General features: G+C 46.4%; 1 protein-coding gene across 1 annotated transcript; it reads left to right on the top strand.

Moving 5' to 3' along the window:
• The first annotated feature begins 140,881 nt into the window (after positions 1 to 140,881).
• LOC123432969 (microtubule-associated protein RP/EB family member 1C) lies at positions 140,882 to 143,550 on the top strand. The gene is made up of 6 exons (XM_045115427.1): positions 140,882 to 141,114; positions 141,289 to 141,444; positions 142,147 to 142,253; positions 142,407 to 142,623; positions 142,716 to 142,829; positions 142,990 to 143,550. The coding sequence occupies exons 1-6, from the start codon at positions 141,004 to 141,006 to the stop codon at positions 143,311 to 143,313; spliced, it is 1,029 nt and encodes a 342-aa protein (XP_044971362.1). The 5' UTR covers positions 140,882 to 141,003; the 3' UTR covers positions 143,314 to 143,550.
• The last annotated feature ends 629 nt before the right edge of the window (positions 143,551 to 144,179 follow it).

Here is a 144,179-nt window from a genome sequence, read left to right as displayed (position 1 = left end):
TCCAACTTCTCTGGAGTAGGGTGTCTCTGTTTATTAGTCCAGGTTGACCTACCACCCCCATGTGATTTTCCTGAAGGTTTATGCAGTTGATGACCATATTAAATTTATCAATGAACTGTGAACTACCCGGTTTTTTATTTTTCTCATCCACTCCACGGATGATATTAAAGTCACCACCAATGATATATCGTATTTTTAGGGTGATACAAGTATCAAGCATATCAGCAAGGAACTCATCTTTGCGATCATCCTGGGTCGCCCGTACACCACTACGAGCGCCCAAACATATTTATTCTTAATATCATACACTGTGGCCTGCACAATAAAACTACCGATAGACCAGGAAATAATTTCAAGTGTTTCCTTTCTAATACCACAGAGGATACCACCCGATCTACCCACAAAACGGATATGATTCCATGCGAATCTGTCCAAAGGGTCCACTTTACACAAAAACTTAGGACGAAAATCCTTTTTCTTAGGTTCATATCAGAGAAGCAGGTAGCCATTCCTCTCTTACCTGCCCCCCCCTACAATTCGAGAAAATGCCATTCATTTGATAACAAAGGGTTTGTTTCCTTTCTTGGTAACCCTACCAGGATGCATAGTAGGTGTACCCTCATCTTTCTTCAAGGAGGTATAGTTTTTTTGACTTCTTGTAACCAGCCTAGCTACCACCACAATTTTTCTTTCCTTTTTCTACTTTCTAGATTTAACCACCGTGAACTCCCCACCATCCTCCAAATTGTTTTCCTCCCCCAATTTAGATCCAAAGGTGTCTGATCTCCATTAGCATTAACAAGAACCATGTTATCATTATCTCTTTCATGTTTAGTAGTTTCAATGGTTCCATTATTAGCTTCATTATTTCTAAATTTCTCCAGTTCTCTAAGCACATCTATATTAGCAAAATCCGCATCAGGAATATTAACCCCCATCTTAACCGCAGCTAATATCAAATCAGGATTAGACAAAGTATCAAACAAATTGGCGATACGATTAGTACCTTCGATATCTCTTTTCTTGGCAGCTGCTATGGCTTTTTCTTCAATTTTATCCATCTTGTTCTACACATTGCGAAGGCTAAAGCGCAAGTTTTCTTCAGTAGCCAAGGGAGGAGTAGGAATCACCTCAACGTCCACAGAGGAATCAGGTGACTCGACCGTGTAATTAGTAGCCCCGATCATAGCAACATCTTAAGATGCACCAGATCTTACCACGTGAGGAAGTTTTTTCACCATTCAGCAAAGGATTTTTTTATCGTCATCGAGAATCATGTTATTAACAATAATGACTTCCTGTGTTTTTTTGCCTTACATTTTTATCAGGATGCACGTAGTCAAGAGCCATCGTATCAATCACAGAGTAGTATGTAGTGACTCGTCGGACTCCATACTCCCCTAGGTTCCTGCACGTGATCTTGTCCCCCCCCATCTGAGGGGTTGAAGGAATCCCCCCAAGGCCACTGGAGGGTCCACCCTGATCAGGTTTTTTGCTTATGTCATTATCATAACCCCCAGGAGCTTTCTTATCAGTTTTCATAGTAATGTCAACAGTCTTTTTTCTCTACGAGGATCTCTCACTAGAACTTGATCCACCTCAAAGTAAAAAATCATAGAAGTAGCCCCCGACAACAGATTCAGCAACCACAGGAATCTCATCAATGTTTCTACACCCTACTTTCGCCCTAACCGAGGTCGGGCGATGCAAAGTGGTTGAATCAATCTTGAGAGGTACCCCAACCAAGGAATCAACAAAAGCAAGGTTTCTTTCTCTTCTTTTATCAAGAGGAACATTGTTAATCTTGACCCAAGCCACCTCCATGACCCCCTTGGAGCCAACGACCGAGGACCATTTGTAAGCATGAATCATAGCTCCACTGTTTTTCAACACAATTCTCCCCACATAACAAATCATATCCCCACATACCCCAAGACTAATAGCATGTGCCAAGCAATACCACCAAGTGGCCAAGTAATCATTTAGGTCTAATTCCATTTGTCTAGTTGATGTTCCCCCCTCAACTATGGTGAGTACGATATCTTTAGATCTATATTTCATCTGATTAGTAGTGCATGAATCATGAATAAAGTAAAAAAACATGCCCCTTGGATTGGAACGCACACATAGACACAATGCATTCCCAAGGAAGAAACTCTCTACACACAGATGCTAGATGGCCAAGTTTGCTACATCTTTCACACAAGGCTTGCGGGCAACAAGTAGGAGTATGTTCATGAGACTTGCAAATAGGTCAGGCATCGAGTTTCTCCTTCCCGAGAGGTCGACGAGGTGGAGGCGAGATCTGGCGTCCGACCCCATCACCAACAGATTCAGAGGAACCCTGGATCTTTAGGATCCACACCCCACCCTCCGAAACTTGTTTTCCCGTTGCCACTGCATCCCAACGAGAAGTGTCATCAGATTCAGAGGCGACGTTGGATGCGGATGAGGTGCTGTGTTCGTTTTCCCTCTTCCATGAGTATTTGCTCTGGTCCCCTCCACGACCGCCGCCGCGACGTGGCAAGTGACCGGGACCGCGAGCACCACAACCAGGTTCCTCTGGCCGGTCCCCTGGTTCCTCTCGCCGGTCCCCTCGGAAGCTGCGCCCCCGTCTCCCGACATGGTAGGGGAGGTTGCGACCGCCACGAACGATATCTGGTCACCGCCCAGCTTCCCCTTCCGCCAGTCAAACGAATCGGTAGTTTTCGATCTAGGTTTTTTTTTCTGCCTCCTAGAAGTGGGATAAGTACTCGTCTAGGTCAAGCATCGGGGGAGGGGGTATTTTATACTAGAACCTCCGCGAGAATGAAGGATCGGATGTGCCCCCACGTGTCGCACATTCGCCATTGTTTCTCGATTCGTAGTGGTGGGCCCCGTCTTGGCCCACTGCGGACCGCCCATTCGCACCCTGATACGTCTCCATCGTATCTACTTTTCCAAACTCTTTTGCCCTTGTTTTGGACTCTAATTTGCATGATTTGAATGGAACTAACCCGGACTAACACTGTTTTCAGCAGAATTGCCATGGTGTTGTTTTTGTGCAGAAATAAAAGTTCTCGGAAAGACCTGGAAATTTACGAGGATTTTTTGTGGAATATAAAAAAAATACTGGCGCAAGAATTACGTGGAGGGACGGAGCGAGGAGCCCACAAGCCCGGGAGGCGCGGGCCACCCTAGCCGCGCCTAGCAGGCTTGTGGGGCCCTCGTGGCTCCGCCGCCTCCAACTCCAGCACTATTTAGTCTCTCTCGCCCAGAAAAAAATCATAGAGAAGAGTTCATCGTGTTTTACGATACGGAGCCGCCACCACCACCTGTTCTTCCTTTGGAGGGCAGATCTAGAGTCCGTTCTGGACTCCCGAGAGGGGAAATCGTCGCCTTCGTCATCACCAACCATCCTTCATCGCCAATTCCATGATGCTCTTTGATACGACTATTTTGTATCATGCTTTCATGTTGATATTTATCGCTTTATGGGTTGTTATTACACTTCACAGTACAATACTTATGCCTTTTCTCTCTTATTTTGCAAGGTTTACATGAAGAGGGAGAATGCCGACAGCTGGAATTCTGGCCTGAAAAAGGAGCAAGTTTGAGATACCTATTCTGCGCAACTCCAAAAGCCATGAAAATCAACGAGGATTTATTTTGGAATTTGTAAAAAATATTGGACCGAAGAAGTACCAGAGGGGAGCTAGTAGGAGGCCACAAGCCTGCTAGGCGCGGCCTACCCCCTGGCCGTGCCTAGGGGGCTTGTGGGCTCCCTGCTGGCCCTCTGGCCCCCCTCTTTTGATATAAGGAGGGTTTCGTTCTAGAAAAAATCAGGAGGAGGGTTTCGGGAGGAATCGCCGCCGCCACGAGGCGGAACTTGAGCAGAACCAATCTAGAGCTCCGGCAGGGTCGTCCTCCCGGGGAAACTTCCCTCCCGGAGGGGGAAATCGTCGCCATCGTCATCACCAACACTCCTCTCATCGGAGGGGATTCATCACCATCAATATCTTCATCAGCACCATCTCATCTCCAAACCCTAGTTCATCTCTTGTAACCAATCTCCATCTCGCGACTCCGACTAGTACTTGTAAGGTTGCTAGTAGGGTTAATTACTCTTTGTAGTTGATGCTAGTTGGATTACTTGGTGGAAGATTATATGTTCAGATCCTTGATGCTACTCATTACCTCTCTGGTCATGAATTTGATTATGCTTTGTGAGTACTTACTTTTGTTCCCGAGGACATGGGATAAGTCATGCTATAAGTAGTCATGTGAATTTGGTATTCGTTCGATATTTTGATGTGTTGTATGTTGTATCTCCTCTAGTGGTGTTATGTGAACATCGACTACATAACACTTCACCATTATTTGGGCCTAGAGGAAGGCATTGGGAAGTAGTAAGTAGATGATGGGTTGCTAGAGTGACAGAAGTTAAACCCTAGTTTATGCGTTGCTTCGTAAGGGGCTGATTTGGATCCACTAGTTAAATGCTATGGTTAGACTTTGTCTTAATTCTTCTTTCGTAGTTGCGGATGCTTGCGAGAGGGGTTAACCATAAGTGGGATGCTTGTCCAAGTAAGGGCAGTACCCAAGCACCGGTCCACCCACATATCAAACTATCAAAGTAGCGAACACGAATCATATGAACATGATGAAAACTAGCTTGACAGAAATTCGCATGTGTCCTCGGGAGTGCTTTACCTCCTATAAGACTTTGTCCAGGCTTTTTCCTTGCTACAAATGGGATTGGGCCACTTTGCTGCTTCGTTGTTACTTTTGTTACTTGCTACTTGCTGTGAATCATCTTGTCACACAACTACTTGTTACCGATAATTTCAGTGCTTGCAGAGATTACCTTGCTGAAAACCACTTGTCAGATCCTTCTGCTCCTCGTTGGGTTCGACACTCTTACTTATCGAAAGGACTACGATAGATCCCCTATACTTGTGGGTCATCAAGACTCTTTTCTGGCGCCGTTGCCGGGGAGTGAAGCGCCTTTGGTAAGTGGAAATTGGTAAGGAAACATTTATATATTGTGCTGAAATTTATTGTTACTTCTCACTATGGAAACTAATCCTTTGAGGAGCTTGTTCGGGGTATCTTCACCTCGAACAGAAGCACAAGGAGTTTCTCCTCAACTTGCTGCACCTACTTAAAATATTTGCTATGAATTTCCTTCGAGTATGCTTGAGAAACTGCTGGCTAAACATTTTACAAGAGATGGAACATCACATCCAGACTTGCATCTAATCTATGTAGATGAAGTTTGTGGTTTATTTAAGCTTGCAGGTTTGCCCTAGGATGAGGTCAAGAAGAAGGCCTTTCCCTTATCTTTGAGGGATAAAGCATTGACATGGTATAGGCTATGTGATGATACTCGATCATGGAACTACAACCGGTTGAAACTGGAATTTCATCAAAAGTTTTATCCTATGCATCTAGTACATTGTGATCGGAATTATATTTATAATTTTTGGCCTTGTGACAGAGAAAGCATCGCTCAAGCTTGGGGGAGGCTTAAATCGATGTTATATTCATGCCCCAACCATGAGCTCTCGAGAGAAATTATCATTCAGAAGTTCTATGCTCGACTTTCTCATGATGATCGCAACATGCTTGACACTTCTTGTACCGGTTCTTTTATGAAGAGAGATATTGACTTCAAATGGAATTTATTGGAAAGAATTAAACGCAACTCTGAAGATTGGGAGCTTGATGAAGGTAAGGAGTCAGGTATGAATTTCAAGTTTGATTGCGTTAAATCCTTTGTCGAAACAAATACTTTTTGTGATTTTAGCACTAAATATGGACTTGACTCCGAGAGAGTAGCTTCATTGTGTGAATCTTTTGCTGCTCATATTGATCTCCCCAAAGATAAGTGGTTTAAATATCATCCTCCCTTCAAAGTCAATGTAGTTAAACCCAATCCAGTTGAAGAGAAAGTCATTGCATGTAATGATCCTATTGTTCCTAGTGCTTACATTGAGAAACCACCTTTCCCTATTAGGATAAAGGATCATTCTAAATCTTCAACTATGATACGTAGGGGCTACATTAGAACACCTACACCCCCTGAGAAAATTAGAGTTGAACCTAGCATTGGTATTATCAAAGATCTCATGTCTGACAATGTTGATGGCCATGATATTGACTTCTGTGAAGATGCTGCTAGAATTGCTAAACCACATGCTAGAGACAAACATAGGCCTGTTGTTGGCACGCCCGTTGTTTATGTTAAGATAGGAGATCATTATTATCATGGTTTATGTGATGTGAGTGCTAGTGTTAGTGCAATACCTTGAACCTTATATGATGAAATCAAAGACGAGATTGCACCTGTCGAGATAGAACCCATTGATGTCACTATTCAGCTTGCCAATAGAGATACTATCTGCCCTTTGGGAATTGTTAGAGATGTTGAAGTCTTGTGTGGTAAAACGAAGTATACTGCTGATTTTCTCGTTCTTGCTACCACCCAATGTCGGTGAATACTCACAACATATGCCATAGGTAGGCTAAAGTCGATGAGAACCGAAGGGACAAAGGACGGCGCTGGGGACGAGGTTGGTACACGCATGGAACGCACGATGTACCCAGGTTCAGGGCTCTCTATAGAGATAAGACCCCTAGTCCTGTCATAGAGTATGATGTATATGGATGGATTACAAGGTTGCTCCTGGAGCTGTGTTGAGGAGGAGGAAGAGGGGAGCAACCGGCTCGTCTCTGCCTCTCTCTATGTGGTTGGTGGGAGTGAAGTGTTGTTCGACCGACATTTGGCGCCCACCATGGGGCCGATCGCGGCATTGGCTCGCTTTACGCACTGGGCGGGGCCCCGCACATACACCACCGGATGCATCGCGTCCGGATCGATCTGCATGCCCGTGGAGCCCGCTTTCGATGAGGCAACACCGATGATGATCGACGTCCCCGTCCTCCATGCGGATTCGGACGAAGATTTCGATGACGAGGTGCTTTCTAGCATCGTCGTCGCTGCTATGGAGAACCTCAACGTTCTCTTTAGCGACCCGCGTCTCAACGACGGTCCTTGCTACTTCAGCGAGGACTTCGACGTGGAGGCACTATGCGCCAGCTTCAACAGGCTCTCTATTGCTCAGATGCCTTCACATGACGTGTACCCCAGCAACGTACTCGTCTTCGACGGCCCTCCGCCGTCGGTGGGGTTCTTCACCCCGTACCATGTCGCCGCCGTGTCCAACGTCGTGGACGTGATGGTTATTGGCGCTGGCACCAGCGTGGTTCATGGCAAGGCATCAACAGACGCTGGTGAGCCTGTTGCTGCCACCACTGATACTCTTCAGGACGCTATTGTCGGCCTGAAGACACCTATCGCTACTTCCGGAAACCCTAGCGACACCTGAGCCTCACTGGAGGAGGCTTGCAAGCATATCTTGGAGGAGGGCATTGCTGTTGCCTCGGCAAAGCGTCGGATGGAGGCCACGCAGCGCGAGTATAACTCCGCATACGGCCTCACTCCGATTTCTGAGGCCCCTAGCCGACTTGGATCGGTCCGTGGCCGCGCCCGGTTCATCGCTGAGATCCTAGGCGGCAACCAGCCCACCTACGAGACCCCTGCGACCAACTTGCGAGCGGCGCAGATGGCCATGGAAGAGATGACGAGCTTGGAGGGCGAGGAGCGCGCCTTCCAGGAGAAGCGGGTCAAGGATCTCCTTGATGCCGCCAACGAGTAGCAGACTCGGCTTGACCCCGGTCAGGCCCAGTCAGAGTCTCCGGGACCCAACCCCGAAGCACGCCGCAACCCTAGCGGTCAACACCACGTGAAGGGATCTTCCTCGCATCGCACTTCTGGCCGGAGGGGCGAGGCAAGTCAAGACCGGCGCTCCCAGCGCCAGAGTGAGCACACTTCGAGTAGGCATCGCGGAGGCGACAAGAGCGATTCGGTGTGTGAAGTTCCTCGCCCGGGGAGGACTCATGTCTCCGGTTCGCGAGGTGCCTCTCCTCTCACTACTCGGATCGGCGCTCGCATTCCCCAGGGTGACCAGGACGCCCGCAAGCGCCTCATCACCCTGGCCCAGTCAGCAGTCCGGGAGGAGGATGGTCCCATTGGTCCGGCCTGCTTCGGCCCCCGGATCCGAGGGGAGCCATTCCCCCGAGGCTTCACCTTGCCTCGGGACACGCCTAAGTACAATGGCACTGCCAAGCCAGAGGACTGGCTGATCGACTACACCACAGCCGTGGGAATTGCCAGGGGCAACAAGCGAGTAGCAGTCCGCTACGTGCCACTCATGTTAGCCGGCTCGGCCTGGACTTGGCTTAACAGCCTTCCGGCCGGCAGCGTCTGTTGGGGAACGTCGCATGGGAAACAAAAATTTTCCTACGTGCACGAAGAGGGGATTTCCGATCTACGTACCCTTGTACATCGCACAACAGAAGCGTTAAGAAACGTGGTTGATGTAGTGGAACGTCCTCACGTCCCTCGATCCGCCCCGCGAACCGTCCCACGAACCGTCCCGCGATCCGTCCCACGATCCGCTCCGATCTAGTGCCGAACGGACGGCACCTCCGCGTTCAGCACACGTACAGCTCGACGATGATCTCGGCCTTCTTGATCCAGCAAGACAGACGGAGAGGTAGATGAGTTCTCCGGCAGCATGACTGCACTCCGGAGGTTGGTGGTGATCTAATCTCAGCAGGGCTCCGCCCGAGCTTCGCAGAAACGCGATCTAGAGGTAAAACCGTGGAGGTATGTGGTCGGGCTGCCGTGGCAAAAGCTGTCTCAAATCAGCCCTAAAAACCCACTATATATAGGAGGGAGGGAGGGGAGGAGGCAGCCTCAAAACCTAAAGGTTTGGCCGAAATTGGAGGTGGAGGAGTCCTACTCCAATCCTACTTGGAGTAGGATTCCACCTTCCCACTTGGAAACTCTTTCCACCTTGTGTTTTTTCCTTCTCAAACCTTATGTGCCTTAGTGGGAACTTATTCCAGCCCACTAGGGGCTGGTTTATCTCTTCCCATAGCCCATGAGACCCCTTGGGGCGTGACACCCCTCCTGATGGTCCCCGGCACCCCTCCCGGCACTCCCAGTACTCTACCGATGAGCCCGAAACTTTTCCGGCAATGCACGAAAACCTTCCGGTAACCAAATGAGGTCATCCTATATATCAATCTTTGTGTCCAGACCATTCCGGAAACCCTCGTGACGTCCGTGATCTCATCCGGGACTCCGAACAACATTCGGTAACCAACCATATAACTCAAATACGCATAAAACAACGTCGAACCTTAAGTGTGCAGACCCTGCGGGTTCGAGAACTATGTAGACATGACCCGAGAGACTCCTCGGTCAATATCCAATAGCGGGACCTGGATGCCTATATTGGATCCTACGTATTCTACGAAGATCTTATCGTTTGAACCTCAGTGCCAAGGATTCATATAATCCCGTATATCATTCCCTTTGTCCTTCGGTATGTTACTTGCCTGAGATTCGATCGTCAGTATCCGCATACCTATTTCAATCTCGTTTACCGGCAAGTCTCTTTACTCGTTCCGTAATACAAGATCCCGCAACTTACACTAAGTCACATTGCTTGCAAGGCTTGTGTGTGATGTTGTATTACCGAGTGGGCCCCGAGATACCTCTCCGTCATACGGAGTGACAAATCCCAGTCTTGATCCATACTAACTCAACGAACACCTTTGGAGATACATGTAGAGCATATTTATAGTCACCCAGTTACGTTGCGACGTTTGATACACACAAAGCATTCCTCCGGTGTCAGTGAGTTATATGATCTCATGGTCATAGGAACAAATACTTGACATGCAGAAAACAGTAGCAACAAAATGACACGATCAACATGCTACGTCTATTAGTTTGGGTCTAGTCCATCACATGATTCTCTTAATGATGTGATCCCGTTATCAAGTGACAACACTTGCCTATGGTCAGGAAACCTTGACCATCTTTGATCAACGAGCTAGTAAACTAGAGGCTTACTAGGGACAGTGTTTTGTCTATGTATCCACACATGCACTGTGTTTCCAATCAATACAATTATAGCATGGATAATAACCGATTATCATGAACAAAGAAATATAATAATAACTAATTTATTATTGCCTCTAGGGCATATTTCCAACAGCGTCAACTCATGGGTGGACTTCGAGGAGGCGTTCGTCCGCAACTTCACTGGCACCTACAAGCGCCCTGGCCGGCCTCGCGAGCTGGCCATGTGCGTCCAGAGGCCTGACAAACCCCTTCGCGACTACATCACCCGGTGGACGGAGCTTCGCAACTCCTGTGAGGGGGTACATGAGGTACAGGACATCCAGTACTTCATCGACGGTTGCCGAGACGGCACCCTCCTCAAGCACAAGCTCATGTGCTCTGAGCCCACCTCTCTGGCGGTGCTCATGGCCAAGGCGGACAAGTACGCCACGGCCGACTCGGTGATGCGCGTCAAGGTGAGCGCCTCGGACAAGGCTGTCCCCACGCCGGCTACCCCCAAGTCGGCTGGAGACGGTCGAGGCGGCCAGAACAACAACAAGCGCAAGGCAGATCAGATGGATTCGCGCTCCAACAACAAGTTGGTAGCTAGCGTGGAGGGCGAGACGTCGGCTCCTCAAGCAGGCCCTCAACGGAAGCGTCCCAACAGGAGCAATGCCAACTGGCTGCCCAAGCAGTCCTTCGAGCAACTGCTTGACACCCCCTGCAAGATAGATTCTAGGACGCACCCGTCTAACCACACCCTTCGACAGTGCAGCTTCGCACGCCGGCTGTCGCAAGGGGATGGCCTACCGGCTCCCCTAGGTGCGCAGACGGCACCTCATGCACCGGCTCCTGGTCCCGCTCCGGCTCCACCGCCGCCGCCTCGCGACGACGGCCGCCTCCACGACGACTACCCCATCAAGACAGAGCATTCGTCCTCTTCACCAGTGAAGGCGACGACAAGCATAGCCTGCGCCAGAGACATCGCGAGGTGAATGCTATGGTTCCCCCGGTTCCCAATACATGCATTGGTCTAACAAACCAATCACATGGAGCCGGGTAGACCACCCTGCAGTGATGCCCAACCCGGGCTCATATGCGCTCATCCTCGACCCCACCTTTGCCTCCAAGAGGCTCACCTGCCAGTTCTCCCGGGTGCTGGTCGATGGCGGCAGCAACATTAACATCCTCTACCTCGACACTCTCCTCAAGCTCGGGCTCAAGGAGACGGACGTCCTATCGACCAGCACTGTCTTCCATGGCATCGTGCCTGGGCAGTCCTGCTCGCCTATCGGCAAGATCCAGCTGGACGTCCTCTTCGGCGACAAGGCTCACTTCCGCTGAGAGTCCATATGGTTCGAGGTAGTGGACTTCAGCAGCCTGTATCACACGTTGCTGGGCAGACCGGCTCTGGCCAAGTTCATGGCTATACCGCACTACACCTACCTAAAGATGAAGATGTTGGGTCCAAAGGGCATCATCACCATTGCTGGCGACTACAAGAAGTCGCTCGAGTGCGCCCAAGATAGCAGCCGCCTCGCTGACGCCCTGGTGATCGCTGAGGAGAAGCGGCAGATCGACCGGCTCGTGGCCCAGGCTACCGAGCAGCCGGCGATTCCTTCTCCTACGTCCCAGTCGGCCAGCAAGGGCTCCTTCAAGCCGGCCAAAGAGACCAAGCAGGTCCCACTCGACCCTGCCAACCCCAAGCAATGCGTCATCATCGGGGTTGGCCTCAGCCCCAAATAGGAAGGCGAGCTCATCGACTTCCTTCGTGAGAATCGGGACATCTTCGCATGGTCCCCCAAGGACATGCCGGGTGTTCCGAGGAAGTACGCCGAGCACAAACTTCACGTGCGACCAAATGCAAAGCCGGTGAAACAACCTTTGCGCCGCTTCGCCGAGGGGAAGCGGCGCACAATTGGAGAAGAGATTACCGGCTCCTTGCAGCTGGCTTCATCATGGAGGTTTTCCACCAGGACTGGTTAGCCAATCCAGTCCCGGTGCTGAAAACGAATAACACCTGGCGAATGTGTATCGACAACACTAGCCTGAATAAGGCCTGTCCGACAGACTCTTTCGCGTTGCCTAGGATAGATCAAGTGATCGGCTCCATTGCAGGCTGCGAGCTGCTGTCATTTCTGGATGCTTATTCGGGCTACCATCAAATCAAGCTGGATCCAGCTGATCGCCTGAAGACCTCCTTCATCACGCCCTTCGGGGCCTACTGCTACACCACCATGACGTTCGGTCTGAAGAACGCTGGTGCGACGTTCCAACGCTGCATGCAGCAGTGCCTACTGCCACAGATCGGCATAAACATCCACGTCTATGTGGATGACAACATCGTCAAGACGAAGCAGCACTTCAGCCTCCTCGACGATCTGCAGGAGACGTTCACCAACGTGCGCGAGTACAAGATCCGGCTCAACCCGGAGAAGTGCGTCTTTGGGGTTCCAGGCGGAAAGCTCTTGGGGTTCTTCGTGTCCGCTCGTGGCATCGAGGCGAACCCCGAGAAGATCGGCACCATCGAGTGGATGGTGCGGCCGGCTCGAATCCTAGACGTTTAGAAGTTTGCCGGCTGCCTGGCGTCCCTTAGCCGGTTCGTCAGCCGGCTCAGCGAGAAGGCCCTTCCACTCTACCGGCTCATGAAGAAGACGACAAAATTTGAGTGGAACGACCAGGCGTACGAAGCCTTCCGCGACCTCAAGCGGGTCATCTCGACCCTGCCAATCTTGGCAGCGCTGGCTGAAAGGGAACCCATACTCATATACATTGCCGCGACCACTCACGTGGTTAGTGTAGTCTTGGTAGTTCAACGCAAGGAGGAGGGCAAGGTACTGTTGGTACAACGCCCTGTCTACTACCACAACAAGGTCTTGTCCGCCTCCAAGCAGAACTATCCCCACTACCAAAAATGTGTTATGGTGTTTACCTTGCTGCAAAGAAGTTGAAGCAATACTTCCAAGAGCATGCTATCACTGTGGCGAGCACTGCTCCACTTTCAGAAATCATGGGCAACCATGATGCAACAGGCAGGATCGCCAAGTGGTCCATCGCCATGGCGAATCATGATATCCGCTACGAGCCTCGCACCGCCATCAAATCTCAGGTGGTGGCCGACTTCTTAGTCGACTGGGCCGAAACCCAGTTTGAGCCGCCGCCTCCAGACTCTACGCATTGGCGGATGCACTTCGACGACTCAAAGATGCAGACTGGTCTGGGAGCCGGCATCGTCTTGAAGTCTCCAAAAGGAGACCAGCTCAAGTATGCTCTCCAGATCCACTTCGCCGCGTCCAACAACGTCGCTGAGTACGAAGCACTGGCTCACGGCCTCCGGCTCGCCAAGGAGATTGGCATCCGACGGCTCATATGCTTCGGCGACTCAGACTTGGTGGTGCAGCAAGTTTCTGGCGAATGGGACGCCAGGGACGCCAACATGGCAAGCTACCTTTTCCTCATCCAGTAGCTCAGCGGCCCCTTCGAGGGCTGCGAGTTCCACCATGTTCCTAGAGCAGACAACGAGGCAGCTGATACACTGGCCAAAATTGGCTCCATGAGACAGGCTATCCCAGCCGGCGTCTCCCTCGAGCAACTCCACAAGCCGTCTATCAGGCCGTCTCCAGAGTCGGCACCAATCTTCGTGCCGGCTGATTCTACGGTGCAAGCGTCGTCGGCTCCACTAGCTACGCCGGCTACGTTGGCTACGCCGACTCCAATAGCGTCACCGGCTGAATCTTCGGTGAAAGCGTTGTTGGCTCCACCAGCTACAGCTCCTGTGCCGGCTACGCTGGCCATGCCGACTCCAATAGCAGCACCGGCTACAAGAACAACTCCGGCTCCGCCCTGCCTCGAGTCCTGTCGTCTCAACACCTAGTGGGTGCACGTCATAGAGGTAGACGGCGAGCCAGCTGCTGCAACAGCCCCAGAGACACCTCGTCTCGAGCCCACGACCGATGCTTCATTAAGCGCAGGGGCTGCAGAAGCCCCTAACAGTCAGGTCGAGGCAGAACCAACCCTTGTGTCGGCTCCGTCATGGGCTCAAGCTATCCTGGCCTTCCTCCTTCGCGATGAGCTTCCTCAAGACGAGGCGGAGGCGAGGCAGATCCAACGCAGATCTGCAGCCTACACCATCATCAACCGCGAGCTGGTACGGTGTAGTGTGACTGGCGTGTTCCAGCGCTGCTCGAATCAGAAAAGGGACAGAAGATCCTCAGAGACATTCACCAGGGGGAGTGCGGGCATCACGCCGCCTCTAGAACCCTGGTGGCCAAGGCGTTCCGCCACTGATTGTACTGGCCCACGCCCCTCGAGGAGGCCGTGGACCTAGTCGATAAATGCGAATGCTGCCAATTCTTCAGCGCAAAGAGCCACATGCCGCCTTCGGCCCTCAAAACCACCCCCCTATCATGGCCATTCGCCGTCTAGGGGCTGGACATGGTGGGGCCCTTCAAGACGGCTCGTGGCGGCATGACCCACCTCTTGGTAGCCGTCGACAAATTCACCAAGTGGATCGAGGCCAGACCTATCAAGAAGCTTGATGGCCCCACGACTGTCAAGTTCATGACGGACATCTCTGTTCGATATGAAGTCCCCCACAACATCATCACCGACAACGACACCAACTTCGCCAAGGGCGCTCTGGCGCTCTACTGCTCCAAGGTAGGCATCCGGCTCGATTTGGCATTAGTGGCACATCCCCGGTAGAATGGCCAAGCGGAGAGGGCCAACGACCTGATCCTGGCCGGCATCAAGCCAAGAGTGGTGGCACCACTTGTCAGGTCGACCGGCTGCTGGATCGAAGAACAGCCGGCTGTACTATGGAGCCTCTGCACCACGCCCAACCAGTCGACCGGCTTCACTCCGTTCTTCCTTGTATACGGGTCCGAGGCTATTATTCCTACAGATATCGAGTTTGACTCGCCTCGGGTCACCCTATACACGGAAAGGGAGGCGAAGGAGGCAAGAGAAGATGGTGTGGATCTCCTCGAAGAAGCAAGGGACTTGGCCTTGAGCCGGACGACCATCTATCAACAGAAGCTGAGATACTACCACAACAAGAAGATCAAGCCCCTCTCTTTCAGAGAGGGAGACTTGGTCCTCAGAATAATCCAGCGCACTACCGGCCAGCACAAGCTCTCCTCCCCATGGGAGGGACCCATCATCATCAGTAGGGCGTTGCACAACAACGCATACTACTTGATCGACGCCCAAAAGCCAAGGAAGCGCAAGAGGGACGACTCCGGCCAGGAGACGGAATGTCCATGGAACGCGGTGTTGCTTTGCCCGTTCTACTGCTAGAAGGCAAGTATCAAACACGGAAATAGCATGCACATATGTATCTTTCTCCCTCTTCAGGGATCCCCAATGAATGCAATGAAAAGAGCATGCCTCATGCTTCTTTTTCAAATTCATATCTAGAGTGCTCACTCTGCGATGCCCCTTGCTGGCTCTAATAAGCTCAGGGGCTCGCTAGCCGCCCGGACGCCTTCCTTATGTCGTAGAAGAACACATAGTGTATGCCGGACCGATCCCTGGTCACCTCGTAACAGCTTGTAGACCGGCTCCGGCCGTCCGGCTGGCGAGGCGACGCGAGGTAAGGCCGGATGCATGCAAAGGTCGACTACAAAAAGGTTGCCGACTCGGGTTGGCTCGATCTATTTTGCGATCTCATTCAAGCCGGCCTCTGCTGGTTTATGTTTGAATCTTTAAGTCTTGATGGCTTCGAAAAATCTAAGTCTTGTGTTCTAAGGCTAGAAACCTCGACCCAGTCACAGACCGACTCCCGGCTGTCGGGCTGGCGAGGTGGAAACTTGGGGATACAGGGATTGGAGAAAAAAGAAGTCAACCTGGAATCAAAAGATAAAGATATAAAACAACACACATGGCAATACGAATATAATGCTGAATACATACATACAAAATGCATTGACCCACGGCCGAGGTTCATTACACCCCCAGTGGGTGGAACTGTTGGACTGACAACGAAAATTGCAGACAACAAAAACAGTACACCGACTACGGGGCTGCGGCCTCATCGGTCGCCCCGGCTGCTACTCCTGAAGTGGTGGCTTCACCATCGCCGGCCGCTCCCGAGGCGGTTGCGCTGTCTCCTCCGCGAGGGCTCCCGGCTCCGTCCGCACCGCAGTCGGTGTACGCAGAGTAAATTTGAATTGAGACACCTATTCCATGACGGATTTAAACTTACCTTCTATTTTCGTGCCTTTAGTAGGCTTAGTATTTCCGGCACCGCTGGAGGCGGCAACAGTATCCACTTTGTGGGCCGTCTCGTCGGAGCTGCCATTAGCGTCATAGGGCTGAAGGCCGTGTAGATCTTCAGGGATCACATTGCCGCCTTCACCCCGCTCCAAGTTGAGCTCATCCCAAGCGGCGTACTTGGCGATGTTGCTGGCCCTCACGCGCAGCGCCTCCTCCCCAGCCTGCAGCTCCGCCTCCAAGTTGTCGCGCTGAGCGACGAGCTTGCCCAAGTCCAGGTTTCGATACCAGGACTTGGCTAAGCGCAGGGCTATGTAGGCTCCAGCACGCGCTGCCGAGGCGCGCCAGGCGTCAAGGGAATCCTCGCAAGCCGCAAGCCGACGGACGAGCCGGCTCATCGACGCTGGCTCCACGCCATCCGGCCACAGGACCGCCACCATCGACGAGCCTGCGACCTAGAGCCGAGCCACAGACTCGCCCAGGGCGCGCACGCGGGCCCTGAGGCCCACTCTGATCTCCTCCAAACTCCAGCCGGAGGTAGCATCTACCTCCTGCCCAGCTGCGCGGCGCTCCTCACGGCTCACCTCGACGGCCGTGTCGGCTGCCCCATGTGTCTCAGGAAGAGGCCTGAGACGGCAAAAGGGGTGCAAGAACGAATAAGAAAAGGAGACGACCAAGAAAGTTCAAGACAAAATAAAAAAGAAGACTCATGATGGAAGGCGCCATCGGTCTCATGAACGCTCTCCAGGACCATGAGCTCCCGCACCTTGCTCGTTTGAGTAAGGTAGGCAACTTCCTCGTGGAGGGTCGCCGCAGATTCTAGGGCCTTGGCCAGCTACGTCTGCTTCTGGACAAGGGCCTCCTCCTTCTCCCTAAAGGCAGCGTCCTTGAGCTTCATCTCCTCGAGATGAGCCGACGCGAGGCGTTCCACGTCGGCAGAATGGGAGGCGTCCTTCTCCTGCAGCATGACATGCAGCTGCTCCAGCTTGACCCGGCTGACCGTCTCGAGCTCCTTCTTCTCCGTATGGAGAAGAGCCAGTTGCTCCTGGAGCCGGTCGCCTGCATTGCGTAGGGCGTCCCGCTCCACGACGATTTCACCCAGCCGGGCTTGGAGCCCGGCAACCTGGCCATCGGCTGCCTGGTGCTGAGCCCGCAGCTCGTTGTAAGCCTGCACCTGGGCATCATAAATATCCCGCAAAAGCAAAGATGAAGCAGAAGTAAGATTCAGCCTGCTTAAGTCATAACCAGCCCAATTCTTGGGGGATACACCCAGTGGGTGCGCTAGCGCGCCCCCACTAAAGAAGCAAAACAAGAAGAGAGGCTCAAAGAGATTTGACCCGGGCGATGCTCGGCCGACCCGATTCTCGGGGGCTACACTAGGTGGGTGCACTGTCGCGCCCCCACTGATGCAAGAAGAAGAAAAGGAAAAAAAATTCAAGACCAAGATGAGGCAGTTACCCTGGTGCGCTCCCCCAGGCGCTCCAAATTGCTGGCCACCACGCGGGCCGACTGGTCCACCTTGGACCGGCTGCTGGAAAACAGCGACACCAGCTCCACGACACGGGTGAGCGCGGTGCCGGCGGGCAGTCGCGCGCGCGCCGAATTGGGCGCCCGCCACGACTTCATGGGCCGGCTCCCGACCCGGCCACCAGCTCCCGACGCAGCTGGACCGTGGTGGGTGATGAGATGGTGCCGGCTCCAGGTCCCGGCGCGGAAGCCGGTTCCGCCGATGTCCCGGCCGGCGCTGCCTCCTCGACGGGAGGTGGATGGGCCGCGTTCGGTGCATCCATGGTCACCCGTGGCGCATCAGGGGCCGCGTCTGGCGCGTCGAGGATCAGTTCCTGCGGGTCAGGCGCTGCCTCGGCCGTGGGGGAGTCAGGGATCGTCTCCAGGTCCACCGGTGCAGAAGCGTCCGACTCGGATGGCTGGGCCCCCTCAGCCCTCGGGGTGTGCCTCGGAGCCGCCTCGCTAGCTGGCTCATCCATGCGAGCATGCGCGGATGGGTCATGTCTAGCCTTCATACGCTTCTCCACCAGATTCTCGGCCCGGCTAGGGCGAGACTGGCCCTCGGCCGTCTTCCCCGCGGCCGCGTCCCATCGGCGCTTGGATTGCTCCTGAAGCTCCCGCTGGGCAACATCGGCTGCTATCCAGCCGGCCCGCTCGGCTGCAGAGGTGATGTCTTCCTCCAAATCCTCCGCCTCCCTGTCGAGCGACATTCTTAAGGAACAAGGCTTCCTACAAGACAAATGAACAAAAGGGGGAGGAACCCTTACCCCGCGATCATAGGCACCTGCCTCCTGCCGGGACCATGACGCTTCTTGGCACCGCCTGCCCATGCCCCGGCTGGAGGACCCGACGCCGGGTGCTTAGGAGCCGGCCTGGATGCTGTGGCACCGTTGCCCTTCTTCCCGGCCGCCTCGTCAGCGACGGTCGCCCCGGTCCTTTGACGCCGACCGCGCGTCAGCGGCGGGCTGGTGACCTCCACTCCGTCGGATTCTTCCTCGAAGGCTGCATCAGAGGGGAATGAGGAAATCTCGTTGTCATCCGTCCAATTTGCGACGGAGGGCCGCGGATACTCACCCGACGGTTCCGTCCCTTCCGACTCCAGCGCGTTCTCCAAGCCTGCGGAGGAGTCCGAGCAGGATTCGACCATGCCCTCGTCCTCGATCTCCGAGGCGTCGAACGCTGCCACGCTGGGAGCACGCGGGCGGAGGGCTGCGTGCAGCTTCTCGAACATCTGCGCAAAAGATTCGACAGCCGGCTCAGCGAGACGGCCTGTCGCGAGACAAATATCATAGAACCAAAAAGAACACTTACCACCGGAGGCGCCCGGGACCTGTTGTAGGGGATCATCCCCCATGTCCAGCTCCCGCTGTCGTCCATGCGGGCGGTGGAGATCAGGTTCACCCCTCGCGCCACCGCGGTGGGGGTGAATCTCTTGGTGGATGTCCTGTAGGGGTCATGCCGGCCGCTCATCTGGCAGACCAGATGTGGCCGCCTCTGTAGCGACAGGATCCTGCGAGTCACCATGGCGGTGAGCATTTCGTGGCCAAGAAGGCCGCCTTTCTCTAAAATCTCGAGGTGGGCACCGACCTACGCCACCTCGGGAATCAGCTTGGGGGACTTGCCGCCCACTTCAACTTCGTTGGAGGATTGATGTTGAACGGGGGCATGTTGAGGCTTTCTTCGGCGGGGTCGGCGTTCTTCACATAGAAGAAGCCCCTCTACCACTGCTTGATGGAGTCTTGCAGCGGCACGTGGGGAAAGCCAGACTTCGAACGATGATGCACCAGTGCAGCTCCGCACGGTGTCATCAGGCGCGGTCCAGCGAGCTTCTCCACCTCGGCCTTCTCCATAGCGATGGACTGCTGCTTGAAGAAGAACAAGCTTCGCCAGAGATCGAGGCGGGGCTCGATCCCCCAGAAACCCTCGCAAAAGACCACGAAGGCCGACAACTACAATATGGCGTTCGGCGCCAGATGATGCAGCTGCAGGCCGAAGAAGTGGAGCCAGTCGAAGAAGAAGGAGCTCGCCGGGAGCCCAAAGCCCCGATAGAAATGCTCATTAAAGACGACGACCTCCCCCGCGGCAGGTGTTGGGGAGGTCTCGGCGCCAGGGATTCGCACTAGCACCTGGGAAATCGGGGGCAGCAGCCAGTGATGGCAGAGCGCATCGATATGGCCCTGGCAGATCTCGCTGCCCAGCCAGGCTCCGTGCGACGAAGACTTCTTCGAGGAGGAGCCGCCGACCATTGCTGCGGGCGGCTGGAGCTCGAAAGGGCTGGTGGCTCGACGGCGATTAAGGCGACGAAGATGAAGAGAACGGGCTCTTTCTCTCTAGGCTCAGGGAGGAAGAGGGCGTCAATGCGGGGCGAGAAGGGGGGCGAATGGCCTCCTCGAAACCCCCCATCCTATTTAAACCCCACCAAGCATCGTGAGGAGGGGATCCGGTGCGTGCGGAACCCCACTAACCATGTGTATTACGGACGGTAGCGCTCCCCTAGGCCCAACCGTCGCGGAGTAAATCCGCAGATGATCTCTCGCGCCAAGGCCGAGGGAGCGTCGTGGCGGGACCCAGGGCCCAGGCTCGGTCCCGTCACCAGTAATCACCATCATTACGTCAGGCGGGACCTGGCACGTGGTGCGTTCTGAGCGATCTGCGATGAAGCCGAGGCGTCGCTGCAAAGCCAACCGGCTTCGGAGCCGGCGTCCCCTGTCGCGAATGGCAGCAGGAATACCAAGACAAAATATTAAGCCGGTGAGGCCGCCAGTCCGCAGATGGCATGCCTCTCCAGCTTCGGGGACTACTGTCGGGGGGATAACCCCGGGGTAGGCTCATCGAGCCTGCTCCTTCATTTCCTGCCCAAAGGGAATGGCCAAGTATAGTTTCCCAAGGCCCAAGTCTTTTGGACGGCTAGGCTGCGCCTGCCGGCTCGGGGACGAGGCGGCCAACTCTCTGGCCGGCTAGGCAACCCCTACCAGCTAGAGGCGAGATGGCTACCTCTTCCTGGCCATCTTGTCCAAGCCAGCCGGCTAGGAACGAGGCGGTCGTGCCCAAGCCGGCTAGCCAAGCAAGCTAGCCGGCCGGGGATCTCAAGTCACATCAGATCGTAGGTCATGACGAGTCCTTACGATTAAAGGTAGCTACGCGTCAGCAAAGGTACTGGATCGGAGTGCCCGGCAAGTACGAGCATCGGCGGCCACGCCGCTGACCTACCCGGCTCTGATCCATCACCTAGCATAGTGTCGGACCGTCAAACTCCCACTCCATTACTGCACTCGGCGTGGGGAATAGTGGAGGCGGTCGTACTACCTACCCATGACGAATCTCACTGGACGACGCTCGACGTACAACGCGTGCTCGGTGTCAACCTTACGCGAGAGCTTCATTGGCAAGCCGGCGGGTCCTACTACCAGACGAGACCATGCAACCGGCGGGCCCCTCAAGCGACAAGACAAGACCCTCGTGCCCCCCTGGCCAGCCGGCGAGGCTGCCAGCCGGGTCCCACTCTTGTACCCATTATCCATATTATAGGCCAGTGGGTTCGTCTATAAAACCCCCCGGTCACCCTCCATGCAGAGGGTCGGTCGAACAACACTTCACACCCACCAACTACATAGAGAGAGGCAGAGACGAGCCGGCTGCTCCCCTCTTCCTCCTCCTCAACACAGCTCGAGGAGCAACCTCTAATCCATCCATATACATCATATACTCCGGCAGGACTAGGGGTCTTATCTCTACGGAGAGCCCTGAACCTGGGTACATCGTGCGTTCCATGCTTGTACCAACCTCGTGCCCAGCGCCCTCCTTTGTCCCTTCAGTTCTCACCGACTTTAGCCTACCTATGGCATATGTTGTGAGTATTCACCAACACCCAAGATAGCATTTGTCCCATCATATTTGGCAGACCTTTCCTCAATACTGTCAATGCTCATATTGACTCTGAGAAGCAAACTGTCACTATTGGCTTTGAAGGTGTGTCACATGAGTTCAGTTTCTCCAACTTTGGTAGACAACCTCATGAAAAAGAGTTGCCTAATAAGGATGAAATTATTGCCCTAGATTCCATTGTTGTGCCTCCTACTGATCCTTTAGAGCAATACTTGCTTGAGCATGAAAATGATATGCATATGGATGAAAGGGATGAGATAGATGGAGTTATCTTCGAACAATATCCTATCCTTCAGAATAATTTGTCTGTTGAACTGCTTGGAGATCCACCCCCACCAAAGGGTGATCCTGTGTTCAAGCTTAAACAGTTGCCTGGTACTCTTAAGTATGCTTATCTTGATGAAAAAGAGATATGTCATGTTATTATTAGTGCTAGCCTCCCAGAGCATGAAGAAAATAAGTTACTAAAAACTCCGAGGAAGCATCGTGCCGCTATTGGGTATACTCTTGATGATCTTAAGGGCACTAGTCCCACTCTATGCCAGCACAAGATTAAAACCGATCATGATTCCAAACCAGTTGCTGATCATCAACGGAGATGAAATCCTAAGATGAAAGAGGTAGTAAGAAAAGAAATAGTAAAGCTCCTGGAAGCATGTATTATCTATCCTGTTGCTCATAGTGATTGGGTGAGTCCGGTGCATTGCGTCCCTAAGAAGGGAGGTATTACCGTTGTCCCTAATGATAAGGATGAATTGATCCCACATAGGATTATTAGTGGCTATAGGATGGTGATCAGTTTTAGGAAATTGAATACGGCCACTAGGAAAGATCATTACCCTTTGCCTTTTATCGACCAAAGGCTAGAAAGACTGTCTAAACACACACACTTCTGCTTTCTAGATGGTTATTCTGGTTTCTCCCAAATACCTGTTGCGCAATCTGATCAGGAGAAAACCACTTTCACCTGCCCTTTCGATACCTTTGCTTACAGACGTATGCCTTTTGGCTTATGTAATGCACCTGCCACCTTTCAAAGATATATGATGGCTATATTCTCTGACTTTTGTGAAAAGATCGTTGAGGTTTTCATGGATGACTTCTCCGTTTACGGGTCTTCTTTTGATGATTGCCTCAGCAACCTTGATCGAATCTTGCTGAGATGTAAAGATACCAACCTTGTCTTGAATTGGGAGAAGTGCCACTTTATGGTTAATGAGGGCAACGTCTTAGGACATAAAATTTCTGAAAGAGGTATTGAAGTCGATAAGGCTAAAGTTGATGCGATCGAGAAAATGCCATGCCCCACAGATATCAAAGGTATAAGAAGTTCCCTTGGTCATGCTGGTTTCTATAGAAGGTTCATTAAAGACTTCTCTAAGATTTCTAGGCCTCTTACCAATCTCTTGCAAAAGGATATTCCTTTTGTTTTTGACAATGATTGTGAGGAAGCCTTCGAAATACTTAAGAAGGCCTTGATAACTGCGCCTATTGTTCAACCACCTGATTGGAACTTACCTTTTGAAATCATGTGTGATGCTAGTGATTATGCTGTTGGTGCTGTTCTAGGACAAAGAGTTGATAAGAAGTTGAATGTTATTCACTATGCTAGTAAAACTCTAGACAGTGCCCAAAGAAACTATGCTACTACTGAAAAGGAATTTTTAGCAATCATGTTTGCATGTGAAAAGTTAAAATCTTACATAGTTGATTCCAAAGTCACTATTCACACTGATCACACTGCTATTAAGTACCTCATGGAAAAGAAAGACGCTAAACCTAGACTTATCAGATGGGTTCTCTTGCTACAAGAATTTGATTTGCATGTTGTCGAGAGGAAGGGTGCTGAGAACCCCGTAGCAGATAACTTGTCTAGGTTGGAGAATGTTCTTGATGACGCACAACCTATTGATGATTGCTTTCCTGATGAGCAATTGAATGTCATCAATACTTCACGTAGTACACCGTGGTATGCTGATTAAGCAAATTATATCATTGCCAAATATATACCACCTAGTTTCACATACCAGCAAAAGAAGAAATTCTTCTTTGATTTGAGACATTACTTTTGGAATGATCCTCACCTTTAAAAGGAAGGAGTAGATGGATTTATTAGATGTTGTGTACATGAACATGAACAGGGACAGATCCTACAGAAGTGTCACTCCGAGGCTTACGGAGGACACCATGCGGGAGATAGAACTGCACACAAGGTATTGCAATCAGGTTTCTATTGGCCCACTCTCTTCAAGGATGCCCGTAAGTTTGTCTTGTCTTGTGACGAATGTCAAAGAATAGGTAATATCAGTAAAAGTCGGGAAATGCCTATGAATTATTCACTTGTCATTGAACCATTTGATGTTTGGGGCTTTGATTATATGGGACCCTTTCCAAAATCCAACGGGTACACTCATATCCTAGTTGGTGTTGATTACATTACTAAGTGGGTAGAAGCTATCTCAACTAGTAGTGCTGATCACAACACCTCTATCAGGATGCTCAAAGAAGTTATTTTCCCTCGATTTGGAGTCCCTAGATATCTAATGACTGATGGTGGTTCACATTTCATTCATGGTGCTTTCCGTAAAACACTTGCTAAGTATGATGTCAACCATAGAGTTGCATCTGCCTATCTCCCTCAGTCCAGTGGTCAAGTAGAGCTAGGAAATAGAGAGATTAAACTAATTCTGCAAAAGACAGTTAAGAGGTCTAGAAAGAATTGGTCTAAGAAGCTCGATGATGCAATGTGGGCTTATAGAACTGCGTATAAGAATCCCATGGGCATGTCTCCGTACAAAATGGTTTACGACAAAGCATGTCATTTACTTCTTGAGCTAGAGCATAAGGCTTATTGGGCAATCAAAGAGCTCAACTTTGATTTCAAACTTGCTAGTGAGAAGAGGTTATTTGATATTGGCTCACTTGATGAATGGAGAACTCAGGCATATGAGAATGCCAAGTTGTTCAAAGAAAAGGTTAAGAGGTGGCATGATAAAAGGATACAGAAACGTGAGTTCAATGTAGGTGATTATGTCTTGCTATATAATTCTCGTTTAAGATTTTTTGCAGGCAAGCTTCTCTCTAAATGGGAAGGTCCTTACATTGTTGAGGAAGTATATCGTTCCAGTGCTATCAAGATCAACAACACGAAAGGTAATTTTCCGAGAGTGGTAAATCGGCAGAGAATCAAGCATTATATCTCACGGACTCCCATAAATGTTGAAAGCAATATTATCAATACCATAACTCCGGAGGAGTACATAAGGGATATTTATCAACCTGTTTCAGACTCCGAAAATGAAGAGGTATGTGATTCAGTAAGTAAACCGACTCCAAAACTTTTCCAGTAGGAATTTTTCTCCGTTTTGGAATTTTTAGAAGAATAGAAAAAATTAAAGCAGTCCGGAAGGCGCACGAGGAGGCGACAAGCCTGCCAGGCGCGGGCCACCCCCTGGTTTCGCTTGGGGGGCTTGTGACCACCTCGTGTGCCTCCCGGACTCCGTTTTCTTGCGGAGTACTCCTTCTGGTCGGAAAAAAATCATTATATATTCTCCCAAAAGTTCTGACCCTCGTATCACACAAATTTCATCTGTTTTTGTTTCGAGCCTGTTTCTGCTGCAGATCTAGATTGCCATGGCATCCCCAAAAGCTCCGAAGGACAAGATCTTTGAGAAGGTCATCAATCCCTACCTCGCGGGAGTGTTGCAACACCCTCAATCTATGGAGATGCATGAGGGGATGCTGCACATCCGTGATGTTGAGGGGCCCAAGAAGACCGGAAGTATGGAGGCAAGGCTCGAAGCAATGGAGCAACAAGTCTTGAAGTGCCAAGGGATGGTGGAGCGTGGACTCAAAGCCAACCACATGATGATCACAGAGTTCGCCAACAAGCACAAGATCGATGCCAATGACATCGGGAAGCACCTCTCCAGGCTCTATGACAGAATTGATCACCTCCAAGCCCAGATCTATGACCTGCAGAACCAAAACTGTGAGTATGAGTATAGATTTAAATCAATACGGTTGGTTGCAGATCTGAGGATTCTGGAGACTCGGTCATCTTTCCATGATGGAGCACCTATGCCTTGGAAGACGGAGGATCAAACCCATGTTGCAACAACTCCACCACCATCACCTCCAAAGGAAGACAACTAAGCATGGGTATGGGCAATCCCCTTGGCTTGTGCCAAGCTTGGGGGAGTTGCCCCGGTATCGTATCACCATCACATCTTTTGCCTTTACCTTTTCTTAGTTCGTTCCTTTTTGGTTCTATCTTTCTCTAGTAGAATAAAGTTCTTAGTGTTTTACGCTTGAGTTTTGCTTTGTGTCACCCCCGATGTATTCGAGCTCGTGAGCTATATAATAAATAGTGTCTTAGTTAAGGGCCTTGCCTCATGCCATGATCAAAAGAATGATAAAAGAACAAAAGCATGAAAGATCATGTAATGATCTTATGGGAAGTGATGACTTCACATATAAAAAGAATGATGATTGAAACTTGTTGAGGGTGGGCAAACATAGACCTTGGTCATTGTTGCAATTAATAGGAAGTGATAAAGAAGGAGAGGTTCACATATAAATATATCATCTTTGACACCATCTATGATTGTTAACACTCACTAAACTATTACATGCTTAGAAGTAGATGTTGGACAAGGAAGACACCATAGTGAATTATGCTTGCTTGGTTCCGAACAATGATTATATGACTAGAGATCCCTTAGCATGTGATGATTGCTTCCACCCCATATCAGCCAAAACTCCCGCACCAAGTAGAGATACTACTTGTGCATCCATAAACCTTCAACCCAGTTTTTCCATGAGAGTCCACCATACCTACCTATGGATTGAATAAGATCCCTCAAGTAAGTTTTCATCGGTGCAGGCAATAAAAATTGCTCCCTAAATATGTATGATCTATTAGTGTGTGTAAAATAAGCTTTGTATGAACTTGTGACGAGGAAGACATAAAAGCGATGGACTGCATAATAAAGTTATTTATCACAGGAGGCAATATAAAGTGACGTTCCTTCACACTAAGAGGTCGCACATCCAAACCTCAAAAGCGCGTGACAACCTATGCTTCCCTCTACGAAGGGCCTATCTTGTACCTTTACTTTTTGACCTTAAAAGAGTCATGGTGATCTACACCAATTCTTTATTTCGCCTTTTTCTTGGCTAACGTCATATGCTTGGGAAAGATCTATATTCATATGTCAACTTGGAGGTAAGTATTCATGAATTATTAGTGTTGATATTACCCTTGAGGTAAATGGTTGGGAGGCGAAACTATAAGCCCCTATCTTTCTCTATGTCCGACTGAAACTTTGATCTCATGAGTACCACGTGAGTTGTAGCAATTGTAGAAGACAAAAGGATGATTGAGTATGTGGATTTGCTTTACAAGCTCTTACTTGACTCTTTCTGATATTATGATAAATTTCAATTGCTTCAAGACTAAAGGCTATTGGTTGTTAATTCTCAGTAAGGTTCGGGATCCTTACTTTACTTTATGAAGGAATTATCACTTTAGCATGAGAAATTATATGATGATATTGCTGTTCTGAATATGATCATGATGCCTGCATGTCCGTATCTTGTTTTGTCGACACCTCTCTCTCTAAACATGTGGACATATTTATTGATCTCGGCTTTCGCTTGAGGACAAGCGAGGTCTAAGCTTGGGGGAGTTGATACATCCATTTTACATCATGCTTTCATGTTTATATTTATCGCTTTATGGGTTGTTATTACACTTCACGGTACAATACTTATGCCTTTTCTATCTTATTTTGCAAGGTTTACATGAAGAGGGAGAATGCCGGCAGCTGGAATTCTGGCCTAAAAAAGGAGCAAGTTTGAGATACCTATTCTGCGCAACTCCAAAAGCCGTGAAAATCAACAAGGATTTATTTTGGAATTTATAAAAGAATACTGGGCCGAAGAAGTACCAGATGGGAGCTAGTAGGAGGCCACAAGCCTGCTAGGCGCGACCTACCCCCCTGGCACCACCTAGGGGGCTTGTGGGCTCCCTGTTGGCCGTCTGGCCCCCCTCCTTTGCTATAAGGAGGGTTTCGTTCCAAAAAAAAATCAGGAGGAGGCTTTCGGGAGGAATCGCCGCCGCCACGAGGCAGAACTTGAGTAGAACCAATCTAGAGCTCCGGCAGGGTCGTCCTGCCGGGGAAACTTCCCTCCCGGAGGGGGAAATCGTCGCCATCGTCATCACCAACACTCCTATCATCGGAGGGGACTCATCACCATCAACATCTTCACCAGCACCATCTCATCTCCAAACCCTAGTTCATCTCTTGTAACCAATCTCTGTCTCGCGACTCCGATTGGTACTTGTAAGGTTGCTAGTAGTGTTAATTACTCTTTGTAGTTGATGCTAGTTGGAGTACTTGGTGGAAGATTATATGTTCAGATCCTTGATGCTACTCATTACCTCTCTGGTCATGAATATGATTATGCTTTGTGAGTAGTTACTTTTGTTCCTGAGGACATGGGATAAGTCATGCTATAAGTAGTCTCTCCTCTAGTGGTGTTATGTGAACGTCGACTACAGAACACTTCACCATTATTTGGGCCTAGAGGAAGGCATTGGGAAGTAGTAAGTAGATGATGGGTTGCTAGAGTGACAGAAGCTTAAACCCTAGTTTATGTGTTGCTTCGTAAGGGGCTGATTTGGATCCACTAGTTTAATGCTATGGTTAGACTTTGTCTTAATTCTTTTTTCGTAGTTGCGGATACTTGCGAGAGGGGTTAATCATAAGTGGGATGCTTTTCCAAGTAAGGGCAGTACCCAAGCGCCGGTCCACCCACATATCAAACTATCAAAGTAGCGAACGCGAATCATATGAACATGATGAAAACTAGCTTGACAGAAATTCCCATGTGTCCTCGGGAGCGCTTTACCTCCAATAAGACTTTGTCCAGGCTTGTTCCTTGCTACAAAAGGGATTGAGCCACTTTGCTGCATCGTTGTTACTTTTGTTACTTGCTACTTGCTGCGAATCATCTTGTCACACAACTACTTGTTACCGATAATTTCAGTGCTTGCAGAGATTACCTTGCTGAAAACCACTTGTCAGATCCTTCTGCTCGTCGTTGGGTTCAACATTCTTACTTATCAAAAGGACTACGATAGATCCCCTATACTTGTGGGTCATCACTCTTCACCGTTCGTGAGTAATCTCATCGTAGGCTTGCTGGAGAGTGATGGGTTGGATGGGATCTATCATGTAATCGAGTTAGTTTTGATTGGGTTTGATCCCTAGTATCCACTATGTTCTGAGATTGATGTTGCTACTACTTTGCTATGCTTAATGCTTGTCACTAGGACCCAAGTGCCATGATTTCAGATCTGAACCTATTATGTTCTCATCAATATATGTGTGTTCTTGATCCTACCTTGCAAGTTGTAGTCACCTACTATGTGTTATGACCCGGCAACCCCGAAGTGACAATAGCTGGAACCACTCCCGGAGATGACCATAGTATGAGGAGTTCATGTATTCACTAAGTGCTAATGCTTTGTTCCGGTCCTATATTAAAAGGAGAACCTTATTATCCCTTAGTTTCCATTAGGACCCCGCTGCCACGGGAGGGATGGATAATAGATGTCATGCAAGTTCTTTTCCCTAAGCACGTATGACTATATACGGAATGCATGCCTACATTACATCGATGAACTGGAGCTAGTTACAAGTCACCCCATGTTATAACTGTCACATGATGAATGGCATCCGGCATAATTATCTATCACCGATCCAATGCCTACGAGCTTTTCCTACTGATCCTTGCTACGTTACTTTGCCGCTACTACTGTCACTGCTGCTACTGTTACCGCTACTGCTGTCACTACTGCTGCTGTTACCGTTGCTACTGTTACTATCACACTACTTTGCTACTGAAACTTTGCTGTAGATACTAAGTCTTTCAGGTGTGGTTGAATTGACAACTCAACTGCTAATACTTGAGAATATTCTTTGTCTTCCCTTTGTGTCGAATCAACAAATTTGGGTTGAATACTCTACCCTCGAAAACTGTTGCAATCCCCTATACTTGTGGGTTATCACACCCCTGTGTGCCCCCTGTGCGTCGCTGCCCCGCATCCCCTATCAGTCGATCCACTCGCCGGCACAAAGATCGCCGTCAGCAACCGATCAAGTACCTTTGCGAAATAATAAGGAAACCCAACCACGTCTCCTATGTCAAAAGCTTCAGCGGCGCGGAGGAAGCGGGCGTCAATCGTGACCCCCAACGCATCCAGCAGGACAAGCCGGAGTGCATCACGACGGAGTAGCACTTCGCTGTCGTTGAACAACAGCGATCGTGCGCCGAGAACGGCGGCGAAGGAGACCCTCCATCTCACGTCACCAGAGCTGCTCGTGTCGCTGCTCATCTCGCTCTGGGATCAGGAAGGCTCGATCAGGCGCCTCAGGCGTCGTATATGAGGTCTTGGACAAATGCTCTATGCTTCCTTGCACCTAAAAGTGTAGATAATGCATGAGGTTAGCTTCATAGAGCGAGGGGAGCTATGGCTCTGTTTATTTGAATTCTTGCTTCTACTTTGCGGCTTTTTTACTTTGGCAAAAAAGCTCCTAAATAGGGTCTTTTTGCTTCGGCTTTTAGCTTATGATTCAATATTGTTATGCGATGTCATAAGGCAAAAAACCGAAGCAAAACACACCTATTTAGGAGTTTTTTTGCCAAAGTGGAAAAGGTGTAAATGCAGAACCAAAAGCTCAAACAACATGGCCCAAGTCTCCTCCATACCGACACACAATAGGTCTCGTCTACAGCTCACACTACTGGACCAGCCCAATAATGTTGCTGCACATTGATTTTTTTGCATCAGTTTTCTTTGATTTTCCTTCTTTCCTTTTTTTATTTGGTTCCCTCTTTTTGGGTTTCAGTGGTTTTCTTTGTTTTCCTTTGTTTTCCCTTTTTTCCCTTTCTATCAAGACATGTCTAATCTTATATACACATTACACATTTTCCCGGTACATTATCAACATTTGTAATAACTGTATAACAATTTTCAAATACATGATTAATAGTTTTTGAATATATCTAGATGTTATTTATTTTTGTACATATTTATGCATTTTACTGTATGCAACTGAAACAATTTTTATATATGTTCAACATTGTCATATGCATGATTAACATTTTATAAAATACATATTTAAACAATGTTTTGAATATGTTTTTTTAATACACGATTCAATGATAAAAAAGAGGGTTTTCAAAACTATGCAAACATGTTTTGACAGAGGCAGAGGTGTCGTGTCTTTTGATGAGATGGTGATTATCATTTTGGTTGGAGTAGACTTTGACGATCCTTAGAAATCACTAAACAAACTCTGAGAGGTTATTTATCATGCCGGAGCACGATCAATGTGACCATGAGTGTCTATTTCCTGCGTGTGGACGAAGAACAAATAATAAACTAAAATTGCAATTTGGATATTGCGAATAAAGAGGAAAGTTTAATTAATGAAGTGGGGTTTCGTGACATCTTGGCCTGGTCGTAGAACACAAACAAAGTACACAAAGTTGCAACTATGATGAACTTTTAATCTAAATAAAACTCAAGTCTAAACGGTGCCTTAAGTGATGTATTTATAGGGGAAAAGTATGGGGATTTCGTCCACCATTGACAAGGTAGGACCAAACACCTCCTGAGTCGTTTCCCCTATAATACAGACTCTATAATCAGCCTAGGAAGTTGTATTTCAAAATTACATGGGCCTGATCCGAAGAAAGATGGCGAAACACCTATACTAAGCTATGGACGAAACTTATGAAAGGGAATCTTGTATATTTCGTCCATGTCCTTGTATGTCATCAAGGAGGCTTGTGAGTGCTGCAACTTGCACTAGAAATGTTGTTTTGATTTCCTTCGCACGCGCCTTCATATTCATGCTTTATCCTACTCCAGTGTTCATCCCTCTTGTCCATGCTAGGCCCTTCATTAGTAATAAACACAAAAGTATCCAATTTAGGAAGCATCATATTCTCATGCACATTAGAATTGTTACCAAGAAATGAAAGTACCTCGTTATTTAGTTGGCGTGCGCGAGATCTAGTAATTGGTCGAGTATGTATGTATAGCAGCAGGGGTTGTGGGTGTAAAAATGGTATTGATATCCTCATCTTCCTTCCCTTTTAAAACAAACTCGTCCCCTATGGAATCTCATCTTCTTCATCCAAATAAGGCTTGAAATCTGCAATGTTAAAAGTGGAACTAACCTCAAAATCTGCAGGCAACTCAAGTTTATATGCATTATCATTTATTTTCTCTAACACCTTAAAAGGACCATCAATACGTGGTATTAGCTTTGATTTGTGCAAATCAGAAAACCTATATTTTCGCAAATGCAACCAAACAAGATCTCCAGGTGCAAAAACAAGATGTTTTCTACCCTTATCTCCACCAAGCTTATATTTAGCATTGATACGCTCAAGGTTTTCCTTAGTTAACTCATGCATTTTTAAGATCAATTCAACATGTTGTTTAGCATCAAAATTAACCTTTTCCAAAGAAGGAAGAGGCAACAAAGCAATAGGTGCACGAGGTAGGAAAATATACATAACTTCAAAAGGGAACATCTTAGTAGTAGAATGCAGCTAACGGTTATAAGCAAATTCGATATGAGGCAAGCATTCTTCTGACATTTTCCGGTTATTCTTCAAAACAACCCTAATCATAGTAGACAATCTTCAACTAACTACTTAAGTTTGACCACTAGTTTGGGGGTGACATGCAGTATTAAAAGGCAGTTTAGTCCCTAACTTAGCCCATGAACATCTTCAAAAGTGTCTAAGAAATTTAGTATCATGATCTTAAACAATAGTATTTGGCTCATCATGCAAGTGAATAATTTCATGAAAGAAGAAATCAATAACATTACCAGTAGCATCACTTTTATGACGTGGTATAAAGTGTTCCATTCTCGAAAATCTATCCATGACAACAAATAGGCTACCCCCCTTCTTTGTTCAAGGTAAATCTAAAACAAAGTCCATAGATATAGCTGCCCATGGAACACTAGGTACATGCAAAGGCATATATAAACCATGGTGACTGAGTCGTGACTTAGCTTTTTGACATGTAGTGCAGCGAGCAACAAAACTCTCAACACACGGTCTCATCTTTGGCCAAAATAAATATGTAGAAAGTGCATTCTCCGTCTTGTTTTGTGGGGACCCCAACTCATAAGTCCAAGTCACCGAATGCACGTGTATAGTGATCCCAAAATCAGTGCTCACCAAACACATATAAATGAATAAACAAGAGTCTTACATCCATTGCATATCTTCTTACACAAATTACAACCATTATGGTCAAGTATTACATAGATATGGCCGTGAAGGCCAAACATCAAACATACACTTGCGGTAGAAATCTTCAATGATAGCATGGACCCATGCCATCTTCATTAACCCTACAAGCATTCTGATCGGGAAGCATCCTAATTCGCATGATCGTCACCGATGTTTTCTTGATCATAAATCTGCTCTTCCATGCATGGACAATTAAACGGCCAAGGACAAACCAGTGAGTACTTTTGAATGTACTCGCAAGGAACCCATGTTTGGAATAATATAAACAATGCATGGTTTAGCACTAAGTAGGTACTTTTGCAGAAATATAGTTTTGGGTGCAATGCCATGTACTAACACTTGTAAAATCATGCATCATGAGGTTACATATATCAATATAAATAGAGTTTGAACATCTCATATTCAATCATCTCATCAAGTCATCTGACTTAGCTCAAGTATCTCCCCCCACACAAACCAAGTTTGTAAACGGTGGACACAGTTTAAGTAGCACCACTGATACGTCTCCAACGTATCTATAATTTTTGATGGTTTCATGCTATTATCTTGTCAAACTTTGGATGTTTTGTATGCCTTTTATATCTTTTTTGGGACTAACCTATTAACTCAGTGCCAAGTGCCAGTTCCTGTTTTTTCCGTGTTTTTGACCCTTTTCAGAGGACGATTTTAAACGGACTCCAAAGGGTATAAAACTTCCGAAAAGATTTTTTCCGAAACAGAAGAAGATCGGGAAGCTTGAGAACCAAGGCAGGGGGCCACCAGGGACCCGACAAGCCCCCTAGCCACGGCCAGGGAGGCCCGCGCCTCCCAGGCTTGTGGGATCCCTGGGCCACCTCTGCCCTAGGTCTTTTGCCTATAAATTCCCATAAATTCCAGAAAAAAATCAGGAGATCATCGAAAGTACTTTTCCGCCGCCGCAAGCTTCTGTCTCCGCAAGATCCCATCTAGGGCACGTTCTGGTGCCCTGCCGGAGGGGGGATTCGGATACGGAGGGCTTCTTCATCAACACCATGACCTCTTCAATGATGCGTGAGTAGTTCACCATAGACCGACGTGTCCATAGCTAGTATCTAGATGGCTTCTTCTCTCTCTTGGATCTTCAATACAAAGTTCTCCATGATCTTCATGGAGATCTATCCGATGTAATCTTCTTTTGCGGTGTGTTTGTCGAGATCCGATGAATTGTGGATTTATGATCGTATTATCTATGAATCTTATTTGAGTTTCTTCTGATCTCTCTTATGCATGATTTCATATCCTTGTACTTCTCTTCGAGTTGTGGGTTTTGTTTAGCCAGCTTGATCTATGATTCTTGCAATGGGAGAAGTGCTTGGTTTTGGGTTCATACCATGCGGTGACCTCACCTAGTGACAGAAGGGGTAGCGAGGCACACATCGTGTTGTTGCCATCAAGGGTAAAAAGATGGGATCTTCATCATTGGTTTGAGTTTATCCCTCTACATCATGTCATCTTGCTTAAGGCGTTACTCTGTTCATCATGAACTCAATACACTAGATGCATGCTGGATAGCGGTCGATGTGTGGATTAATAGTAGTAGATGCAGAAAGAATCGCTCTGCTTGTCTCAGACATGATGCCTATATGTATGATCATTGCCTTAGATATCATCATGACTTTGCGCAGGTCTATCAATTGCTCGATAGTAATTTGTTCACCCACCATAATATTTTCTATTTTGAGAGAAGCCTCTAGTTAACACCATGGCCCCCGGGTCTACTCCACACCATATTTTCAGCCTTACTCTTTTTCTTCGTTGCACTTTCCGCCTTCAGATCTCACTTTGCAATCAATCTTGAAGGGATTGGCAACCCCTTTATAGCGTTGGGTGCAAGCTCTTTTGTGTTTGTGTAGGTACCCTGGACTTGACGAGATTCTCCTACTTGATTGATACCTTGGTTCTCAAACTGAGGGAAATACTTACTGCTCCTGTGCTGCATCACCCTTTCCTCTTCAAGGAAAAGCCAACAAGCAAGTCTCCGTCAACGTGTCAATTTCTGGCGCTGTTGTTTGAGAAGTAGCAGAAGGATTTCTGGCGCCGTTGCCGGGGAGGATCAAGTCAAGAATTCATCCAAGTAAGTGTCGCAAACTCATCTCTTGCATTACTTTTTTGCCTCTCGTTTTCCTCTCCCCCACTTCTGAAAAACAAAAATTTACAAAAAAATATATTTGCCTTTTTCGTTCGCCCCTTTCTCTCGCTTGTTTTGCGTTCGTTTGTGTGGGATAGTCTACTTGTCCTCATGGCTAGATCCACCACTTCGATACTCCCGAGAACGAAGTTCTCAATTTCAAACAAATTGAGGAAGAAAACTTAAAGGACGCTTGGTATAGGATTTGCAATGCTCAGAGTAGATCTACTCATAAGCAATCCACTATCGTCCTGCTTCGCAGTTTTTATGTGGGTATTTCTCCTTGGAATAGGTATATTCTTGACACCATCGTAGGCGGAAATTTCTTGGGTAGCCATACCGTTGATTCTTACGAAGCTGTAATAAATTTGGTAGGCTCACCCCCACTCATGGTTAATGGAACTACCTTAACGCTAGAATATGTGATGCGTAGGCTGGACGTCATTGAAAATAAAGTTGCTACTATCGAACTTATTGAGAATTTTGATAAAAAGATCCACAATCAAATCACTCAGTACGGATCGAAGGTGGGAATGGTTTTGAAAATTTTAAAGGAGAAGGAACCCACAGTTAACGAAAAACTAGGTCATGATTCCGCTAGGATTGGCAAACTAGAGGACGTTATAACCAACTTGGGTTCCACTTTTGCCACTCTGCAGAATACTCCAAATTTTGCCCACAATAAAATCACCAAGTCTGTTTTTGTTCCTAAAAGTAGTGGTGAATCATCTAGCAAGAAAGATGAAAACCTTAAGATGATAAGTGATCACGCTACTTATGGTTTGAGCACTAAAGACGACGATACGTGATTCTATCGCTTTATGCCTAGCTAAGGGCGTTAAACAATAGCGCTTGTTGGGAGGCAACCCAATGAATTTATCTTTTTATTTTCTGTTTTGTTGCGTCCACACTATCATAATTCTGTCGTAATTGTGTCTTTTGTGTTTCTTTGTGTGTTTGAGCCAAGCAAAACCTTTATGACTAGTCTTGGTGATGGTTGTTTGATCCTGCTGGAAAAAGACATAAACGTTTTGCTCACGAGATTATTTTTCATTTTTATTCAGAAAGATATTTTGAGTTGATTCTTTTTGCTGCTGGTTGATATGCCTTTTTCCCAGGAAGTCTTAATGTTTCATAATTGTTTAGGTAACAGAAGTATACGAAGTATACAGATTGCTACAGACTGGTCTGTTTTTGACAGATTCTGTTTTTGTTGAGTTGGTTGCTTGTTTTGATGAAACTATGGATAGTATCGGGGGTACTAGCCATGGAAAAGTGAGAATACATTAATCTAACACCAATATAAATAGAAATCAAGATTGCTACAGTACCTAAAGAGGTGGTAGTTTGTTTTCTTGTGCTAATGTTATCACGAGTTTCTGTTTAAGTTTTGTGTTGTGAAGTTTTCAAGTTTTGAGTGATGTTCTCATGGACAAAGAGATAAGGAGTGGAAAGAGCTCAAGCTTGGGGATGCCCAAGGCATACCAAGCCAAATTCAAGGACACCAAAAAGCCTAAGCTTGGGGATGCCCCGGGAAGGCATCCCCTCTTTTGTCTCCAATCCATCGGTAACATTACTTGGAGCTATATTTTTATTCACCACATGATATGTGTTTTGTTTGGAGCGTCTTGTATCGTAGGAGTCTTTTCTTTTTGTTGTGTCACAATCATCCTTGCTGCACACCTTTGGAGAGAGACATGCACTCATCGTGATTTTGCTAGAATTCTCATCGTGCTTCATTTATATCTTTTGAGCTTGATAATTTTGCTCTATGTGCTTCACTTAGATCTTTTAGAGCACGGCGGTGCGTAATTTGGTCGTTGGCTTGTGCTATGAAAGTAACCCCAAAGGTGATAGGTACCCAAAGAGGATACAAAAACCTCCATCTTCATGTGCATTGAGTAGAAAGAGAAGTTTTGTTTCCTCTCAATTAGTTTTGAGACGTGGATTTGGTAATATTAAGAGTTAGGTTAGTAGGGTGTTGTGAATCTAGAAATACTTGTGTTGAAGTTAGTGATTCTCGTAGCATGCACGTATGGTGAACCGCTATGTTAGGAAGTCGGAGCATAATTGATCTATTGATTTTCATCCTTTGTGTTGCGATCGGGATCGCGCGATGGTTAACACCTACCAACCCTTCCCCTAGGAGTATGCGTTTAGCACTTTGTTTCGATTACTAATAAAAACTTTCGCAACAAGTATGTGAGTTCTTCATGACTAATGTGAGTCCATGGTATAGATGCACTTTCACCTTCCACCATTGCTAGCCTCTCTAGTGCCGCGCAATTCTCGCCGGTGCACAAACCCACCATATGCCTTCCATAAAACAGCCACCATACCTACCTATTATGGCATTTTCATAGCCATTCCGAGATATATTGCCATGCAACTCTCACCGTTTCGTCTCATGACTTGTGTCGTCACTCTCATATTGCCATTGCATGATTGTAAGATAGCTAGCGAGATGTTTCAACGTCATACGCCAAGCTAGATCATTGCACATCCCGGTACACTATCGGAGGCATTTCCTATAGAGTCATCATCGTTTTGAGCTTTGAGCTATGAGTAAATAAAAGTGTGATGATCATCATTATTAGAGCATTGTCCCATGTGAGTAAAAAGAAAAGAGAAGAGGCCAAAGAGCCCAAAAATAAAAAAGAGGCCCAAGAGCCCAAATAAAAAAAGGGAAAAAGAGAGAAGGGACAATGCTACTATCTATTTCCACACTTGTGCTTCATAAAAGCACCATGTTCTTCATGATTGAGAGCCTCTCGTTTTGTCACCACCATATTCTAGTGGGAATCTATTATATAACTTGGCTTGTATATTCCAATGATGGGCTTCCTCAAATTGCCCTAGGTCTTCATGATCAAGGAAGTTGGATGCACACCCATTAGTTCTCCTTTTGAGCTTTCACATACTTATAGCTCTAGTGCATCCTTTGTATGGCAATCCCTACTCATTCACATTGATATATATTAATGGGCATCTCCATAGCCTTTTGATATGCCGAGTCAATGTGACCATCTCCTCCTTTTTGGTCTCACAACCACCACCACACTCTATTCCATCTATAGTGCTATATCCATGGCTCACGCTCATGTATTGCGTGATACTTGTAAAAGGTTTGAGAAAGTAAGAGTGCGAAAACAATTACTTGGCCAATACCGGGGTTGTGCATGATTTAAATAAGTTAGGTGGGGATGATGGAGCATAGCCAGACTATATGATTTTGTAGGGATAACTTTCTTTGGCCTTGTTATTTTGAAAGTTCATGATTACCTTGCTAGTTTTCTTGAAGTATTATTGTTTTCATGTCAATAGCAAACTATTGTTTTGAATCTTACGGATCTGAACATTCATGTCACACGAAAGAAGTTGCAAAGGACAACTATGCTAGGTATCATTCCACATCAAAAATTCAGTCTTTATCACTTCCCTACTCGAGGACGAGCAGGAGTTAAGCTTGGGGATGCTTGATACGTCTCCAACGTATCTATAATTTTTGATGGTTTCATGCTATTATCTTGTCAAACTTTGGATGTTTTGTATGCCTTTTATATCTTTTTTGGGACTAACCTATTAACTCAGTGCCAAGTGCCAGTTCCTGTTTTTTCCGTGTTTTTGACCCTTTTCAGAGGAGGATTTTAAACGGAGTCCAAACGGAATAAAACTTCCGAAAAGATTTTTTCCAAAACAAAAGAAGATCGAGAAGCTTGAGAACCAAGGCAGGGGGCCACCAGGGACCCCACAAGCCCCATAGCCGCGGCCAGGGGGGCCACGCCTCCCAGGCTTGTGGGCTCCCCGGGCCACCTCTGCCCTAGGTCTTTCGCCTATAAATTCCCATAAATTCCAGAAAAAATCACGAGATCATCGAAAGTACTTTTCTGCCGCTGCAAGCTTCTGTCTCCGCAACATCCCATCTGGGGCACATTCTGGTGCCCTGTCGGAGGGGGATTCGAATACGGAGGGCTTCTTCATCAACACCATGATCTCTTTGATGATGCATGAGTAGTTCACCATAGACCAACGGGTCCATAGCTAGTAGCTAGATGGCTTCTTCTCTCTCTTGGATCTTCAATACAAAGTTCTCCATGATCTTCATGGAGATCTATCTGATGTAATCTTCTTTTGCGGTGTGTTTGTCGAGATCCGATGAATTGTGGATTTATGATCAGATTATCTATGAATCTTATTTGAGTTTCTTCTAATCTCTCTTATGCATGATTTCATATCCTTGTAATTCTCTTCGAGTTGTGGGTTTTGTTTGGCCAGCTTGATCTATGATTCTTGCAAAGGGAGAAGTGCTTGATTTTGGGTTCATACCATGCGGTGACCTCATCTAGTGACAGAAGGGGTAGCGAGGCATGCATCGTGTTGTTGCCATCAAGGGTAAAAAGACGGGGTTTTCATCATTGGTTTGAGTTTATCCCTCTACATCATGTCATCTTGCTTAAGGCGTTACTCTGTTCGTCATGAACTCAATACACTAGAAGCATGCTGGATAGCGGTCGATGTGTGGAGTAATAGTAGTAGATGCAGAAAGTATCGGTCTACTTGTCTCGGACGTGATGCCTATATGTATGATCATTGCCTTAGATATCGTCATGACTTTGCGCGGTTCTATCAATTGCTCGACAGTAATTTGTTCACCCACCGTAATATTTGTTATTTTGAGAGAAGCCTCTAGTGAACACTATGGCCCCCGGGTCTACTCCACACCATATTTTCAGCCTTACTCTTTTTCTTCGTTGCACTTTCCGCCTTCAGATCTAACTTTGCAATCAATCTGGAAGGGATTGACATCCCCTTTATAGCGTTGGGTGCAAGTTCTTTTGTGTTTGTGCAGGTACTCTAGACTTGACGAGATTCTCCTAGTGGATTGATACCTTGGTTCTCAAACTTAGGGAAATACTTACTACTCCTATGCTGCATCACCCTCTCCTCTTCAAGGGAAAAGCCAACGCAAGCAAGTCTCCATCAACGTGTCAATTTCTGGCGCTATTGTTTGAGAAGTAGCAACCACCCAATTGTCCTTGACCATGGACACGGCTATTCGAATAGTTTGACACTCTGTAGAGGTTGTACACTTTACCCACAAGACTCGATGAACTTCCATGTAAAGCCACGACACGTGGTATATTACATACCCTAGGTATGCACCCGAACAATGTATTTCCCTTGACAACACTAAAAAAAGAGTCCACCCATTGGTACATAGACCTCATGATGTACATCACACATACCATCCATGAGGGGACACAAAGGTGGTCAGTGTGTGTGAAAACTGTTGGAAATATGCCCTAGAGGCAATAATAAAATAGTTATTATTATATTTCCTTGTTCAAGATAATAATTTATTATCCATGCTAGAATTGTATTGAATGGAAACTCAGATACATGTGTGGATATATAGAAAACACACCGTCTCTCATAAGCCTCTAGTTGACTAGCTCGTTGATCAAAGATGGTTAAGATTTCCTAGCCATAGAAAAGTGTTGTCACTTGATAACGGGATCACATCATTAGGAGAATGATGTGACGGACAAGACCCAAACTATGAACATAGCATGTGATCATCTCATTTTATTGCTACTATTTTTTTGCATGTCAAGTATATATTCCTATGACCATGAGATCATGTAACTCACTCACACCGGAAGACTACCTTGTGTGTATCAAACGTCACAACGTAAGTTGGTGACTATAAAGGTTGTCTACAGGTATCTCCGAAGGTGTCCGTTGAGTTAGCATGGATCAAGACTAGGATTTGTCACTCTGTATGACGGAGAGGTATCTCGGGGCCCACTCAGTAATATGACATCACAACAAGCCTTCCAATCAATGTGATTAAAGAGTTAGTCACGGGATGTTGTATTACGGAACGATTAAACAGACTTGCCGGTAACGAGATTCAAATAGGTATAGAGATACCGATGATCGAATCTCGGACAAGTAACATGTCGAGGGACAAAGGGAATGTTATACAGGATTAACTGAATCTTGACATAGAGGTTCAACCGATAAAGATCTTCGTAGAATATGTAGGAACCAATATGGACATTCAGGTCCCTCTATTGGTTATTAACCGGAGAGTGTCTCGATCATGTCCTCATAGTTCTCGAACCCGCAGGGTCTGCACACTTAAGGTTCGGTGATGTTTTGGTATATTTGAATTATGTATGTTGGTAACCGAATGTTGTTTGGAGTCCTGGATGAGATCCTCGAATCGCGAGGAGTTCCGGAATGGTCTGGAGACGAAGATTGATATATAGGATGACCTCATCTGGTTACCGGAAAGTTTCCGGGCATTACCGGGAATGTACCGGGAGTGACGAATGAGTTCTCCATGTTCATCGGGAGGGGCCAGCCCACCCGGGGAAGCCCATAGGCCTTAGGGTGCCTCACCAGCCCTTGGTGGGCTGGTGGGACAGCCCAAAAGGGCCCTATGCGCAGGAGATAGAAAATCGAAGAGAAAAGAAAAAAAGGTGGGAAGGAAGGGAAGGACTCCACCTTCCAATCCTAGTTGGACTAGGATTGGAGGTGGACTCCTCCACCTCCTTGGCCGGCGGACCCTTGGGGTCTTGGACCCTAAGGCAAGCCTCCCCTCCCCTCCTCCTATATATAGTGGAGTTCTAGGGCTGATTTGAGACAACTTTTGCCACGGCAGCCCGACCACAAACACCACGGTTTTTCCTCTAGATCATATTTCTGCGGAGCTCAGGTGGAGCCCTGCAGGAGTAGATCCTTCACCACCATTAGAGCACCGTCACGCTGCCGGAGAACGCATCTACTTCTCCATCTTGCTTGCTGGATCAAGAAGGCCGAGATCATCGTCGAGCTATACGTGTGCTGAATGCGGAGGTGCCGTCCGCTCGGCACTAGATTGGAGCAGATCATGGGACGGATCGCGGGACGGTTCGTGGGACGGTTCGCGGGGAGGATCGAGGGACGCGAGGACGTTCCACTACATCAACCGCATTTTTTAAATGCTTCCTGCTGTGCGATCTACAAGGGTACGTAGATCCAAATCTCCTCTCATAGATGGACATCACCATGATAGGTCTTCGTGCGCGTAGGAAATTTTTTGTTTCCCATGCGACGTTCCACAACAGCTTTATCGCTAGTTGTGTAGCTTTAGTAGCAACAACATGGTTAGCGTGACAACCTCGATGGCAGCACAATGATGGAGATCATGGTGTGGCGTGGGTGATGATGGAGATAATGACGGTGCTTTGTAGATGGAGATCAAAAGCACAAGTTCATGGCCATATCATGTCACTTATGATTTGCATGTGATGTTAATCCTTTTATGCACCTTATTTTGCTTAAGACAATGGTAGCATTATAAGGTGATCCCTCACTAAAGTTTCAAGATAAAATTGTGTTCTCTCCAGTGTGCACCATTGCGAAAGTTCGTCGTTTCGAGACACCACGTGATGATCGGGTGTGATAGAATCTATGTTCACATACAATGGGTGCAAAATAGTTGCACACGCGGAACACTCGGGTTAAACTTGAAGAGCCTAGCATGTACAAACATGGCCTCGGAACACAAGAGACAAAAAGGTCGAACATGAGTCATATAGTAGATATGATCAACAGAGAGATGTTCACCATTGAAGCTAACTCAACTCACGTGATGATCGGACCTGAGTTAGTGAATTTGGATCATGTGACACTAGAAAGACTTGAGGGATGTCAATTTGAGTGGGAGTTTATTAGTAATATGATTAACTAAACTCATTTATCTTGAACATAGTCTAAGTAATCTTTGCAAATTTTATGTTGCAGATCAATGGCTCGCGCAGTAGCACCCTTGAATTTTAACGTGTTCCTAGAGAAAGCTAAGCTGAAAGATGATGGAAGTAACTTTGTTGACTGGGCCCATAATCTAAGGCTTATCCTCACGGTTTCCCAAAAGCAATATGTCCTTGATGCACCGTTAGGTGACATTCCACCCCCAACCGGTGACCCAAGACGTTATGAATGCCTGGCACATGCGTCTGGATGACTACTCAGTAGTTCAATATGCAATTTTGTATGGCTTAGAACCGGGACTTCAAATGCATTTTGAACGTCATGGAGCATATGAGATATTCTAGGGGTTGAAGTTTATCTTTGAGAAGAATGCCCGGATTGAGAGGTATGAAACCTCTGATAAGTTTTATGCTTGCAAAATGGAGGAGAACGGGTTTGTCAGTGAGCATGTGCTCAGAATGTCTGGTACTCTTACCATATGGCTGAGTTGGGAATTGCTCTCCTGCCAGAGGAAATCACTGACAGAGTTCTTCAATCACCACCACCTAGCTATAAAAGCTTTCTCTTGAACTACAACATGCAAGGGATGAATAAATCACTTGCCGAGCTGTTTAGATGCTGGAAGTCGCTGAGTCAGAAATCCAGAAAGAACATCAAGTCACTACACCACGACACTGCATTCCCTACCGACGTTTGTTGGGAAAAGTCTAGGTATACCAACATGCAGTCGGTCGGGGTAGTTTTTATTAGACTGTGGGTCGGTAATATTGATAGGGGCAGCTAACTGTTAGTCGGCGATAATTAAAGATTTAATATCCAACCATCGGTCGGCATTAGGCGTATATGCATCCAACCATCGGTCGGGAAAACATTACCGATCGACTGTTCCTTGGATGGGCGAGCGCGAAAATGTTCGCGCGTTGGCCAGCAAAAAGTTAGCGCGCGCGGCCGAAAAAGTCTTAGCGCCAACCCGCCTAAAAGATCCCTCTCCATTTTTCTTCGCTTTTCCCTCCAGCCACTAGTCCTATTCCTCCCACCTTCGTGTTCTTCCCAACGACGGCGGCGCCGGCGCCCTCTTGCCCTGCGCACATCCCTCTACTCTGCGGCGCGCCATCTCATCCTCACCTGTCGCACCTTATTCCCTCCGCCCATCCCTCCTCTCCGCCTCTCATTGCTCCCGTCCTCCTCTCCGCGCCCACACCTGGATCTGGACACCTAGGGTTCGTTGGCGCCTCAGATGGAAACCATGGAGCTCGCCACCGCTGGATTCGACGGCCAAGTCCTAGACCAGATGCCGCAGTCAAGGCAGAGGCAGGGTCAAGAAGAGACGGCGCCATTCTAGGCTGGTGCGAGAGGGGCTCTGGTCAACCTCTCGGTCGGTGGCTACCTGGCTCCCAGGCTCTTTCTGGGGCAGCGCTGAGCGACAATGCCGGGTAGATGAGAAGCATGTTGTTCGACCATTCACGGGTTTTTTCTATGCACAGATTTATCAGATTCTTGGATGTCTGCACATTCTTCTCCTAAGTTGCTGCCTGTAGGTACGGAAACATAGATTCAATGGCAGCAACTAATTACTGGGATGATTCGAGCTGTCTCCTTGACACCATGGCCGAAGGTGTAAGCGCGTGGCGATGATGCTAAAGCTCAAAGCCACAAATCGATCATACCCCCAGGTTCGATATTCTTTCTCTGTCCCAAGTGTTTCTGTTGGAAATTACATGGTGGTTAATGGACTGTTGGTTCCATCATGTGCTTAGCTAGACTCATAATTTGTTACTACCGGTTGAACGAGTGTTTGGTTGCTCAGACCATCCACACACAAGCGTGTATATCTACATAGTCCTTATTCCTTAAGACGGTTGATTTTTCCAAGTAATTGCCTTAATAGCAGAAAATAATGTATCAATGAAGAGAATAATATGAATATTGTCCTATCTGACATTTCATCTCTCCATGCCTTGGCAAGTGCTGCTTCATTCCATAAATTGACTGATGTAACCAGATTAATATTATACACACACAAGCAAAAAAGTGATCCCTTATATGCACATATACTGTAATTCTTTTTGATCTGGTAGTATATGGTATTTGAGCAAATGTTGGTATAGATATAAAGAGGCTGAACTCGGTAGTAAATAATTACTAGCAAACGAGTGGCTAGTTATCAGTTCAGTAATATGTATTCCTCATTTGTTAGTTAAGCATACTAACAAGTAGTATCATGATTTCTTTTGTTCTTTATACCTTTTTCGTTCGTGAAAGTAAAGGCTTCGTGCAGGGTAATCAACTAATTTTGTTGGTAATTCACATATATTGGTTCTTCATAAGTGTCAAATGAACTTACTTGTATCCCCATCATTGAAAATATCCAAACTTTAAGATACAATGTTTAAGTGAACATAGACTACTTATGCAGGTGCATACTGAACTACTTATTGCGGCTTCTGATTTTATGGGTTGTGTGCAAAGTTGTCATTGTTTCTGCAGGTACATTACTACCTTTCCACATCCTCTATTGCAGTCTTACTGTTATATAATTTCCATTCAATATTTACTGCCTAGGTTTATAACTCTATATGCTTGGCTACATATTTACTTGGCAAATTATATATAGACATGATGATATTGTTTCTCGTTGTGGTACTTGTACATGAATTGGTTCATCAAATTACTTTGTTATTAGGTGAGGTCTCCATTCTTCTTTGTACAGTTTGAAATGAAATGGTCAGTGTTCTTAAATTGTTTAAAGTGGTTATATATGTAAGCAAATGAGATAGCATAGAGGGCCATGTTCATCGACCCCCTCTACAGAATTATTGTTGTTTAGTGGCTTGTGCATTTGCCCGTGTAATTGTTTATGTGCCAAGACCCTCCGTGAAATAATAAAAGATGTTTTGGATCACTATTTTAGTGATCTAAAACGTCCTATATTACTTTACAGAGGTAGCACTTCACTAAAAAGCATATCTTGACTTTTAGAATCATGTTTCCTTTAAAAACATGCAACTGATACATACATCCAAAAAACTTGAGTCACTAAAAGTACAACTTAACTGACCTGACGTTATACCTAAAGTTCAGTAATAGAAATTTGTAGTGAAAGAAAGGATGGCAGAGATCTGCAAGCATATAAAGCAAAACATCTCAAAAGTTATAGTCTACTTGTTCATCTCTCTCGTTTTTTCTGAGGTGGTACAAAGGACCACTGCTCGTAGCATTGAGCCGACGAATTGAAGTTGTAGAATATTTGCTGCAACCTCTCAGGTGAGTTTGTCTACCCCGGTCAAGTCCAGAGGCCCTCCATATGCGTGGATGTCATGAATATATAGAAATGTTCCTTATATTTGACACTGATTTTTATATTGTCTACTTTTTGTCAAATTGAAGCGATCGAGTGGCTTGTGTGGGTATGAATACGATTGGCGCCATACCGTACGCCCGTACATGTCACCACACTAGGTCCAAGCCTTTGCAAAATTATTGTGGCACCATAACTATTGTGTATGATCCTCTAGAAAACAAGTTACTTGACCACATGGCTCTTTCTTGTGTTCAAGAAATAAAAATTACTGTTTCAATTATGTGTCTTAAACCACCCTCCATGTTAATCTTGTCTGAGTTATTATCTTACAGAAAGTCAAACATCAACAAATGACTGATGCATGTGAAACCTGTAGTGAACTGGACTTCCCTTTGCCTTTTATGTCTCATATTCTTTCTCTCTTGGAGATCTCTAAAGGAGGTGGAAAGGAAGTGTTTGTTTATGTCATTGTCGGTAAGAAAATGTGAGAACATATCTTTTCTTCATCATCATTGTCAAAAGGCTGCTAGTGCTTAGCTTCTTGTAGTTAGAAATCACGTGAAGATAGTCATGAAATGTTTCAATCATTCAATTATTTCTCAAAACTTGGGGTCGCGTCTCCTGGCCGACTTTTGTTATTCTTAGTTTCACATTTTCGTAAGGATGCCAAGTTTATAGGCCTGCAAATCAAACTTGTTCACCTCAAAGTTAGATGACTGTATATTAATTCAGTTTCTATGTTTCATGCCTGATCCTCTTTACTCTCAAGTTGAACAGGTAGTATATTAGTAGTCATTGAGAATGAGATTTCACTAGCTTGCATGTATATTAATTGTATGTTTTTGTCTTTCCAGGTTGCTGTCAGGTTGTGTAGGGAAAACAAGAGAACCAACAAGGAACCATGACGCTGTCAATTTGCCTCAACTGAATATCTTCTATAACGGAGCAAAAACAATGCATCTCGTAGCTACCATTTTGTAAAGGATATCTTGTGTAACGGAACAAGAATTGAATTGTCGGACATGCATCTATCATTTTATAAACCTATCGGTTGTTTCGGTCACTAAGACAAATGTTTCCACTTATTTAGTTACCTCTATTATGAGAACTATTAGTGTTATTTTGTTGGCTTTAGGTTTAATACTTCTGAGTACGTGAAAGTTATTGTAACTTGTTAGATAATGATGAGATATGTAACCTGATTGATATTGTTTTGATAAGATAATATGATAAATACAAATGGAGTGCAGACGAACTGTCAGCTGGCAAAAGGAAGCACCGTCCTACTGTTGGTAGGGAAAGGTTCATGCTAGGACCAACGAAAAGTTGGTCGGCAAACATATTACCATCAAACTGTTGGTCGGGAAAGCTTCAACACCAATGTCAACTGAAAATCGGTTGGCAAAGGTGTTGTCGTCGAACAGTCAGTCGGGAAAGATTCGATGGAAATGCCCATTGCAAGTCAGTCGGGAAAGATCCCTGCCAGTGCCATCAGAAATTCGGTCGGCAATGCTCTTTATAGGCTTCAAACAATTGATCGGGAAAGATATGTCGGTCGGGAAAAGGCTTTCCGTCTGGACTTACCCCAATAGACGCTTTAGGTCGGCAATACTCTTTCCGGACCGATTGTATGTCGGCAAAGGCGGTTTTTCCGACCAACTTGTTTGTTGGAAATGCAGTGTCGTGGTGTAGTGAGTGTTGATGGTCAATAAGAACACCAACTTCAAGAAAAACGGCAAAGCCAATAAGGGTATCTCCAAAAAGAGTGGCAAAGCAGTTGCCCCTCCCACGAAGAAACCCAAGGTTGGACCCAAGCCGGAAACTTAGTGCTATCATTGGAAGGGGACTGGTCACTACAAGCGGAATTGGCCCAAGCATGTGGCCGATAAGAAGGCGGTCAACGCCAAACAAGGTATATTTGATATACATGTTATTGATGTGTACCTCACCAACTCTTGTTGTAGTGCCTGAGTATTTGATACCGGTTCTGTTGCTCACATTTGTAACTCAAAGGAGGAACTACGGAATAGATGAAGGTTGGCGAAGGACGAAGTGATGATGCGCGTGGGAAATGGCTCCAAGGGTTATGTGATCGTCGTCGGAACGCTCTCATTTCAGTTACCGTCGGGATTAGTGATGAACCTAAATAATTGTTATTTAGTGTCTGCATTAAGCATGAACATTATATTTGAATCCTGTTTATTGCGAGACGGTTACTCATTTAAGTCACAGAACAATGGTTGTTCTATTTATATGAGTAATATCTTTTATGGTCATGCACCCAATGTGAGGGGTTTGTTCATGTCGAATCTCGATAGTGATGACACACATATACATAACATTGAAGCCAAAATATGTAGAGTTGATCATGATAGCGCCACTTTCTTGTGGCACTGCGCTTAGGTCATATTGGTATAAAACGCATGAAGAAACTCCATGCCGATGGACTTTTGGAGTCACTTGATTTTGAATTACTTGACACATGTGAACCATGCCTCATGGGCAAGATGACTAAGACTCCGTTCTCCGAAACAATGGAGCGTGCAAGTGACTTGTTGGAGATCATACAAACTCATGCATGCAGACCAATGAGCATAGAGGCATGTGGTGGTTACCGTTATTTTCTCACCTTCACAGATGATTTGAGTAGATATGGTTGTATTTACTTTATGAAACACAAGTCTGAAACGTTTGAAAAGTTCAAGCAATTTCAGAGTGAAGTTGAAAATCATCATAACAAGAAGATCAAATTCCTACAATCTGATCGAGGAGGAGAATATCTGATTTATGAGTTTGGCACTCACTTAAGACAATGTGGAATTGTTTCACAGTTGACACCACCTGGAACACCACAACAAAATGGTGTGTCTGAACATCGTAATCGTACTTTATTAGATTTAGTGCGTTCTATGATGTATCTTACCGATTTGCCGTTATCGTTTTGGGGTTATGCATTAGAGACAGTTGCATTCACTCTAAATAGGGCACCATCAAAATTCGTTGAGACGACACTATATGAACTGTGGTTTGGCAAGAAACCAAAGTTGTGGTTTCTTAAAGTTTGGGGATGTGATGCTTATGTCAAAAAGCTTCAGCCTGAAAAGCTGGAACCCAAAGTGGTGTGTCTTCATAGGATACCCAAAAGAGACAGTTGGGTACACCTTTTTTCTCAGATCCGAAGGCAAAGTGTTTGTTGCTAAAAACGGAGCATTTCTTGAGAAAGAGTTTCTCTCGAAAGAATTGAGTGGGAGGAAGATACAACTTGATGAGGTTATAGAACCTTTACTTCAACGAGAGGGTGGCGCAACGTAGAAAGATGTTTCTGTAGAAGCTACATCAGTTGAAGAGGAATCTAATGATTATGATCATGAAACTTTAAATCAAGTTGCTATCGAACCTCGTAGGTCGACAAGGGCACGTACTACTCCTGAGTGGTAGGGCAACCCTATCTTATCAATCATGTTCTTAGACAATGATGAACCTACGAGCTATGGAGAGGCAATGGTGGGCCAAGATACCAACAAATGGTTAGAGGCCATGAATTCCGAGTTAGGATCTATGTACGAAAAGAAAGTATGGACTTTGGAAGTTTTACCTGAAGGGCAAAAGGCTATTTAGAACAAATGGATCTTTAATAAGAAGACGGACGCGGACGGTAATGACACCGTCTATAAAGCTCGACTTGTGGCAAAGGGTTTTTCACAAGTTCAAGGAGTTGACTATGATGAGACTTTCTCACCCGTAGCGATACTTAAGTCTGTTAGAATCATGTTAGCAATAACTACATTTTTCGATTATGAAATTTGGCAGATGGATGTTAAAACAACGTTCCTTAGCAGTTTCCTTAAGGAAGAGTTGTATATGATGCAACCGGAGGGTTTTGCCGGTCCAGAGAATGCTAACAAAGTATGGAAACTCCAGCAATCCATTTATGGACTGGTGCAAGCATCTCGGAGTTGGAATCAGCGCTTTGATGATGTGATCAAGGCGTTTGGGTTTATACAAGTTTATGGAGAAGCTTGTATTTACAAGAAAGTGAGTGGGAGCTCTATAGCATTTCTAATATTATATGTGGATGACATATTGCTGATTGGAAACGATATAGACCATTTGGGAAGCATAGAGGATTATTTGAATAAAAGTTTTTCAATGAAGGACCTCGGAGAAGCTGCTTACATATTGGGCATCAAGATCTATAGCGATAGATCAAGACACTTGATAGGACTTTCACACAGCACATACCTTGATAAAGTTTTGAAGAAGTTAAAAATGGAACAGTCCAAGAAAGGGTTCTCGCCTATGTTACAAGGTATAAAGTTGAGTAAGACTCAATGCCTGGTGAGTGCAGAAGATAGAGATAAGATGAGTGTCGTCCCCTATGCTTCAGCCATAGGCTCTATCATGTATGCAATGTTGTGCACAAGACCTGATGTCAGCCTTGCCACAAGTATGGCGGGAAGGTTTCAAAGTAATCCAGGAATGGAGCACTGAACAGCGATCAAGAATATTCTGAAGTACCTGAAAAGGACTAATGAAATGTTTCTCATTTATGGAGGTGACAAAGAGCTCGTCGTAAAGGGTTACGTCGATGCAAGCTTTAACACTGATGTGGATGACTCTAAGTCACAAACCGGATACATATTTATTCTCAATGGGGTGCGATAAGCTAGTGCAGTTCCAAGCAAACCGTGGTAGATGATTCTACATGCAAAACGGAGTATATAGCTGCCTCGGAGGCGGCTAAAGAAGGTGCCTGGATGAAGCGGTTCATGACAGATCTTGGAGTTGTGCCAAGGCACTAGATCGAATGACTCTATTTTGTGACAAGACTAGTGCCATTGGTCTAGCCAAGGAACCAAGTTTCACAAGAGAACCAAACATATAAAGTGATGCTTCAATTCCATCCGGGATTACATCAAAAGGAGGAAATAAATATTTGCAAAGTGCACATGGATCTGAATGTTGCAGACCCGTTGACTAAGCCTCTTTCACGAGCAAAACATGATCAACACGAGAATTGTATGGGTGTTAGATTCGTTAAAATGTAAATAACATAGTGATGTGAGCTAGATTATTGACTCTAGTGCAAGTGGGAGACTATTGGAAATATTCCCTAGAGGCAATAATAAAATAGTTATTATTATATTTCCTTGTTCAAGATAATTGTTTATTATCCATGCTAGAATTGTATTGAATGGAAACTCAGATATATGTGTGGATACATAGACAACACACTGTCCCTAGTAAGCCTCTAGTTGACTAGCTCGTTGATCAAAGATGGTTAAGGTTTCCTAGCCATAGACAAGTGTTGTCACTTGATAATGGGATCACATCATTAGGAGAATGATGTGATGGACAAGACCCGAACTATGAACGTAGCATGTGATCGTGTCATTTTATTGCTACAGTTTTTCTGCATGTCAAGTATATATTACTATGACCATGAGCTCATGTAACTCACTCACACCGGAAGAATACCTTGTGTGTATCAAACGTCACAACGTAACTGGGTGACTATAAAGGTGCTCTACAGGTATCTCAGAAGGTGTCCGTTGAGTTAGCATGGATAAAGACTGGGATTTGTCACTCTGTATGACGGAGAGGTATCTCAGGGCCCACTCGGTAATATGACATCACAACAAGCCTTGCAAACAATGTGACCAAAGAGTTAGTCGCGGGATTTTGTATTATGGAACGAGTAAAGAGACTTGCCACTAACGAGATTCAAATAGGTATAGAGATACCGACGATCGAATCTCGGGCAAGTAACATACCGAAGGACAAACGGATGTTATACGGGATTAACTAAATCCTTGACACTGAGGTTCAACCGATAAAGATCTTCGTAGATTATGTAGGAACCAATATGGACATCCAGGTCCTGCTATTGGTTATTGTCCGGAGAGTGTCTCGGTCATGTCTACATAGTTCTCGAACCCGTAGGGTCTGCACAGTTATCGTTCGGTGAAGATTCAGTATAGTTGAATTATGTGTGTTGGTAACTGAATGTTGTTCGGAGTCCTGGATGAGACCCGAGACATCACGATGAGTTTTGGAATGGTCCGGAGACAAAGATTGATATATAGTAAAGGTGCATTTGTCTTCCGGAAAGTTTTCGATCATTATCGGAAAAGTACCAGGAGTGAAGAATGGGTTCCGGGGTTTCACCGGGAGGGCCACCCACCCGGAAGGGGACCAAACAAGCCCAAGGCTCGTGCACCAGTCCCTGGTGCGCTGGGCGGCCAGCCGAAGTGGGCCTATTTCGGCTTAAGTGCAAAAGAGAGAGTGGTGGGGCAAACCTACTAGGAGGAGGACTCCTCCACCAAACCGAACTGGAGGAGGACTCCTCCCTTCTCCTTGGTGCGTCGGCCGAACCCCTAGGGTTTTCCCTAGGGCGCCACCCCTCCCTCCCTCCTATATATTGTCGAGGGTAGAGAGGCTATCCGCACCTCAAGCCACGACGCAGACCCTCTTCGTCCTCTACTTCGTGACACCCCGTAGGTTATTCCGGTAGTGCACGACAAAGCCCTGTCGGAATAGGTCCACCATCATTGCCGTCACGTTGTCGTGCTACCAGAGAATTCAGCTACCTCTTCGTCTCTCTTGCTGGATCAAGAAGGTGGATATCGTCATCAAGCTGCACGTGTGTTGAACGCGGAGGTGTCGTCCGTTCGGCACTAGATCGTGATTGGACCGCAGGACAGCTTGCAATTTGGATCAGGAAGACGTTCGACTACATCAACCGCATATCTTAATGCTTCTCGCTTAGCAATCTACAAGGGCATGTGGATCCAATCTCTCCTCTCGTAGATGGTCATCACCCTGGATAGATCTTACGTAGGAAATTTTTTGTGTCCCTTGCAACGTTCGCAAACAAAAACAACCATAGCCATCCTTCCAAGCACGACCACGTATCAAGAGAGTGACTTGGATCTCCTGCCACTAGTAATGCGGCTCTCTGCTAGCATCAACTAAGGTAATCAACCAAGCCACGTCCCATAAGGGGTATCGTAGTCGTACATGTTAGGTTGGGAACGGTCGACACATCTTAAATATAATCTGTTTTTGAAAACACGCGCACACACACAACTTGCTTCGATACACCACTTCTTTCTCAAGTGTTACCTAGCTCATCTTCTCCCTCGGGCACTAGTGGCACCCGGTGGGGTTTTCGAAAAGTCTTTGAAAACACTTTTTTCCATCTCTATGAATACCCATGTCCCACTTGCGTAGTAACTACTTACACCTATCTATTTCCCACCCACATGACTCTCAACAAAACATAGAGCCATGCACAATGCAAGTATCAACGAGAAGTGCATTGGAGACTAACCTAGCAAGGTTGTCACCACGTCATCATCATGCTTTCAATGCAATGAAATGAAGTGCTATATGACATTCATAAAACTCGTTTCATCAACATGGTCAAGGGATGCTTGCCTGGATCAACAAAGTCTTCAAGGTCTTCAAATGCTTCTCATCCAACTTCCTCGTCAACCACGTAATCCATCGTCACAAGGTAACGTCACAAATAAGGACATATCAACAACAGGAAAAATAAATCACAAATAAAAATATCAACCTATTTTTGTTAAATTCTACTTTTAGAACTAAAAATACTACCGATGTTGGTTTTGGAGTTGGAATCTTAGAAATGAACACAATGATTTTAGACAATAGTTTTAAATACGTAATCATGGATTTAAGCAAGGACCGTACAAAAGATGTTGTCCAAATAGTGCACTAGTGGCACCATTAAATAGGTTGGATTCAAACAAATTTTTAGAAGCTTGAACCAATTGATTTGGACAAGTTTACTATATTGTGGATTTTTTACAAAAATCTGACGAAAAAGAAAAAGGAAAGAGTCGGCACGCGCATGGGCCAGATCTCCCCGCAGCTGGGCTTGCCCGAGGCCAAGCCAGCGAGGCGAGCTAGGGTGCACACATCGTTGATAATCCCCAACTGCAGGTAATCATCTAGCAATTTCCAAAGATGGAAGTGGTAAGTATGGAGCATTGAACCCACAAGGAGATAAAGGTAAGATCAATATTCTCTCAAGTCCTATCTGCCACTGATACGACTCTACATACACTGAACGTTTGCTTCTATCTAGTAACGAGAAATAAAATTGTGTCATAGGTATAGAGAAGATATGTTTGCATGATAATGGAGAACTAAAATATGAAAAATAGTTGCTGCACTAAATAGAGTTAAAATATATCACAATATATTACAAATAACGACTGTGGAATAATGATGGTATTGTGTGCAGAATCATCCTAGGCAATTGATAACAAGATCGGCAATCATTCTTGCAATTTTATAAGGAAGATGCATGAGATAACATACTTTTCGTACTTGGATCATATGGACTTATGATTGGATCTCTAGCAAGCATCCACAACTACTATAAATCATTAAGGTAAACACAACCATAGCATTAAACATCAAGTCCCCTTTACTCCCATACGCAAACAACTCCCTTACTCGGGTGTAAGATTCTGTCACCCTAGCCATCCACTATAAGAGAATCATGGACATATTGCAAACCCTATAGCGAGAATTCCCTCACGTGTGCGTGGCACGAAGGGCACCATAGGACAACACCAAAATAAAACATATACTCAAATCAATCAAGATCATCAATCTACCAAAAGGATAACAAAAATCTACTCAAACTTCATAGGATGGCAACACATCATTGATTAATAATACTACCTTCATTCCTTTATGTAAGGTGTATTTTTTTTGTCTTAGTGACCAATACATATAACTATACACATGTTAGGACGAAATTAACCTTGGTTAAATCAGTTATTTGCTGCAACTAAATCATTTAGGTTAGGAAAGTAAGAGATACACGCAGTCAGTAGGGAGATACTTTCCTTTTTATTTCTACAAGAACATATGCATGCAATTAGGGGAGAAATATTTTCCTTTTTTTGAAGGGCTAAGAATGGAATTATGAGTAATTAGAATAAATGCACCTTACATTGTGGAATTTTATCAAAAAACAAATACAACTTATATGTGGCATGAAACAACATGTTCAAGTAGGGGATTACAGCGGGGTGCGGGAGAGTGGACCACCATAGATAGATGAGGGAAGGTGATGGAGACAGTGATGTTGATGAAGACGATCACCACGGCGATGGTTCCCTTGGAGGCACTCTGGCGCCACTGGAGGAGAGGGGGAGAGAGTCCCCCCTTACGTTTCCTCCTCCATGGCCTCTCCCTAGATGGGGAGAGGTTCTTGATACGTCTCCGTCATATCCATAATTTTTGATTGTTTCTTGCCAATGTTCTACAACTTTCATATACTTTTGGCAGCATTTTATATTATTTTTGGGACTAGCTTACTTATCAAGTGCCCACTGCGAGTTTTTTTGTGTGTTTTTGGTTTCACAGAAATTCCATATCAAACAGAGTCCAAACGCGATAAAAATTTGGCTTTTTTTGGAATATATGTGAATTTTGGGAAGAAGAATCAATGCCACACGATATCCGAGGCTCTCACAAGGCAACAAGGCGTGACCAGGGGGTGGTGTTGGGGAACATCGCATGGGAAACAAAAAAATTCCTACGCACACGAAGACCTATCATGGAGATGTCCATGTATGAGAGGAGATTAGATCTACGTACCCTTGTAGACTGCTAAGCGGGTAGCGTTAAGAAACGTGGTTGATGTAGTGGTCTAGCTTCATGATTCAAATCACCGTTGTCCCACGATCCGTTCCGATCTAGAGCCAAACGGACGGCACCTCAGCGTTCAACACACGTACAACTCGATGACGATCTCGGCCTTCTTGATCCAGCAAGACAAACGGAGAAGTAGATGAGTTCTTCGGCAGCGTGACGGCGCTCCAGTGGTGGTGATGATCTACTCCTGCAGGGCTCCGCCCGAGCTCCGCAGAAATCCGATCTACAAGCAAAACTATGTGGAATAGGTTTGAGTTGCACGTGGCAAAGTTGTGTCTCAAAAACCCTAAAACCACCAGTATATATAGGAGGAGGGGAGGGGCTAGCCTTGGGGCTCAAGGACCCCAAGGGTGCGCCGGCCTAAGGGAGAGGAGGACTCCTCCAATTCGGTTTGGGGAAGGAGGAGTCCTCCTCTTCCTTCACACCTCCCTCTTTCTTTTTTTTTCCTTTCCTTTGGTGTTTTTCCACTTGTGGCACCATGGCCCTATTGGGCTGGCCTCACAAGCCCACTAAGGGCTGGTGCGCCACCCTAGGGTCATTGGGCTCACTCCTGGGTGGGTGGGCCCCTCCGGGTGAACACCCAGAACCCATTCGTCACTCCCGGTACACTGCCGGAAATGCCCGAAACTTTCTGGTGACCAAATGAAACCATCCTATATATCAATCTTTGTTTCCGGACCATTCTGAAAACCCTCGTGATGTCCGTGATCTCATCCGGGACTCCTAACAACATTCGGTAACCACACACATAACTCAACTATACTAAAACATCATCAAATCTTAAGTGTGCAGACCCTGCGGGTTCGAGAACTATGTAGACATGACCCGAGACACTCCTCGGTCAATATCCAATAGCGGGACCTGGATGTCCATATTGGATCCTACATATTCTCCGAAGATCTTATCGGTTGAACCTCAGTGCCAAGGATTCATATAATCCCGTATGTCATTCCCTTTGTCCTTTGGTATGTTACTTGCCCGAGATTCGATCATCGGTATCCGCATACCTATTTCAATCTCGTTACCGGCAAGTCTCTTTACTCGTTCCGTAATACAAGATCCTGTGACTAACACTTAATCACATTGCTTGCAAGGCTTGTGTCTGATGTTGTATTAGCGAGTGGGCCCCGAGATACATCTCCGTCACACAGAGTGACAAATCCCAGTCTTGATCCATACTAACACAACGGACACCTTTGGAGATACATGTAGAGCACCTTTATAGTCACCCAGTTATGTTGCGACATTTGATACACACAAGGTATTCCTCCGGTGCTAGTGAGTTATATGATCTCATGGTCATAGGAATAAATACTTGACATGCAGAAAACAATAGCAACAAAATGACACGATCACATGCTATGTTCATAGTTTGGGTCTAGTCCATCACATGATTCTCCTAATGATGTGATCCAGTTATCAAGTGAAACACTTGCATATAGTCAGAAAACCTTGACTATCCTTGATCAACTGGCTAGCCAACTAGAGGCTTGCTAGGGACATTGTTTCCTCTATGTAACCACACATGTATCTATGTTTTCATTCAATACAATTATAGCATGGATAATAAACGATTATGTTGAAACACGAAATATAATAATAACTATTTTATCATTGCCTCTTGGGCATATTTCCAACAGTCTCCCACTTGCACTAGAGTCAATAAGCTAGTCCTCACATCGCCATGCGATTTACATTGTAAGAAATCTAACACCTATACAGTTCTTGTGTTGATCATGTTTTGCCTCTGGAAAAGGTTTAGTCAGCGGATCTGCTACATTCAGATCCGTATGCACTTTGCAAATATTCACGTCCTCTCCTTCGACGTAGTCGCGGATGAGGTTGAAGCGTCGTTTGATATGCCTGGTCTTCTTGTGAAACCTTGGTTCTTTTGCTAAAGCAATGGCACCAATGTTGCCACAGAACAGAGTTATTGGATTTAGTGCGCTCGACACAACTCCAAGATCCGTCATGAACTGCTTCATCTAGACACCCTCATTAGCTGCCTCCGAGGTAGCCATGTACTCCGCTTCACATGGAGAATCTGCTACGACGCTTTGATTGGAACTGCACCAGCTTACCGCACCCCCATTAAGAATAAATATGTATCCAAACTGAGACTTAGAGTCATCTAGATCAGTGTCAAAGCTTGCGTCAACGTAACCCTTTACAACGAGCTCTTCGTCACCTCCATAAACGAGAAACATTTCCTTAGTCCTTTTCAGGTACTTCAGAACATTCTTGACCGCCATCCAGTGATCCACTCCTGGATTACTTTGAAACTTGCCTGCCATACTTATGGCCAGGCTAACATCTGGTCTAGTGCATGTCATTGCATACATGATAGAACCTATGGCTGAAGCATAGGGGACGGAACTCATTTCTTCTCTATCTTCCGCAGTTGCTGGGCACTGAGTCTTACTCAATTTTATACCTTGTAACACTGGCAAGAGCCCCTTCTTGGACTGTTCCATTTTGAACTTCTTCAAAACTTCATCAAGGTATGTGCTTTGTGAAAGTCCTATCACGCGTCTCGATCTATCCCTATAGATCTTAATGCCTAGAATGTAAGCAGCTTCTCCTAGGTCCTTGCTATCCCACAGACAACAGCGCCAGAAATTGACACGTTGACAGAGGCTGGGCTTGCGTTGGTTCTTCCCTTGAAGAGGAAAGGGTGATGCAGCATAGGAGCAGTAAGTATTTCCCTCAGTTTGAGGACCAAGGTATCGATCCAGAAGGAGGGTCTCGTCAAGTCCATAGTACCTGCGCAAACACAAACAAGCTTGCACCCAATGCTTCAAAGGGGTTGTCAATCCCTTCAAGATTGTTTGCAAAGTGAGATTTGAAGGCGGAAAGTGCAACAAAGTAAAAAAAGTGTAAGGCTGAAAATATGGTGTGGAGTAGACCCTGGGGGCCATAGTGTTCACTAGAGGCTTCTCTCAAAATAGCAAGTATTACGGTGGGTGAACAAATTACTGTCGAGCAATTGATAGAACCGCACAAAGTCATGACGATATCTAAGGCAATGATCATACATATAGGCATCACGTCAGACACAAGTAGACCGATACTTTCTGCATCTACTACTATTACTCCACACATCGACCGCTATCCAGCATGCATCTAGTGTATTGAGTTCATGACGAACAGAGTAACGCCTTAAACAAGATGACATGATGTAGAGGGATAATCTCAAACCAATGATGAAAACCCCATCTTTTTACCCTTGATGGCAAGAACACGATGCATGCCTCGCTACCCCTTCTGTCACTGGGTGATGTCACCGCACGGTATGAACCCAAAACCAAGCACTTCTCCCGTTGCAAGAATCATAGATCCAGTTGGCCAGACAAAACCCACAACTCGAAGAGAATTACAAGGATACGAAATCATGCATAAGAGAGATCAGAAGAAACTCAAATAAGATTCATAGATAATCTGATCATAAATCCACAATTCATCGGATCTCGACAAACACACCGCAAAAGAAGATTACATCGGATAGATCTCCATGAAGATCACGGAGAACTTTGTATTGAAGATCCAAGAGAGAGAAGAAGCCATCGAGTTACTAACTATGGACCCGTAGGTCTATGGTGAACTACTCACGCATCATCGGAGAGGTCATGGTGTTGATGAAGAAGCCTTCCGTTTCTGAATCCCCCTCCGGCAGGGCACCAGGACGTGCCCCAGATGGGATCTTGCGGAGACAAAAGCTTGCGGCGGCGAAAAAGTACTTTCGATGATCTCCTGATTTTTTTCTGAAATTTATGGGAATATATAGGCGAAAGACCTAGGGCAAAGGGCATCCAGGGGGGCCACATGCCTGGATGGCGCGGCCTCCCCCTGGCCGCGGGGTGGGGGCTTGTGGGGCCCCTGAGGCTCCCCTGCCTTGGCTCCCAAGCTTCCCGATCTTCTTCTGTTCCAAAAAAAATCTTTTCGGGGATTTTCTTCCGTTTGGACTCTGTTTCAAAATCTCCTCTGAAAGGGGTCAAAAACATGGAAAAAACAGGAACTGGCAATTGGCACTGAGTTAATAAGTTAGTCCCAAAAAATATATAAAAGGCATACAAAACATCCAAAGTTTGACAAGATAATAGCATGAAACCATCAAAAATTATAGATACGTTGGAGACGTATCAAGCATCCCCAAGCTTAACTCCTGCTCGTCCTCGAGTAGGGAAGTGATAAAGAATGATTTTTTGATGTGGAATGTTACCTAGCATAGTTGTCCATTACAACTTCTTTCACGTGGCATGAATGTAAAGATTCGTAAGATTCGAAACAATAGTTTGCTATTGACATGAAAACAGTAATACTTCAAGAAAACTAGCAAAGTAATCATGAACTTTCAAAATAACAAGGCCAATGAAAGTTATCCCTACAAAATCATATAGTCTGGCTATGCTCCATCATCCTCACATAACTAATGTAAATCATGGACAACCCTGGTATTGGCCAAGTAATTGTTTTCGCACTCTTACTTTCTCAAACTTTTTATAACTATCACGCAATACATGAGCGCGAGCCATGGATATAGCACTATAGGTGGAATAGAGTGTGGTGGTGGCTGTGAGACAAAAAGGAGGAGATGGACACATTGACTCGGCATATCAAAGGGTTATGGAGATGCCCATTAATAGATATCAATGTGAATGAGTAGAGATTGCCATACAAGAGATGTAATAGAGCTATAAGTATGTGAAAGCTCAAAAGGAAAACTAGTGGGTGTGCATCCAACTTGCTTGCTCACAAAGACCTAGGGCAATTTTGAGGAAGCCCGTCATTGGAATATACAAGCCAAGTTATATAATGAAGATTCCCACTAGAATATGGTAGTGACAAAGCAAGAAGCTCTGAATCATGAAGAACATGGTGCTATCATGAAGCACAAGTGTTGAAAAAGATAGTAGCATTGTCCCTTCTCTCTTTTTCTCTTTTTTTATTTGAGCTCTTAGGCCTCTTTTTTGTCTTTTCCCCTTTTTTATTTTTGGGATCTTTGGCATCTTTTCTCCTTTTTTTATTTCCTCACATGGGACAATGCTCTAATAATGATGATCATCACACTTTTATTCACTCACAGCTCAAAGATCACAATGATGATGACTCCATAGGTAATGCCTCTGGCAGTGTACCGGGATGTGCAACGATCTAGCATGGCGTATGACGTTGAAACATCTCGCTAGCTATCTTACGATCATGCAATGGCAATATGAGAGTGAAGGCACAAGTCATGAGACATAACGGTGGGAGTTGCATGGCAATATATCTCGGAATGGCTATGAAAATGCCATAGTAGGTAGATATGGTGGCTGTTTTGAGGAAGGAATTTGGCGGGTTTGTGCACCGGCGAGAATTGCGCGGCACTAGAGAGGCTAGCAATGGTGGAAGGTGAAAGTGCATCTATACCATGGACTCGCATTAGTCATGAAGAACTCACATACTTGTTGCGAAAGTTTTTATTAGTAATCGAAACAAAGTGCTAAACGCATACTCCGAGGGGAAGGGTTGGTAGGTGTTAACCATCGCGTGATCCCGACCTCAACACAAAGGATGACAATCAATAGATCAATTATGCTCCGACTTCCTAACATAGCGGTTCACCATACGTGCATGCTACGGGAATCACTGACTTCAACACAAGTATTTCTAGATTCACAACACCCTACTAACATAACTCTTAATATTACCAAATCCATGTCTCAAAACTATTTGAGAGGAATCAAAACTTCTCTTTCTATTCAATGTACATGAAGATGGAGGTTTTTTTATCCTCTTTGGGTACCTATCACATTTGGGACTACTTTCATAGCATAAGCCAACTACCAAATCACGCACCATCGTGCTCTAAAGATATAAGTGAAGCACAAGAGCAAAAGTGTCTAGCTCAAAAGATATAAGTGAAGCACTATGAGCATTCTAGTAAAATAACAATGAGTGCATGTTTCTCTCTCTCAAAAAGGTGTGCAGCAAGGATGATTGTGACCAAACAAAAAGAAAATACTCCTATGATACAATACGTTCCAAGAAAAACACATATCATGTGGTGAAGAAAAATATAGCTCCAAGTAATGCTACCGATGGATTGAAGACGAAAGAGGGGATGCCTTCCCGGGGCATCCCCAAGCTTAGGCTTTTTGGTGTCCTTGAATTTGGCTTGGGATGCCTTGGGCATCCCCAAGCTTGATCTCTTTCCGCTCCTTATCTCTTTGTCCATGAGAACATCACCCAAAACTTAAAAACTTCACAACACAAAACTTAAACAGAAACTTGTGATAACATTAGTACAAGAAAACAAACTACCACTTCTTTTGGTACTGTAGCAAACTTGAATTCTATCTATATTGATGATGGGCTACTGTATTCTCACTTTTCCATGGCTAGTACCCCCCCCCCCGATACTAACCATAGTTTCATCAAAACAAGCAACCAACTCAACAAATACAGAATCCGTCAAAAACAGACCAGTCTGTAGCAACCTGTATACTTCGTATACTTTTGGTACCTCAAAAAATCTTAAAAATTACTACAGTGTGGGCAAAAAGCATATCAATCAGAAGCAAAAAGAATCAACTCAAAATCTCTTTCTGAATAAAAATGAAAAATCGTCTCGTGACCGAAAAGTTTTTGTCTTTTTCCAAGAGGATCAAACAACCATTACCAAGACTAGTCATAAAGGCTTTGCTTGGCTCAAACACAAAAGAAACACAAAAAACACAATCACAACAGAATTATGAAAGTGTTGACGCAACAAAACAGAAAGAAAAAGATAAATTCATTGGTCTGCCTCCCAACAAGCGCTATTGTTTAACGCCCTTAGCTAGGCATACAAGCGATAGAATCACGTATAGTCGTCTTTGGTGCTCAAACCATAAGTGGCCCTCATCATGGATTCATAAGGCAATCTTATTTTCTTTTTAGGAAAGTGTTCCATGACCTTCCTTAAAGGAAATTGAAATCTAATATTCCCTTCCTTCATATCGATGATAGCACCGATAGTCCTTAGGAAAGGTCTACCAAGAATAATGGGGCATGTAGGATTGCAATCAATGTCAAGCACAATGAAATCCACGGGTACATAGTTCCTATTTGCAAAAATAAGAACATCATTGATCCTTCCCATGGGTTTCTTGATAGTAGAATCAGCAAGATGCAAATTAAGAGAACACTCTTCAACCTCATTAAAACCCAGAACATCACATAGACTTTGGAAGCGCAGAAACACTAGCACCCAAATCACACAAAGCATTGCACTCATAGTTTTTTATTTTGATTTTGATGGTAGGTTCCCACTCATCATGAAGCTTTCTAGGGATAGAGACTTCCAATTCAAGTTTCTCTTCAAGAGATTTTATCATAGCTTCGACGATATGATCGGTAAAGGCTTTGTTTTGGCTATAAGCGTGTGGAGATTTAACATGGATTGCATCAAAGACATGCATTCAATCAAGGAGCAACTATCATAATTGAATTCCTTGAAATCCACGGTAGTAATTTCATTACTACTCAAAGTTTTAACATCTTCTACTCCACTTTTAATGCTTTTACCATCAAGATAGATGGACTCCGAATCACTGGGGCACTTTTAAACCAAAGTGGATTCATATCCAGCCCCATAATCATTAGGTTTGACACAAGAAAACAAAGATTCAATAGGAGTCACACCAAGCACTTTAAGATCTTCGTGATTCTCATCACGAGAACACGCCTTTTTAAGCCATTCATGTCTAGCACGAATTTGGGCGGTTCTTTCTTGGCTCTCAATCATGGAAACACGCATAGCTTTCAAAGTTTCATCCATGTTGATTTTGAGAGGAGCACATCTAACTTTCAAGGCATCAACATCACAAGAAATTCTATCAATGCTCTTAGCCAAATCGTCAATTTTGAGTAGTTTTTCCTCTATGGACGCATTGAAAATATTTTGAGAGTTGATGAGCTCTTTGATATTACTCTCTAGATGAGAGGGTAATCTATTGTAATTTCCATGAGTATTATTGTAGGAGTTGCCAAAGTTATTAGAGGAGTTACTAGGAAAAGGCCTAGGAACATAGTTTCCTCTAAAAGCGTTGTTGTTGCCAAAGTTATTCCTACCAACAAAATTAACGTCCAAGCTAGCGTTGCTACTCTCAATCAAAGAAGACAAGGGCATATCATTAGGATCCAAAGGAGCACTTCTACTAGCAACCAAATTCATTAACTCATCCATCTTAGCACTCAACGAGTTAATTTCTTCTATAGCGTGTACCTTCTTACTAGTAGGTGACCTTTCAGTGTGCCATTGAGAGTAGTTTGTCATGATGTTCTCGAAGAGCTTTGTGGTTTCACCTAACGTGATTTCCATGAACATTCCACCTAAAGCGGAGTCCAAGATATTTCTAGAATCAAAATTCAAGCCAGCGTAAAAGATTTGAATAATCATCCAAAAACTCAAGCCATGAGCGGGACAATTTCTAATCATGAATTTCATTCTCTCCCAAGATTGTGCAACATGTTCAAGATCAAGTTGCTTGAAATTCATGATATCATTACAGAGAGTGATGATCTTAGCCGGCGGAAAATACTTGGATATATAAGCATATTTGCACTTATCCTAAGAATCGATACTATTTTTGGGCAAAGAAGAAACCAAGTTTTTGCGCGATCTCGCAACGAGAAAGGAAAAAGCTTCAATTTAATCACGTCATTATCCACATCTTTTTTCTTTTGCATATCGCAAAGCTCAATGAAGGTATTGATATGGGATGCGGCATCTTCACTAGGAAGGCCAGAGAATTGCTCTTTCATAACAAGATTCAGCAAAGCGGCATTGATTTCGTATGAGTCCGCACTAGTGGCGGGAGCAATCGGAGTACTAATAAAATCATTATTATTAGTATTCGAGAAGTCACAAAGTTTGGTGTTTTCATTCATGGTCACTTCAACAAGCAAGCAAGCACACAAGCAAACAAAGAGCAGGCGATAAAAAGGGCGAAGAAAGGGCGAACGAAAAGGTGAACAAAAAAGGCAAATTGGTGAAGTGGGGGAGAGGAAAACGAGAGGCAACTGTCAAACAAAGTAAATGCAAGAGATGAGTTTGCGACACCTACTTGGATGAGTTCTTGACTTGATCTTCCTCCCCGGCAATGGCGCCAGAAATTCTTCTGCTATCCCACAGACAACAGCGCCAGAAATTGACACGTTGATAGAGGTTGGGCTTGCGTTGGTTCTTCCCTTGAAGAGGAAAGGGTGATGCAGCACAGGAGCAGTAAGTGTTTCCCTCAGTTTGAGAACCAAGGTATCGATCCAGAAGGAGGGTCTCGTCAAGTCCAGAGTACCTGCGCAAACACAAACAAGCTTGCACCCAACGCTTCAAAGGGGTTGTCAATTCCTTCAAGATTGTTTGCAAAGTGAGATCTGAAGGCGGAAAGTGCAACGAAGTAAAAAGTGTAAGGCTGAAAATATGGTGTGGAGTAGACCCTGGGGGCCATAGTGTTCACTAGAGGCTTCTCTCAAAATAGCAAGTATTACGGTGGGTGAACAAATTACTGCCGAGCAATTGATAGAACCGCGCAAAGTCATGACGATATCTAAAGCAATGATCATACATATAGGCATCACGTCCGAGACAAGTAGACCGATACTTTCTGCATCTACTATTATTACTCCACACATCGACCGCTATCCAGCATGCATCTAGTGTATTGAGTTCATGACGAACAGAGTAACGCCTTAAACAAGATGACATGATGTAGAGGGATAATCTCAAACCAATGACGAAAACCCCATCTTTTTACCCTTGATGGAAACAACACGATGCGTGCCTCGCTACCCCTTCTGTCACTGGGTGATGTCACCGCACGGTATGAACCCAAAACCAAGCACTTCTCCCGTTGCAAGAATCATAGATCTAGTTGGCTAGACAAAACCCACAACTCGAAAAGAATTACAAGGATATGAAATCATGCATAAGAGAGATCAGAATAGACTCAAATAAGATTCATAGATAATCTGATCATAAATCCACAATTCATCGGATCTCGACAAACACACCGCAAAATAAGATTACATCAGATAGATCTCCATGAAGATCATGGAGAACTTTGTATTGAAGATCCAAGAGAGAGAAGAAGCCATCTAGTTACTAACTATGGACCCGTAGGTCTATGGTGAACTACTCACGCATCATCGGAGAGGTCATGGTGTTGATGAAGAAGCCTTCCATATCCGAATCCCCCCTCTGGCAGGGCACCAGGACGTGCCCTAGATGGGATCTTGCGGAGACAGAAGCTTGCGGCGGCGGAAAAGTACTTTCGATGATCTCCTGATTTTTTCTAGAATTTATGGGAATATATAGGCGAAAGACCTAGGGCAAAGGGCGTCCAGGGGGCCCACAAGCCTAGATGGCCCAGCCTCCCCCCTGGTCGCAGGGTGGGGTCTTGTGGGGCCCCTGAGGCTCCACTGCCTTGTCTCCCAAGCTTCCCGATCTTCTTCCGTTCCAAAAAAATCTTTTCGGGGATTTTCTTCCGTTTGGACTCCGTTTCAAAATCTCCTCTGAAAGGGGTCAAAAACATGGAAAAATCAGGAAGTGGCACTTGGCACTGATTTAATAAGTTAGTCCCAAAAAATATATAAAAGGCATACAAAACATACAAAGTTTGACAAGATAATAGCATGAAACCATCAAAAATTATAGATATGTTGGAGACGTATCAGTCCTTCATAGAGAAACTTTTATTCAAGTAATCCTTTACGCTCTCCAAAAACTCCACGTTGTTTCCAATCAGAAATATGTCATCCACAAATAATATTAGAAATGCCATAGAGCTCCCACTCACTTTCTTGTAAATACAAGATTCTCCAACCACTTGTATAAACCCACAAGCTTTGATCACCTCATCAAAGCGCTTATTCCAACTCCGAGATGCTTGCACCAGTCCATAAATGGATCACTGGAGCTTGCATACTTTGTTAGCATTATTTGGATCGACAAAACCTTCGGGTTGCATCATATACAACTCTTCCTTAAGAAAACCGTTAAGGAGCGCCGTTTTGACATCCATCTGCCAGATTACATAATCGAAAAATGCAGCTATTGCTAACATGATTCGGACGGACTTAAGCATCGCTACCGGTGAGAACGTCTCATCGTAGTCAACTCCTTGAACTTGTGAAAAACCATTCTCCACAAGTCGAGCTTTATAAACGGTCACATTACTGTCCGCGTCTGTCTTCTTCTTAAAGATCCATTTGTTCCGAATAGCCTTGCAGCCTTCAGGTAATACTTCCAAAGATCTCCTTGTCTCCATATTCTCCATTTCTTGGAAAACCGAGCTTCTCCAAGACATACCGTCTTGCATGGCAGGGGATGCACTAGTAGAATTGTAAAAAAAATATAAATTGCACATTGAAGCAAATAAACACAAAGCAAAGAAGCAAAAATACTTGTTGTCGTTGAATAAAGTAAAAACATCAAAGGTCTTGTCAAGCTTGATGGTGAAGAACCTGTCGTTTTGCAGGTGAGGCATGTTGCACATACCCCGATCTTCGCCGTAAAAATCACACTCAGGGATCCCCACATCGTCACACATTTCATGTGTTCATTATTCAAAGATTAAAAATCAACGACAATTATAGTAGAAAGTATTCAACATGGGTTGAGTTTTGGTCTATCAAGGCTTTCCTTGAAAAACTCTTATGTCTCATGGTGTATGTTGGTGCACACTCTCTCACACTCATATGGTGGTGTATGTTGGTGGACGCTCCCTCATACTAATATTTAGATCTCCCGTGATGGTCGTACCTCTTCTTCTCTCCTCACCATTATAACAAGGTATATATCGCGGGAAGATAAAAAGAGAAAGCGACCCCCACGACCACAGTCGGTATTCCTCCATCAAGAACATACTGGAAGTCACACAAGGACCTCTGATAAACTGAAATTCAACCCTATAAGCATTATTCAATCAACATTCTATTTATGGAGTAATGATATAAAAATGATCTATGTTTTGCCAGAATGTCATCTAATTCCTATTCTGACAAAAATTCGGCATATCTTTTTCTAAAAACAAGACATATCGAGCGCGTGAAAATTGCCGAAATGAACATGAATCAACATTCTCGCAAAATATAGGGCACTCGGAAATTTCATTTTCATTTTCGTCGTCATTTCCATATTTTCATTTTCATTTTCATCTTCACATTTTTCATTTTCATTTTCAATTCACATTTTCATTTTCTTGGCCGGTTAGCTCGGTCGACGCTATTGCTAAGTTGGGCCCAGGTTGGCCGTAGTAGCACCGCTCGACCTGTTCCAGCGTTACTGCTAAGTTAATAGTAGCAGCCTAGATGGTTGACGATGGGACAACTTAGCAGTAGCACCGCCAGCCTCACCGTGCAAGCATCTCATTTGAATTTGGGCATCAAAACAATTTATTTTTCTATCCTCACTCTCCTCTACTGTCTAATTAACTAATTTTTTTCTTATTAACTATCTAATTTCAAAAACAATGTCCTCACTCAACAAGCATCTCATTAACTATCTAATTTCAGAAACAATTAACTAGTTTAAGAAGTCTTGTATGATTTAACTAACTAATTTTTACTATCTGATTAACTCATTGTTTCTACTACCTATTGAACTATCTAATTAACTGGATTTGTTCAATCCTACAAGAACCGTAATTTTCTATTTTACTATATAATTAACTATTTTTTCTTAACCCCAACTTTTTTTTGTTTTACATAATTATGCTGAACTTTTAACCCTACAATAAACAACAAGCCTAGCAAGCAAGAAATAATTTTCAACCCTACAAGAACCCTAACTGATTTTGGACATCAAAATAATTAGGTTGACCCTCCTGAATCTATCGAAACCCTAGCAAGAAAGGGAAGGGAGAGGGTGCTCACCAGAGATGAGACGGGTGGAATAGGCGTGGGGATGTGAGGGATCGCGTCTGGTAGAGAACGAGGCCGGGGACGTAGGGTTGTGGGAGGTCAGGGAGGTTGGGGTCTTGTTGCCGGGTTCATCGGAGGTGAGGTCGGGGCGGCGGTGCTGGGAGAGAGAGGGAGGATCGAGAGTGACAGAGAGAGTGGGGACTTAGGGATGAGAGTGGGGAAGAATGACGCGTGAGTGGCTATAGTGGTAGCGTGGGCCCTACTAGCCCACCTAGGAGTAGCACGTGTCGACGTCCCGCGCTACTGCTATTTGGCCGCTTAGCTAGGCCCGGGCTGGCTGTAGTAGCAATGCTCGACCTGTTCCGTCGCTAATGCTAAGTTAATAGTAGCAAGACTGGTTTGAGCCAAACATTACTACTAAGGACAGCCCCGGTGGGTGACGATGGAACAACTTAGGAGTAGCGCCGGCCAGCCTCCCCTCACTACTACTATTTACTTAGCAGTAGCGTTGGGGCACCCTCGTGCTAGTACTATTTAGCAATAGCAATGTGCCCCTGCCCCCCGCTGCTGCTAAGATTCTACCTATAAGCTTTCTCCTAGTAGTGAGAATGGCCCCACCTATCATCCCAACCTCGAGACATAGGGGGTTGGGGAGCTCACCACCGATGACTTCGACCATGCCAAGATGAGTTGGTGGCAGGAACAGAGTCAGCATGCTCCCGGCTTTCGGGTGAACGAGGAGGGCGTCGTTGGGCAGTAGGGGATCGCTGACAACAAGGAAGATGCGATGGAGGATTTCGGGAGGAGCTCGACGTCGACGATTTTGGGCTGCAAACAAATGGAAGAGAAAGGGGAAATGACCAGTGGAGGTATGTGGCTCGAGGTCAGAGGGAAATGGGGGCGGAGGAGCTCCCCATCGTGCGGATCCCGGTGGCCCGACGCGGCTGACTTTGAGCTTCATCTTGAGCTCGGGAGATCGTGCACAGCAGTGGATGGAGTGGGCATGAGATTAGGAGTGGAAGAGAGGTTCCAGAGGGGGAGAGGGTCGAGGGATTGCTCTTTATAGGCGAGTAGCAACACACTATGGACAGAGCACACAACATCCACTGCAACGGTTTTGGTGGCCGTTGGGAGAGGCCAAGGGCGTGTGCGGTGTTTGAGGAAGTGGCATGGGTGGCTGGGGAGGGAGAGAGAGGGGAGCAAGGCCCTGGCGCGCGCGTGTGAGGCCATGCATTGGTCGAGACAAGAAACCGTTGGTCATGCGCTACAGGGTGAGGGAGAGGGAGAAAGAGGAGGGGCGACATGGTGTCGTGTCATGGCCTCCGAGGCGTCTCGACTAGCATGAGGTGGAGGCCCGAGGTGGTCGGGGGCACGGGGCCAACGCACAGGTACGTTGCAGCGTGCTCTAGAGCGGGTTTTTTGGCCAGCATGGGCATGTCTGCACGTGCTCTCGCGCGCCCACTAGCGTCTAGTGGTTGCAGGGGGAGTAAACTATTAGGAGAGGTCTTTGGATGTTGTGTCACTTGGCTAGGAGAGATGAATTCCTGATGGAGAGGGAGAAAATGGGTGTCCAACAGCTGCAAGTGGGGTTTTCACCCCTTCAATCATGGATCCTAGGACTCGGAAGTTTATTGGAGCTAGCTGGTGATGAGGAGGGGTTGTGGTAAAATTCCTAGCTCAAGGAGATCACATTTGGTCCCTCAATTATTGATCTCCAGAACTGGGCAGAAGGTGTTCTATCAAGATTTTGGCTAGCTAAGATGTTCTCCTTGATGAGAGATTTTACAGGAATGAATGGCATCACTAAATAGTCCTGCCCACAAACTTTAAGCTCAAATGGAGAAAGTGGCCAATGCAATGATTGCAAACCCTAGAAAGGGGTAGAAGTGGATTTTCTTGTATCTACCTAAGCCACACTATTATCCTTGATGCACTACTTGGTGTAGATGCCATACTAGAGTATTAGAACATGATCACAAGGTTTAGGCACAAATGGAGACACTTGACAATGTAAAGTTGATCAAATTTTAATCTACACATCGAGGGTTTTGGGGCACTTTAGTGAACCAAAACAATTTGGATTGGGTTGAAACTTTGCAAGATGCTCATATGAGGCATATCTGACTTGCTTGAATTTCCCTAGATTTATTTGACAATATTTATTATAGAAATATTTCAAATGCAAGAAATATTCACAAAAGGTTTTGGAGGATTTTGTCCAATATTTTGAACATGATCATGTGTTGAAATTCATATATATGGAAAGTATGTGTCCATTGAGTTTCTAAATTTTCTAAAATATTTCTCACACGTTAAAAATATTCCCCCTCTACAATAACAGTTTTGGACTCATAAAAAGGCATTCAAATAAAATGCCAAAATAGCTTTTAAAATAATAGTTTTGTGGTTTTGGGAAGTTTTATATATAATAGGTTCCAAATAAAATGTTTGAGGCAATTTTCCCCCTAATTTGAGGACTTGTAGTACAAAACTCAATTCAGGGGGTTTTGGAAACCTAAATTAAAGAAATGTTTTTTAGCCAAAATATTTTTGTATAAAAATAGGTTTAGGTCCTATACACATGGCATGGTCACTGGGCAAGGTTTTTTATCAAGGAGATGAGTTTTGAGAGTAGGAGTGTTTTTATGAATTAAATCACACACAAGCAAACAACCAAATAGCAATCAAGTGAAGCACCACATGCACACAAAGGGTGTGTTTGGTAGAGTGCATGAAGGGTGCATGAACTCAACGGTTCCCTTTTCGACCCACTTTTAAGTGTTTGGTAGCATGCATGGGGACCCCATAAGATGCATGAGCTTAGCCCAAATACCGTCTTAGCATGCATGAAAAGTGAACACCCCAACAGTCATTCACTCTTCACCATGCATGAGCAAAGCGACAAACAATGTGTTTCAAAAAAATGTTCAAAATTTAAAAAAAATCAGAAAATGTTCACAACACCAAATATTATCCAATTTTCAAATTTTGTTCAAATTTTCAAAAAATGTCCAGATTTTTATAATTTGTTAAAATTTTCAAAAATGCAATGATTTTCAAAATTTGTTAAAATTCATGTACGAACTTATTTTTTTCAAATTTTCAAAAACCGTTTGGATTTTCTAAAAATTTGATTTTCCAAAAAAATATTTGGATTTTAATAATTTGTATAAATTTTTAAAAAAATCAAACTTTCAAAAAAAACTTTGAAATTTCAAAAATGTTTAATTTTCCAAAAAAATATTTTTCGTGTTTAAAAAAATCACATTTTTGAAATGTTTTGTTTACTTATTTAAAAATATCAGTTGCTATAGTATTGAGTGACATGTCAAAGGAGACGCAAGCTACCAAACAAATTATCAACTTGACATGTCTTAGCACATACACCATTGCCAAACAATACCAAATGCATGTATTCTTCACGCCAGAGTGTGTTGGCCCAAAATTTTGAACTCTATTATATTAGTCATGCCATGCAAACCACAGGATGTGACATCTTCACACCCAAATGTCCCATTAATCCTTCTCCATGTGCCTTATGTAACAACAAAAGACAAACAGAGCTAGCTCGAGTGCATAGCTTGTAAGCATGGAACACAAATCCATCATTAATAATGAACTTATTCCATGTCAACCCTTGTTTACAATTCTGCATCACATCTTTAAGTTTAGCTTCATTCAGATATGGATCTTTGATGGTCTACAAACCAAAATATTTTAAAGTCAAGTTGTGAAAGGATAGTATAACGATAAGACAATGTATGAGCAACAATATTTTCTTTACCCTTCTTATGTTTAATGACATAATGGAAAGTCTCAATGAATTCAACCCATTTGGCATGTCTACAGTTCAGTTTTGCTTGACTTTTAGTAAGTTTCAAAGTTCAAATATTCATGATAAGAATGTATAAAAAATTCTTTGGACCATAAATAATGTTGCCATGTTTCCAAAGTTTGAACAAGAGCATATAATTCCTAATCATAAGTAGAATCATTCGGACTAGGCCCACTCATTTTTTCAGAAAAGTATGCAAGAAGTTTACCGTCTTGTAATAACACACTTCCTAATCCAATTTCACTAGCATCACATTCAAGCTCGAAAGTCATATTAAAATCAAGAAGTTAGAGTAAGGGAGCATGTGTTAACTTAACTTTCAATAGTGTGAAGACTTCTCACTGCGAGGTACCCCAAGCAAAAGACACATCTTTCTTTGTAAGCTGATTGAGAGGTGCATCAATGGTGCTGAAATCTCTCACAAAACACCCATAGAAACCAGCGATGCCAAGAAAATTCCTCAGTTGTGTGACCATTTTGTGTTGCAGCCAACATTCAATACCATTTTGTGTTGCGACCAATATTCATTAGCTTTAATCTTGGATTTATCAACTTTAATTACCCATGGAGTAACAAAATAGCCAAGAAAGATACTCGGTCGATGAAAGAGGTGCACTTCTCAAGGTTACCAAACAAACATGCATCACGTAGAGCAATAAACACATCAAGTAAATGTTCCAAGTGTCCTCCAAAGATCTCCTATAAATGAGTATATCATCAAAATAGACTACCACAAACTGTCTAATGAAAACACGTGAAACCTCGTTCTTTAATCTCAGAAAAGTGCTAGGTGTATTAGTCAACCTAAAAGGCATCAGTACTGGAGGATGGTCCTAAGACAACACATGTAAGTGAGATCCTTCGACAAATTTGAGTGTGATGTACACCAAAGCGTGTGTGATGTAACAAAAAATGCATGTGCGATGTCATGCTAACTTTTTTTGTAAAAATTGTGTGTGTGATGTGTTGGGGAACGTCGCATGGGAAACAAAAAATTTCCTACGCGCACGAAGACCTATCATGGTGATGTCCATCTACGAGAGGGGATTTCCGATCTACGTACCCTTGTAGATCGCACAGCAGAAGCGTTAGTGAACGCGGTTGATGTAGTGGAACGTCCTCACGTCCCTCGATCCGCCCCGTGAACCGTCCCACGAACCGTCCCGTGATCCGTCCCACGATCTAGTGCCGAACGGACAGCACCTCCGCGTTCAGCACACGTACAGCTCGACGATGATCTCAGCCTTCTTGATCCAGCAAGAGAGACGGAGAGGTAGATGAGTTCTCTGGCAGCGTGACGGCACTCCGGAGGTTGGTGATGATCTAATCTCGGGAGGGTTCCGCCCGAGCTCCGCAGAAACGCGATCTAGAGGTAAAACCGTGGAGTTATGTGGTCGGGCTGCCTTGGAAAAGTTGTCTCAAATCAGCCCTAATTGCTCCATATATATAGGAGGAGGGAGGGGAGGCTTGTCTTGAGGCTCAAGGAGCCCCAAGGGCTGCGCCACCAAGGGAGGAGGAGTCCTCCTCCAATCCTAGTCCAACTAGGGTTGGAAAGTGGAGTCCTTCTCTCCTTTCCCACCTCCCTTTTTTTCTTTCTCTTTGATTTTCTATCCTTGGCGCATAGGGCCTTCTTGGGCTGCGCCACCAAGGGAGGAGGATACCTCTCCGTCACACGAAGTGACAAATCCCAGTCTCGATCCATACTAACTCAACAAACACCTTCGGAGATACCTGTAGAGCATCTTTATAGTCACCCAGTTACGTTGCGACGTTTGATACACACAAAGCATTCCTCTGGTGTCAGTGAGTTATATGATCTCATGGTCATAGGAACAAATACTTCACACGCAGAAAACAGTAGCAACAAAATGACACGATCAACATGCTACGTCTATTAGTTTGGGTCTAGTCCATCACGTGATTCTCCTAATGACGTGATCGAGTTATCAAGCAACAACACCTTGTATATAATCAGAAGACACTGACTATCTTTGATCAACTAGCTAGCCAACTAGACACTTGCTAGGGACAGTGTTTTGTCTATGCATCCACATGTAACATCCCAAGTTTCCTAATTGGGAATGTTTTACATTGTAACTAAGCATCTATGCATGTTGATTGAAATAAATTTAGCACGTGAATTTCTTCGTCTTTTGATTTGCATTTCCATTTTTCCTCGCACGAGAAATGCCTGGAGAAATACTCTCTTGCACGCAAGAGAGAGAGCGGAGGAAAATGACCCTCCAAAGTGCGGGCAATTTCTGAAATATTTGAGCCAAGAAACCCAAAGATTATTTGCAAAAATATTTGCAAACAGAAATAAAGCAATTTAGTGAATTTCTGAAAAAACATTTTTTTAAAATTTTTTACTTTTGCTTTGGAAAAATGTTATTCGGGTAGAGGATATTTTTCTGATTTTTTTGGTATATAATACCCTATATTAATATTTTGATTTACTTCCTCTTTATTCGCTTTTGTTTTCTGTTTCGGAAAAAGAGTTATAAACTAGGAAAGTTTTAGCCGCCGCCCGAGCGCATTATAGGGCCTTGGGCCGAATCCCCCGCCCCCAGGGACGAATCCCTTAATAGCCGGCCGCCCGCCCTTTCCTTCCCCGCCTCTCTCTCACTGCCCAGAGGGACCCGCCGACCGACTCCTCCCTTCCCTCGGTCATCTTCTCCCTCCCCTTCCTAATTCTGCCCGAGACCGAAACGGAGCCCGAGACCTCGGGATCCCCTGCCGATCCACCTCTCCCCTTCCTTTCCTCTCCCCCTCCCTGGCCTATAAGAACCCCCACCCCCGGCCGCCCCCGTTCCCACCCTAACCCCATTGAGCCGCCACCCGAGCCGCTCCCTGCCGCAGCCACCGGAGCCGAAGCTCCTGCTGCACTTCGGCCCCCCTGGAGCAGCACCCCGGCGCCCCTCTCCGCCTTCCCTCGGAGGAGGACCACCGCCGCCGCCGCCCCGTCCTCTCTACCGCCCCCCCCCCCCCAGAGCTCTCCCCTCGCCGGTGACCACCTTCCCGCCGGAGTAGCCTCCCACAGCCACGGTAGACTCTTCTCCCTCTGTTCTTTTTTTCTTTCTTCGTTACACCGTTAGATTTAAGATGTGTGGTGTAGATTAGATCCTAGTATACCCCTTCGGTTTAGAGTAGAAAACCGGCGGTTTTATTTCACTTATACTTTTAGCCAGTAGCTTCGGTTAGAGCTAGGTCGTTTGCTCCTAACCTTGCAACAAACACACCCCGCGGCCTATCGTAGCGTGCCACGTCTACCCCCTATTTGTTAGCTAGTCAACTTCAGTTTTTCTGTCTAAATTGCAAAAACAGAAAGTTTCTGTTTTGTTTTCGCCACAACTTTTGATCCCGAAATCCAATGACATTGATTCTTGCTCCAGTAGCCTCCAATTTGTCTGTAGTTTTTAAAAACATATAATTTGTCTATGTTTGAAATTTTCAAATATAAGTTAGATCAGATTTAGTTTAAACCTTGTTTTGCCTATTCCAGGAGTTTAAAAAATGATTTTGAGTTGATTCTTTTTGCTACTGCTTCCTAGTGATTATATCTTACTGTGGTAGAAGTTTCAAAAATTTTAAAGTATTTTTACTGGTGTTTTCAACAGAAACAAGTTTCTGCCATACCGGCGCGTGATGAATTCTTTTACTTAGGCTTTAGCAAATCCTTACTTGTGATGTTACTTTTACTTGTTGCTTGAATGAAGTGCTTATGGTGTGCTTTGTGTTTGTATCGGTAGATCATCCGGAGTGCGAAGCGTGTTACTTAGAAGCGCTCGAGCAAGACAACTATCATCAAGGCAAGTCATTTTGATCATGTTATTTTTACCTATGTTTTCGATGCATGGTAGATCACCTTTCTTTGCCCAATTGCATGTTGCCTAGGTACTTGGAAACTTTAGTATAAGTTGTAGTGTCATGTGGTAGGAACACAACAACCCCGATACTTGGCCCCGGGACGACAATTTCTTAACGCTATGCTTGAGTAGACGGGTTATCGGTTGAGTGTATATCACGAGTGATGCGAGGTTAATATAATAATCAAGACCGGTTAAGACAAGATTTTCAAGACCTCAGACGCAATGCAACTCTGGGTGAAGGACGGTTGATCGGCTCCCTGGAGAACCCAGTGGATGCCCGGGATGCTGGAGAGGCCATGTCATCCTGCGGAAAGCTTCACCCAGGCTCGAAGAGACGGACGGAGACTTCAAGACTCAAGGCTTACCTGCACAGACACAAGTCATTATGGGCTCTGGCTTGGTTGGACAACGCGGCGACTCTGGACAGGCGGTGCTAGCAGATGTAGAAGAACGGTAGGAATGGATGGGCACCGACAGGGATTCAGAGGGACCCGTTGAAAGACCATGTTTTGATCATCCGGTCTTCAAACACCCTGAAGTGCGAGGACAAACACGGAGGCGATCAAATCTTGTGGGGAACGTGTGCAAAACTCTACAGAGTGCCCAACCTAATCGATTAGCCGTGTCCACGGTCATGGACAACTTGAGCCGAAGGCATTGAATTTCCCCTGAACTCTCGACACAACTTAATAATGATGTGGGTGTTAACAACTATTCGGGTACGAGAATTGGTTGGCGGAACCATCTCGTTAACAACAAACAATGTAGTAATATTTTGCTTCCAACCCCTCTTGTTGTAGGATAAAACTGGCTTTATGCAAAACTTAGCCCCACCGGCCAAATATGCATGTAGAGATAGTTGATTATTATTTTACTCCTCTCTTTGATGACTTGTCAGCATATTCAATATGCTGACCTACACGGCTGCAGCGTATCATGTTGCAGAGTACTTTTCCGACCAGGAGTGAGGCTACGATCTACGCTCAGCGACATGCCCTTGGAGTCGGATGGACTCGTCTACCTGATGCTTCCGCTAGTCTTCGTTAGATAATCTCATGAGATGGCCTTCAGCCACTTTATTGTAATCCTTTATTGTAATAAAGTACTCTTTATGAGATTTCGATTAATAAAGTTGTGTGATTGAACTCTTGGATATATACATTATGTACTGTGTGTGTACCAGCATGATCTTGGGATGGTACGGAAACACCAGAGGCTTGACTCGTCTTGAGTCGGGTCGCTCCAGAAATGGTATTCAGAGCACACGCTGACCTTAGGACGTAACCTCTAGGAATGGAAAAACCTTAGGAAGAAAACTATTTTCTCTTATGTCTATAAATCTTCTATTTCCTCTTCTGATCATTTCTGACTTCTCTCCGATTTTCCAATGTTTAGATGGCCACCTTCATCCCTGTTAAGTTCACGGAGTTTTGCCAGCCCGACGCCACTATGCCGTTCGGAAAGGAGCTGGTGCAGATCACCAAGGATTTGAGGATTGCTCTGCCGACTATCACAGGGAAGCCAACTTCGTCTTACCCGGAGGATTCACGCTACAGGATCGAGGTGCATATTCCCGGAAGGACATTCCAGCCGCGCACTGAGCCGATGGATTTCAAGTTCATCGCACCCAACTGGATTCTCGGAAGGGACATGGCAATCCATTGTGCACTCGGACGTATCAAGGAAGAATACAAAGGCTGCCCTATTTCTCCAGACCTATTCACCATATCCCGGAGAAATGAAGACGGAGATATCATCTCAAGCAAGACCAAGGACGCTCTCTTGTCTTATGCCCAGACCTTGGAGAAGCACAGCGGGACTCTGGAGCATCACGTGATCAAGGATGCCAGGAAGATCAAGCAACTGTCACTCCGCGAGCTTGAGCTTGAAGATGCAGCCCGGGAAGCCCACTATGAGCATGAGCTGGAGGTGAAGGACTTTCTGGAGCGGATCGAGAAGCTGAAGACTCGAGTTGCATACCTGGAGGAGGAACTGGACATGGGCGAGAACCTTCATCCCGAAGGAGACGTAGCCCCCTTGATCAGCAACGACGAGGACTATGAAGAAAGCTCCACCGAAGGACCCGTCACCATGCTTTTCTGAGGAGGACACTTAGACTAGACCACCAAATTTACTTTATCGTTATACGTTTTAGGCCGATGTTTAGGATTACCGAATTTTGTATCCTCGTGTGAACCTTTGTGATGATATTGAATGAAATGTGTGGTGTGATACTTGTGTGTTGCATTCATATGGGTAGTGTAATTACTCTTAGACCGTTGTTCTATGCTAATCTCACATCTCCACAAACATCAGATGCCTCCGAGACGCGCCCCTGAGTCCAACTTTCCGCCGGAACTCACCCAGTTGATCCAGCAACAAAACACCCTGATGCAGCTGATCATCCAGAACCAGAACAATAACAACAACCATCATCCACCCCAGGCTGACAACCTCACCCGTTTTCCGAGGTTGAACCCTCCAACTTTCTCCAGCAGCATTGAGCCCATTGTGGCAGATGATTGGCTCCGCAAGATCGAGCGTGAACTTATCACTGTTGGTTGTTCTAAAGCTGAGAAGGTGCGCTTTTCCGTGCATCAACTTGAAGGCCCTGCAGCTGCTTGGTGGGAGAACTACACCACCACTTATCCCATTGCTGGAGTCACTTGGGAGCAATTCAAGCAAGCCTTTCGCACCGTGCATGTCTCAGCTGGTGCAATGAGTCTGAAGAAGCGTGAGTTTCGCAACTTACGCCAGGGGAATCGCTCTGTGGCCCAGTACGTCGATGAATTCAGCATGCTTGCCCGTTATGCACCTGGAGATGTGGTCGATGATGCGGCCAAGCAGGAAAAGTTCTTGGAAGGACTCAATGATGAGCTGAGCATTCAGTTGACGGTAGCCACCTTCAACAACTACCAGGAGCTGGTTGTTAAGGCCCTCATCTTGGAGGGGAAACATCAGCATATGGAGAACCGCAAGCGAAAGAATGGGGTTGGAAAGTTCAACTCTGGCACTCAGCAGAAGCCTCGCTGCACCCCCTATTCAAGGAATACCAGGACTGGATCCGGTAAGTTTGGAGGACACGTTCAACATAACCACCCGGTGCACAACCATGGAGGCCACAACCATGGAGGAAATGGGAACCACCGCAACAACAGCAACTTCAAGAATGGCGGTACTGGCACTCAGCAGCATTCAGCTCCAGCTCAGAAGGATCTGACTCACATCACTTGCTTCAAGTGTCAGAAGATGGGACACTATGCCACTGATTGTCCCCAGAACAAGCAGGGAAATGGAAACGGCAACGGCAACTCTGCATCAAAGAAGCCCAATCCTTTTCCTCGAGCTCAGGTGAACCACCTTGATGTTGAAGAGGTCTATGATCACCTCGATACTGTGGTTGGTAAGTTTTTGCTAAATTCACGTCCAGTATTGGTACTTTTTGATTCTGGTGCAACACATTCATTCATATCAAGGGTAGTTGTGGAAAAGTATAGTTTGCCAACTAGAACCCTCAGCCAGCCTATTAAGGTTAGTTCCCTAGGAGGCATGATGACAGTCGGGATAGGATGCCATGCTTTGAGTCTCAACATCGGGAACCATAATTTTCCCACCGACCTCATCGTATTAGAGTCCCAGGGATTGGATGTAATCCTAGGCATGGATTGGTTGGCCAAGTATGAAGGGAATATTGATTGTGCCCTTAAGTCTATTTTGCTCACCACCCCCGAGCAGAAGCGGATTAAGTACGTGTCTCAACGCCCGACACGGAGTAAGCGAGTAAACTCTCTCACGGGAGTAGTCCAGGAGGAAGTACCGATTGTACAGGAGTACCCAGATGTATTTCCGGAGGAATTGCCGGGCATGCCACCCGATAGAGAGATTGAGTTCTTGATTGAGCTATTGCCCGGAACAGCCCCGATATCTAAGAGACCCTATCGGATGCCCGCAAATGACTTGATAGAAATCAAGAAGCAAATTAAGGAGTTATTGGACAAAGGGTATATTCGCCCAAGTTCTTCACCTTGGGGAGCCCCAGTGCTCTTGGTTGAAAAGAAGGAAAAGTCCTTGAGAATTGTTGTCGATTATCGTGCATTGAACGATGTGACCATCAAGAACAAGTACCCCTTGCCAATGATCAATGATCTGTTTGATCAGTTAGTTGGAGCTCGCGTATTCTCAAAAATCGATCTTCGATCCGGGTATCATCAGTTGAAGATTCGTGAACAGGATATACCCAAGACAGCCTTCACCACTCGGTACGGCTTGTATGAGTGCACGGTCATGTCATTTGGACTGACTAATGCTCCGGCATATTTTATGAATCTGATGAACAAGGTATTTATGGAATACTTGGACAAGTTTGTCGTGGTGTTCATCGATGACATACTAATATTCTCCAAGAACAAAGAGGAACACAAGGAACATCTGCGTCTAGTTCTTGAGAAACTTCGAGAGCATAAGCTATATGCAAAGTTCAGCAAATGCGAGTTTTGGTTGAAGGAAGTCGGATTCCTCGGACACGTCATCTCAGGAGAAGGAATAGCAGTGGACCCTGCCAAGGTCGCAGCAGTCACCGAATGGGTAGCACCCACTTCAGTCAAGGAGATCCGCAGTTTCCTCGGACTTGCCGGATATTACCGGAGGTTCATTGAGAATTTCTCAAAGATTGCCAAGCCCATGACAGAGTTTTTGAAGAAGGAATCCAAGTATATTTGGACTGAGGAATGTGAAACCAGTTTTCAAGAGCTGAAGAAACGTCTTGTTACAGCCCAGTGCTGATATTGCCGAACATTCGGAAGGATTTCCAGGTTTATTGTGACGCTTCTCGTCAAGGACTCGGAGGAGTGCTCATGCAAGAAGGCAAAGTTGTAGCCTATGCGTCCAGACAGCTCAGACCTCATGAGTTGAATTATGCCACACATGACTTGGAACTAGCAGCTGTAGTGCACGCTCTCAAGACCTAGAGACATTTCCTGATCGGAAATAGTTGTGATGTTTACACTGATCACAAGAGCCTGAAATATATCTTCACGCAGAAGGAGTTGAACCTCAGACAGAGGCGATGGCTAGAGTTGATCAAGGACTATGACATGAGATTGCATTATCACCCAGGCAAGGCAAATGTTGTAGCCGATGCGTTGAGCCGCAAGAGTTATGTGAACACGCTCACAGCTGGAGGATTACCCCAGGAGTTAGTCGATGACCTCCGAGAGCTCAAATTGGAAATAGTTCCAAGAGGATTTGTTGCCACTCTGGAAATTCAGTCAACTTTGACAGAAAAGATCCGCGAAGCACAGAAATCAGACAAGGAGATAGCTGAGATTAAGCAGAAAATGGAAGAGGGAAGGCTAAAGGTTTTCGTGAGGATGAACACGAAACTTTATGGTTTGAGGATCGCATCTATGTGCCCAATGATCCCGAACTCAGGAAGTTGATACTTCAGGAGGCCCATGATTCCCCGTACTCGATACACCCCGGGAACACCAAGATGTATCTCGATCTGAAAGAAAGTTTCTGGTGGACAGGATTGAAGAAAGACATTGCCGAGTTTGTAGCAATATGCGATGTTTGTCAGCGAGTAAAAGCCGAGCATCAGAAGCCAGTAGGTTTGATCCAACCTCTGCCGATACCCGAGTGGAAATGGGAAATGCTTGGTATGGACTTCATCACAGGATTACCCAGGACCCGTTATGGCTATGATTCTATTTGGGTTGTGGTCGATCGTTTGACCAAGGTAGCTCACTTCATTCCGGTGAAGACTACTTACACGAGTGCCAAGCTGGCCAAGATATATATGACGAGGATCGTATGTCTGCACGGAGTACCGAAGAGCATTGTGTCCGATAGAGGGACTTTGTTCACATCAAAATTTTGGCACCAACTGCATGAAACCTTGGGAACGAGATTGGAGTTCAGCACCGCTTTTCACCCGCAGATAGATGGACAGACCGAGAGAGTCAATCAGATTCTGGAGGATATGTTGAGAGCTTGCGCACTAGACTATGGGTCTAGTTGGGATGACAATTTACCTTATGCCGAGTTCTCATACAACAACAGCTACCAGACCAGTCTGAAGATGGCCCCTTTCGAAGCTATATACGGAAGGAGGTGCAGAACACCGTTGATGTGGGATGGAGTTGGAGACCGACAACTTTTTGGTCCCGACCTTATCCGAGATTCTGAAGAGAAGGTCAAGCTAATTCGTGACCGACTCAAGATAGCTCAGTCCAGGCAGAAGAGTTATGCTGACAGCAAACGCAAGGAAGTAACGTACGAAGCGGGAGACCGAGCATATATTCGGGTGTCTCCACTTCGAGGAATCAAGAGATTCGGTGTGAAAGGAAAATTAGCACCTCGTTTCATTGGCCCCTACAAAATTCTTGAACGTAGAGGCGAAGTTGCATACAAACTGGAACTGCCGGAAGGATTGTCCGGAGTTCATGATGTCTTCCATGTTTCCCAGTTGAAGAAATGCCACGCTGAGATGGCCGATGTTCCGTTGAGAGATACAGTGCCCCTAGAGGCCATACAGCTTGACAGTGATCTGACGTACGAGGAGAAACCCGTCAGGATTCTCGAGACTGCCAACAGAGTTACCCGCAGCAAGATCATCAAGTTCTGCAAGGTGTTGTGGAGCCACCACACCGAGGAAGAAGCCACCTGGGAACGAGAAGAGGATCTTCGTCGAGACCACCCGCACCTGTTTTCTAGCCAACCCGAATCTCGAGGGCGAGATTCATCTTAAGGTGGGTAGGTTTGTAACATCCCAATTTTCCTAATTGGGAATGTTTTACATTGTAGCTAAGCATCTATGCATGTTGATTGAAATAAATTTAGCACGTGAATTTCTTCGTCTTTTGATTTGCATTTCCATTTTTCCTCGCACGAGAAATGCCCGGAGAAATACTCTCTTGCATGCAAGAGAGAGAGCGGAGGAAAATGACCCTCCAAAGTGCGGGCAATTTCTGAAATATTTGAGCCAAGAAACCCAAAGATTATTTGCAAAAATATTTGCAAAAAGAAATAAAGCAATTTAGTGAATTTCTGAAAAAACATTTTTTTAAAGTTTTTATTTTTGCTTTGGAAAAAGTTATTCGGGTAGAGGATATTTTTCTGATTTTTTTGGTATATAATACCCTATATTAATATTTTGATTTACTTCCTCTTTATTCGCTTTTGTTTTATGTTTCGGAAAAAGAGTTATAAAATAGGAAAGTTTTAGCCGCCGCCCGAGCGCATTATAGGGCCTTGGGCCGAATCCCCCGCCGCCAGGGACGAATCCCTTAATAGCCGGCCGCCCGCCCCTTCCTTCCCCGCCTCTCTCTCACTGCCCAGAGGGACCCGCCGACCGACTCCTCCCTTCCCTCGGTCATCTTCTCCCTCCCCTTCCTAATTCCGCCCGAGACCGAAACCGAGCCCGAGACCTCGGGATCCCCTGCCGATCCACCTCTCCCCTTCCTTTCCTCTCCCCCTCCCTAGCCTATAAGAACCCCCACCCCCGGCCGCCCCCGTTCCCACCCTAACCCCGTCGAGCCGCCCCCTGCCGCAGCCACCGGAGTCGAAGCTCCTGCTGCACTTCGGCCCCCCTGGAGCAGCACTCCGGCGCCCGTCTCAGCCCCGCCCGACGCCTTCCCTCGGAGGAGGACCACCGCCGCCGCCGCCCCGTCCTCTCCCACCGCCCCCCCCCCCCCCCCCCAGAGCTCTCCCCTCGCCGGCGACCACCTTCCCGCCGGAGTAGCCTCCCACAGCCACGGTAGACTCTTCTCCCTCTGTTCTTTTTTTTCTTTCTTCGTTACACCGTTAGATTTAAGATGTGTGGTGTAGATTAGATCCTAGTATACCCCTTCGGTTTAGAGTAGAAAACCGGCGGTTTTATTTCACTTATACTTTTAGCCAGTAGCTTCGGTTAGAGCTAGGTCGTTTGCTCCTAACCTTGCAACAAACACACCCCGCGGCCTATTGTAGCGTGCCACGTCTACCCCCTATTTGTTAGCTAGTCAACTTCAGTTTTTCTGTCTAAATTGCAAAAACAGAAAGTTCCTCTTTTGTTTTGGCCACAACTTTTGATCCTGAAATCCAATGACACTGATTCTTGTTCCAGTAGACTTCAATTTGTCTGTAGTTTTTAAAAACATATAATTTGTCTATGTTTGAAATTTTCAAATATAAGTTAGATCAGATTTAGTTTAAACCTTGTTTTGCCTATTCCAGGAGTTTAAAAAATGATTTTGAGTTGATTCTTTTTGCTACTGCTTCCTAGTGATTATATCTTACTGTGGTAGAAGTTTCAAAAAATTTAAAGTATTTTTACTGGTGTTTTCAACAGAAACAAGTTTCTGCCATACCGGCGCGTGATGAATTCTTTTACTTAGGCTTTAGCAAATCCTTACTTGTGATGTTATTTTTACTTGTTTCTTGAATGAAGTGCTTATGGTGTGCTTTGTGTTTGTATCGGTAGATCATCCGGAGTGCGAAGCGTGTTACTTAGAAGCGCTCGAGCAAGACAACTATCATCAAGGCAAGTCATTTTGATCATGTTATTTTTACCTATGTTTTCGATGCATGGTAGATCACCTTTCTTTGCCCAATTGCATGCTGCCTAGGTACTTGGAAACTTTAGTATAAGTTGTAGTATCATGTGGTAGGAACACAACAACCCCGATACTTGGCCCCGGGACGACAATTTCTTAACGCTATGCTTGAGTAGACGGGTTATCGGTTGAGTGTATATCACGAGTGATGCGAGGTTAATATAATAATCAAGACCGGTTAATACAAGATTTTCAAGACCTCCGACGCAATGCAACTCTGGGTGAAGGACGGTTGATCGGCTCCCTGGAGAACCCAGTGGATGCCCGGGATGCTGGAGAGGCCATGTCATCCTGCGGAAAGCTTCACCCAGGCTCGAAGAGACGGACGGAGACTTCAAGACTCAAGGCTTACCTGCACAGACACAAGTCATTATGGGCTCTGGCTTGGTTGGACAACGCAGCGACTCTGGACAGGCGGTGCTAGCAGATGTAGAAGAACGGTAGGAATGGATGGGCACCGACAGGGATTCAGAGGGACCCGTTGAAAGACCATGTTTTGATCATCCGGTCTTCAAACACCCTGAAGTGCGAGGACAAACACGGAGGCGATCAAATCTTGTGGGGAACGTGTGCAAAACTCTACAGAGTGCCCAACCTAATCGATTAGCCGTGTCCACGGTCATGGACAACTTGAGCCGAAGGCATTGAATTTCCCCTGAACTCTCGACACAACTTAATAATGATGTGGGTGTTAACAACTATTCGGGTACGAGAATTGGTTGGCGGAACCATCTCGTTAACAACAAACAATGTAGTAATATTTTGCTTCCAAGCCCTCTTGTTGTAGGATAAAACTGGCTTTATGCAAAACTTAGCCCCACCGGCCAAATATGCATGTAGAGATAGTTGATTATTATTTTACTCCTCTCTTTGATGACTTGTCAGCATATTCAATATGCTGACCTACACGGCTGCAACGTATCATGTTGCAGAGTACTTTTCCGACCAGGAGTGAGGCTACGATCTACGCTCAGCGACATGCCCTTGGAGTCGGATGGACTCGTCTACCTGATGCTTCCGCTAGTCTTCGTTAGATAATCTCATGAGATGGCCTTCAGCCACTTTATTGTAATCCTTTATTGTAATAAAGTACTCTTTATGAGATTTCGATTAATAAAGTTGTGTGATTGAACTCTTGGATATATACATTATGTATTGTGTGTGTACCAGCATGATCTTGGGATGGTACGGAAACACCAGAGGCTTGACTCGTCTTGAGTCGGGTCGCTCCAGAAATGGTATTCAGAGCACACGCTGACCTTAGGACGTAACCTCTAGGAATGGAAAAACCTTAGGAAGAAAACTATTTTCTCTTATGTCTATAAATCTTCTATTTCCTCTTCTGATCATTTCTGACTTCTCTCCGATTTTCCAATGTTTAGATGGCCACCTTCATCCCTGTTAAGTTCATGGAGTTTTGCCAGCCCGACACCACTATGCCGTTCGGAAAGGAGCTGGTGCAGATCACCAGGGATTTGAGGATTGCTCTGCCGACTATCACAGGGAAGCCAACTTCGTCTTACCCGGAGGATTCACGCTACAGGATCGAGGTGCATATTCCCGGAAGGACATTCCAGCCGCGCACTGAGCCGATGGATTTCAAGTTCATCGCACCCAACTGGATTCTCGGAAGGGACATGGCGATCCATTGTGCACTCGGACGTATCAAGGAAGAATACAAAGGCTGCCCTATTTCTCCAGACCTATTCACCGTATCCCGGAGAAATGAAGACGGAGATATCATCTCAAGCAAGACCAAGGACGCTCTCTTGTCTTATGCCCAGACCTTGGAGAAGCACAGCGGGACTCTGGAGCATCACGTGATCAAGGACGCCAGGAAGATCAAGCAACTGTCACTCCGCGAGCTTGAGCTTGAAGATGCAGCCCGGGAAGCCCACTATGAGCATGAGCTGGAGGTGAAGGACTTTCTGGAGCGGATCGAGAAGCTGAAGACTCGAGTTGCATACCTGGAGGAGGAACTGGACATGGGCGAGAACCTTCATCCCGAAGGAGACGTAGCCCCCTTGATCAGCAACGACGAGGACTATGAAGAAAGCTCCACCGAAGGACCCGTCACCATGCTTTTCTGAGGAGGACACTTAGACTAGACCACCAAATTTACTTTATCGTTATACGTTTTAGGCCGATGTTTAGGATTATCGAATTTTGTATCCTCGTGTGAACCTTTGTGATGATATTGAATGAAATGTGTGGTGTGATACTTGTGTGTTGCATTCATATGGGTAGTGTAATTACTCTTAGACCATTGTTCTATGCTAATCTCACATCTCCACAAACATCAGATGCCTTCGAGACGCGCCCCTGAGTCCAACTTTCCGCCGGAACTCACCCAGTTGATCCAGCAACAAAACACCCTGATGCAGCTGATCATCCAGAACCAGAACAATAACAACAACCATCATCCACCCCAGGCTGACAACCTCACCCGTTTTCCGAGGTTGAACCCTCCAACTTTCTCCAGCAGCATTGAGCCCATTGTGGCAGATGATTGGCTCCGCAAGATGGAGCGTGAACTTATCACTGCTGGTTGTTCTGAAGCTGAGAAGGTGCGCTTTGCCGTGCATCAACTTGAAGGCCCTGCAGCTGCTTGGTGGGAGAACTACACCACCACTTATCCATTGCTGGAGTCACTTGGGAGCAATTCAAGCAAGCCTTTCGCACCGCGCATGTCTCAGCTGGTGCAATGAGTCTGAAGAAGCGTGAGTTTCGCAACTTACGCCAGGGGAATCGCTCTGTGGCCCAGTACGTCGATGAATTCAGCATGCTTGCCCGTTATGCACCTGGAGATGTGGTCGATGATGCGGCCAAGCAGGAAAAGTTCTTGGAAGGACTCAATGATGAGCTGAGCATTCAGTTGACGGTAGCCACCTTCAACAACTACCAGGAGCTGGTTGATAAGGCCCTCATCTTGGAGGGGAAACATCAGCATATGGAGAACCGCAAGCGAAAGAATGGGGTTGGAAAGTTCAACTCTGGCACTCAGCAGAAGCCTCACTGCACCCCCTATTCAGGGAATACCGGGACTGGATCCGGTAAGTTTGGAGGACACGTTCAACATAACCACCCGGTGCACAACCATGGAGGCCACAACCATGGAGGAAATGGGAACCACCGCAACAACAGCAACTTCAAGAATGGCGGTACTGGCACTCAGCAGCATTCAGCTCCAGCTCAGAAGGATCTGACTCACATCACTTGCTTCAAGTGTCAGAAGACGGGACACTATGCCACTGATTGTCCCCAGAACAAGCAGGGAAATGGAAACGGCAACGGCAACTCTGCATCAAAGAAGCCCAATCCTTTTCCTCGAGCTCAGGTGAACCACCTTGATGTTGAAGAGGTCTATGATCACCCCGATACTGTGATACAGAAACACCAGAGGCTTGACTCGTCTTGAGTCGGGTCGCTAGACCACACATGTATATAAGTCTTCATTCAATACAATTATAGCATGGATAATAAATGATTATCTTGATACAGGAATTATAATAATAACTATATTTATTATTGCCTCTAGGGCATAATTCCAACAGTCTCCCACTTGCACTAGAGTCAATAATCTAGCCCTCACATCATCATGCGAATTACATTGTAATAAATCTAACACCCATATAGTTCTGGTGTTGATCATGCTTTGCCCGTGGAAGAGGTTTAGTCAGCAGGTCTGCTACATTCAGATCCGTGTGCACTTTGCATATATTTACGTCCTCCCCTTCGACATAGTCGCGGACGAGGTTGAAGCGTCGTTTGATGTGTCTGGTCTTCTTGTGAAACCGTGGTTCCTTTGCTAAGGAAATGGCACCCGTGTTGTCACAGAACAAGGTTATTGGATTCAGTACGCTTGGCACCACTCCAAGATCCGTCATGAACTGCTTCATCCAGACACCCTCCTTAGCCGCCTCCGAGGCAGCCATGTACTCCGCTTCACATGTAGAATCTGCTACGACGCTTTGCTTAGAACTGCACCAGCTTACCGCACCCCCATTAAGAATAAATATGTATCCGGTCTGCGACTTAGAGTCGTCCGGATCTGTGTCAAAGCTTGCATCGACGTAACCCTTTACGGCGAGCTCTTCGTCACCTCCATACACGAGAAACATCTCCTTAGTCCTTTTCAGGTACTTCAGGATATTCTTGACCGCCGTCCAGTGATCCACTCCTGGATTACTCTGGAACCTGCCTGCCATACTTATGGCCAGGCTAATGTCCGGTCTAGTGCACAGCATTGCATACATGATAGAACCTATGGCTGAAGCATAGGGGATGGTGCTCATATGCTCTCTATCCTTATCAGTTGCTGGGCACTGAGTCTTACTCAATCTCGTACCTTGTAAAACCGGCAAGAACCCTTTCTTGGACTATTCCATTTTGAACCTCTTCAAAACTTTATCAAGGTATGTGCTTTGTGAAAGTCCTATCACGCGTTTTGATCTATCCCTGTAGATCTTAATGCCTAGAATGTAAGAAACTTCTCCTAGGTCCTTCATAGAGAAACTTTTATTCAAGTAATCCTTTATGCTCTCCAAAAACTCTACGTTGTTTCCAATCAGCAATATGTCATCCACATATAATATTAGAAACGCCACAGAGCTCCCACTCACTTTCTTGTAAATACAAGATTCTCCAACAACTTGTATAAACCCAAATGCTTTGGTCACCTCATCAAAGCATTTGTTCCAACTCCGAGATGCTTGCACCAGTCCATAAATGGATCGCTGGAGCTTGCATACCTTGTTAGCATTCTTAGGATCGACAAAACATTCGGGTTGCATCATATACAACTCTTCCTTAAGGAAACCGTTAAGGAACACCGTTTTGACATCCATCTGCCAGATTTCATAATCGAAAAATGCAGCTATTGCTAACATGATTCTGACGGACTTAAGCATCGCTACGGGTGAGAATGTCTCATCGTAGTCAACTCCTTGAACTTGTGAAAAACCCTTTGCCACAAGTCGAGCTTTATAAACGGTCACATTGCCGTCACCGTCCGTCTTCTTCTTAAAGATCCATTTGTTCTGAATAGCCTTCCGGCCCTCAGGTAGTACTTCCAAAGTCCACACTTTGTTTTCATACATGGATCCTATCTCATACTTCATGGCCTCCAGCCATTTGTTGGAATCTGGGCCCACCATTGCTTCTTCATAATTTGCAGGTTCATTCTTGTCTAACAACATGATTGACAAAACGGGATTACCGTAACACTCTGGAGCAGCACGTGGTCTCGTCGACCTGCGTGGTTCGATAGGAACTTGAACCGGAGTTTCATGATCATCATTATTAACTTCCTCCTCAACCGGCGTCGCAACGACAGGGGTTTTCCCTTGCCCTGCGCCACCATCCAGAGGGATGAGAGGTTCGACAACCTCATCAAGTTCTATCTTCCTCCCACTCAATTCTCTCGAGAGAAACTCCTTCTCGAGAAAAGCTCCGTTTTTAGCAACAAACACTTTGCCCTCGGATTTGAGATAGAAGGTGTACCCAACTGTCTCTTTTGGGTAACCTATGAAGATGCACTTTTCCGCTTTGGGTTCCAGCTTTTCAGGCTGAAGCTTTTTGACATAAGCATCACATCCCCAAACTTTAAGAAACAATAACTTTGGCCTTTTGCCATACCACAGTTCGTATGGTGTCGTCTCAACGGATTTTGATGGTGCCCTATTTAAAGTGAATGCAGTTGTGTCTAATGCATAACCCCAAAACGATAACGGCAAATCGGTAAGAGACATCATAGATTGCACCATCTCTAATAAAGTACGATTACGACGTTCGGACACACAATTACGCTGTGGTGTTCCAGGCGGTGTCAACTGTGAAACAATTCCACATTGTCTTAGGTGAGCACCAAACTCGAAACTCAGATATTCACCCCCACGATCAGACCGTAGGAACTTGATCTTCTTGTTACGATGATTTTCAACTTCATTCTGAAATTGCTTGAACTTTTCAAATGTTTCAGACTTGTGCTTCATTAAGTAGACATAACCATATCTACTCAAATCGTCAGTGAAGGTGAGAAAATAACGATATCCGCCGCGTGCCTCCACGCTCATCGGTATGTATGATTTCCAATAAGTCACTGGCACGCTCCATTGTTCCGGAGAATGGAGTTTTAGTCATCTTGCCCATGAGGCATGGTTCGCACGTGTCAAGTGAATCAAAGTGAAGTGACTCCAAAAGTCCATCGGTATGGAGTTTCTTCATGCGCTTTACACCAATATGACCTAAGCGGTAGTGCCACAAAAACATGGCGCTATCATTGTTAACTCTAACTCTTTTGGTCTCAATGTTATGTATATGTGTATCACTATCAAGATTCAATATGAACAATCCTCTCACATTGGGTGCATGACCATAAAAGATGTTACTCATAGAAATAGAACAACCATTATTCTCTGACTTAAAAGAGTAACCGTCTCGCAATAAACAAGATCCAGATATAATGTTCATGCTCAACGCAGGCACTAAATAACAATTATTCAAGTTCATAACTAATCCTGATGGTAACTGAAGTGAAACTGTGCCGACGGCGATTGCACCAACCTTGGAACCATTTCCTACGCGCATCGTCACTTCATCTTTCGCCAGCCTTCGCCTATTCCGCAGTTCCTGTTTTGAGTTGCAAATATAAGCAACAGAAACGGTATCGAATACCCAGGCATTACTACGAGAGCTGGTTAAGTACACATCAATAACATGTATATCAAATATACCTGATTTTTCTTTGGCCGCCTTCTTATCAGCCAGATACTTGGGGCAGTTGCGCTTCCAGTGACCCATACCCTTGCAATAGTAGCACTTTGTTTCAGGCTTAGGTCCAGCTTTGGGTTTCTTCGTCGAATTGGCAACAGGCTTGCCTCTCTTCTTTGAATTACCCTTCTTGCCTTTGCCGTTTCTCTTGAAACTAGTGGTCTTATTCACCATCAACACTTGATGTTCTTTACGGAGTTCAGACTCTGCGACTTTCAGCATCGCAAACAACTCGCCGGGTGACTTGTTCATCCCTTGCATGTTGTAGTTCAACACAAAGCCCTTGTAGCTTGGCGGCAGTGATTGAAGAATTCTGTCAGTGATAGCCTCTTGCGGGAGTTAAATCCCCAGCTCAGCTAGACGGTTTGAGTACCCAAACATTTTGAGCACATGTTCACTGACAGTTGAATTCTCCTCCATCTTGCAAGCATAGAATTTATCGGAGGTCACATACCTCTCGATCCGGGCGTTCTTCTGAAAGATAAACTTTAACTCCTGGAACATCTCATATGCTCCATGACGCTCAAAGCAACGGTGAAGTCTCGGTTCTAAGCCATACAAGACTGCACATTGAACTACTGAGTAGTCCTCCTTACGTGTTAACCAAGTGTTCTTAGCATCCTGGTCAGCCGTAGCGGGTGGTTCATCTCCTAGCGCAGCATTAAGGACATAATCCTTCTTCCCAGCTTGTAGGATCAACTTAAGATTACGAGCCCAGTCTACAAAGTTGCTTCCATCATCTTTCAACTTAGCTTTCTCTAGGAACGTATTAAAATTCAGGGTGACTGTCGCGTGAGCCATGATCTACAACACAAATATATTCAAAGTGGACTTAGACTATGTTCAAGATAATTAGAGTTTAACTTAATCAAATTACTTGCTAAACTCCCACTCAAAAAGTACATCTCTCTAGTCATTTGAGTGGTTCATGACCCACTTACACTAGCTCAAGTCCGATCATCACGTGAGTTGAGTATAGTTTCAGTGGTAAGCATCCCTATGCTAATCATATCATCTATATGATTCATGATCGACCTTTCGGTCTCATGTGTTCCGAGGCCATGTCTGCACATGCTAGGCTCGTCAAGCTTAACCCGAGTGTTCCGCGTGTGCAACTGTTTTGCACCCGTTGCATGTGAGCGTTGAGTCTATCACACCCGATCATCACGTGGTGTCTCGAAACGACGAACTATAGCAACGGTGCACAGTCGGGGAGAACACAATTTCGTCTTGAAATTTTAGTGAGAGATCACCTCATAATGCTACCGTCGTTCTAAGCAAAATAAGGTGCATAAAAGGATTAACATCACATGCAATTCACAAGTGACATGATAAGGCCATCATCACGTGCTCCTTGATCTCCATCACCAAAGCACCGGCACGATCTTCTTGTCATCGGCGCCACACCATGATCTCCATCAACATGTCGCCATCGGGGTTGTCGTGCTACTCATGCTATTACTACTAAAGCTACATCCTAGCAAAATAGTAAACGCATCTGCAAGCACAAACGTTAGTTTAAAGACAACCCTATGGCTCCTGTCGGTTGTCGTACCATCGACGTGCAAGTCGATATTATCAATTACAACATGATCATCTCATACATCCAATATATCACATCACATCGTTGGCCATATCACATCACAAGCATACCCTGCAAAAACAAGTTAGACGTCCTCTAATTTTGTTGTTGCATGTTTTACGTGGTGACCATGGGTATCTAGTAGGATCGCATCTTACTTACGCAAACACCACAACGGAAATATATGAATTGCTATTTAACCTTATACAAGGACCTCCTCGGTCAAATCCAATTCAACTAAAGTTGGAGAAATCGACACTTGCCAGTCATCTTTGAGCAAGGGGGTTACTCGTAGCGATGAAACCAGTCTCTCCTAAGCGTACGAGTAATGTCGGTCCAAGCCGCTTCAATCCAACCATACCGCGTAATCAAGAAAAGACTAAGGAGGGCAGCAAAACGCACATCACCGCCCACAAAAACTTTTGTGTTCTACTCGAGAAGACATCTACGCATGAACCTAGCTCATGATGCCACTGTTGGGGAACGTCGCATGGGAAACAAAAAATTTCCTACACGCACGAAGACCTATCATGGTGATGTCCATCTACGAGAGGGGATTTCCGATCTACGTACCCTTGTAGATCGCACAGCAGAAGCGTTAGTGAACGCGGTTGATGTAGTGGAACGTCCTCACGTCCCTCGATCCGCCCCGTGAACCGTCCCACGAACCGTCCCGCGATCCGTCCCACGATCTAGTGCCGAACGGACAGCACCTCCGCGTTCAGCACACGTACAGCTCGACGATGATCTCGGCCTTCTTGATCCAGCAAGAGATACGGAGAGGTAGATGAGTTCTCCGGCAGCATGACGGCACTCCGGAGGTTGGTGATGATCTAATCTCGGCAGGGCTCCGCCCGAGCTCCGCAGAAACGCGATCTAGAGGTAAAACCGTGGAGTTCTGTGGTCGGGCTGCCTTGGAAAAGTTGTCTCAAATCAGCCCTAATTGATCCATATATATAGGAGGAGGGAGGGGAGGCTTGCCTTGAGGCTCAAGGAGCCCCAAGGGCTGCGCCACCAAGGGAGGAGGAGTCCTCCTCCAATCCTAGTCCAACTAGGGTTGGAAAGTGGAGTCCTTCTCTCCTTTCCCACCTCCCTTTTTTTCTTTCTCTTTGATTTTCTATCCTTGGCGCATAGGGCCTTCTTGGGCTGTCCCACCAGCCCACCAAGGGCTGGTGCGCCACCCCCAAGGCCTATGGGCTTCCCCGGGGTGGGTTGCCCCCCCCCCCCGGTGAACACCCGGAACCCATTCGTCATTCCCGGTACATTCCCGGTAACTCCAAAAACCTTACGGTAATCAAACGAGGTCATCCTATATATCAATCTTTGTTTCCGGACCATTCCGGAAACCCTCGTGACGTCTGTGATCTCATCCGGGACTCCGAACAACATTCGGTAACCAACCATATAACTCAAATACGCATAAAACAACGTCGAACCTTAAGTGTGCAGACCCTACGGGTTCGAGAACTATGGAGACATGACTCGAGTGACTCCTCGGTCAATATCCAATAGCGGGACCTGGATGCCCATATTGGATCCCACATATTCTGCGAAGATCTTATCGTTTGAACCTCAGTGCCAAGGATTCATATAATCCCGTATGTCATTCCCTTTGTCCTTCGGTATGTTACTTGCCCGAGATTCGATCATCAGTATCTGCATACCTATTTCAATCTCGTTTACCGGCAAGTATCTTTACTCGTTCCGTAATACAAGATCCCGCAACTTACACTAAGTCACATTGCTTGCAAGGCTTGTGTGCGATGTTGTATTACCGAGTGGGCCCCGAGATACCTCTCCGTCACACGGAGTGACAAATCCCAGTCTCGATCCATACTAACTCAACAAACACCTTCGGAGATACCTTTAGAGCATATTTATATTCACCCAGTTACGTTGCGACGTTTGATACACACAAAGCATTCCTCCGGTGTCAGTGAGTTATATGATCTCATTGTCATAGGAACAAATACTTGACACGCAGAAAACTGTAGCAACAAAATGACACGATCAACATGCTACGTCTAGTAGTTTGGGTCTAGTCCATCACGTGATTCTCCTAATGACGTGATCCAGTTATCAAGCAACAACACCTTGTATATAATCAGAAGACACTGACTATCTTTGATCAACTGGCTAGCCAACTAGAGGCTTGCTAGGGACAGTGTTTTGTCTATGCATCCACACATGTATATAAGTCTTCATTCAATACAATTATAGCATGGATAATAAACGATTATCTTGATACAGGAATTATAATAATAACTATATTTATTATTTCCTCTAGGGCATAATTCCAACATGATGTTGCCTATTATTGCACACAGTTTAAAAAATGTAAAGGTGTGTGATGCTTTACACACGGTTTTAAAAATAATGTGTGTGTGATGTAGTTTGTCATTGAACACACTTATTATAATGCAACCATGTGTGATGACATGCACACAATTTTTACAAAACATGTGTGTGTGTGATGTAGCATACCATTGCACAGTTAAAAACACAAACGTTTGTAATGCCTTGTACACATTTTTTGCATATATTGTGTGTGCAATATAGTCTATCATCGCACATATTTTTATAAATGGAAACATATGTGATGCTTGTAATTATAATTTTCCCAAAAGTAATGGTTTTCACGATAAGTTTGAAGACGCACTCACACTTTCCTTCCTCATTTGACTTTGTTTTGTTACACTTAACATGCGCCATATGATCCTCCATGTTAAAATTTGGCACTTTTCACACCTCATTTGCTATATTTGAGTCATTAACTGCATTTCTAATCATTTAATGGATATAATTGAAATTTGAACTATGAGTGCATGATACAATACATAAGAATGATTTAAAAAATCATATTTAGGGTATTGAGTATATTTTTATGCCTCATACAAGAAGTGAATATAAGTTTATAACATATATATGGCAATAATCAACCATAAACATGGAGTTTGTTGGTATTTAACTTATAAATAGTGTAAATAAAGTCTAAAAAATATGAAACTTGACAAAGTGTCATGATATTACCTCATTATGATGTGGTAAAAAATTAGAAGGCTTTACAACATCCGAGGAAAGATCATGGTTTCGAAAGTGAATGCACCAAGTTGGTGGCGAACTAATATTTCCTTCATCATTTGACCTTGAATTTTTGTTCTACAATTAAGATACACCTTAGAACTCCATGTTAAAATTTGGCACTTTTCATAGCTTATTTGATATATTTGATTCATTAACTACATTTCTTGTCATTTAATGCATACATTCAAGTTTGAACTACGAGTACATAAAACATTATACAAAAATAATTTGAAAAATCATATTTAAGGCATTGAGTATATGTGTATGCCTCATACAAGAAATAAATATAAAATTCTAGTATCTATGTGTAATGAGTCAAACGTGAACATGAAGTTTATTGGTATTTTAATTCTGAAAAATGTAAATGATGTGTAATAGATACGAAACTTGGCATGATGTCAATATATGACCTTAGTATGTTGTAGTCAAAATTTGAGAAAGATTTCACCATTTTTTTATGTGTAAGGGCTAAAATCAAATGGCAAAAAAGCACAGATGTGTACTGAATTCTTATTGATGAAGAGATTAAAGCCTTGGATTGATGATGTGGCATGAATCCATCTGTACATACTCCACACCCAAGAATAATATCTAGCCTTATCTCATCCTTATTTCTTGACCACGTAATGTGCCACATCCACACATATATATAGCTAGCATCAATCCAACCTCCTGTAGAATAATGAACATGACACACACTTCTTCCATGCCATGGTTGGCGCGACGGACGACGCCTGCTCCACACTTCGACTAGGAGTGGGACGCAACGGGGCGGGGAGCGCTCAACATGAAGCGACCATGCATGAAGCAGGTGCCCTAGACGCCATGAGGCTCATCGTTGGGCGTAGACGCGAGCAGGAGGACGAAGCGCTCGGCACAACTGCTTCAAAAGGTTATGCATCTCTAGAAGCAGCATCATGCACGCACTCTTCATGGCCATATAAGCTAGCTTCACGTGTGTTTCTTTCCAAGAATCAATCCACCAGGTTGGCTGCTAGCTAGATTTCTGTATAGTACTAATGTAATTTTGTTTTGTATGTCTAAGTATAATGTCTTTAGCCATCTAATATATTCTTGATTTTCCTTATCCATTGAGATTCCCCAAGACATCAAACTAATCACAAAATTCTCTCTTGTAAAGTCCAAAACTTCCTATTCCAATATATTTTTAGAAAAACAGTATGCATAACTAGTGTAAGAACAAATTTCAAGTAGGATACTTGAGTATGTAATATGGAAATGTCATAGAAAATAAAAAAAATGAAAATATCCATTTTTATTGTCTGCTAGATAATTTACTGTGTGAGGTACGCTCTAAATTTCACCTCATTTGGACATATGACTAGGTGCCTGTCGAGGGGATAACCCCGGGGTAGGCTCATCAAGCCTATTCCTTCATTTCCAACCCAATGGACATGAACGTATGAAGATTCCCAAGTCCCAAGTATTTTCGCCGGCTAGGCATCACCTGTCGGCTAGAGGACGAAGCGGCCACCTTTCTGGTCGGCCAGGCAACCCCTGCTGGCTAGAATCCAGGCGGCCTCCCCTTCAGAGCCGGCCTGGTCCTGCTAGCCGGACTGGGGAGGAGGCGGCCACACTCAAGCCGGCTGGCCAAGCAGGCTAGCCGGCCGAGGATCACAAGTCACATCAGATCGTAGGTCAGGAAGAGACCTCACGATTAAAGGTAGCTACGCGTCAGCAAAGGTACAAGATCAGGGCGCCCGGCAGGTACGAGCGTCGGCGGCCACGCCGCTGACCTACCCTGGCTCTGATCCATCACCTAGCATAGTGTCGCACCGTCACACTCCCACTCCATTACTGCACTCGACGTGGGGAACAGTGGAGGCGGTCGTACTACCTGCCCATGAAGAATCTCGCGGGGCGACGCTTGACGTACCGCGCGTGCTCAGCATCAACCTTACGCGAGAGCCTCATTGGCCAGCCGGCGGGTCCCACAGGCAATCGAGACCATGCAGTCGGCGGGCCCCTCATCGACAAGAGAAGACCCTTGTGGGCCCCTGGCCAGCCGGCGAAGCAGCCAGCCGGGTCCCACGCTTGTACCCTTTATCCATATTATAGGCCGGCGGGTTCGTCTATAAAACCCCCCGGTCACCCCACAATCAAGGGGGGCGATCCTTCATCAGTCATTCAACACAACACCTTCACCAACCACAGAGAGAGAGGTAGAGACGAGCCGGCTGCTCCCCTCTTCCTCCTCCCAACATAGCTCGAGGAGCGACATTGTACTCTGTTCCTATACATCGAACACTCTGGCAGGATTAGGGGTATTATCTCTACGGAGAGCCCTGAACCTGGGTACATCGTGTGTCCCATGCGTGTACCAACCTCGTTCCCAGCGCCCACCTTTGTCCCTTCGGTTCTCACCGACTTTAGCCTACCCATGGCATATGTTGTGAGTATTCACCGACATTTGGCGCCCACCATGGGGCCGATCGCGGCATCGGCTGGCTTTACGCGTTGGGTAGGGGCCCGCACCTACACCACCGGATGCATCGCGTCCGGATCAGTTTGCATGCCCGTGGAGCCCGCTTTCGATGAGGCGACACCCATGATGATCGACGTCCCCGTCCGTCATGCGGATTCGGACGAAGATTCGGATGACGAGGCGCTCCCTAGCGTCGTCGTCGCCGCTATGGAGAACCTCAGCGTTCTCTTCAGCGACCTTCGTCTCAACAATGGCCCGCGCTACTTCGACGAGGACTTCGACGTTGAGGCGCTCTGCGCCATCTTCAGCAGGCTCTCTATCGCTGAGATGCCTGCCCACGACGTTTATCCCAGTAACGTCCTCGTCTTCGACGGCCCTCCGCCGTCGGTGGGGTTCTTCACCCCATACCATGTTGCTGTCGTCTCCAACACCGTGGAGGTGATGGTTATCGGCGCTGGCACCAGCACGGCTCCCGGCAAGGCCTCCGCAGGCGCTGGCGAGCCCGCTGCGGCCACCGCTGATACTCTTCGGGACGCCATCGGCGGCCTGAAGACACGTGTCACCGCTGCCGCCGACCCTGCAGACGCTTGGGCCTCGCTGGAGGAGGCTTGCAAGCGTATCTTGGAGGAGGGCATCATCGTAGCTTCGGCGAAACGTCGGTTGGAGGCTACGCAGCGCGAGTATAACTCCGCATACGGTCTCACTCCAATTTCCAAGGCCCCTAGCCGGCTTGGATCTGTCCGCAGTCGCGGCCGGTTCATCGCCGAGGTTCTAGGCGGTGATCTGCCCACATATGAGACTCCTGCGGCCAACATGCGGGCGGCGCAGGCAGCCATGGAGGAAATGGCAAGCCTGGAAGGCGAGGAGCGCGCCTTCCAGGAGAAGCGTGTCAAGGATCTCCTTGACGCTGCTAACCAGCAACACGCTTGGCTTGACCCCGGTCAGGCTCAATCGGACTCCCCGGGACCGAACTTGGGGGGCACGCCGCAATCCTAGCGGCCAGCACCACGCAGAAGGATCTTCCTCGCATCGCCCTTCCGGTCGGAGGGGCGAGGGAAGCCAAGACCAGGGCTCTCAGCGCTAGAGCGAGCACACTTCGGGCTTGCGTCGCGGAGGCGACGAGGGCGGTTCAGAGTGTGAGGTTCCTCCCCCTCGAGGAACTCACGTCTCTGGCTCACGAGGTGCCTCCCCTCTCGCCACCGGGGCTGGCGCCCATGCCACCCAGGATGAGCGGGACGCCCGCCGGCGTCTCATCGTCCTGGCCCGGTCAGCCCTCCTAGAGGAAGACGGACCCGTCGGTCCGGCATGCTTCGGCCCCCGGGTCCAAGGGGAGTCGTTCCCCCGAGGTTTCACCCTACCTCGGGATACGCCGAAATACAACGGCACGGCCAAGCCAGAAGACTGGCTGATTGATTACACCACGGCCGTAGGCATCATCAGGGGCAACAAGCGCATAGCAGTTCGCTACGTGCCACTCATGTTGGCTGGCACGGCCCGGACTTGGCTTAACAGCCTCCCGGACGGCAGTGTCAACTCCTGGGTGGACTTCGACGAGGCGTTCGTCCGCAACTTCATCGGCACCTACAAGCGCCCTGGCCGGCCCCGCGAGCTGGCTATGTGCGTCCAGAAGGCCGACGAACCCCTTCGCGACTACGTCACCCGGTGGACTGAGCTCCGCAACTCCTGCGAGGGGGTGCATGAGGTACAAGCCATCCAGTACTTCATTGACGGTTGCCGAGACGGCACCCTCCTCAAGCACAAGCTCATGTGCGCCGAGCACACCTCTCTGGCGGTACTCATGGCCAAGGCGAACAAGTACGCCACAGCCGACTCCGCAATGCGCATCAAGGTGACCGCCTTGGACAAGGTTGTGCCTACGCCGGCTACTCCTAAGGCGGCTAGGGACAACCAAGGCGGCCAGAACAACTACAAGCGCAAGGCGGATCAGATGGATCCCCGCTCCAACAGCAAGCTGGTGGCCAATGTGGAGGGCGAGGCGTCGGCTTCTCAAGCCGGCCCTCCACGAAAGCGTCCCAACCGGAGCAACCCCAACTGGTTGCCCAGGCAGTCCCTCGAGCAGTTGCTCGACGCCCCCTACAAGATACATTCTGGGGCAATGTCGTCTACCCATACCCTTCGACAGTGCAGCGTCGCGCGCCGGCTGTCGCAAGGGGATGGCTAGCCGGCTCCTCCGGGTGCGCAGGACGCGCCCCGTGCACCGGCTCCCAACCACGCTCTGCTTCCGCCACCGCCGCCTCGCGATGACGGTCCTCACCCAGACGACTATCCTCATCGAGATGGAGCATTCGTCGTCTTCACCAGCGAAGGCGACGACAAACACAGCATGCGCCAAAGACGGCGCGAGGTAAACGCCACTGTCCCCCCGGTTCCCCAGTACATGCATTTGTCTGACAAACCAATCACATGGAGCCGGGTGGACCATCCTGCGGTGATGCCCAACCCGGGATCATACACACTCGTCCTCGACCCCACCTTCGCCTCCAAAAGGCTCACCTGCCGATTCTCCCGGGTGCTGGTCCATGGCGGCAGCAGCATCAACATCCTCTACCTCGACACTCTCCTCAAGATCGGGCTCAAGGAGACGGACGTCCTACCATCCAGCACTGTCTTCCATGGCATTGTGCCTGGCCAGTCCTGCTCGCCCATCGGCAAGATCCAGCTGGACGTCCTCTTCGGCGACAAGGCCCACTTCCACTGAGAGTCCATATGGTTCGAGATAGTGGACCTCGGTAGCCCGTATCACGCGCTGCTGGGAAGACCGGCTCTAGCCAAGTTCATGGCTCTTCCGCATTACGCCTACCTGAAGATGAAGATGCCGGGTCCCAAGGGCATCATCAATGTTGTTGGCGACTACAAGAAGTCGCTCGAGTGTGCCCAAGATAGCAGCCGCCTCGCCGACGCCTTGGTGATTGCTGAGGAGAAGCGGCAGATCGACCGGCTCGTGGCCCAGGCTACCGAGCAGCCGGCGATTCCTTCTCCTCCGTCCCAATCGGCCGGCGAGGGCTCTTTCAAGCCGGCTAAAGAGACCAAGCAGGTCTCACTCGACCCCGCCAACCCGAAGCAGTGCGTCACCATCGGGGCTGGCCTCGGTCCCAAATAGGAAGGCGAGCTCGTTGACTTCCTCCGTGAGAATTGGGACATCTTTGCATGGTCCCCCAAGGACACGCCGGGTGTTCCAAGGAAGTACGCCGAGCACAAACTTCACGTGCGACCGGATGCGAAGCCGGTGAAACAACCCCTGCGCCGCTTTGCCGAGGGGAAGCGGCGCACGATCAAAGAAGAAATCACCCGGCTCCTCGTAGCCGGCTTCATCATGGAGGTTTTCCACCCGGACTGGCTGGCTAACCCAGTCCTGGTGCTGAAGAAGAACAATACCTGGCGCATGTGTATCGACTACACTAGCCTGAATAAGGGCTGTCCGAAAGACCCTTTCGCGTTGCCTAGGATAGATCAAGTGATCGACTCCACTGCAGGCTGCGAACTGTTGTCGTTTCTGGATGCTTATTCAGACTACCATCAAATCAAGCTGGATCCAGCTGATCGCCTGAAGACCTCCGTCATCACGCCCTTCGGGGCCTACTGCTACACCACCATGACGTTCGGTCTGAAGAACGCACGTGCGACATTCCAATGCTGCATGCAGTAGTGCCTACTGCCACAGATTGGCAGAAACATCCACGTCTATGTGGATGACATCGTCATCAAAACAAAGCTGCACTTCAGCCTGCTCGACGACCTGCGGGAGACGTTCGCCAATCAGCGCGAATACAAGATCTGGCTCAACCCTCAGAAGTGCGTCTTCGGGGTCCCAGGCGGCAAACTCTTGGGGTTCTTCGTGTCCGCCCGCGGCATCGAAGCGAACCCTGAGAAGATCAGCACCATCGAGCGGATGGTGCGGCCGGCTCGGATCCTCGACGTCCAGAAGTTCGCCGGCTTCTTGGCATCCCTCAGCCGGTTCGTCAGCCGGCTTGGCGAGAAGGCCCTTCCACTCTACCAGCTCATGAAGAAGACGACAAAGAAGGCGAGTTGGCGGACGAAGCCTTCCGCGACCTCAAGCGGGTAATCTCGAGCCTGCCAATCTTGGCAGCCCCATCTGAAAGGGAACCCATACTCATATACATCGCGGCGACCACTCGCGTGGTCAGCGTAGTGTTGGTAGTTCAGCGTAAAGAGGAAGGCAAGGCCCTGCCAGTGCAGCGCCATATCTACTACCTTAGCGAGGTCTTTTCTGCCTCTAAGCAGAACTACCCTCATTATCAGAAAATGTGTTATGGTGTTTACCTTGCTGCAAAGAAATTGAAGCAATACTTCCAAGAGCATGCCATCACTGTGGTGAGCACTGCTCCGCTTTTAGAGATCATGGGTAACCGTGATGCCACGGGCAGAATTGCCAAATGGTCCATCGCCATGGCGGAACATGATATTCGGTACGAGCCTCGCACCGCCATCAAATCATAGGTGGTGGCCGACTTCTTAGTCGACTGGGTCGAGACCCAATTCGAGCCACCGCCTCTAGACTCCACGCATTGGCGGATGCACTTCGATGGCTCGAAGATGCGGACAGGGCTGGGAGCCGGCATCATCTTGACGTCTCCAAAGGGGGACCAGCTCAACTACGCTCTCCAGATCCATTTCGCCGCCTCCAACAACATCGCCGAATACGAAGCACTGGCTCACGGCCTCCGGCTTGCCAAGGAGATCGGCATCCGGCAGCTCATATGCTTCGGCGACTCAGACTTGGTGGTGCAGCAGGTCTCTGGCGAATGGGACGCCAGGGACGCCAACATGGCGAGCTACCGCTTCCTCATCCAGCAGCTCAGCGGCCCCTTTGAGGGTTGTGAGTTCCACCATGTTCCCAGGGCGGAAAATGAGGCGGCCGATACACTGGTGAAAATCGGCTCCACAAGACAGGCCATTCCAGCCGGTGTCTCCCTCGAGCAACTCCATAAGCCGTCTATCAAGCCCTCTCCCGAGTCGGCATCAATCTTCATACCAGCCGACTCACAAACGCCGCCGGCTCCGCCAGTTACGCCGGCTGCGGACCCCCTCGCCGGCTGCGCTAGCGGCACCGGCTCCAAATGCGGCACCGACGGAATGCACGGTGCAAGGTCGTCGACTCCACCAACTACGCCGGCTACGGAACCTATACCAACTCCATTGGTCCAACCGACTCCAATAGCGGCACCAGCCACAACAACAACACTGGCTCTGTTCGGGCTCGAATCCTCCCAGTGGGTGGACGTCATGGAGGTAGATGGTGAGCCGGCTGAGCCGGCTGCAGTAATAGCACCAGAGATACCATCAGGCTCAGGGGCTGCAGAAGCCTCCAACGGTCAAGACGAAGCAGAGGCGACCCTTGTGTCGGCTCCATCATGGGCTCAAGCCATTCTGGCCTTCCTTCTTTGCGGCGAGCTTCCTCAGAACGAGGCGGAGGTGAGACAGATCCAGTGCAGGTCCGCCGCCTACACAATCAATAATCGCAAACTGGTGTGACGTAGCACGACCGGCGTGTTCCAGCGCTGCGTCGAATCAGAAAAAGGGTAGGAGATCCTCAGAGACATCCACCAGGGGGAGTGTGGGCATCACGCCGCCTCCAGAATCGTGGTGGCCAGAGCATTCCGCCATGGATTCTAGTGGCCCACGGCCTCGAGGAGGCCGTGGATCTGGTGGACAAATGCGAAGGCTGCCAACGCTTCAGCGCACAAAGCCACATGCCGCCTTCGGCACTCAAAACCATTCCCTTGTCATGGCCATTCGTCGTCTGGGGACTGGACATGGTTGGGACCTTCCAGACGGCTCGCGGAGGGATGACACATCTTTTGGTAGTCGTCGACAAGTTCACCAAGTGGATCGAAGCCAGACCCATCAAAAAGATTGACGGCCCCACTGCTGTCAGGTTCATCACAGACATCTCTGTCCGATATGGCGTTCCCCACAGCATCATCACCGACAATGGCACCAACTTCGCCAAGGGCGCCCTGGCGCTCTACTGTTCCAAGGTAGGCATCCGGCTCGACTTGGCTTCAGTGGCACACCCTTAGTCGAACGGCCAAGCAGAGAGGGCCAACGACCTCATCCTAGCCGGCATCAAGCCAAGGCTGGTGGCACCACTGGTCAGGTCAGCCGGCTGCTGGATTGAAGAACTGTCGGCTGTGCTATGGAGCCTCCGCATCACGCCCAACCGGTCGACCGGCTTCACTCCATTCTTTCTGGTATATGGGTCTGAGGCTATTATCCCCACGGATGTCGAGTTCGACTCGCCTCGGGTCACCCTATACACAGAAACGGAGGCGAAGGAGGCCAGAGAAGACGGTGTGGATCTCCTCGAAGAAGCAAGGGACTTGGCTTTGAGTCGGACGGCAATCTACCAACAGAAGCTGAGATACTACCACAGCAAAAAGATCAGGTCTCTCTCTTTCAGGGAGGGAGACTTGGTCCTCAGAAGAATCCAGTGAACTACCGGCCAGCACAAGCTCTCATCCACCTGGGAGGGACCCTTCATCATCAGTAGGGCGCTGCACAACAATGCTTACTACGTGATTGACGCCCAGAAGCCAAGGAAGTGCAAGAGGGACGACTCCGGCCAAGAAACGGAACGTCCATGGAACGAGGCATTGCTTCTCCCGTTCTATTGCTAAAAGGTAGAAGTCAAGCAAAGGAAAGAGCATACACATGTATATTCCTCCCTCTTCAGGGAACAAGGAAAGCAATAAAAAGAGCATGCTTCATGTTTCTTTTTATTGAGAGTTTTTCACTCAGTGTACGCCCTCTCACACGCTTCCTTAAGCTCGGGGGCTACATCGCGTACAACCTCTTGTTGGATTAATCAAGCTCGGAGGCTACGCAGCGCGCACCCCTTGCTGGCTTTAACAGGCTCGGGGGCTCGCTAGCCGCCTAGACAGCCCACCCTTGTAGATGGACACATAGTGTACCGGCTGATCCCTGGTCCCTCGCTCGAGCCTACGGGCTGGCTCTGGTCGCTCGGTTCGTGAGGTGACGCCAGGTCAGGTCGAATACATGCAAAGTCCGGCTACACTTGGGTCGCCAGCTCAGGCTGGCTCGATCATATATACGATCTCATTCAAGAATCAAGACGGCCTCTGATTGCCGGGAACAACAAATGCGATAAAAAGAGCATGCTCCATGTTTCTTTTTATTGAGAGTTTCTCACTCAGTGTACGGGCTACACCACGTACAACCTCTTGCTCGCTTGATCAAGCTTGGAGGCTACGCAGCGCACGCCCCTTGCTGGCTTTAACAAGCTCGAGGGCTCGCTAGACGCTCGGACGGCCTGCCCTTGTAAATGGACACATAGTGTACCCGCCGATCCCTGGTCTCTCGTACGAACCTGCGGGCTGGCTCCGGTCGCTCGGTTTGCGAGGTGACGCCAGGTCAGGTCCAATAAATGCAAAGTCCGGCTACACTTGGGACGCCGGCTCGGGTTGGCTCGATCATATACGATCTCATTCAAGCCGGCCTCTGATTGGCTTATGTCTTGTTCTTTATGTCTTGATGGCTTCGGATAAGAGAAGTCAACCAGGAATCAAAAGACAACACGCTTGGTGACGAATATAATGCTGAATATATACATTCACAAAAGCATTGTCCCACGGCCCACGTTCGTTACATCCCTCCGGGGGTAGAACCAAAAACACAAAAGGACACCGGTTACGGGACAGCGGCCTCATTGGTCGTCTCGGCCGCTGCTCCTGATGTGGTAGCATCATCGCCTCCGGCTGCTCCCGAGGTGGTTGTGCCGTCTCCCCCGCTGAGGCCCCCGGCTCCACCAATCCCGGAGTCGGCATACACCGCACCGCTGGAGGCGGCAGCAGATTCCGCAGCCCGGACCGCTTCGTCGGAGCTGCAGTCGGCGTCATAGGGCTGAAGGCCGTGCAGATCTTCAGCAATCACACCGCCATCTTCACCCTGCTCCAAGACGAAGTCATCCCGGGCTGCGTACTCGGTGACGGCGCTGGCTCTCACACGGAGCTCCTCCTCCATGCCTTGCAGATCCGCCTGTGAGTCGTCGCGTTGGGCAGCCAGCTTGCCCAAGTTCAGGTTCCGATACCATGACTTGACCAAGCGTAGGGCCATATAAGCCCCAGACCGAGCTGCGGAGGCACGCCAGGCATCCAGGCGCTCTCCACCCACTGCAAGCCAGCGGGCGAGCCGGCTCATGGACATCGGCTCCACGCCCTCCGGCCACAAGGCCACCACCATTGACGAACCTGCAACCTGGAGCTGAGCCACAGACTCGCCCAGGGCGTGCAGGCGGGCCCGAAGGCCCACCCCGATCTCCTCCACGCTCCAGCTGGAGGTAGTGTCTACCTCCTGCCCGGCCGCGCGGTGCTCCTCATGGCACACCTCGATGGCGGTGTCGGCTGCGATATGGGTCTCGGGGAAGAGACCTGGAGTGACGGAAACCAGGATGTAAGAACGCAGCAAAAGGAGGACACGGCAAAAAGACCAAACATAAGACAAGGAAGAGAGACCCACGATGGAAGGCGTCGTCGGTCTCATGAGAAACCTCGAGGACCTCGCGCTCCCGCACCTTACTCGCGTGAGTAAGGCGGGCGACTTCCTCCTGGAAAGTCGCCACAGACTCCAGAGCCTTGGCCAGCTGTGTCTGCTTCTCGACAAGGGCCTCCTCCTTCTCCCTCAAGGCGGCGTCCTTGAGATCCACCTCCTTCTCCTGCAGCGTGGCCCGCAGCTGCTCCAACTCGACCAGGCCAGCCGCCTCGAGCTCCTTCTTCTCCGCGTGAAGAAGGTCCAGCTGCTCTTGGAGCCGGCCGCCGGTGTTGCGCAGGGCATCACGCTCCGCGGCGATCTCGCCCAGCCGGGCTTCAAGCTCAGCAATCCGGCTATCGGCCCCCAGGTGCTGGTCCTGTAGCTCGTTGTACGCCTGTACCTGAGCATCGTAAAGCACCTGCCAAAAGGGAGAAAAAGGGAGCAGAATTAAGATTCGACCTGGTTAAAAACTTAACCAGCCCGATTCTCGGGGGCTACACCCAGGGGGTGCGCTAGCGCGCCCCCACTGAAGAAAACTAAGCAGGGAAAAAAGGACTCCAAGAGATTCGGACCGGTTGGCAATCAACCCGCCCGATTCTCGGGGGCTACACCCAGTGGGTGCGGTGTCGCGCCCCCACAAACGCCAAGAAGAAGAGAAAAAGAAGTACAAAAAACCAAAGAAGGCAATGCCTACCTGGGTGCGGGCTTCCAGGCGCTCCATGTCGCCGCATACCACGCGGGTCGACTGCTCCACCTTCGACCGGCTGCTGGAAAACATCGTCACCAGCTCCGGTACGCCGGAGAGAACGGTGCTAGCGGGCAGTCGCGGGCGGGCCAAGTTCGCAGCCCGCCATATCTTCATAGGCCGGCTCCCAGCCCGGCCCCCGGATCTTGGCACAACAGGGCCGTGCTGAGGAACGACGATGGCGCCGGCTCCTGGTGCCGGCTCGACAACCGGCTCGGACGCCGTCCCGACCGGCGCTACCTCCCCCTCAGGAGGCGGATGGGCCGCGTCTGGCGCATCCATGGTTGCCCTGGGGTGTCAGGGGCCGCGTCCGGCGCTGCCAGGTCTAACTCTGGTGCGTCGGGAGCCGCCTCGGCCCTGGGAGAATCAGGGATCGTCTCCAGGTCCACCTGCCCCAAGGCTGCCGGTTCAGATGGTCGGGCCCCCTCGGTCCTTAGGGCCGGCCTGGAGGCGGTCTCGCTAGCTGGCTCCTCCGCACGAGCATGTGCGGAGGGGTCATGTCTAGCCTTCGCACACTTCTCTGCCGGCCTCTCGACCCGGCTGGGGCGAGGCTGACCCACGGCGGCCTTCCCCGTAGTCGTGTCCCACCGGCACTTGGACTCTATCTCAAGCTCTCTCTCGGCAGCATCAGCTGCTGCCCAGCCGGCCCGTTCGGCTGCGGAGACGGTGTCTTCATCCGCATCCTCCGCCTCCCTGACAAGCAAGGCTCCTAAGGAACAAAGCTCATCCCAAAATGGGCAAAGGAAAAGAGGAGGAAACCGTACCCCGCAGCTACAGGGACCTGCCTCCGGCCACCGCCACGGCGCCTCTTAGCACCGCCTGCTCGCTGCCCGGCTGGAGGACCCGGCGCCGGCCGCTTAGAGGCCGGCCGAGAAGCTGTGGCACCCTTGCCCTTCTTCCCGGCTGCCTCGTCAGCAACGGTCGCTCCGCCACCTTGACGCCGGCCACGCGTCAGTAGTGGGCTGGTGACCTCCTCCGCCTCATTAGAGTCTTCCTCGAAGGCTGCATCAGAACAGAATGAGGCTACCTCGTCGTCGCCCCTCTAGTCTGCTACAGCGTGCCGCATGTACTCACCACACGGCTCGGTCCCTTCCGACTCCAGGGGATCTTCCGAGCCAGCGGAGGAGTCTGAGCGGGGCTCCATCATGCCCTCATCCTCCATCTCGGAGGCGTCGGACACCTCCACATCAGGAGCAGGCTGATGGAGGGACCCCTGCAGGGTCTCGAACAGCTACAAAAAAGAATTCAACCAAAGGCTCAGCAACGCCACCGGCTTCAAGACAAAACAACAGAGAAGAATGGAGTAAGGCTACCATCGGAGGCGGGTGAGCCTGTTGAACGGGGACATCCCCCATGTCCATTCCCCGCCCACATCCATGCCCGGGGTAAACCTCTTGGTGGACAGCCGGCATGGATCAAGCCGGTCGCTCATCTGGCAGACCAGATGCGGCCGCCTATGAAGAGGCAGAATCCAGCAGACCACCATGGTGGCGAGAAGGTCGCGGCCGAGGAGGCCGCTCTTCTCCAAGATGTCGAGGTGGGCAAAGATAAGTGCCACCTCAGGATGCGGCCTAGGATTCTTCGCATCCCAGTTCCGCCGCGTCGGGGGAGCGATGGCGAACGGGGGCATGTTGAGGGCGTCCTGGGTCGGGTCAGCGCTCTTCACGTAGAAGAAACCCTTCTGCCAATGCTTGATGGAGTCTTGCAGAGGCATCTGGGGGAAGCCGGACTTTAGGCGATGATGCACCAACGCGGCCCCGCACGGTGTCATGGGGCGCGGCCCCCTGAGCTTCTCCACCTCGGATTTCTCCATGGTGATGGACTGCTGCTTGAAGAAGAAGAGGTTGCACCACAGATCGACGTGAGGCTCGATCCCCACGAAGCCCTCGCACAGGACCACGAAGGCGGCTAGCTGCAATATGGCGTTTGGCGCCCGACGATGCGGCTGTAGGCCGAAGAATTGGAGCCATTCGGCAAAGAAGGAGCTAGCCGGGAGCCCGAAGCCCCGGTAGAAGTGCTCGACGAAGACCACGACCTCTCCCACGACGGGTGCGGGAGCGATCTGAGAGCTAGGGAAGCGCACCGACACTTGGGAGGCCGGGGGCAGCAGTCGATGGTGACGAAGCGCCTCGATGTGCCGCTCGTCGACGTTGCTGCCCAACCAGGCCCCCTACAAGGACGCCTTCTGCGCCGACAACTTCTTCGAGGAGGAACCACCAGCCATGGCTGCGGGTGGCGAGAACTCGAAGTAGTCGGCGATGTCGCGACGGCGAAGATGAAGAAGACGAAGGGCGCGAGCTCTTCTTCTCAGGACGCAAGGAGGAAGAGAGCATGGATGCAGGGTGAGAAGAGGGGGCAAATGGCCTCCTTGAAACCCTCGCATCCCATTTAAACTCCCACGAAGCATCGTGGGGAGGGGATCCGGTGCGCACCGGGCCCCATTAATCTCGTGTATTATGGGCGATAACGCTCCCCTAAGCCCAACCGCCGCGGAGTAAATCCGCAGAGGATCTCCCACGCGAAGGCCGAGGAGGCATCATGGCGGGGCCCAGGCCCGGTCCCGTCAGCAGAATCGCCATCATTACGCCAGGCGAGGCCTGGCACGTGTCGTTCTCCGGGCAAGTTATGACTAGACCGAGGCGTCGCTTCGAAGCCACCCGGTTTTCAAAGCCGGCGTCCTTCGCCGCGAGGACCAGCCAAAATATCAAGACAAATCAACAAGCCAGTGAGGCCGCCCGCCAGCAGGCGGCGGACCTCGCCAGCTTCGGGGACTACTGTCGGGGGGATAACCCCGGGGTAGGCTCATCAAGCCTATTCCTTCATTTCCGGCCCAATGGACATGAACATATGAAGATTCCCAAGGCCCAAGTCTTTTGGACGGCTAGGCATCACCTACCGGCTAGAGGACGAGGCGGCCACCTTTCTGGCCGGCCAGGCAACCCCTGCCGGCTAGAATCCAGGCGGCCTCCCCTTCAGAGCCGGCCTGGTCCCGCCAGCCGGACTGGGGAGGAGGCGGCCACACTCAAGCCGGCTGGCCAAGCAGGCTAGCCGGCCGAGGATCACAAGTCACATAAGATTGTAGGTCGGGAAGAGACCTCACGATTAAAGGTACTACACGTCAGCAAAGGTACAGGATCAGGGCGCCCGGCAGGTACGAGCGTCGGCGGCCACGCCGCTGACCTACCCCGGCTCTGATCCATCACCTAGCATAGTGTCGGACCGTCACACTCCCACTCCATTACTGCACTCGGCGTGGGGAACAGTGGAGGCGGTCGTACTACCTGCCCATGAAGAATCTCGCGGGGCGACGCTTGACGTACCGCGCGTGCTCAGTGTCAACCTTACGCGAGAGCCTCATTGGCCAGCCGGTGGGTCCCACAGGCAATCGAGACCATGCAGCCGGCGGGCCCCTCATCGACAAGACAAGACCCTTGTGGGCCCTAGGCCAGCCGGCGTAGCAGCCAGCCGGGTCCCACGCTTGTATCCTTTATCCATATTGTAGGCCGGCGGGTTCGTCTATAAAACCCCCCGGTCGGGCCCCATGCAAGGGGGGCGATCCTTCATCAGTCATTCAACACAACACCTTCACCAACCACAGAGAGAGAGGTAGAGACGAGCCGGCTGCTCCCCTCTTCCTCCTCCCAACACAGCTCCAGGAGCGACATTGTACTCTGTTCCTATACATCAAACACTCCGGCAGAATTAGGGGTATTATCTCTACGGAGAGCCCTGAACCTGGGTACATCGTGCGTCCCATGCGTGTACCAACCTCGTTCCCAGCGCCCACCTTTGTCCCTTCGGTTCTGACCGACTTTAGCCTACCCATGGCATATGTTGTGAGTATTCACCGACAGTGCCAGCAAAAAGGAGAAATTAGGTGAGAACAGTACATGAACAAGATCCTTTTTTACACACCCCAAATTTGTTTTTCTTGCCGAGAGCTACTCCACTGTCCAAATGATCTGAAATTTGGAGCGCACCTCACTCACCAAATTCTCTACCATGCAAAAAATGATTTTTTTTATTTTTTTCTAAAATTGGTCATCAAGTCTTGCACGTGTTCACCCATCATTTGTTGAAATTTATCATCGAGCTCTTTGTTCGTCATGCTATCCAAATCTATCTCATCGGCTTGTGAACCTGTCATGGTTAGGAGCAATAGGAACACACAAGAATATGAACCTACAAACTATTAGAATATGGTGGTGGTGGCGGTGTGTCACAAATCCGTCAAGAAAATCTCAAATTCTTACCAGTTCTTACCCAACATCACGCGGTGATCGGCAACCGTTATAGTCAAAACTCTCCAAGCTTGGATAGAGCGATTTCCAGGTGGTGCCGAATGCATGAAGTAGTAGTATGTGGACCTGGGATGGCTTACAATATGTTAGCAAAAATGTCAGCAATAATCAGTTGAGAGATGCATAGCTAAAGAAACACTCAACGATAGTATTTGTGCAAGCCTAGAACACCAATAAAATCACGACGCGACGTGTATTCAAGGAAAAAAAGCACACTCTGAATCTTATTTCTCATTTTTGGTGATTTTTGCACTCTTTTTTCTTCAGGAAATTACTATGACGGCGAGTGTCTCCAAACTCTTCCCTAGATGTAAGAATAGGATAAACCCGATTTTTTGAACTTTTTCGGAAATGAGGGCAACGATGACCAAAAAGCGCAACAAAAAATCACTATGATGGCGAGTGTCTCAAAACACTCGGAAAGGCCTAAAAGTGCAATAAAATCACTATGATGACGAGTGTCTTAAAATGCTCAAAAATAGACACTCATGGAGAAAATAGACACTCATAGGCAAAGAATATTTTCACCACGCATAATTTTGGCCTACAATTTTTGGAGATCACCCTCTACCAAAGAATATGTCCCGCAGGTCTCCATACTTTTTTTTGGAGATCACCCTCTCCTATGAACGTGAAAAAATCATGAAATCCAAAACTTAATCAGACAAGGCAACTCGAATCTGACTGCAGATGGATCCCAAAATCAAACCAACTATGAGGTGAACTCGGATTGGTGGTGGATATGCGGTGGTATATGTGGGCTCAGATTGGTAGCGGATATGCGATGGTATATGTGGACACGGATTGGTAGAGGATATGCGATGGTATATGTGACTCGGATTGATGGTGGATATATGGGTGGTATATGAGGGCAGCTATGTCGATGGTGTGGTGTCAGTATATGGCAACGGTGATGTTGATGGTGTGGTGGTGGTATATGTCAACGACGATGACGGTGCCATGATGGTGGTATATGAAAACTACGATGAACATGGTGCGGTGGCGGCGTGACAAGTTGTGAACAGAACTCGAAACTCTAAAAGACCAGACGCTAAGACGAGCAACTCGACACGACGATGCAACCGCAAATTCAACAGAGCAAAACATCGAACAAAAAATTGCAAAATGCTCACATTGGTTCAGATATGATGATCTAACCATGATTTTTTATGGATTTTTCATGGACTATAGGTATGAAGAACAAATGCAATCTAGACTACGAAAAACTAGAAAATCTCACCGAGCAACCTGAAAATCTGATGCCACTTCATAGAGGCGAAGATGTCTCGTCTTTCGATGAGATGGTGACTATCATTTTCGATGGAGTAGACTTTGACGATCGACTATGAAAGTGTGATTACGTCGTGCTTTAGCAATCGCTAAACCAACTCCGAGAGGTTATTGACCACGCCGGAGCACGATCAATCTGACCACGAGGGTCTATTTTCTGCATGCAAACAAAGCACAAGCAAGAAATTGAAATTGCGATCTGGATATCTCGTATAAAGAGGAAAACTTTATTAATGAAGTGGAATTCTGTGACATCTTGATCTGGTCGTAGAACACAAACAAAGTAGACGAACTTTTAATCTAAACAAAATCCAAGTCTAAACAGTGTCTTAAGAGTTGTATTTATAGGATAAAAGGGAGGTGATTTCGTCCATCCTTGACAATGTGAGACTAAAACACCTCCTAAGTCGTTTCCCTGCAATACGGACTCTACAACCAGGCTAGAAAGTTGTATTTCAACATTACACGTGTCTGACACAAAAATAAAGCGACACAACACCTATAATAAGTTATGGACAAAATTTATGAAAGGGCATCTTGTATATTTCGTCTATGTCCTTGTATGTCATCAAGGAGGCTTCAGAGTTCTGAAATATGCACTAAAACACCGTTTTGGTTTCCTTCGCGCACGCCTTCATCTTCATGCTTGATCGTGTTCCACTATTCATTCCTCTTGTCCATGCTAGGCCCTCCATTAATAATCAACACAAAAGTATCAAATTTAAACAGCATCATGTTCTCATGAACATTAGGATTATTACCAAGAAACTAAAATACCTGGTTATTCAATTGGCATACGCGAGCTCTAGTAATTGACACAATATGTATAGCAGCACAGGCCGTGGGTGTAATAATGGTATTGATGTCCTCATCATGTTTGTATATCGTATAAAAGTATTAATATCATGACAGATTTTTTCCAAAAGTATGAGTGCTATTTTAATGGTACAAAATATTTTTTATGAATTACACAACCATTGTTTTAAATTGTATAAATTTTCACAAAGTGTAACATATATTTATTTGAAACACATGAATATTTTTTAAACTATCAAATACATTTTTAATGTAATGTGTAACCATTTTCTAAAAGTTGAGCAAAATGTTTACACCACATGAAACATTTATGAAATCTACAGTGGGCAATTAGTTAAAGAATTATAATATATATATTTAGTTCAAATGTTAACAGAAAAAATTTATATGACGCCAATGTGGCAAAGCAACATGGCTAGTGGACCGACCCACTACTAGTAAGCAGGGCGAGCCATTGGCTCGCTCATCAAAGAAAAAGTTAATGTCTTGCATAAAACGACATGTAACCGCACCCTCACAGGATATCGAGTGTCCGCAAGGGCTGCGAGATACTCTAGGTTCTGCGAAATCATTAATTGAAGAATATAACTTTTTACAGATCATTCCTACCTTTTCATATTGGGGTAAATGGCCTATTATATGTGTATCATTTGTTGTAATTGATATTTTTTTTCATAAATACATATATTTAAAATGTTTTATTTCTAAAACCGTACGGTCAAATCTCGATCATAATACTTGTTGCTGGAAAGAACTAGTTTAATTCTTTCCAATAACAAATATTTCAAAATAAAGGGAGTAGATCCTATGTTGATATGTTTTGATAGAAACATTTCACGAAAAAAACTGGACGAAAAAAACCAAACAGAAAAAATTATGTCTCTCGCGATAGAACAAAAAATAGGAAATGTGTTCTTTTTTCTTTGCGAGAGGCACGGCTTTTTTCTTTGCGAGAGGCACTCTCACGAAGGCAAAACCGTGTCCTTATGGAAGCAAAAACGCGCCTCTCACCATAAAAAAACAAAAAACACGTTATCATTTCCTAGAGGCACGACCGTGCCTCTCATGATGGCAAAACCGTGGCTCTTGCGATAAAAAAAACTGAAAACGTGTTTTTTTCGTGTCTTCTCGCAAAGGCAAATCGTGCCTACCGCGGAAGCAAAAACGTGCCTCTTATATAAAAAAACAGAAAAAAAACAATTTTTTTGTTTTCGAAAGATCCTGCCTCTTACCAAGGCAAAGCCGTGCCTCTCGCGAAAATAAAATTGTGCCTCTCACAAGGAAAAACAGAAAACACATTTTTTTTCTCTTATGAAAAAAATACAGAAAATGCGTTTTTCACGCATTTTTAGAAACAAATCGTCGAAAAGCTATGAAAGACATGTGGAAAATCAAAACACCAAAACCCAAAAAACAATCAAAAAAGCCGAAAACGCATGCAAAAAAAACAAATCAAAGGAAACGCTCAGAACACGACACGTGGCGGCGGCTGAGTACGCGCCAAGTGGCGACGCGTGGTAGCGATCGCTAGAAGGCTTTCGAAAAAGGGTTCACTAACTAGTTGCTCTCAAGGTTGTGGGTTGGCCTAGTATGTGAGCATGGATGTTTTCTGTTTCTAATGTTCAATTGGTTGTCATTAAGTTTGTTTTTGTTTTTCCATTTTTTCTTTTAATTTTCTGGTCTCTTTTTGTTTTTGTTTTCACTTTTTTCTTTCTTTCTTTCGCCTTTTGTTTTATTTCTTTATTTCTTTAGTTTTCATCGCTTCTTTAAAACATCTCTATGTTTTTTATAAGCATATCATATTTTACGTATACATCAGAAATATTTTTGGTGTACACATTATACATTTTTTCAGAACACTTGTTTTCTTGTCTAATTTTTTCATACACATTGTTTATTTTTTGTAAATATGTAAAGCACTTTCATATACATTTAACATTTTAAAAACATATTTTGACATTTTATTAAGTACTTCTTTTGAATATATATTTTATTTGTATTAGAATTTTTATAAATAGATGTTAAACTATTTTTTTGAACTATGCCAAAAAATACATTAGATTTTTTTGAAATCTTACAAACATTTTGTTTGAAATGCTTGAGTACTTTTTCAAATGTAGCATTATATGAATGGTAGATATATTTTTTACATTTTATTTAAAAAGAATAACATACACATTTTTTAAACATGTGAACATCTTTTAAATGTTCATAAATATTTTTAAATGGTAGAAAGAGCACATTGTTTGTCCAATGTGTTCACATTTTTTAACACTTTTCATTGTTCATTATGAGCACTTTTGAAATTTTACAAAATTAGTATTCTTCATAAATTGTTTATCGAGTATTTATTTAATATAACTTTTGTTAGAAAGTGTGACGAGACCAGGTGGTAACTGGCCTAGCCGTCTACCGGCTTGCAGCACTACGAGACCTTCTATGCGCCACTTTATCGAGTATTTCACGTATGAGTCACTACGAGCGATAAAAGGATGCACCCACAATTACGAGACCTTCTATGCGCCGCTTGTTGCCGCGAACTGTCGAGCGAACGCACAGGCGGATCGCACGACTGGGCCGGTTCAGTTTTTTTTGTCATAAGAAAATTTGATATTTTACTTTTTCATTTTTTTTCTGTTCTTTTTTCCATTTCTATTTATTTCCTTTTTTGGTTCGTTTCCTTTTTACTTTTTTCGAATTATAAGAAAAACTATTTGAAGAACATTTTTTGAATATCGTGAACTTTTTTCGAATTTATGAACAATGTATGAAAAATCACAATTTTATGAAATTTGGAACAGTTTTTTAAAAGCAATATTTTTTTGCAATTTAAGAACAATTTTTAAACAATAGTAGGATATTCTATTTTTTGAAAAACGGCAACTATTTGAAATATAAAACATTTTAAAAATACCAAAAAAATTTAAAATATTGAACATTATTTGAAAATCTGCAGCATTTTTTGGCGTTACGAATATTTTTGAAAAGCAGCAACTATTTGAAATTTAGACCATTTTTTAAAAGTAAGAACATTTTTTGAAAATTCAGAACATTAAAATTTGAAGAACAAAAGTTGAAAATAAAGACCATTTTTTGAAAACTCAGAACATTTTTTTGAATTTATGAACAATGTATGAAAAACGACAATTTTTTGAAATTTGGAACATTTTGAAAATGAAGAACAATTTTCGAAATTTAAGAAAAGTTTTTGAACATGAAATTAGTTTTAAAATTGACCAAAAAATGGATATTTTGAACATTTTTCCAAAATACCAGACTCTTTTTTTGAAATTATAAATATTTTCTTAAAATACCGAACATTTTATACAAAATCAAAACATTATTTGAAGACATGAATATTTTTGAATAACGGCAACTATTTAAAAGTTAGAACATTTTTTAAAAGGAAAAAATATTTTTTGTATGTGAAGAACAAGATGTGAAGATTCCAAAAACTGGGCTAAGTGAAGGGCCAGCCCCTCTATGCGTTTGCCCGACACTTTGACGCAACCGGTTAGGCGATGTGACTGTAGTTGGAACTGGGTCGGCACATCTCTCGTTGCTAGCGTCGGTGCCCCTGTGAAGCCGTGACAATTCACCGCATCGAGCACAGAATAGGATTTTCCCGCAATTACTGCACCCTTCCAGCGATGGGAGTATTATGGGCCACTACTCGACCGTGCATTTATTCGGCCCACAATTCTTTCTTGGCCGGCTATTATCCTTTTTCTGCATTTTATTTTCTAACACTCCATAGGCACATGTCAAATCTGCTACGTGTCTACTATACCGAGCACAAGATTTTTGAAGGCATGCGCCCACGGATTGCACAATGGCACTCCAAACCCTCCGAACCTCTCTTGTGTTTGGTGCTCGTTTGTGTGATTTCAAATGTACAAAACAATCCAAACAATTTTAATAACCACAGTTGAATCACTTAAAAGTGTTTATATCATCAAATTCAAACATTTACATTCGGTTTGATGAGGCATGTTGGGATTGCGCTTTACTCGTCGTATATAGCAAAAGGAAAACGATCTAAAACATCCGACTGATTTTTCAAGAATTCATCTGTCTCCCTCATACGCTGCGCGTCCTTGTCGGCTACACCATGCACCCGCGTCATCTATTATCTCCAACCGAAGGTGAAACGCCCAAGATGCGATCTTATCCTTATTTTGGCATGAAGGCCTCGACGGGAATAGAAGCGCATCTCGTCGTTTCGCAAGAATGGATATCGTTACAAGTACATGTACAGAATAGATGAATATATGGAATTGGCTTACACTCGCCACAAGCTATATCAGAGTCACATCAATACAACAACATACAGTCATCATGCAGAAGAGCAGGGTCCGACTACGGACGAAACAAACGATAAAAGAACGACGTCCAACTTTTCTATCCCATGTTGTCGGCCTGGAATGCATCCTAGATCGATGATGAAGAAGAAGAAACTCCAAATAGCACAATCAGCGCGCTCACGTCAAAGTAACTCTTTACCTGTACCTGCAACTGGTGTTGTAGTAATTTGTGAGCCATGGGGGACTCAAAAATCTCATTTTTAAAGGTATCAAGACTAACAAAGCTTAATGGGTGAGGTATGGTTAAGTGGTGAGGCTGCAGGAAGCGACTAAGCATTTATTTGAGGTGGCTAACTTACGAGTACAAGAATAAGACGGGTGATCTACGCATATCAGACGTGGACTAATAATGATCAACTAAATGATCCTGAACACCTACTTACGTCAGACATAACCCCACCGTGTCCTCGATTGGAGAAGGAGCTCACGAAAGAGACAGTCGTGGTTACGCACTCAGTTGGCAAGTTTTAGTTAAGTTTACTTCAAGTTATCTAGAACCGTATGTTAAACAAAATTTTCACGTTGCCACATAACCGCGGGCACGACTTTCCGAAAGATTTAACCCTGCACGGATGCTCCAACTAGTCCATTACAAATTGCCACAAGCCACATAAAAATCCTCGATCACAAAACTCACGATCTCGTCGGACTCCTTAGTGGAAAACCTCAACTCTGAGATTACCCAAAACATCACCGGAATCCCGGTGCACAAGATATTTTGTAAAAGTAAAACAAGTCCAGCAAGGCCGCCCGACGTGTCGACGATCCTGATGGGAGCCGCGTATCTCGTTCTCACGACACGACGGATTGTCCAAACTCCCGGTAGCCCAAACACAGAGTTGCCCATGGTAGCCACCGACGGTTGACAGGTTGGACCAACACTCACGAGGAGCACTCGCCTCGGAGTTGATTAGGTTTCCTTGGGTTAATTACTCCCTATGTGGTTCATTTGTTATCAGGAAAATGTAGTACCAAAGTTGGGCCTTGCCAGACCTGTTTTAGACTAAAACGAATTATCCAGGGGGTCCCCATAACAACCCCGATCGTGTTAGGAGCGCTCAAATATGGAATATAACGCCGGTAGCCGAAACTAATACGGCAAAGTTGGAACAAAACACCGGGCTAGAAAGCCGAGCCTTCCACCTTTTACCAAGTATATAGGTGCATTAAATTACTTAACAAATATATGGTGACATAACAAAGAACCCATGTTATTACATGGAATCAACTGCACCTGCAACTAGCAACGCTATCAAAAGGCTGAGCAAAGCGGTAACATAGCCAAACAAGGTTTGCTGGGTAGTGGAAAGATTAGAGGCTTTCATGGCAATGTTGGGAGGCTGGTATTAACGGTGGTAGGCAGCGAGACATAGAGATAGAAATGAAACAACTAGCATGGCAATGATAGTAATGGTATCTGGGGAAATGATCACCTTGCCTGATATCCCGCTTGGAAGAAGAACGAATCCATGTAGCAGATGAACCGACGTAGTCGAACGAATCCTCACATTTCGACACGCTTGCGGAACTCTATCGAGACGAAGCAAACCGGAAACAAGAATCAACACACGATATTTACCACAGCACATGCATGACATGATGCAATTCACATATGATGCATGATTAGTTTCAAATATGCAAGGCAGGCATGGCAATTCACAACACTCAAACGCTACACATTAAGTGAGGCTCAAAATGCAACGAGTTGCATATTGAACTCCACATTTAATTATTTAGTTCACTCCCATTTATTTACATGGCAACATTAAATGTTGTTAAACATGGTAAGGGGGTGAAGCACAATTAAACTACCTATCTAGGCATTCTAAATGAGGCCGAAAACGACATGCAACATCTTCGAGATGACCCCATATGTTAACTTTGTAATCTGTTCAGATCTGTCGTAACCACATTTTATGTTTGTTAAACGACAAAACAAAGTGGTACACGTGATTCTACTCATCGTTCTAGTCCATTTACATATATGGCTCATCTCCAACGGAGCTATGATTAATTAACTACAGACTAAACCGTTTCTATCATGTAGACAACAAACCAATGCAAACAGCATGCTAAACAGCTATAAATATGCATGATAGTTGGAAAATATTAATCTACGCAAAATTTTACACGTTTTACATATATAATTTGTCGCGATCCGACGCATGGTTTAAAAACTACGGGCGTTTGAAATATCCTTCTTTTCTGAAAAAATAAAAATAAAATCGCGGGTTAAAAGAAAAACTAATACGGGCCGAATTCGCTACTACTCGACCAAAACAAGGGAGGGCGTTGGATAGCTAAACAGTGCATTGGCGCAATATAGAGGGTCTCGGGGGGGTCACCTTTGCCTAACAGGTCGGATCTGGAGCAACTAAGGCGAGGCGGGGCGCTGGAGTGGGCCGGATGGCGTAGGTGGCTGACTGGGCCGGGGCCACGCCCACTCGCACCCACGCGCAGCGAGGCTGGCTCCCCGATCTGGATCCCGACCAGATCGTATCGACGAGGCGGCGACGCTGCGAGGTAGTTGGCGACGGGAGGCGACCAACAACGGATATGCGGCTTCGGGGTGGTGCTGCTCCGGCAGCTGCCAACTCCGGCGGCGGCATCGGGCGCAGAGGCGACGGGTGCGGGTGCAGCTCGGGAGGATCAGGGGGGAGGAGCAGGGCCGACGGCTGTAGCTTGGAGCGCGGCCCAGTTTGGGCCCGGGGCGGGCTCCAGATGGGCTCGGCGGGCCTTGGTCGGCTGGAGATGGGAGGAGAGGCGACCAGGTGGCGGTGGCACGGGTTTCGAGGCGAGGAAGACTAGGGTCTGCCTGATTAGGCACGGGAGGTGTTTATATAGGGAAAGGGGCTAGGTTAGCAGTTTTGGGAGTTTTCGGACCCTCCGATCTCGATCGGACGGCCTCGGTTGCGCCCTAGGATTGGATAGGCTAGTGGACTGTGTAGAATTGGCTAAGTGGGGAAGAGAGGGAGGTTTGCGAACCGGCATGAGATTTTTAAAACACCGAAAAACGTCCGACGATAAACCGATGACGGTGCCACTACAGTCGACCGTTCGGGTATCAAACGGACTCCGATTGCGACGGAATTTGGGAGGCGGCCTACGTGCATTAAAACAAGACTGCACGCCAACTTTCAACCCAATACGAGAAAGTTTTATACACCCCTTTTGAAAACAGGATTTTTAATGTTGTCGTGGGCGCGTGCGTGTGTGGTTGGTCTCAAAACGGGCAACAAAGAAACAGAGAGAACCGACAACTATAGCGGATGCAGTTTTGAAAATTGGTGGCAACGGAGTGCCGATGCAATGAGAATGATGCGAATGATGAATGCGACAACCAAACAATTACCATGGCAACAACGGAATAAAAGGGGAATCTTGTGGAGCGTCGGTCTCGAGTAGTCACAACTCTCCTACACTAACAAGAGATCTCACTCCGAGATCTAAGAATGAAAGGGGGAAATGGGAGAAGAAAGCAAGAGGAAGAGATAAAACTTAGTTGCTTCTTTGGCTAAAAGAGTGAAACCAATGAATCTTGAAGGTTGCGAAGAGATGAAGAATGATATATGAGAAACAAGCAAGAATTCATACAAAATTTCGGAAGCACTTTGGTAGGAAATTGAAGACAAAAAATTGATAAGATGGAAATATCTTCAGAAGATTCACAACAAACTAACTAACGTGATAAGCAAGGAAAGAACATGATCATGACAACCTGAGATGATTGAAATAAAAAAGCAACATCACAACAACTCTGGAATAAGAGAACAGAAACTAGATCTTTGAGAAGAATAGAATGAAGAAGAAAATGACAACTACTATCACAATCAAATTTGACAAGCAGTCTTGCAAGAAGAATTGAACGGAGTTGTTGGAAAACCAACAACGAAAGAACAAGCTTGTAGTGGACTTATGAAAACCATCCCAAAATAATGAGTTGATAACCAGCCACTAACAGAAACAAGGATTGATTGGATGCAACAAGAAGGCAAAAGTTCTTACACCGAGAGGAAACATAGAGAACTTGGACCAACAATAATCACCATAATAGCAACAATCCATAGAAAAAGCTTTAGGTGAAATCTAATCCAAGATTAACTCAATGAAGAAACCATGGGTTGACAATATCTCATGATCAAAGGCTTTGGTGGGTTTAAATATCTCATTCTTGAAACAAATTTCTTCGAGATTCCTCCACTAACAAAAATGATATAGCACCACCTCAAAGGATAAAGGAGGAAGAATTGCTCTTGGAATGCAAAACACAGGATATTTGAGCCTCTCCAACACGAATGTTGAAGAACACTTTGAGAAAGAATCGAAATCTTGAAGAATCACCATGACGAACCTGTGGAACAAAAGAATGGCCAAAGGAAATGAAGGTTGAAAACATTAAGATTAAGACCTTGCCAAGAGATGAAGCTCCCCGAAGAGATACTTGAGAAAACTTGGAACTTTGGAAAAGAAGATGAACAACATAGAATAGAATATTGATATCATGAGCCACTCCGGAAGAAGAATTGAAATCATCTTGATGAAATAAGAATAAGAATTACGTTATGTTCATCCTTCATCAATTAATTTGATGACAAGCAATGGATTTAGCATACCACTTATTCTTCTTGAAAAAGATTGGGGATAGAGAGAGAAATGAGCACGACTTGAAAAAGTCTTCAACGGAGCACCAGTAAGAATTGAAACGAATGAGAGGACCATAAATGAATGAAGATACATGAGAATGAAGAGATCATGATCCACGTGAGAGAAAAACTTGAACAGGGCACTGGAATAACCGAGAGACGAACGAAGAGATAACAATTGAGAAGAATTTGAGAACGAAAGGTGAAAGCTAAGAACGAAGAAATCTTCTGAAATGATGTCATTCGGAGTATCGAGAATGAAAACAAATCTGAAATGCACCGGATAGATATGGAAGGAATTACTCATGATTGAAAACAATTCAAGATGATAACACAAATCTGAAAAGATGAATCTTCAAGAGAATGGACCAAGATTTGAGAAACACTCCTTCGGTCTTCCAAGCTGAGAGTGAAGACGAGAACACCACCAAAATTACTCAGACACTCCAGAATGATGAACAAGGAAAAGTTGAGCCAATGATGAGAATATTGGAAGCAAACTTGGAGAAGGAATATGATTGATGAAATTCATACTTATGTCATAATTGAAAAGAATTAGAGATCTTCGGGAAAAGATTACAAGAGTCAGATAAGATCCTCGGAAAAACCTGTGGGTTATGGGCCCACTCAAAAGAAACCATCGTTGAAACAATTGCTTAGGAAGAGAGATATTGCACCGGTATAAAGAAAACTTGATGAGGAGAGAACCTCGAAATAATTGAAAGGATTGAAAACAAGAAACTTCTGAGAATCTTCAACACACCGGATAGAATAGAGAGAGATGACAACAAGAAAGACTTGAATAAGAATTTCCAACACGGGAAACATTAGATAATTGAAAAGGATATGATGAACACCGGAAGCTTGAATTGAATCCACCGGAGAAGAAAACGAGAACAAAGAATGAAGAATGATGAACTCATAACTCCTGAGATTCTTCACAATGAATCACCGGATAAGAGAGAAAAGAAAAGATAGCGGAAGCAACACTAAAAGAAAGCCACTAGGATGATAATCTAATCACTGACAACTTGGGATAGATGAGATGAACTCCGGAAAGAAATGAGAGATTGATCTTGAAAATATTGGGGAAGATTGAATTCACTTGAAGAGAAGGACACCCGATGAAAAAGAATTGACATGACAACTCTGGTTGAAAAGAATTGATAAGAAAACTTGATTGAGCAAAAGAATTTGCATTACCATAAAAATATGAGAACACCTCTTGGAAGTTAAGAATTCACCACTTGACATCAAAGCAACTCGAATTACCATACTCCAACACAACAAAGGATGAGGCTTGCGGAACAAGCCGGAACAAATTCATGACAGAGATTCCGTTTGATATTTTCGTGAATAGAATCGCACGGGCTCTATCCTACAGTAGCCATCATATACAAGGCAGTGCACATGGCATATGAAGCGTCCCCGAGTCATAGCAAGCTACAAGGACTCTTTAAGACACAACGAGAACCACTGTAAGACGATCGTGAAAAAACATATCCACTAGATGTCGAACCACGACTCACATCATGCATCTGTTGGAAGATTCTCCTATAAGTAACTACTTGAATTCCAACCTAAGAACTCCCAAAATTTCTGGTCATGCAATCGGGTCCATGGATACAAGGAGTAAAATCCATCACTCAACTCCTAGCAATAACACTACCCATCCAATGTATCACATCCGTCAACACATAACTAGAGATCTCGGAAACTCATCTATCTCAGACCCTCGTAATCATAATGATACCAAGTATGGCGATACATCTGGACCTATCTGCACCAGTACTGGGGAAGCGAGAGTCCTCTCGCCACTACTAGTACTAAAGCAATTTCGGACATCCTCCGTCCTGAGATACTAAGAAATCTGAATGATAACGATGTGCTCAAGAATCCCCTCGATCTCAACTCCCCAAAATAAAATCACACAGCAGGAGGCACCAAGTCAGAACTCCGTCACATCGACATAATATAGAATCCGAGAATATCCGCATCATCCTGAAAAAATAAATGAGAGAGGAGTAGAATTAAAATTATTACATCAAGATTCCTCACCAGAGCATGGAAGAGGAGAAAAAATAATCCTACTCTCTGATATATAACTAGACTCGAAGCAGTTTTTCACTAGACTCGACTCGGCCAAGTTTGGTTAATCAAGGGGACTCCTAGGTCGGTACTGCTCTGATACGAACTTGTAACACCCAAGATGCGATCATATCCTTATTTTAGCACAAGGGCCTCGACAGGGATAGAAGCGCATCTCGTAGTTTCGCAAGAATGGATATCGTTACAAGTACATGTACACAATAGATGAATATATGGAATTAGCTTACACTCGCCACAAGATACATTAGAGTCACATCAATACAACAACATACAGTCATCATGCAGAAGAGCAGGGTCCGACTATGGACGAAAACAAACGACAAAAGAATGACATCCAGCCTTGCTATCCTAGGCTGCCGGCCTGGAACCCATCCTAGATCGATGAAGAAGAAGAAGAAGAAGAAACTCCAAATAGCACAATCAGCACGGTCACGTCAAATTAAATCTTTACATGTACCTGCAACTGGTGTTGTAGTAATCTGTGAGCCACAGGGGACTCAACAGTCTCATTTCCAAAGGTATCAAGACTAGCAAAGCTTAATGGGTGAGGTATGGTTAAGTGGTGAGGCTGCAACAAGTGACTAAGCATTTATTTGAGGTGGCTAACTTATGAGTACAAGAATAAGAGGGGATGATCTACGCATATCGGACGTGGACTAATAATGATCAATTGAATGATCCTGAACACCTACTTACGTAACACATAACCCCACTGTGTCCTCGATCGGAGAAGGAGCTCACGAAAGAGGTAGTCACGGTTACACACTTAGTTGGCAAGTTTTAATTAAGTTTACTTCAAGTTATCTAGAACCGGGTGTTAAACAAAGTTTCCACGTTGCCACATAACCGTGGGCATGACTTTCCGAAATATTTAACCCTGCAGGGATGCTCCAACTAGTCCATCACAAATTGCCACAAGCTGCATAGAAATCCTCGATCACGAAACTCGCGATCTCGTGAGACTCCTTAGTGGAAAACCTCAACTCTAAGATTACCCAAAGCATCACCAAAATCTCGATGCACAAGATATTTCTTAAAAGGTAAAACAAGTCCAGCAAGGCCGCCCGACGTGTTGACGACCCTGATAGGAGCCGCATATATCGTTCTCAGGACACGACGGATTGTCCAAACTTCCGGTAGGACAAACGCAGAGTTTCCCCTGGTGGCGCCGGTTGACAGGTTGGACCAACACTCATGAGGAGCACTGGTCTGGGGGTTGATTAAGTTTCCTTGGGTTAATTACTCCCTATGTGGTTCCTTAGTTATTAGGCAAATGTAGTACCAGAGTTGGGCCTTTCCAGACTAGTTTTAGACTAAAACAAATTATCAAGGGGGTCCCCATAACAACCCCAATCATGTTAGGAGCGCTGAAATATGAAATATAACACTGGTAGCCGAAACTAAGGCGGCAAAGGTGGAACAAAACACCATGCTAGAAAGCCGAGCCTTCCACCTTTTACCAAGTATATAGGTGCATTAAATTACTTAACAAATATATGGTGATATAACAAAGAACCCATGTTATCACATGGAAGCAACTGCACATGCAACTAGCAACACTATCAAAAGTCCGAGCAAGCGGTAACATAGCCAAACAAGGTTTGCTGGGTAGTGGAAAGATTAGAGGTTTTCATGGCAATGTTGGGAGGTTGGTATTAACAGGTGGTAGGCAGCGATACATAGCGATAGAAACGAAACAACTAGCATGGCAATGATAGCGATGGTATCTGGGGAAATGATCATCTTGCCTGAGATCCCGCTTGGAAGAAGAACGAATCCATGAAGCAGATGAACCGACGTAGTCGAACGGATCCTCACATTCCGACACGCTTGCGGAACTCTATCGAAACGAAGCAAACCATAAACAAGAATCAACACACGATATTCACCACAGCACATGCATGACATGATGCAATTCGCATATGATGCATGATGAGTTTCAAATATGCAAGGCAGGGCATGGCAATTCACAATAGTCAAACGCTACACATTAAGTGAGCCTCAATATGCAACGAGTTGCATATTGACGGAACTCCATATTTAATTATTTAGTTCACTCCCATTTATTTACACGGCAACACTAAATGTTGTTAAACATGGTAAGGGGGTGAAGCACAATTAAACTGCCTATCTGGGCATTTTAAATGAGGCCAGAAATGACATATAGCATCTCCGAGATGACCCCATATGTCAACTTTGTAATCTGTCCATTTCTGTCCTAACCATGTTTTATGTTTGTTAAACGGCAAAAACAAAGTGGTTCACATGATACTACTCGTTGTTCTAGTCCATTTACATATATGGCACATCTCCAACAGAGCTACGATTAATAAATTACGGACTAAACCGTTTCTATCACGTCGAAACAAAAACCAATGCAAACAACATACTAAACAGCTTTAAATATGCATGAAAGTTGAAAAATATTAATCTACGTGAAATTCTACACGTTTTACATATATAATTTGTCGCGATCCGACTCATGGTTTAAAAACTACGGGCATTTGAAAATATGCTTCTTTTCTCAAAAAAAATCGCACGTTAAAAGAAAAACTACTATGGGCCAAATTCGCTACCACTGGGCCAAAACAAGGGAGGGCGCGGGATAGCTAAACAGTGCATGGGCGCAATATAGAGGGCCTCGGGGGGGGGGGGGGCTCATCTTGGGCCTAACATGCCGGATCTGGAGCAGCTGAGTCAAGGAGGGGCGTTGGAGTGGGCCGGTTGGCGTTGGTGGCTGACTGGGTCGGGGTGAGGCCCACTCGCACCCACGTGCAGTGGGGCTGGCTCCCTTATCTGGATCCCGACCAGGTCGGATCGGCGACGCGGCGGCACTGCGAGGCAGTTAGCAGCGGGAGGCGACCGACGCCGAGGGCTGGCGCTCCGACCGACGGAGCTGCTGCTAGTGGCCAGCGTGGCGGCTGAGGCTCCGGCGAACCACCGGAGGCGAGGTATGTCGGCGCGCACAGATGCGGCTCGGGGCTTCTCAGGAGCTCGAGGAAGACGACCGGGGCTACTGGTCGGGCTCCGGCGAGGCGCTGCCAGCGGAGCTGTGGCTGCGGGGTGGCGCTGCTCCGGCGGGGGCCAACTCCGGCGGCGGCGGTGCTACGGCTACGACATGGGGCACATAGGCGATGGTTGCGGGTGTAGCTCGGGAGGAGAAGGGCTCGGAGCGCGGCTGGCTGCTGCAGCTCGGAGCGTGGCCCGGTTCGGGCCCCGGGCGAGCTCTAGATGGGCTCGGTGGGCCCTGGTCGGCTGGAGGTGGGAGGAGAGGCGACCAGGTGGCGGCTGGGATGGGTTTCGAGGCGAGGAAGACTAGGGTGTGCCTAATTAGGCACAAGAGGTGTTTATATGGGGAAAGGGGCTAGGGTTAACAGTTTTTGGCGTTTTCTGACCCTTCGATCTCAATTGAACGGCCCCGGTTATGCCCTAGGATTGGATAGGCTAGTGGACTGTGTAGAATAGGCTAAGTGGGGAAGAGAGGGAGGTTTGCGTCCGAGCACGAGATTTTTAAAACACCGAAAAATGTCCGACGATAAACCGATGACGCTGCCGCTACGGTTGACCGTTTGGGTGTCAAACGGACTCCGATTGCAACAAAATTTGGCAGGCGGCCTACCTACATTAAAACAAGACCGCACACCAACTTTCAACCCAATCCATGAAAGTTTTATACACCCCTTTTGAAAACAGGATTTTTAACGTTGCCGCGGGCGCGTGCGTGTGTGGTTGGTCTCAAAACGGTCAACGACAAAACGGAGAGAACCGACAACTACTGGCGGATGCAGTTTTGAAAACTGGCGGGAACGGAGTGCCGATGCAATGCGAATAATGCGAATGATGAATGCGACAACCAAATAATTACCACGACGACAACGGAATAAAAGGGGAATCTTCTGGAGTGTCGGTCTCGCGCTGTCAAAGAAGGCAAGTGGCTTGTTCCTTTTTTTTCCTCTAAGCTATGGAGTGAGATCCCCTTCACCCTATCCTCTCCTACCTCCATCTCAATGCACTGCCCGTCCACCACTTCTCCATCAGCCCTCGTCGAAGCAAGACGTCGCATATCTCCGCCATCAGCCCTCGTCGAAGCAAGTTGTCCCACATCTCTGCCATTAGCCCTCGTCGGAGCAAGCTGCCTGCAGCATCGACTTTTCGAAATATGCCCTAGAGGCAATGATAAATTGGTTATTATTATATTTCCTTATTCATGATAATAGTTTATTATCCATGCTAGAATTGTATTGATTGGAAACTCAAATACATGTGTGGATAAATAGGCAACACACTGTCCCTAGTGAGCCTCTAGTTGACTAGCTCGTTGATCACAGATGGTCAAGATTTCCTGGACATAGACAAGTGTTGCACTTGATAACAGGATCACATCATTCTCCTAACTATGATGGACAAGACCCAAACTATGGGCGTAGCATATGATCGTGTCAGTTTATTGCTACTGTTTTCTCCATGTCAATGTATTTGTTCCTATGTCCATGAGATCATGCAATTCCCGGACACCGGAGGAATACCTTTTGTGTTATCAAATGTTGCAACGTAACTGGGTGACTATAAAGGTGCTCTCCAGGTATTTCACCAAAGGTGTTTGTTGGGTCGGCATGGATCAAGATTGGGATTTGTCACTCCGTGTGACACGGAGGTATCTCGGGGCCTACTCGGTAATACAACATCACAACAAGCCTTACAAGCGATGTGACTAAGGAGTTAGTTACAAGATCGTGTATTACGGAACGAGTAAAGAGACTTTCCGGTAACGATATTGAACTAGGTATAGAGATACGGACGATCGAATCTCGGGAAAGTAACATACCGAAGGACAAAGGAAATAGCATACGGGATTAACTGAATCCTTGACATAGAGGTTCAACCAATAGATATCTTCATAGAATATGTGGGTTCCAATATGGACATCCAGGTCGCACTATTGGTTATTGACCGGAGAGTGTCTCAGGTCATGTGTGCATAGTTCTCGAACCCGCGGGTCTGCACACTTAAGGTTCGGTGACGTTTCGGTAGAGTTGAGTTATATGTGTTGGCGACCAAAGGTTGTTCGGAGTCCCGAATGAGATCATAGACGTCACGAGGAGCTCCGGAATGGTTCGGAGGTAACGATTGATATATAGGAAGTTCTGTTTTGGTCACCGAAAAAGTTTCGGGCTCAATGGTAGTGTACCGGGAGTGCCTGGAGGGTGCCGGGAGACCACCGGGAGGGGTGTGACGACCCAAGAGGCTCATGGGCTATGAGAGGAGGTGGACCGGCCCTTGGTGGGCTAGCCAAAGTCTCTCTCAAGGGCCCATGCGAAAAGGATAAAGGAAAAAGGCAAAAAGGTCAAATTAGGAAGAAGTCCTAATAGGATTCCACCTCCCTTGTGGGAGGTGGATTCCTCTTTTGTGGTTCGTCTGAACCTCCTTGGATTGGAGGCCAAGCCTGCCTTCTCTCCTCTCCTCGTCCTATATATAATACAAGTTTAGAGGTGAGGTCTAACCCTAATTGCCACGTGCTCCCTTTACTTCATCTAGATCGGTTTCTCCTCTAGTCTAGTTCGGCGGTGCTTAGGCAAAGCCCTGCTCGATTACTCCACCACCACCACTACCACGCCGCCGTGCTGGAGAACTCATCTACCTCTCTGCACCATCTTGCTGCTTCAAGAAGGCGGGGATCGTCCTCGAGCTGTACGTGTGCTGAACGCGGAGGTGTCGTCCGTTCGGCACTAGATCGGGATGGATCGTGATGGGATTGTTGGAAATATGCCCTAGAGGCAATAATAAATTGGTTATTACTATACTTCTTTATTCATGATAATCGTTTATTATCCATGCTGGAATTGTATTGATTGGAAACTCAAATACATGTGAGGATACATATACAACACACTGTCCCTAGTGAGCCTCTAGTTGACTAGCTCGTTGATCCAAGATGGTCAAGGTTTCCTGGCCATAGACAAGTGTTGTCACTTGATAACAGGATCACATGATTGGGAGAATAATGTGATGGACAAGACCCAAACTATAAATGTAGCATATGATCGTCTCAGTTTATTGCTACTGTTTTTCTGCATCTCAATGTATCTATTCCTATGACCATGAGATCATGCAACTCCCGGACACCAGAGGAATACCTTGTGTGTATCAAACGTCACAATGTTACTGGGTGACTGTAAAGGTTCTCTACAGGTATCTCCAAAGGTGTCTGTTGGGTTGGCATGGATCAAGACTGGGATTTGTCACTCCGTGTGGCGGAGAGGTATCTCGGGGCCCACTCGGTAATACAACATCACAACAAGCCTTGCAAGCAATGTGACTAAGGAGTTAGTTACGAGATCTTGTATTACGGAACGAGTAAAGAGACTTGCCGGTAACAAGATTGAACTAGGTATAGAGATACCGATGATTGAATCTCGGGCAAGTAACATACCGAAGGACAAAGGGAACATCATACGGTATTAACTGAATCCTTGACATAGAGGTTCAACCGATAGAGATCTTCATAGAATATGTGGAAGCCAATATGGACATAAAGATCCCGCTATTGGTTATTGACCAGAGAGTGTATCAGATCATGTCTGTATAGTTCTCGAACCCGCAGGGTCTGCACACTTCAGGTTCAGTGACGTTTCAGTATAGTTGAGTTATATGTGTTGGTGACCGAAGTTTTTTTCGGAGTCCGAGATGAGATCCCGGACGTCACAAGGAGTTCTAGAATGGTCCGGAAACGAAGATTGATATATAGGAAGTTAGTATTTGGACTCCGGAAGGTTTTCAGGCATTGTCGGCAGTGTACTAGAGTGACGAATGGGTTCCGGGGGCCCACCATGCCCCAAGGGGTCCACATGGGTTTATTGGATGCGCAATAAGGATTAATGGGCTGGCAAGTCATCCAAGGAAAGCCCATGAGGAAAAAGGTGGAAATCCAAAAGAGGTGGGCAATTTAGGAAGGAGTCCTAATCCAAGTGGGATTAGAGGAGGACTCCTCCCTCCTCCACTTCGACCGAGGCAAGGATGCTCTCCTTGAGCCTCAAGCCTAGCCCCTCCCTCCTCCTATATATACTAGAGGGTTTAGATCTTTTTGAGACACAACTTTGTCACGTGCAACCCTAAACCTCTACTTCATAGTTCTTCCTCTAGATCGGTTTTCAGCGGAGCTCGGGCGGAGCCCTCCAGGAATAGATCACCACCACCACCGGAGCGCTGTCACGCTGCCGAGGAACTCATCTACACCCCGTATCTCTTGCTGGATCAAGAAGGTGGAGTATGCGAAACACGGAGGTGTCGTCCATTCGGCACTTGATCGGGACGGATCGTGAAGACGTACCACTACATCAACCGCGTTTATTAACGCTTCTGCTTAGCGATCTACAAGGGTATGTGGATCTGATATCCTTTTCTTAGATGATCATCACCATGATAGGTCTTCTGTGCATAGAATTTTTTTTGTTTCCCATGCAACGTTCCCCAAAAGTGGCATCATGAGCCAGGTTCATGCGTAGATGATATCTCGAGTAGAACACAAAAGAGTTTGTGGGCATTGATGTTCAATTTGCTGTCCTCCTTGGTCTTTTCTTGATACGGCGGTATTGTTGGATTGAAGTGGCCTGGACCAACTTTACTCGTACGCTTACGAGAGACCGGTTTCATCGAGTAACATGCAACTTGTTGCATAAAGATGACTGGCGGGTGTCTGTTTCTTCAACTTTAGTTGAATTGGATTTGACCAAGGCGGTCCTTGGAGAAGGTTAAATAGCAATTTGCATATCACCGTTGTGGCTTTGCGTAAGTAAGATGCGATCATACTAGATACCCATAGCAGCCACGTAAAACATGCAACAACAAATTAGAGGACGTCTAACTTGTTTTTGAGGGTATGCATGTTATGTGATATGGCCAAAGACATGATATGATATATTGGATGTATGAGATGATCATGTTGTAATAGTTAAATATCTACTTGCACGTCGATGCTACGGCGATCGGCAAGAGCCATAGGGTTGTCTTTAAACTAACGTTTGTGCTCGCAGATGCGTTTACTATATTGCTAGGTAGTAGCTTTAGTAGTAATAGCATAGATAGCATGACAACCTCGATGGAGGCACAATGATGGAGATCATGGTGTGGCTCCGGTGACGATGAAGATCATGCCGGTGCTTTGGTGATGGAGATCAAGAAGCACAAGATCATGGCCATATCATGTCACTTATGATTTGCATGTGATGTTAATCCTTTTATGCACCTTATTTTGCTTAGAACGATAGTAGCATTATAAGGTGATCCCTCACTAAAATTTCAAGATAAAATTGTGTTCTCCTCGACTGTGCACCGTTGCGACAGTTCATCATTTCGAGACACCACGTGATGATCGGGTGTGATAAACTCAACGTTCACATACAACGGGTGCAAAACAGTTGCACACGCGGAACACTCGAGTTAAAATTGACGAGCCTAGCATGTACATACATGGCCTCGGAACACAAGAGACCGAAAGGTCGAGCATGAATCATATAGTTGATATGATCAACATGGAGATGTTCACCACTGAAACTATACTCAACTCACGTGATGATCGGACTTGAGTTAGTGGATTTGGATCATGCACCACTCGAATGACTAGAGGGATGTCTATTTGAGTGGGAGTTATTAGTAATATGATTAGCTAAACTCAATTATCATGAACATAGTCAAAATGTCTTTTGCAAATAAAGTTGTAGCTTGTGTTGCAGCTCTACTAATTTTTATATGTTCCTAGAGAAAATTTAGTTGAAAGATGATAGTAGCAATTATGCGGACTGGGTCCGTAAACTGAGGATTGTCCTCATTGCTGCGCACAAGGATTATGTCCTTAATGCACCGCTCGGTGTGCTGAACCTCGAGCGTCGTGTGTGGATGTTGCGAACATCTGACATACACATTTTTGATAACTACGTGATACTTCAGTGCGTAATGCTTAACATCCTAGAATTGAGGCGCCAAAGACGTTTTGCATGTCATGGAACATATGAAATGTTCCAAGAGATGAAATTGGGATTTCATGCTCGTGCCCTTGTTGAGAGGTATGAGACCTTCGACAAGATTCTTTGTCCACAAAGTAAGGGATAAAAGCTCAATCGTTGAACATGTGCTCAGAATGTCTGAGTGCTACAATCGCTTGAATCGAGTGGGAGTTAATCTTCCGGATGAGATAGTGATGGTTCTTCAAAGTCACTGCCACCAAGCTACTAGAGCTTCGTGATGAACTATAACATATCAAGGATACATATGATGATCCTTGAGCTATTCGCAAGTTTGACACTGCGAAAGTAGAAATCAAGTAGGAGCATCAATTGTTGATGGTTAGTAAAGGCACTAGTTTCAAGAAGGGCAAGGGAAAGAAGGGATACTTCATGAAATGGCAAACCAGTTGCTGCTCTAGTGAAGAAACCCAAGGTTGAACCCAAACCCGAGACTAAGTGCTTATGTTATGAGGGGAACGGTCACTGAGGCGGAACTACCCTAGATACTTGGTAGATGAGAAGGCTGGCAAAGTCGATAAAAGTATATTGGATATACCTGATATTGATGTGTACCTTACTAGTACTCCTAGTGGCACCAGGGTATTAGATACCGGTTTAGTTGCTAAGTGTTAGTAACTCGAAATTATAGCTACGGATTAAAAGGATACTAGCAAGGGTGAGGTGACGATGTGTGTTGGAAGTAATCCTAAGGTTGATGTGATCAAACATCGCACGCTCCCTCTACCATCGGGATTGGTGTTAAACCTAAATAATTGTTATTTGGAGTTTGCGTTGAGCATGAACATGATTGGATCATGTTTATTGCAATACGATTATTCATTTAAAGAGAATAATGGTTATTCTATTTGCTTGAATAAATACCTTCAATGGTTTATTGAATCTCGATCATAGTGGTACACATGTTCATAATATTGATGCCAAAAGATACAAAGTAGTAATGATAGTACCACTTACTTGTGGCACTGCCACTTGAGTCATGTTGGTATAAACGCATGAAGAAACTCCATGCAGATGGATCGTTTGGACTCACTTGATTTTGAATCACTTAAGACATGCAAATCATACCACATGGGCAAGATGACTGAAGGCCTCGTTTTCCTGTGAGATAGAGCTAGAAAGTAACTTATTGGAAGTAATACATTTGGATGTATGCAGTCCAATGAGTGCTGAGGCACGCAGTGGATATTTTTATGTTCTTACTTCACAGATGAATTAAGTAGATACTAGTGTATTTGCTTGATGAAACACACGTCTGAATTATTGAAAGGTTCAAGTAGTTTGAGAGTGAAGTTGAAGATCGTCGTGACAAGAGGGTAACATGTCTACGATATGATCATAGAGATGAATATCTGAGTTGCGAGTTTGGTACACAATTAAGACAAATGTGAAAATTGTTTCACATCTCATGCCACCTAGAACACCATAGTGTGATGGTGTGTCCGAACGTCATAGCCGTACCCTATTTGATATGGTGCATAATATGATGTCTCTTATCGAATTACCACTATCGTTTATGGGTTATGCATTAGAGACAAGCACATTCACTTTAAATAGGGCACCACGTATTTCCGTTGAGATGACACCGTATGAACTATGGTTTGGATAAACCTAAGTTGTCGTTTCTTAGAAGTTTGGGGTTGCGATGCTTATGTGGAAAAGTTTCAGCATGATAAGCTCGAACCAAAGCGGATAAATGCATCTTCATAGGACACCCAAAACAGTTGGGTATACCTCCTATCTCAGATCCGGAAGCAAAGTGTTTGTTTCTAGAAACGGGTCCTTTCTCGAGGAAAAGTTTCTCTCGAAAGAATTGAGTGGGAGGATGGTGGAAACTTGATGAGTTTATTGAACCGTCACTTCAACCAGGGTTTAGCAGGGCGCATGAAGCTGTTCCTATGGCGCCTACACCAATTGAAGTGGAAGCTGATGATAGCGATCATGAAGCTTTGGATCAAGTTACTACAAACCTCGTAGGTCGACAAGGTCACGTACTACTCTAGAGTGGTATGGTAACCGTGTCTTGGAGGTCATGTTGTTGAACAACAATGAACCTGCGAGCTATGGAGAAGTGATGGTGGGCCCGGATTCTGACAAATGGCTGGAGGCCATGAAATCCGGGAGAGGATCCATGTATGAAAACAAAGTGTGGACTTCGGAAGAACTACTTGATGGTCGTAAGACTGTTAAGTACAGATGTATCTTTAAAAGGAAGACAACCGATGATAGTGACAAGTCACCATTAAGAAATCTCGACTTGACTCAAAGATGTTTTCGACAAGTTCAAATAGTTGACTATGATGAGACTTTCTCACTCATAGCGATGCTAAAAGTCTGTTGGAATTATCTTAGCAGTTGCTGCATTATTTACGAAATATTGCACATAGGATGTCAAAACATTGTTTCCTCGACAGTTTCCTTGAGGAAAGGTTGTATGTGATACAACCAGAAGGTTTTGTCGATCCTAAAGGATGCTAACAAGTATGCAAGCTCCAGCGATCCTTCTATGGACTAGAGCAATCATCTCAGAGTTGGAATAAGTACTTTGATGAGTGATAAAACTTTTGGTTTTATATAAAGTTTATGAGAAACTTGTATTTCCAAGAAAGTGAGTGGGAGCACTATAGAATTTCTGATAAGTATATGTGGTTGACATATTGTTGATCGGAAATGATGTAGAAATTCTAGAAAGCATAAAGTGTTATTCAAAGGAAAACCTGGATTGAGCTACTTGAACATTGAGCATCAAAATCTATGGATATAGATCAAAATGCTTAAAATAACTTTCAACAAAATGCATGCCTTGACAAGATTTTGAAGGAGTTCAAAACAGATCGGCAAAGGAGTTCTTGGCTGTGTTGTAAGGTGGGAATTTGAGTAAGACTCAAAAGCTCGACCACGGCAGAAGAAAGAGAAAGTACGAAGGTCGTCCCCTATGATTTAGCCATAGGCTCTAAATTATGCTATGATGTGTACCGCACCTGATGTGTGCCTTGCCATGAATATGTCAAGAGGTACAAAAGTGATCCAGGAATGGATTACTGGACAACGGTCAAAAGTTATCCTTAGTAACTAGTGGACTAAGGAAATTTTTATCGATTATGGAGGTGATAAAAGAGTTCATTGTAAAGGGTTACGTCTATGCAAGCTTTGACACTAATCCAAATGACTTTGAGTAGTAAACCAGATTCGTATAGTGGAGCAGTCATTTGGAATAGTTCTAAATGGCGCGTGGTAGCAGCATCTATAGGATGACATAGAGACTTGTAAAGCACACACGGATCTGAAAGGTTCAGAACCGTTGACTAAAAACCTCTCTCACAAGCAAGATATGATCAAGCCCCATAACTGTATGGGTGTTAGGTTCATTGCAATCACATAGCGATGTGAACTAGATTATTGACTCTAGTGCAAGTGGGAGACTGTTGGAAATATGCCCTAGAGGCAATGATAAATTGGTTATTATTATATTTCCTTATTCATGATAATCGTTTATTATCCATGCTAGAATTGTATTGATTGAAAACTCAAATAGTGTGTGGATACATAGACAACACACTGTCCCTAGTGAGCCTCTAGTTGACTAGCTCGTTGATCAAAGATGGTCAAGGTTTGCTGGTCATAGACAAGTGTTGTCACTTGATAACGGGATCACGTCATTAGGAGAATGATGTGATGGACAAGACGCAAACTATGAACGTAGCATATGATCGTGTCAGTTTATTTCTACTATCTTCTGCATGTCAATGTATCTGTTCCTATGACCATGAGATCATGCAACTCCCGGACACCGCAGGAATAACTTGTGTGTTATCAAACATCGCAACGTAACTGGGTGACTATAAAGGTGCTCTACAGGTATTTCCAAAGGTGTCTGTTGGGTTGGCATGGATCAAGACTAGGATTTGTCACTCCGTGTGACGGAGAGGTATCTCGGGGCCCACTCGGTAATACAACATCACAACAAGCCTTGCAAGCAATGTGACTAAGGAGTTAGTTACAGGATCTTGTATTACGGAACGAGTAAACAGACTTGCCGGTAACGAGATTGAACTAGGTATATAGATACCGACGATCGAATCTCGGGCAACTAACATACCGAAGGACAAAGGGAATAGCATACGGGATTAACTGAATCCTTGACATAGAGGTTCAACCGATAGAGATCTTCGTAGAATATGTAGGAGCCAATATGGACATCCAGGTCCCGCTATTGGTTATTGACCGGAGAGTGTCTCAGGTCATGTCTGCATAGTTCTCGAACTCGTATGGTCTGCACACTTAAGGTTCGGTGACGTTTCGGTATAGTTGAGTTATATGTGTTGGTGACCGAAGGTTGTTCGGAGTCCCAGATGAGATCTAGGACGTCACGAGGAGCTCCGGAATGGTCCGGAGGTAAAGATTGATATAGGAAGTCCTGTTTTGATCACCGAAAACGTTTCGGACTCATCGATAGTGTACCGGGAGTGCCGGGAGGGTGCCGGGAGACCAGCGGGAGGGGTGTGACGACCCAAGAGGCTCATGGGCTATGAGAGGAGGTGGACCAGCCCTTGGTGGGCTGGCCTAAGTCTTTCTCAAGGGCCCATGCGAAAAGGATAAAGCAAAAAGGCAAAAAGGCCAAATTAGGAAGGAGTCCTAATAGGATTCCACCTCCCTTGTGGGAGGTGGATTCCTCCCTTGTGGTTCGGCCGAACCTCATTTGATTGGAGGCCAAGGCTGCCTCCTCTCCTCTCCTCCTCCTATATATACTAAAGGTTTTAGAGGTGAGGGATAACCCTAATTGCCACGTGTCCCTCTACTTCATCTAGATCGGTTTCTCCTCTATTCTAGTTCGGCGGTGCTTAGGCGAAGCCCTACTGGATTAGTTCATCACCACCACCACCACGCAGCCATGCTAGAGAACTCATCTGCCTCTCCGCCCCATCTTGCTGGTTCAAGAAGGCGGGGATCGTCATCGAGCTGTACGTGTGCTGAACGCGGAGGCGCCGTCCGTTCGACACTAGATCAGGATGGATCGTGATGGGATCGCGGGACGGATCGTGACGAGATCGCGGGACGAGCTGCGATTTGCATCGCGAAGATGTTCCACTACATCAACCGTGTTATATACGCTTTCGCTTAGCGATCTACAAGGGTATGTAGATTCACTCTTCCCTCTCATAGATGATCATCACCATGAATAGGTATTGCGTGTGCGTAGGAAATTTTTTATTTTCCATGCGACGTTCCCCAACATCGACTACGAGCTGCAAGCTGCAGCACACGTGTTGACCTGCAGGCTGCAGTTCTCGGTACGACCGTGCTTCTGCTGGTGTTGAGAACCGCAGAGGTGTCGCCGGTGAGCACCTGGTGTTGCAGAGCATACCGATGCAGCAGCGCCGCGGGAGCGCTTGATGTTGCTGAGAGGTCTACATCCGAGGGAATTCTCCCTGAAGTTGTTGGGAGCACCGCCGGAGCTGCAATGGAGAGTTGTCGGTGTTGCGACGGTGATCGCGATGAGTGGCCGACGAAGGCGCTGAAACTCCGATGATGTTGCGTTGAAGCTGTTGGAAGTGCCGCCGGTGTTGCAATGGAGCAATGCCCGACCTCTAGAAGCATAGTCGGGGCTGCAATGAAGCTTCGCCGGAGTTGCAATGAAGCTTCGTCGTTGCTACGATGAAGCTTCTACAGATGTTGTCGACGCTGCGTTGGAGCTATGGCCGTGCCGCAACGTGGTCCAATGGAGCGGAACCCTGTTACGATGTTGAAGCTGATCCGTTGTCGTGGGGTTGCTGCATCCAACGATCCGAGAACGCTCATCCAACGGCTGGCTGGGCACGCGACGGAAATCAACCTGATTCGTAGCACCACCCATATAGCAAAACCAACGGACCGAATTTGCCGAAACAGAAAGCGCCCCACCGTTGTCCACAGCTATGCCAGCCCAACGCGAGACGCGCTCACACCTCGAGAAACCCCAAATTTGAAATCCCCCAATCCAGCGAAAATACGGGACAGCCCCTGACCGCCCGCAACCGCTCCCAACGGTCGGACGAATCCGGCCGTCCACGCCTCGGTCACGCCCGTCAAGATCCGAATCCCCTCCTTGCCCTGGGCCGCACCGCGGGCCGAGGAGGGCAGAACCGTCCGACGCAAAAGCCTCTCTCACCTTATATCTCGGCCGAACCCCCCATCGCCGCACGCATTCGAAAACTTTCCTCGCGAAACCCCAGCCCCCGCTCCTCCGCCCCCCACCTCCTCCTGGTCGTCCCTCGCGGTTCCGGTCTCCGGCGGCGGAGAAGCAAGGGAGGACGCCGGAGATGTCGGTCAGCAACATAGGGATGATGGACGGCGCCTACTTCGTGGGGCGGAACGAGATCCTCGCCTGGATCAACACCACGCTGCAGCTCAGCCTCGCCAAGGTCGAGGAGGTACGCACGGATCTCTCCCTCCCTCCCCTTTTCGCCTCGTGTTCCAACGGGACGCTCGTCCCCCGATCCGCGCGGTTTGCCTCTAGGGCCTGGATCTGTGGGTGCGATTTGGGTTCGATTCGTTGCGTTTCGGGATGCTGATATGGCGAGCGCGGCCGGAATTCTCGTGTGCAGGCGGCGTCGGGCGCGGTGGCGTGCCAGCTCATGGACGCGGCGCACCCCGGGGCGGTGCCCATGCACAAGGTAAACTTCGACGCCAAGAACGAGTACGATATGATCCAGAACTACAAGGTCCTGCAGGATGTGTTCAACAAGCTGAAGATCACCAAGGTGCGCTCCCATTTCTTCTCCTGTCCCCCCCCGTGAGCGAATTTATGTGTGTGTTGATTGTACCGCTCATGCCGCCAGATTACTCCGCACATGAGGATGATTTAGATTTTGGATTGTGCCGTGTGGGCGTATGTTTGTTCAGATTCTGATCCTAGATCCAGTGTTATCTACTACTACATGGACTTGGAGCGGGCCCAAGGTTCCAACTACGCTTGGTTGCCAGAAATTACAGTGGATTTCTAAAGTTGAGTTTTATTTCAGTGGTGCCAGAGATGTATGCAGTTATAAGGTTGATGCAACAGAAATGCTAAGACATAGAACACTTAGAATGCACTAATAATTTGTAGGTTACCAGGACCCCATATACCGACACTGAGGCATGAAATAGGCAATTGGCTAGTAGCTTGAGGAGTGTATGTATTTTTGTGGATTGTGGAAGTGAACGGTCAGGTTATAGAGTTTTAAGCTGTGGAAAATACGGATCTGAATTAGTTCAAATTCATAAGTACAATGAAAAGAAGGTTCCCTTGTTAGCTTTGTACAACCTACATAAATGGTGTTTTTTGCTGTGTGGAGAATTGCCGTTTGTCGTCAGAACTGGGTGAAAACTGAAATTCAATCCTTATGAGCAATATGGATTATTATTGAGCATATCCTTACTTGTTATTCCATAGAGACTATAATCTTCTCTCACTGCCACAGCACATTGAGGTCAATAAGCTCATCAAAGGAAGGCCCCTGGACAACTTGGAGTTCATGCAGTGGATGAAAAGATACTGCGATTCTGCCAATGGCGGATTCATGACCAGGTAGTCAACCCCCTTCTTTCTGTAGCATATATGACCAATTTAATTGTTGCCATCTCTCAAATGCTCTCAGTCTGTTTAGTGTTACCAGTTGTGCTGATCATATCTCGTCAAAATCCTCTGACACGTGTCTCTTGTTGGGTTACGAACACACAGCTACAATGCTTCTGAGAGAAGGGAAAGCAGCAAGGGTGGGAAAGACACAAACAGAAGGGCATCAGGGACTTCTCAGGCGCCTGCCAAGTCTGCATCCGCCACCCACAAAGCTCAGCCCCCGTCACATGCTGCTAAGCGGGCCAACGTGCATGCTTCAAATGCTCCACAGCGGTGCCCAAAGCCACCTCCAGCTGCAGCACCAGCTTATGATGCACAGGTGAGAGTGACTTTGCATGAACGCTGAGAATAACTTTCTTGCCGTCTCTTGGTGTTGCAAGTCTTGTATTCTGACAATGATACTTTGCGCAGATGACTGAGCTGAAGCTCCTTGTTGATAGCGCTGAGAAAGAGAGGGATTTCTATTTCTCCAAGCTGCGGGACGTCGAAATCTTGTGCCAGAGCCCTGAGGTTGAGCACTTACCGGTAAGTAGCAGAAATGCTTAACCATTCTCCTAGTTTGTGTCACTTGGTGAGTTTTAGGCCTGTCAATGAAGAAACAGCAGGTCATCATACCCAACTTACTACTGCATCACAACATGTGTTTGTGGCAATGTTGATGATGAAATCTTTATCTCATATGCAGATTGTGAAGGCCATCCAGAAGATACTGTATGCTTCGGAGGATGATCCCTCGACGTTGGCGGAGGCCCAAGCGGAGATGGTGGCGCAGCAGAATCAGATCCAGCAGCAGCCAATGCTGAGCCCGATCCTGGAGGCGTCCGAGGCCCCAAGCATCACCCCCAAGGAGTCTTCAGAGGAGAGCTTGAGGCAGGAAGCTGCTGCGGCGCACAAGAGGAAGAGCATATCGGACCTGGAGGAGTTCGAGATGGGGTCGAGCTCCAGGATGAGGCTCTCTGACGTCTCGGACGTGCAGCTGTGCGGCTCACCGTTGATGAGCTTCACCTGAAAGGAGGGACCCCGAATTGCAGGGTTATTGTCATGGCCGGTTATGACTTGTGGCCGGTTTATCTTGTGTTCTTTCGTTTGTTGTTCGGTGTTATAACGGGTGTGCTCTTGTGGAGCTGGAGTTGAACTTCTTGCCTTTGAATGTGATCGATCTGCCACAGCATTTGTGGCGTTCTGCAACATTGTTATTGAATAGCCTCTTTATTATATGTTAATTGGTGTTTTTGTGGCCGGTTTATCTTGTGTTGTTTCATTTGTTGTTCGGTGTTATAACGGGTGTGCTCATGTGGAGCTGGAGTTGAACTTCTTGCCTTTGAATGTGATCGATACTTGAATAACTTCACTTCTGAGAGCAGTTTGACTGATGGACTCTCTCCGCTCCGCCTCTGCGCCCCGCTAGCCTAGCTGTTGCGCCGCGCTGCTAACGCCGTCCCTGCCAGTCGGACCTTCCCCGCTCCCACCCGCTCTCCCGCGCCATGGCTCCGGTGGGGGCTGGCCCTGTCGACCGCCGCGAGACCCTCTCCGGCGGGCGTGTCTCCTAGGGGACCGCTGGTCAAGCTCGGAGAGCGAGTCCTCGGCGCGCTCGTACAGAGACGTCGCCCGCACCCCGCTGCCGCGCCGCCGGCTGCCCTCCCGCCAAGGAGCGCCTCGGCCCACGCTCGGAGGTCCACCGCGTCTCGGGCGGGCCGGTGCTCGACGCCGACGGCTTCCAGCAGGCCCGTCGTAGAGAACGGCGTCGTCGCCCGCGTCGTGTCGCGCCAGCCACGCCCTCGCCTGCGCGCCGCCGCAGCCCCTCCCACGAGGACCTCGCGGGCCTCTGCTTCCGGTGCCTCGACCACCGCCACTGCGCGAGGGACTGCCCGAACG

This window comes from Hordeum vulgare, chromosome 1H, assembly GCF_904849725.1.
Source record: "Hordeum vulgare subsp. vulgare chromosome 1H, MorexV3_pseudomolecules_assembly, whole genome shotgun sequence".
NCBI classification, from domain to species: domain Eukaryota; kingdom Viridiplantae; phylum Streptophyta; class Magnoliopsida; order Poales; family Poaceae; genus Hordeum; species Hordeum vulgare.
This window is presented reverse-complemented; position numbering and strand designations above follow the sequence as displayed.

Bases quoted from the DNA above. Each gene is read 5' to 3' on its own strand.
- LOC123432969 (XM_045115427.1), top strand. From the start codon at position 141,004: ATGTCGGTCAGCAACATAGGGATGATGGACGGCGCCTACTTCGTGGGG. The intron at 142,624-142,715 runs GTGAGAGTGACT...TACTTTGCGCAG, and splicing joins CACCAGCTTATGATGCACAG to ATGACTGAGCTGAAGCTCCT. The intron at 142,830-142,989 runs GTAAGTAGCAGA...TCTCATATGCAG, and splicing joins CTGAGGTTGAGCACTTACCG to ATTGTGAAGGCCATCCAGAA.